At 40.2% G+C, this 144,179-nt stretch overlaps 2 protein-coding genes across 7 annotated transcripts; both read right to left on the bottom strand.

Annotated features, from left to right (window-relative positions):
• Nucleotides 1-38,090: 38,090 nt before the first annotated feature.
• NXNL2 (nucleoredoxin like 2) lies at nt 38,091-48,638 on the bottom strand. Its single transcript, XM_075020276.1, has 2 exons — nt 48,244-48,638; nt 38,091-38,695 (listed from the first exon to the last, which is right to left on the bottom strand). Exons 1-2 carry the CDS (start codon nt 48,543-48,545, stop codon nt 38,527-38,529), a joined length of 471 nt encoding a protein of 156 aa, XP_074876377.1. The 5' UTR covers nt 48,546-48,638; the 3' UTR covers nt 38,091-38,526.
• Nucleotides 48,639-62,500: 13,862 nt separating this feature from the next.
• SPIN1 (spindlin 1) lies at nt 62,501-118,670 on the bottom strand. Of its 6 annotated transcripts, none has more exons than XM_075021463.1 (7): nt 118,092-118,297; nt 87,857-87,936; nt 85,440-85,665; nt 75,820-75,868; nt 70,194-70,447; nt 68,985-69,218; nt 62,501-66,227 (listed from the first exon to the last, which is right to left on the bottom strand). In XM_075021463.1, exons 3-7 carry the CDS (start codon nt 85,489-85,491, stop codon nt 66,028-66,030), a joined length of 789 nt encoding a protein of 262 aa, XP_074877564.1. In that variant the 5' UTR covers nt 85,492-85,665; nt 87,857-87,936; nt 118,092-118,297; the 3' UTR covers nt 62,501-66,027. The 6 variants fall into 6 exon arrangements, with proteins under 6 accessions (XP_074877564.1, XP_074877563.1, XP_074877565.1 ...); XM_075021462.1 differs by lacking the exon at nt 118,092-118,297 and adding an exon at nt 116,822-117,415; XM_075021464.1 differs by lacking the exons at nt 87,857-87,936; nt 118,092-118,297 and adding an exon at nt 118,558-118,670.
• Nucleotides 118,671-144,179: the final 25,509 nt, after the last annotated feature.

The raw sequence follows: 144,179 nt of genomic DNA, 5'->3' as shown, positions 1-144,179 counted from the left end.
GTCTGAACTTCTTCTATGGTCAATGGAGAGTGACAAGAGCCTTCGGAGGACAATTACTTGTCTATCCTGGACCTGTATTTTTGGATAAGATGAACTGTGTTTCCAGGATTACTGTTGCTTTCCATCACTACTGAGGAAAAGTTTGACACCTAACTTTCAGACCATTAATGCTTGTAAGACAAATGCCACCTGTAATGTAGAGTTTATTTACAGGAGTTCATACTGGTTTCTGAAACAGTCTAAAAGCAATTAAAAAACAATTTTAATTGCTTGAAAACACTTTTAGTTCATAATAACACTCTCTGTCACCTTTTTGAAATACCTGTGGAAATCTTTTTTTTCACACATTTTTTTATTTTTCCTCTAACTATCACATTGGTTTAATGAGACAAGTCTTAACCTATCTGTAATAAGACCTTACATTTTTTACTGTCATGGTTGTGTTGTAAGGACATTTTGTTTTATGCTAAGAATTGTAGCACAGACCATACATTATACAAACCTTTTTTGCCCCTCCTCTCTGAACATGCCATTAGAATGCTTGAAAAATTTATTTTAATTGCTGGAACTCTCTTGGATTCCCAGAATCTTTGCTCTCAGCTTTCTCTTTTCCTGAAATAGAAGTCTGGATTTTGTTAAAGCATATAAATAGCTGTGAAGAATATAGTATCTTAATGAATTTCAGAGTGTGGGATTTTATGTACTTTCAGAAAAGGGGAGTAAGGAATGAAATAACTCACACACATTACAGCTCCTAACAGACAAAATGGGCATGTCCAACATCTGATGGTTCACAGATATGTACATGTAATTTTGTCCCTCTCTAGCTAAGTGCAATAATGTTATGATACAAAGTCTTGCTTGCTTTTTGGTTCCAGGATTTGTGCTCTTGGCAGCACAACGCTCCAACGTCAACCATGGGCTTGACTGGTGTACAATCTGCTAATTATAGCACTCTTTTTCTTAGGAGTTGAAAAAGATTCATGTAAATCCCTGTGGTTGAGGAGAGTTTGTAGTTCGACTTTCCTGCTGCTGAATGAATGTTCCTGCCACTACGTGAGTGAATGAGAGGTAAGAGTTGCAAGCTCCATCTAAAGCCCCCCCCCCCGCCCGGTGCCTTTCCATGTACTGCGTTTCATATCTTCCATACTTCTGACAAATTTGTAATAATTTATTAATAATATTGAATCTTCTGACTATTTTCCATTTTTAAAATATATATTTTCATTTCTGGGGGAAAATACTCAAGTTTATCATAGTCTCCAAAATGTGCACAGGTAACATAGGATTTTAAAATCACTATTTCCTTGTGAATTTCAGGGCTGCTAATCTTTTCTTCCTAAACACTTACCCATACTCTTGAGAGACTGTAAATCACAGTCATCATTAAGCTGTGGTGCTAAAAACATTGATTTTTTTGAACACTGATATAATTTAGCTTTTTCTTTGGCATAAATAATATCACATGGGTTACATAAAGCAAAGTGGGTTTACATCTTCATTAAATTGGGTTTTTTTGTTCTTAAGGCCAGAATTCTGAAGACAGGGAATGACCATGGTGGATAGTTACATGTACAAGAAAAAGACCTAACTGGCAAATTTTTGCAAACAGCTGATGCCACATCATAACGACTTCACATCATAATGACTTCTCCTCTTTCAGATGTGCAAACTGAAGTGCTAATTGAAAATGTAGTCTTTTTTACTGTTAAAATAGTTAGTTAGAAAAATTACCCTTTAAGCAATCTCAACCTAAAAAATAAAGGAGCGAGTATTCTTAGTTGGTTTTACAAATTAAAATTCTATTTTCTGGTTCATAAAGCACCTAGCACTTCTCAGACACATTTCTGAATGGCATCGTACAAGAGCTGGATTGTCTACACCAAGTGTGATGGAGTTTAGAGCAGTGAGGCCAAACAGTCCTACACCATGGGGCACCAGTGAGGAGAGTTTCAGCCCCTCCCACCATCTACTCCACACTGAACTGTGGTGTCGGTGCCTACTGTCATGTTGGGATAGCATCAACATGCATTGGAGTAACTATCATGCTTACAGTGTTAACTTCTGTAACATGAATGATTTTGAGAAATGCTTCATCTTTGACCAAGACATTTTAGACAAAGGGAACTTGTAGGGAACTCACAGGGGAAGAATTGATCATTCTGATGGGATTCATCTGTCTAAATGGAAATGTTTGCATTGAAGATGTCTACATCTGCCAAGATCAGAGTCCCCTTTGTATAGAGAATTATAGGGCCTCATTGGTCATGATTCCTCTCATCTTCAAGCAAACACTAAAGTAGTACTGATAGCCATGCTCTGTTTTCCCTGACTGGTGTGACTTCATAGATGCCAATATAGAAAACATTTAAAATTAGGTGAGACAAAATCTAGCATTGGCCTTTCCAGATAAATCCCATGGGACTGATCCACAGTCTACCAAAGTCCACGGGAGGCTGTATGTTGACGTCTCTGGGTCAGAGATCACTCCTTTCTTAATGAAAGATAGAGTGTAAAAAGAATAAGTGCTGGATTTCTTGAGCACAGCTGCCAGAACTCTCTCAGAATTGTGGCACAACTATGGGAATACATTAGGGATGTAAAAAAAAAAAATTTTCTCACATTAGTCATTGGATGTACATTTGGGTATTGGCCATTTTCCTTTCAACCCTTGATTTAGTAAGAGAAAACCAACTAAATCAATCTATTTTTATTTAGTAAGGGAAAACCCTGTTTTAACATATGGATACCTTGGAAAAATTCCAGGAAAGGAAAAGGTTTGACTGAAGTAAGGCATGTACAGACGACTGCTCCAAAGTATGGGCTGGGCAGGGATGTGCCACTCTGACTGCTCAGAAAATATTTACTGACCCATGTAAAAAAGCAGCACTCACTCGTGTTATCAGTAGAGTTACAAATGACTTTGTGTAAACATCATCCTTATGCCTCTCGGGTCACAGAGAACGCACAAGTCAAGGTTTCCACGAACAGCAACAGATGTTCTGTATCCCCAAGAGAGTCCTCACTCAGAACCTGGCCTGGCCAGGACTTTATGGAAAAGTCAAGAAAATGCATGCTAGTACCAGCCAAAAAAAAAAAAAAAAAAAAAAGAAATTCTTCTGTTCCAAACCAGCCTGTGTTTTGAATGGTCAAATGTTATTGCCACAAAGAGAGTTGTTGAGGATTTCCACACCTTTCAACTGTACAGTGTTGTACCATCTATGAGAAATATTACAAACTTTCAGACTGTTGAGGGCATATGATCAAAGTAGGCCAGGTCACATTTATAGATGCTGTTTCAGCATTTAATTACCAAAGCATCTTGATCTGGATCTGGAGAAGTGAGAGAAGGTTGTTTATACAGAAATAAAGTCATGTTCCATCTTGACACTGCTACATCCTTATGGGACCCTGAGGTTATGTCATTAAAGAGGATCTTCTGTTACATACCAAATTCTTTTGTGCTCCAGTCAGGGATGACTTCACACTAACACTGCTTGTAAGAGATCCCTAAGGCCTTTACAATGAGATACAATGCCTGCTGGGAAAAAAAACCCCTGTTTTCTCTTACTAACTGAAGATCATATGTGATACAATAGCTATTAACCATAAATAAACCCCTTTATGGAATTTTCCATACTCATCAATTGTGTTTAAAGATTGCTATACCTAACACATAGCAATTAAATTCTGTCTCTATACGAATAATTATCACTTATTACTAAATGTCAAATGTCAAATTTTCAGCTGCCTGACTAGGAATTTTTCAGCATGTGCTCCAATTTTAGTAAAAAATCATGGAGGCTGCATAGAAGTTCTGTTCATCATGAAACATGTTTTTATTAGATAATGTTGCTGCAGTGTTGAAAGAATATTTATGTGGAATGATATGACAAATATGTCATGTATCAGCTACAAATATAGACTAATAAATCATAAGACCTCTTAGCTGTGGGATCACTAACACTGCAGAATATTAATCTGAAAAATGGAAATCTCATACAGCAAAAAAAGCCAATAGTAGAAAAAAAGCAGTAGAAAATGTACTTTCCAGTAATAGCCTTTCATTGGTTAGCATACGTGTGTAGCTTCTAAAAAAACCAAGTTTAGTATTTTGGAGTAGCATGCTTTGTTTTCTTTCTTGGTTTTTTGAGATAAACAGGGCCTCCAAAATATGTGAGATGAATCTCTCTGCTGAAAATCTTTTCACTTTCACCTGAAAAATTCAGATTTCTGGATACAAAGTCAACATTTTAAAACCTCAAAAACAACAAAAAAAGCCCAGAAAAAAATCTGTGAATTTTCAATAAAATCCTGACTTTTGCATCATCATAGCCTAAATTAAGCCCTTTTATGTTTTCTACTCATTATAGAGAATTAAGTACTGCAGTCACAATTAGGCAAACAGTTTTTCATTATTTTTCAGGCTAATTTATTTTGCTGGACCATAAAACAACAGAATGATTTGAAGCTTCCTTAAATATCCAGTAATAGTATGATCTGACAAATGCCAGTACAGATCAACCATACCCAGAAGAAACAGCAATAAAGATAATTTACACTGTCAAAGAAACAGTGCAATTTTTTTCTGGAAAACTGACAGTGACTGAATTTTTAAACAGTTTTTACAAGTTCTCTAAGAATGACACAAGCTGAAAGGAAGTAAACTGCAAATAATAATGAGCATTGCCCCTTTTGACTGAGGCAGCTGGGTTAAAACGCAATATCTGGTAGATTATTCTGGGTAGGAGGAAAATGAAGTGATGAGTATCTTAGACACTTAGTATCTTATCTGTCTGTACGCAAGAATGCACAGAATCATGTTTACCTGAGCACAAGAGGTTTTAAAAATCCCAGTTTCTCCACTTGCCTCTCCAACCTTCTCTCAGCCATTGAGGAGTCCAAGAGGTAAAAATGTCAGCTGTATCGAGACCAATGGCAAAATCCCCAGTGGGACTGGGATTTCACCTGAAGAAAAGTGCCAGAGTGGTGCTGATTCATTAACCTCTTGACAATTCGAATGGCTCAGAATAATTCCCTTCCTCATTCAAAAGTAAAAGTCTTCATAAAAAGACTTCTGTACTTTGTAAAAAATCCATTAAAAGGAGGTAACAGATGGCCATTTTCTCCCTAATAATGCTTAATTATTCATGCAAGTATGCCATTGGCATTATGTTAGTCACAGGAACCAAGGCCATGGTTTAAACAAGCAAGTAAGAGTCTGGAGTGTCTCCCACTTCTGTGTACACAGCCTGAGAAAAATTGCAAGACGTCACTGTGGTAGGTAACGTGTTCAGCCCTTTCTGAAAAATGTGCCTAACCAGAGCTTGGCAGCTGTCTGTCCAGACTCTGTTCCCTGTCTGTCATCAACAGTCTCGGCTACTTGGGTCAATAATGTCATTTTCAGGGAATCTGACAGGGAATTTTAGCTTCTCCACTGGACAGAAATCCACTGAGCAGCATTCATTAGCTTATTATCTTTTCCAAGTTGGTTGCTTTATGTGTGGCAAGAAAAGAGAATGAAACTTACGGTTTAATATTGTTTTCCCTTGTGAATTTATATTAGAAACACTGGAGAGCACTGAGAACCCCCATATAACACTTCTTGACATCCTGTTTGAATTTCTGTAGGTATTATTCTTTGTGAAACATGAACCTCCTAGGACAGTTAGGGCCCTTCTGGTCTCATACCAATAATGCCTCCAGCTGAGGCACAGGAAATCCAAATTGCTCTTCAAATTAAATCACGGGAAACCTTGATTCCTTGCTTGTCTCAAGCAAAGTTAATCAGAAACAGATGCACACTCCTGTTGAAACACTAAGTTGTATATTTATGTACTGCTGGCTTATCTCTTGGCCTACTGGGTTAAAATGGTAATATTCTTTCTTTTTATTTCTTCTTTTTTTTTTTTTTCCATTACTATTGCATTTGGTGAGTAGGCTTTTGCAAAATACTAATGAAAATAAATTAACAATTTGTATTGATACTGATAACTCTGGTAATTACTGGCAAAGTTAAACCACTAATTTGATCAAAAATGAAATTTGTGTCCTCTGGGAAAAACAGTAGCAAAAGTGCTATTCATGTTCCAAATTGATACAAAAGGATGAAATACATAATCATCTGATAGAACAAAACATTCAATCCAGACTCAAATGAAATATTTTGTTTTGACTTCAGCTAACAATATTCTGCTAAAATAAATCTCCTCCTAACACAAAACAAGGATCTACCTTTGTTTTTAGCACTGTCCCCCTGTTTTTAACACTGTGTCCCCTTTCCTGCTGCCCCCCCTGCTGATATGAAACTATGCAATCCATACACAGGAACTATCACTTCAGTTGCAGTGAAAGAAGCTTCTGGGTATCCTTTATAAAAACTCCCAAGACATTGTTTTAGGTTCATCAATTAGACGGTTATATGCTGTACAACATGTGAGCAGCTGCCAGTGACAGACAGTATCAGGAAAAAGTGCTACTTTCAAGCTGGTTTAGATCCATGTGTACATTGATTTTTTTTCTCCTTTGCATTTCTCAGCTCTATGAATAGACAAGGTTATCATCTTCCTCCTCCCTCTGAAGAGGGTATATAAATATACTCTTGCAATGTAAAAAGCATTTTGTAAAAGTTTCATTGGTAATTGTTCTGCTTAGTATACACTACAATCAGCGATGATCTAGCACATGCCATAGAGGTAATGCAAAATGGAAAAACCCCCTTTCCTTCTTCGTGAACAAAGCTAAGTTTTATTAATTAAGCTTTGTGTGTGATTCAGAAATAAGGACAAAATTTGCTTGTAGTTGAAAACAGAGAGAAATCTGGGTGTCCAGGTTAATACTACATTTTGTAAGTATAATGCATATGATTCAGGTCTCAGCTTCCACCTGTACCTGACTAATGTTCTGAATTCAGTGAGATTGTCCTCACCTGAAAGCATGTAACTGAAAGATTAATCAGGCCTATTCAAATCTTCATAAAGGCTAAGTCAGGAACTGTTCACAACACCTAGTGTCTCACTGCTGTCCTGAAATTTATTTTTACACAAAAAAACCCCAAACCACAAACAAAACCCACAAAAAGCCCAGTGTTTAAAATCTGTCATTTTCATAAACCTGACATATTCACCCAGCTGCATCAATTCACAGTGTGTTGGTTTATGCTTCTCCTCCCATTGTTCTCCCCCTTCTCTCTCCCATCTCCCTAGCACATTGGGAGTCAGCAAGTCTTTAATTTACCTGTCATTTATCACTGAAGAAGCCCCTTAGCAAATGATCAACTCTACCTTCCAGCTTTGAAAGGGATATACTTGTTCTCTAACCCTCATTGTTTCCTAAAAATGTACAACATCTTAGAAGAATTATGCTGGGCTGGAGCACATGTACCAGTCTCAGTAAAGCTTAGCCTGCAGTCACACTGGTATTTTCCTGTGCTTTGACTGAGGTTGCTATGAATTTATATCCATTTAACTTCTTTGCTTTCTCGAAAACATCAGCCTAACCATCCCTGGGGACCTTGCACTTTGCAGGATGCTGAGGAGGAAACGGACTAGAGGAGCTGTAGCTCCCTTGCAAGTGTAGAATTTTCTCCATGTTCTAGTTTCTTTATCGGCATCTCAACAAGGAAAGAATGAAAACAAAAGGCAAAGCAAGGAATGTTTTTGCAGTGCTGCCTCCCTCTCCTACCACCAACCTGCACAGGCTCACTATTGTCTCCCCAAGAAGGCATCTTTGCCTTTCCCAAGCGTTACCTAACTCGCCCTCTGGTCGCATGACTGCCTCCTTCTTCACTCTGTACCACAGGCTTCGAGGCAGAGACAGAGTTAAATACAAAACATATTCCAATGTTATTGTTTATATCTTTCTCTCCCTATCTCTTTCCAAAATGTATTTTTATAATCTTCCACTGTAATAGCCTGGCTTGCTAAATGAAATTTTTGCTTTCAGCTACAAAGTAATTTTGCACTTAAGATAATGAAATAAGTAGAAGCTGCTAAGTTTTATGTCCTCATTGCCCCACTGGCAATAGGCCTAATCTAGCAAGCAAAACACATGTTGTTAGGAAATGCCATGATGGAGGTTTTAGACAACCCTTTAAACATTCTCTCACTGAGGGTAAGAACTGCACTGGAAAGGACTGCAGTAGTCATTTCATTATATGCTTGTCCTCAGAGAGAAAAAAATAGTTATGTTGCGGCACAGATAGTCTCCCACTGCTAAAAGCACAGCGGTTCAAAGCATGCAGGAAAAGCAGGGAGATAGAGAGGCCGGCAATGTGAGCAAAGTAATTGTAAGAATTGCCAGGGATTGTGATTTGGGAAGGAGTGGAAGTGCCAGGGATGTGCTGCGTTGGGAAGGGGAGTCAGATATTGTAGCAGAAAATTGAAGAGAGCTTGTTTGAGGGAGGGAAGAAAAAGTGGTGCTGGTTTTGATTTTATTTGTATTCATGTCCCGTGCAGAGCACCTGCAAATGCTTTAGGCTGATGGTGGTTGAGGGCTTTTATTTTTTTAAGATGGATAGATCTTGCCAAGGGAATGTTTCTGGTATAATAAAGCATACCAGGCTTGGGGCTTTCTGTGCTGTATAAAACCATTCACTGGATGGCTTAAACTTTATTTAGACACCTTTTTTCAGGTATTTGAGTATTTTCTGGGAGCAAATCTTTGGTATTTTGGTCACCCCTCTTGCTACAGCTACTGGACATTACATTTATTAATCTTACAGAACTGAGGTGAGATAAGAAAATACTATTATCCTATGAGGCAAAGGCAGATGTGGCTTGCCCATAAATAGCCTGCAATGACTAACTCCCAAGCAAGCACGTAAATTACTGGCCTATTTTACCCCTGATTTCATGTCCATTGCTGTTTCCTGTCACTGCATAAAGCTGAGATCTGCACTGATAGCCGCTGGAAGGTGTAACCTCCCAGTTATTTTATGTCTGCTTAAACATCTACTCCCTGAATTAATTTAGCACCTGTAAGTCCCAGGAGTTAAGCTACATTGCTTCCTGTAGAGTCTTGCCCCGTCCTCGTAAGCAGCATTTTGTAGCTTGTGGCTTGAGGGCCAGGTCCTGCTCTCAAATACAGCTGCTCTACCCACAGACTTACCCAGTCCACCTTTTCCTCCCTTGACTCAGCCTTAGTTACTTACATGGTTGTATATTTTGTACACTGCTGTCCAGTTTATCCTTTTTGTTTTACTTCAGACTTTATGAAAAGCTAGGGTGTTTTTCTAAAAAGAAAAAAACCTTTTTTTTTTCTTTTGTACACACACTGTCGGTATGATGTAAGTCTACCAGGATTTCTTCTTGACTACTTCTTGATTACATCAAGATCAAAATAAATCATTTCAGGTAGTGTGTATGCGACAGCAGCACACTGAGGCAAGTTTATGTATTTTTCATGCCACAACAATCTTTTAACATCTAGTACAAATGACTCATGCAGTTTCAGCAGGTTATTACCTTCTTGAAATACTAGTAAATTCAGTCTCTCTTCCTTAGTTGCTGCATGGTACTCTGTATTTCTGGCTATTTCCCATCATAGTAGAAAAAATAAAAGAACAATGCTTGCAGAGGCAGGAGTGCTCTCTCAATGCCTGATACCACCCTGCTCCCTCACTATCCTTTTTTTGGTAGTGTTTGCTTTAGGTTCTGGATGTGAAACAAGCTATCTGACAGAAAAGTGCCTTGATGTTTGCAGTGGTGGAAAATTCCAATCTCCTCATTAGTTTATTTACTGTGTTTCACTGGGGACTAACTGCAGGTTTAAATGCTGTGATTGTTTTTATTGATATTAGTAAGAAACAGTCCTGCTGCTTGGAAGCGATTGAATTTTTTTCAGAAATAAAGAGTACTTTGGAATGTCAAAATCAAAGCCTTAACGATAAACCAGTCATAAATAGGCAGTCTGGTTTTCTCAGAAGTGTTTCAAGGAGTGATTTACTGCTGATGTCACAACATCTCTTGCCATTCTTGCTGGAGACTGACTTTTGCTGACACATACTCATTATGTCAGACACAAAAGAATCTATTAATTCTCTTAATTTAAGTGGGTTTTGGACGAGGCCCGAGGGAGAGAGAAAAAACAACAGAGGGAAGAGGGTTACCATTCTAGCTATGCAATGGAAAATAATCTGCCTGCACAGAGGGAGGGGAAGGACAGAAAAGTAAAAGGAGAATAGCTTCCCCTCTTCCAGGGCACCCCGAGAGGGGAAAGGAGAGGGGTGGGAGTGTAAGCTGCTGCTCTAGTTTACATATCAAATTGGCTTTGTCTTGTTTACACTGAATGTTTATAGGATTCTTCCTGTTTGCTGCCGTTTTGAGAGCTGCTTGGAGTTTTTTGTCATCCTGCTTTCTAAACCTAAAAGCCCATCCAGGCTGAGGTGGGGATGGGGTTATAATAGTGCTCTGTGTGTGTAAGAAATGTAGCCAAGATGAAGAGGAAACTCAGGCTAGGCTAACTTACTTGAGGACAGAAAGGGCAGCCAGGTAGCAGAGTTTTAATGTCTCTTGTTGAAGCTCTTTTGAAGAAAAAAATTAATTATTTATGCTTTCTGGTGTCAGGGGTGGAAAAAAAAAGAAACAAAAACCAGCAAACAGAGAGCTATCTTTGCCCTTAGGTCTCTTACTGAGCAAGAGAAACTGGGTTCTTGTCCTTACACCTAATGCTTTGCAGAAAAAACAGTTTTGTATAAAACGAATGCTCAAACAATGTCTCCTACAAGTTCCTTGCAGCAGCAGCTGACACCCAGGGTGTTTTACATCACATGCCCATGTGCCTGTCTCTTGCCTGCTACCCCTCTGGACACAGAGGGGTAACCCCAAACCTCCTTCAGGCTGTGCCAGCCTCTCTCCCCCACTCCACAGTGGCCTGGGGCAGCGTGTTGGGAGAAGCGTCCAGTGTGGTCCCCGCAGAGGAGAGCAGAAGGGTCCTTGCGTTGGGAAGGGGTGACCGCCCAGCTGCTCAGCTCTCTGCAGGCGTGGGCAGCTCCAGACATGCCTGCAGAGATGCACGAGCGTCTGAAGGACGCCTTTTTCTGATACGTAGCTGCCGTAGGACTGCAAGCATCTCAAGGAGCGAGCCAGTGGCAAACAGGGGTGATCCGGCTCCGGGTGCTGGATTTGGCCAAGTAACCCTAGGTGCCAAAGTAAGTGCCTTTGCTGGTTTAACAGGCTTCGACTGGCTCGGTGGCTTCCAGTGACTGTGATCAAAGGGTTTGAGTTTGCTGCATCCACACAGTTTGTATGAGCAGAGACCCCACTCTAAACCAGATTTGCCTTTTGCTGTAGCTCTCCTGCTCTGAGCTTCACCCTAGGGAACTAGTGAGTGGTTAGTGGGGATAGACAGGGCTTGGAGCATGAATGCAGGCTGGATCCTTAACTAACAAGAAGGCATAGACATTCTTTCAGCCTTCAGTCCTCAGAAGTAATACAGAATCGAGTAGACCCCCTTTTCCAGCTGTTAACCTGTCTTGGTTGCTCATATTGGGAGCTTGATGGCAGAGACTACTTCTTAATACAAATTTCCATGCTTTCTAGCTGAAAGAAAGTATGATGCAAATAACAGGGGCAGAAATTAAGGCATTTAGTTCTTATTTTTGCAACAAGCTTATCTGGAGGTGGATTATGCCTGGGGGAGCTAGAGTGCACCGAAGTCAGTGCCATCCTGCCTTAGCTGCTCTGAACGCAAGCTGTATTGATTCAAAATGCTTGCACATGGTGCAACTATTCCTCCCACTCAGAGCAGGGCATGCCCTATATCTCTTTATTTTCCTTCCAAAGTATTGCTTCATTATTATGCTAAGTTACAGAAACATCATGAGTATTTCTTCATCATTCTTAATAGCTGAATAAGTAGTTTTATTCTGACTTACTCCAACAAGCTCTGTTTAGCAGGGCTGTGTGTTAGTGAGTTCTGATGTAGCCACTTGGGTTTAAGTTTTCTAATGAGAATGGAGCAGATCTGTTATATGGAGATAGTAAATCACTTTAGAGGTTGCAGGAGAAGATTAGAAGATCCACCTACACTGTTGGCCTGTACCTATGATGCAGCCATACCTTGCTGTGCAATCAGTTTTTGTCCCAGTACTGAACTATTTGAAGATTCATGGTTAAATGCAAACTTGATCATAGAGTTTACATTCCACAAATGGTTCAAGCAATTTAAAATGAACTTGACCTGACTTTTTAACCTTCTTACCAAGTTATGCAGACTGTTTGTACTGGCAGGAGGATCTAATGGTTGGGGTTAAAAAGGGAAAGAATGAGAGTCCATCATCTTATCTTAGCTGAATCACTGATTCACTGTGTGACCTGTGCAAAGCCTTTAGTCTCTATTGCCTTACTGACCCCCCCCCTTTGTTTTTTTTAAAAAAAACAGTACTCTGAGAGGCAAATATGCCACTTGAAATGTGATTTTGTTGTTAAATTTATGTCTGCTTTCAGAAGAATTATCTAAGCATGGAACATATTGTACAATGCTAAAACCAACACAGTGATACTGGAAATAAGATGATTTCTCTATTGTGAATCTTCCAAAACATGAACTGGTCTATTAGTACACAAACCTTGTACTTAGAACTGTCAGTAATTCTTGAAATTCACTACAGCTTGAATGGGTTTGGCCGTGACTTTTATTTTTCTCAGAATTCCCTGGATTGTCAAGGACTGTGACATTCCGCCAGTTGATCTCAGCCTAAGCTCTTTTCCTCAGAGCTGAATCATAACAGTTTAGAGCCTCAGGACACTTTGAGAGTCCCCTCACCTGGCCATTCAACAAAGGCATGGCCAGCCTGGTAGCTCTCACCTTCCTCTCACTCCAGAGAGCTGTCTGTCTCAAGAATCACACTATGAAGAAGATGATTGAATCATGGTCTGTATGGTAGAGGCAGTGTTGTGGAGATATTAATTAGCCAGGAATCCGTCAAACTCTTGCAAAGAGCAGCTGCCATTTTGTATGCTGTTTCACACCCAGAACCTGAGGGAACAATTTACTAAGTGAACTGCTGGCTTCTTTGCAACAGCTCATTCTGTATTTCTTATCCTTAAATTGATATTGAGGTAACATGCATTCAAAATCAAGACTGCCACTAAATCTCCTGACCCTGATTTTGCCACAGGCCTAGAGCATTCCCATAGGTTGTGTTTTGACATATATGCTACACTTCTTCTAGTCAGAGTAAATTCCTTGTAAATATCGTCCACATCTTGCTGTCTGGCTGTGGAAAAAATCCATGCCACAGATAATATTAGCATAGGATAAAAATGCACTGACAAGACAAGAATGGCTCCAATATCAAGCATCACAATTGAAATAATTATTTCATTCTTCCTTAAAACCCAGCAAGAAATACTATCTTACCCACTTTTTCTCCTAAAGCAATACCATAGGGTGCTTAGCCTGGAACAAGGAAGAAGGTTCCCTTTGTCTGCTTTCTTTACATCAGTAGAACTTGGTCTCCAGTTAAGATATGGAGGTGGGCTGAAGTCACACCTTCCAGTAAGGATGCTGCCTTTTCAGTTTTCTTGGGATTTCCAGGGACAGACTGTCTGTGTGTGTGCAGCTCCACACCATCTGCCACAGTGCAGAGCAGGCTACCCTTGCCAGGGAGGGACTGGCTGTAGAAAACTGAAGCAGGGATAGGGGAAGGGGAGATGACAACCATGGAGAGAAATAGCTGCTCAAACAGACTTCCCAGCAAGGGAAGAGAGCTCTGCACCCTCTGGCCAAATAGAGAGAAAGGAAAAAATGTGTGACTACAGACTCTGCAATTGATTTGAGCTAGAGATTTCTTTTTTAGAGGATGATGAGTGTACTCTCTTACCTTTGTTGGGATTCAGGAAAGAACAAGCAAATAAAATGGTTTTGAACAAAAGTCGGGTAAATAGCAGTGGAAAGAATGGTGCTGTAAGTGCACAGGGAGTGATGCTGATGCAGTGAATAGAAATAAGCCACTGGGGTCACGAGGATGACTGGGATGTCTGTATGACTTTTCACTGCCCAGAGAAATCAGGCTCCTCTCTATCAGTGTCCACTTAGCCCTTCAGCATGAACGGGACAGATTACCTGACACTGTTCTTTTTACATTAACTTAGCAGCCTCTAAAGAGCTAACCGTGGGTTCATGTATTTAACATCCACCAATATTACATGTCATGGGTCTTTTGAAGAATGTAGGGTTTGTTTTTTGTTTGGGGTTTTTTTTTCCCTCTGAAAAGGCACTGATGCTCAAGTTGTTTGTGAAAAAGGGAACTGAATGACTCTGGGCACCATTGTGTGAGTGGGGTGGAAAGGGAGTGGGTAGCAGAGAAGGAAAAGAAAAATACCATGTTCAGATTTAGACAAGGCAGGAAATAGAAAGACAATAGGAATACTGAAAGATATAACGGCCAGGAGTTCTCTGTTGTGAAATTATCATGTCTTTGCAGGTTTATTCTTTATGGATTATACATCTCTGAAGATCATCTATTCATCTCAAAGGTCACATCAACAACGACTAGCTACCGACTGAAGACTGGGAAATGACAAAATTTATTATTGTAGCAGAGTTGAAAGAAAGATGTTGCACTAAAAATCCCACTGCTGTGCAAAGGGACATAACTTCTTTGTCATGCTCCTTTGAAATCTGAATGTATGTTTACCTGTGTCCTCTAACACACTGGTGCAGATATAAAAAATGTCCAACGGTATCCTCATTAATTGAAGGAATGCTAAGTCCCACACCCATCTTCCTCTGAGCCAGGTAGCACTCCTTCTGTAAGACAGGTCATCCCACAGCTACCTCTTGTGGGGTTCTTGTGATTACAGGAATCAGCACACTGGCAACCACGCAAACTCTGCCCTACTCCACTGCAATTCTTGCCCACCCGTGGAGCATTGTAAGACTCCCAAGAACCAGAGGAAGAGATCACTGCTGCTTTACCAAAGAGCAGGGTAATATTTAGCCATTACTCAGCTCACGGACACAGACTGGGAATGCTGCAGTAACATTTCCTGACTCATAAAGCAGGAAAAATCTGGTGCTACCCCTAAAAGGTGGTCACCTGTACCACTTGCAGAAAGGGTGTAACAGTTACTGTCCAGACTCATCCTCATTTATTTCATGCTGGAGACAAAGCAATGAGGTACGAGTATTATTGTGTGCATTTGGAAAATGGTGACACTGGGGTGTGGGGCGGGGGGGGGGGGTGTGTGTGTAGTTTTCTTGTTTTGATTTTAAACTGTGATGCTATGCCACTTCTATTCCAGAAACTTCAAAAATAGGTCTGGGGGAGTGAGAGGGATAAAAGGGGTCAAAATCTGGGAAATAAAAGGAGAGAAGTCCTCAGAACTCTATTATAAAGTGTTACTAATGTTAAACTAAGGGAAAAGTGAAGGCCTCCTTCTACTGTACCCTTCCTGGGCACAACAGTTCACCTTTGATTTCTAAAATAAATTCCACATTTTTTAGTGCCCTCTGATTTCAAAGCATTTTTTTCAAGGTGAAAAAACCATCATCCTCATTTAATTCATGAGAAACAGCAACTGGAAGATCTGTTCAAGGTCACACAGTAAGTGAATTTTAGAAACTGGAAAGAAAATAAACCCATATGATTATGAGTATCTTCCCCTGATCACTGGCTCATGCAGCTTTCCCTTAGGAGACAGTGACTCTCATTGCCTGTTCAGTCATAGGACAGGCTCTGCATCTAATGGGAAGTGGAAACAGTCTCCCGTCTGCTTCCCACTTCAGCCATAGCTTTTAAACCTGCACCTATTCTTTCCAAGGCAGCTTCCCTGAGAGTGCAGCACAGTCTGCAGAACACACAATAAGATGAGCTCATTGCTTTCTGTAAAAACTCTCTGAAAAAGAAGAATGACACTTTATTGCTATAATAAAGGTCATGACACTGCTTTCTTATATTCACACTATATTTTTAGAAAGCTCACACTGCCCAGATCAGAAAAATAACAGATCTCCATGAGAACGTTGAGGCTTCATCTTGCAGGCAGTTTACATTGGTAAGCTACTCTAAGTCACACTAAAATTTCACAGTCTTAATCAACTGTTGATTTTAATTGTTAAGTGTAATCCATCTGTTCCAAAATCCATAGGCTAGCAATGAAATTAGGATGCCTCGTTGCATTGCATTAGCCACTGCAAGCTCTAAGCAGAGAACTGATCCTTGGCACACGAAGCACACAACAAAAAAGCATCCTCTCCCAAACATTGATGTGTCTCAAGAATTGTTCCACCTGTTGCTGGATGGGGGGGGTCTTGAGTGCACTTTTGCATGCTAACCCTACTGCATCAATGTCCTCATCAAAGAACCCCTGAAGCCCAGAGCTCCTTTACCATGGCTGATGCTTCTGGGCCTTCTTTTCTCCAGGACCCTGTCCCAGGAGGCTGATACCTGCTATCACCCTTCATTTGTCCAGTCCCAGTCTCTCTGTAAGTGAACTGCTCTGCTACGCTCACCAGAAGGAGCTTTCACCACATAGAGAGCAGAAGAGGAATAGCCTATGTTCATGATTCAAGCAAGCCTTCAGAAAACAGTGGAAGCTCATAGGGGCCAAGCCACCAAAATGAAATATCTGGCAGCAAGTGGCAGACGAAGACTATGCCTGTGGTGACCAAACATTTCCTTGTTACTGTCAATAGAACAAGTAATTGGAAATTGCTTTTTAACTTACACTTGTAGACATTGTCTGTTGTGCTCAACCCACTTTTATCAGGTATGGTGCTGTGGCTGATCATTTTGAGGAGTACAGCTTCCACCTCTTCCACCTCGGACACCCAGCAGAAAGGGGATATTCCGACTTGGGCAGTCCCAGCTCCCAGCAAAGTAGGAGGACACTACCACATGTCTTCTGCATCACTCCAAAAGCAGCCACTTACCAGGTTATCACTGGCAAAGAGCATCATGAACATATCCTCTAGTGCAGCAACACACACCTGTAGTAAGGAGGGGAAGTGGGTAGTGTGTAAGAAAAATGAGAAGGAACTGTCAATGGTGCTGTAATCAGGAGATAGGCAGGACCGGGATTTGGCAAGGAACAGACTTGTCTCTCTTACTTGTCATGACAGGAAAATAATGAGTTATGACACTATCACAAGGCTTTAATCCTTTGGTGTGTTGGTTTTGAAGGATGACACTTGGCAGCATTTGTAGGGACCGTTGCACCAGTAACACCCAGCAGCCTATCATTGCAGGCTGAATGATCTGTTGTACAGATCTTTTTGTCTTTTTGTTGCAAATATGTTCAAGAAACAAAACTTCTATCATGATCCATCTTTCTATGCATAGGTTTTCTGTTTCATACCCTCAGACAAATACTGCTGTAATTAAAAAAAACCCGGAAATAAAATTCAAAGACTTCAGGAACATTGAACTATAACAAAAGTACTACATTTGCAGACCTTTTGTCACATGCATTTGCCTTTTTGATGGGACATGATTTTTTCTTTTATACATATACCTTTTCAAATAATTATTTTCAAACCAACTCTTTCCCAGGTCAGTATTGTGCTCTGTTCAAAGAACAGAACAAAGTGCACATTTGAATTCCTCTGCTGAAATCCATGAAAGACAAAATGAAAACATGTCAGTTTATATCAGCTGAGTGCAAATAAAAGTGACTGTCACATTTATCTAGATTTCTTTCCCAGCCAAAGAGAGCTTAATAATTACAGAATCCAATTTAAAAAAATATAAAATCACTTGATTTCAAACTGCAGCATTTTCCAAAGTGCATTTAGTGTTTATTTCAAAGGTTTCTGTTTCAAAGCATACCCAGGTAGTCTAGAACAATGTCAGAGGCTTAAAAAACATTCAACAAAACCACAGTTTCACTGTTTGGACTAGTCAATGGTCTTGTTTAAATATTTTTACAGTAGTATGACCTGCCAAATCTAGCAGAGAGGCTCTCATAATCATGTGTGTCATGCTCTATCATTCTGTGCCACTGGCAATGCAATCTAGCATTTTTGAAAAAATACCCCCCTAAGAGCAAAAGAGAATCTATTCTCAACATCTCACACACCCCAAATCTCTAAGCTGGGGTCCCAAAAACTAGAGCACAGGCTCTGGGAAAATAACTTTCTTTTATCCCCAAACATGTGCTGTACAGTTAAAGTTTCGAGACTGCAAGGGGCACTAAGTTAGTTAAGTCATGTAAAAGACATGATTTATTTCAGTAGGACAAAGAAAACTTTGAAATGTACTTCCTATTCTTTCCCATCAAGCCAATTCCATATGCAAGAAATGAAGATGAGTGAACCCAGGATGGCAGCTGTACCACAGGTACCCTGCTGCTGCAGAGCCATGTGCCAAGCAGCCCAGTTCAGCTCAGCCCAGTTGTCAGATCACTGCCTGTCTCAATTTGGCTGTACTCCACAGGTAACAACAAGGTGCTGAGAGAGTATTCTCTCCCACGTTTAACTTGTTCAGTTAAAGCAATACCCTGCATTTAACTGCTACTTTTTAAACACTGTACCTAGACAAAATATGAAACTGACAGGCAACTGAGAGCTGCACTTATGTGGTAACAAAATGACATTTGCATTTTTTAATACGCATAACACCAGAAAACCAGAAAACAAAACAAAGGAAAAAAAAGGACAAAATACAGGTCTGTAAATATGTTCAGGCTCTTTTACTGTACTGGAGCATAAAACTAACAAAGAATCTCTAGATAAAAGGAGAGGGGGAGCTATACAGCAATTGTAACATGAATTGTATGGATGTTTATGGCCTACTTCTAATCCTTTTACACTATTCAGGTAGCAGAAGAGGCTTTGGATAGAGGTAGATGGATGTTCAGGCAGTGGAAACCACACAGCAGCCAAAAGAGACCACAGTGCATTGTTCACAGTCAGGCAACAGAGTTCCTTTTCCATGATAGGTCTCAAAGTGTAACTGAATGCTTCAGAGACTGTCACCACTGCAGCACATGAATAATCCCACTAGCCAAGACTGCACTGAATGAACATTATCTACAATGGCAGGAGGCATCAAGGAATGCAAAAAAGGCATCTGCTGGGAACATTTTCAAATGTTGGAAAAGAAAACATCAGCAATTTGAACTTTTCTGATCCCCGAAGTACCAAATTTCAAAAATATCTGAGAGAAAAACAAATTATTCCAATTACAGTATTTTCTCTGTTTTGGAGAGCTTCTTCGGCTATTAAAAAAAGTGTAACTCAATTAGAATAATTGGAATGCTGTAACTCAAGCTGGGATGCTTTTTTTTCCCCTTAATGTCAGGGTTTTAAAACTTGCAGCATGCATGTTCTGAGTAAAGAAAAGTATCGTGTGAGCTTCAGCAGCTGCAGTACTGAAGGGTCACAACCTGGATGTGTCTTCCTTTCCAAAGGGCTGTGTCAGAAGAGAAGGCCTGGAGCCAGGAAGCCCTGATACCTAGCCCTGGACATGACACAGACTCACTTAGGTAATTCATGTAGGCTCAATCCTGAAAGGTATTAAGTGCCTCCTGTGAGATGCAGAGATGTGGCCCTGGCATGGATTTCTGCTGAGGTGTCCCTTCTGGAATACCATTTATCTGTGCTGTGGCTGTGGCGAGGAGAGAATGATGTGGAGGTGTTGGATGTTGCAATACTGTGCTTGCACTGCTGACATGCCAGATGGCAAAAAAACTGGTAGCACCGGGATGGATGGTGTTGCTAGTTTGTCCTCTCTGCGTATAAAGGCAAAGAGTACAAAATCCAGCTGTAAAGGTTGCTCTCTTTAAAGAGGCAGGTACACATGCTGGAGGGGCTGGACACGACTGACCCGCCTCGCACTCAAGCAAGCAAACACAGTTTGTTTCTGTAATGTATGAAGAACTCTTATAGCAGATTAATGAAGCCCAAGGCTGGTTTACAAGGCAATTTATGTGTGTACCAATGCACTGATGACTTGCTGGGACACTGACTAGTAAATCCCGTTTTCATCTCCTCAACCTTTTCCCCCCACAGATCTCCACCAGTAACAAATACACATTGGGCTCATGTTCCCTTCATCTGCTTGATAATTGTGTACTTAAGGATAGCAGGCCAGCACTAAAGTCTGAAGCTGCTTTCCTCTTACAAACATGTTTAGAAAGTAAACGACAAGATTTCAGTAGAGCACACAAGTTTTGGGTTCATGTAATCATGGATAACTTTTGGGCTTACTTTACCTTCACCAGTGAATGGCCTCCCAGCTACTGATGTTTCAGTACCTTTGCCAATAAATGTCAGTCCAGTTACTGATGATTAATAACCATACTGTTACATAGATCTATTTATGTAAGAACAACTCAGCAAACAGAGTGTGGAGATGTCAGTGGAGGTGGCAATATGCAGGATGTCAAAGGCTCTGGGTGTTTTCTGCTGCTGAACATATGAACGTAGGGATGACATTGCCCTCTCGTGGGTAATCACTGAAATGGAAAACGGCAAGCTCCAGTCCTACTGCCGGCCTGGTTTATTAATCCTGCAAGTCTCATTGCAGCAGGCACTTAAACCTCTTGGCACATTCACTCCATGTGCTCAGGTCATTCAGAGTTGAGAACTGATGGCACGCTGCAGGACCAGGACTTATTCCTGGTTAGAAAACTCAGTGTGTTGGCTAGGACTGCACCTCTGAGGCTGTGGCCTAGAAGTATCCCTGTAAAAGCCAGATATTTGAGCTCAGGATTCTCTTTATTGGAAGAACACAGGAAAACACACTGCTTTTTAGTGTTTTAGCCTAAGAGCTAAGACACAGACCTACGTCACTGAGAGTCAAATCTGGCTAGGACTGCTTTTCTTTGAAAAGGCCCCTTCTTATCTGTTCATTACCAAGTGTTTAACCTAAGTAGTTCAGATGACATCTCCTAAAAGGGGAGTTCGTACAGTACAGAGCAGAAGGATGGAGCTGAGGTGGGATTCACTTCAGAAGACAGGTAAACAGTTTATGGACTGTATTGAAAATCAGTGGTATAGAGTGGGTGACTGGCCTGCCATGATGGTTGTGGACATTAAAAATGGGCTGTCCTGAGAGGTTGCATTATAAGGAGAGCTGATTTTGATTTTTGCCTAGATCTTTTCAGAGAACCTGGTTGTAGAACATGAACTATTCAACTGGTAAACTGGGGATTGAGGAGAGGGAGCAAAAGCAAGCAGGAGAGGACAGGTTGAGGACCGGAAGGCTGAGAATAACCAAGCTTGGTTTTACCTTAAGCAAAGCAGTGTGTTTCCTGTGCCCAGAAATGTTTCTGAAGTCCACATTTGCTGCAATGTCAAAAATGCCATAATTGCTAATCTCAGAATATCTTTATGAAGGAGGCACATTTTTTTATACAGGTGGATCAGTGTCAACAGTGTACACAGGATTGTTGCAGTAAGTGTGGCTGCTGGAATATTACTCAATAATAAAGATTCCCTTCTCAACACCAGAAGAATATACCCAGCTCCTGTCATCCACTGTGAAAAGCAACTGTTAACAACCACAGCAAAACTACATAAGAATACATTAAACTAGCAATGTTCTGATTTTAAAATGACTTATCTCCCATTCTCCCCATACATATATATAAAAATGTTGGTAGGAACTGCAGCAAAACCTTAATCCATCGAAGTCCTTGTTCAAACTGTCTCAGTTTTAATTTATTTGGGAGGGAGGACAAACACTGAGAACAAGCAATATCTTGCTGAGAGAACAAACAGTGCTTTGAAGATTCAGCTGACTGTTGGAAAGGTGAGATGGGAGATAAGAGGAATATCCAACAGATCAATGCACACAAAAAGAAACCACATTCAGACAGCTTGTCTTTCAGGATAGCACAACAGAGGAGAATGCAAGCACTTCTAAAAAATAGCTACCTTTATTGTGTTGGATATTGTGTGTATAAGGTGTTTAAAGAGAGAAAAATGATAGCAACAGTGCATCTCTAGATGAAGCTGGTTGGGTTAAAGTTATGAGCAAAAGGAACTGTTTCAGATCCACTTTTATACAATTGCCAGAGCTTAGCTAAGGGAATGATGTCACACTGAGGTAAGCAAAGCAGTGCCTGGGTTTGATCTCGTGCTGACTCTGGGGCGGAATGACAGACAGTACAGCACCCATGACTCCTGCACATCCTCTGCACTGTCGCAGCATGGCACTGCAGAGCAGAGCTAAGCAGTATCCCAGCTGCAAAACCAGAGCTGGCCTGCGAGCCAGCCGGCAGCCCTCAGCGTCTGTTCTGGGCAGCAGGAGTCCCCAGGGTCCATCCACAACACTACAAACAGCCAGAAATATCCCCTCTGTGAACTTAGTGACTGTCACCTGGAGCTGCCATGGCCTCGTGGCTCCTTCCTGCCACATCTGCTGGTGACAGAGCAAGTTTCCAGTACCAAAAAAACCAAGAGAAGGTAGCTCCTAGCCTCCTGGCTGTAGTGGATGTTTCACCAAATTTTGGGTATCTGTTCTGGCCACAAACCTGACAATGTCTTGTTGTCTGAGTGGGAAGAGGGTGGAGGTGTCCCACTGTAACCCCATCCCTCCTAGACCCTCACATGACCTGCAGCCCCCAATGTCTTCTGTACCAGTCCCAGCTTGTCCGGACACTGCCAGTATATCCCAACTTAGAATTATATGGTGTGGTGGGTTGACACTGGCTGAGTGCCAGGTGCCCACCAAAGCTGCTCGATCCATCCCCTCCTCAGCTGGACAGGGGAGAGAAAATATAATGAAAGACTCGTGGGTTGAGATCAGGACAGGGAGAGATTACTCAGCAATTACCATCATGGGCAAAATGGACTTGACTTGGGGAAATCTGTTTAATTTATTACCAATCAAACCAGAGTAGAGTAATGACAAATAAACCCAAATCTTAAAACACCTTCCCCCCATCCATCCCTTCACTCCTGGGTACAGCTTCACTCCCGAATTCTCTACCTCCTCCCTGCCAGCAGCGCAGGGGTATGGGGGTTACAGTCAGTTTGCCACAACTTGTCTCTGCCGCTCCTTCCTCCTCAGCGGGAGGACTCCTCACTCATCCCCTGCTCCACCGTGGGGTCCTCCCTGGCTGCAGGTGGATATCTGCTCCACCATGGTCTTCCCCAAGGCTGCAGGGGAATCTCTGCTCCAGTGCCTGGAGCACCTCCCCCCCCTCCTTCTGCACTGACCTTGCTGTCTGCAGAGTTGTTTCTCTTACATGGTCTCACTCCTCTCTCCAGCTGCAGTTTCTGTGCCCACTGCAACTTTTTTTTGCCTTCTTAAATCTGTTATCACAGAGGCACTACCTCTATCACTGATGGGCTCGGCATTGGCCAGCAGCAGGTCCATCTTGGAGCCGGCTGGCATTGGCTCTGTCAGACATGGGGAAGCTTCCAGCAGCTTCTCACAGAAGTCACCCCTGTAGCCCCGCCGCTGCCAAAACCTTGCCACACAAACACAATGCATACAGCTGCAAGACAAAAATTAAATTTCTCCCACTCCTGGTCATCCCATTCTTTTCAAATCTCTCCCTAAATTCCTTTACCCTGAGCTGCCAGTCTTCCCCTGTCTTCCCATCCCAGCCTAAGCTCTCTGTCCAGAAGCCAGATGCCTGCTGCTCAGCTCCTCCTGCTCTGCTGGTCCAGGTACTGCAACTCCCCTTCCCACAAAACAACTCTGGCTCCTGCTTTCACAGAGATTAAAAAAACACAGGCACAAGCTGCTTTTACCAAAAATTTGCCTGGGCAAGACTCTGAGAGCAGGAAAGGAGAACATGTCCTGGAAACAGGGGTTCAGTATCCATAGCACAAGCATATTTAAGTATGTCATTAAAATAACTGGCCAGTATTCCTGTCTCTTTAAAATGGGTTTATAAGGTACCTGTGGTGACTCTGCATCCATCCCATGTCCTGCATTATGTCTGGTGTCATGAGTGTGCTGGAACTTTATCATTTTTCTTGGAGTAAATATTCTTTTCATATACTGGAACTATATAATTATTCTTGGAGTAAATATTCTCTCTCCTTTTTCTTTTTTAGGATATACATACATTTGGTACTGTGGGTGAGTATGTAATTAACATATCTTGCTATCATGGTGTTTTTCATTCGTACATCTCTGAAGAGAAAAACACAGATGCATGAAGGCACAAACTCATTTAGCAATTTCAGCTACAGGCCTTTTGGCTATATTATGTTTCATACTCACAGCAAAAGGTGGTGCTTCCCAAATATTTCAGACCAAGAGAGCATAAACTTTCACACTCCTTTACAATCAACTTTTCTAATTGAAAACATTATAAAGGCGGAATGGTTTTGTGAATCACCTGTAGATTATTTACTGTAACCGTGCAGTGACTCCACAGCCATAGTTTGGTAACCACTGGCTTAGGAATCAAATCACACCACAATTTCTGTTCAGGTACTGGCATTGCCACAAATTTCACAGGCAACCTTTCCATGCACTTTAATTATATCTTATTTTTCTCATCAGTAAAATGAATACAGATCATATCAGCTGCTTCCCAGGACTGTTGGGATGACTAGTGTTTTGATAACGGTGAAATCTGGGTGGATGTGACCAGACAGGCACAAAGTGTCATTATTATATTTTACCATCAAATAAACCCTTAAGTTTAGAGTCAGACTTCAGCAGAGTTTAAGAAAAACAGATTAGGAATTAAAAAAATAGCCAAGGTCTAAACAGTGAAGAATGCTTATCATGTTTTGTTAGATTAGGTGCTTGAGAAAAAATGACTTGGTTTAACAGTCACAGAAAACAGGCAGATTCAGCTACAAGAGAAGAAAGTCAAAACAAACAGCCATGCAGAAGAAAATAATTCTGCCTTTAGCTACTGCCTTGCCTTCCCTTGCGCTGGGTAATGGCATAATTTGTCACAATGTTTTAAAAAACGTAATGCTTTAGCCACTAAATAATATTCATTTTTTCTTTTGTTTGGGACAACTTTTCAGCCATCATTTCCCTGGCTAGTTTCATAGAATCATAGAATCATAGAATGGTTTGGGTTGGAAAGGGCCTTAAAGATCACCTAGTTCCAACTTCCCTGCCATGGGCAGGGACACCTTCCACTAGACCACATTGCTCAAAGCCCCATCCAACCTGGCCTTGAACACTTCCAGGGATGGGGCATCCACAGCCCCTCTGGGAAACCTGTTCCAGTGTCTCACCACCCTCACAGTCAAGAATTTCCTCCTTACATCTAATCTAAATCTACACTCTTTCAGTTTATAGCCATTACCCCTTGTCCTGTCATGACACGACCTTGCAAAAAGTCCCTCTCCAGCTTTCTTGTAGGCCCCCTTTAGGTACTGGAAGGCTGCTATAAGGTCTCCCTGGAGCCTTCTCTTCTCCAGTCTGAACAACCCCAAATCTCAGCCTGTCTTCACAGGAGAGGTGCTCCAGCCTTCTGATCATCTTCATAGGCCTCCTCTGGACTTGCTCCAACAGGTCCATGTCCTTCTTATTTTGGGGGCCCCAGAGCTGAACACAGTACTCCAGATGGGGTCTCACCAGAACAGAGAGAGGGATGAGAATCACCTCCCTCGACCTGCTGGCCACACTTCTTTTGATGCAGCCCAGGATTCAGTTGGCTCTCTCAGCTGCAAGTGCACATTGCCGGGTCATGTTGAGCTTCTCATCAACCAAGACCCCCAAATCCTTCTCCTCAGGGCTGCACTCATTCCACTCATCACCCAGCCTGTATTTGTGCTTGGGATTGCCCTGACCCATGTGCAGGACCTTGCACTTGGGTTTGTTGAACTTCATGAGGTTTGCACAGGCCCACCTCTCAAGCCTGTCAAGGTCCCTCTGGATGGCATCCCTTCCCTGCAGTGTATTGACTGCACCACACAGCTTGGTGTCATCGACAAACTTGCTGAGGGTGCACTCGATCCCACTGTCCATATTGCCAACAAAGATGTTAAACAGCGCCGGTCCCAATAACGACCACTGAGGAACACCACTCATCACTGCTCTCCACTTGGACACGGAGCTGTTGACCGCAACTCTTTGAATGCAACCATCCAGCCAATTCCTTATCCACTGAGTGGTCCATCCATCAAATCCATGTCTCTCCAATTTAGAGACAAGGATGTCATGAGGGACAGTGTCAAATGCTTTGCACAAGTCCAGGTAGATGACATCAGTTGCTCTTCCCTTATCCACCAACACTGTAACCCTGTCATAGAGGGCCACCAAATTTATCAGGCATGATCTGCCTTTAGTGAAGCCATGTTGGCTGTCACCAATCACCTCCTTATTTTCCATGTGCCTTAGCATAGTTTCCAGGAGGATCCGCTCTGTGATCTTGCCAGGCACAGAGGTGAGACTGACTGGCTTTGCAGCTTCTAGAATTTGGAAGGAAAGGCTTTTCTACAAGACTAAATTAAAAAAAGGATTGTGGCATTGTTTCTCATAACAGATCTTTTTCCTAGTGGGCAAATCATGTTGTTTAACTGAAGGCTAGGAAATGAACCTTAAAAATCTACCCTGGAATCTGCTATTTTTCTTGTGCTTACTAGTTTCCATTTGTGAATCTATCTGCTGGTTTCATAGCAAAAACAATGCTCTTGTATTCATTTTTGTAGTTACGAGTCCTAAGGGAAAAATCATTCTGCTTTTCATCATTGCTACTTTCATCAATTTGCTTTTGCTGTTATTACAGTCTATAGCAGCCCAGTGGAAGGTTTCCACATAGTGCAAAATAATGCAGGAGTACCACTGGTCCACATTTGCAATATTTAATGACAAGTACTGTTATTTCTAAGCATGCTGATAAAAGTGCTTAGACTTGTACACTTTACATGGAGAACAATAGTTACTTTGTTACATAATGGGAACTACTTTATATCATATTTTCCTCTAAAATTATGGCTAATGTTTAGGTAAATTCTGGAGATGTTCTCAACCAGTAACTGGGGGTAAACTGAGAAGACGGTGTCCCTAGAGATCAATGTCATGACTGTGGTGAGATCAGTGCCAGGAAAGAAAAATAAATTTAATTGCTGTGCTGAAAATCATCCCTGAAGTATTTAAATCCCACTTAAATTCTCTTTTCAAATTAAATTTAATTTAAATGGGTAATGGACCTGGTTCTAACATACGGGAGAATTTCTCTTCAGGAATCTGTCTGGTCTCGTATGGACATTTGTGCATTCCAGGGATGGTTTATGAACGCAGTTTAGTTTTTCGCTGGAGACTTTCACCTGCCTGTGATAGAGTGGTGATGAGCTAACTTCCTGAGCACTGTCAGCAGTTCCAGACACGCCTGTAACTAATAATGTGTTATCTCACCCTCTGAACTAGAAAGAAAAGAGGAAGGGAATAAAAAAGATTAAGTGTTAAATTAATTTTAAATAGAAGCACTGTTTTATAGTCACTTTTGTTTTACACACAGCAGCAGATTTCCTGCTATAATAAACTAGAAAGCTGAGAAACCACTTGAAGTATTCACTGGGATCAGACAGTTACCTTGCAGGGCATCAGGTCAGTGAAATTCCTTAAGTATTTATCATACAGAGACAGAAATGAAAGACTGACGAGCAATTTTCTTGCAGCAATTTGGCGTCAGAGTTAGGAGAATCAAAGAAATGTGGATCTTCATGCAACATTTCATGGAATGAAGTAAAACATTTTTTTAAACAAGTGGTATTTCATCCTGGGCAATCACTCGTGGGAGAAGGCGGCTTTGTGTTTCAAGGCTGTTAATAATCTAGTGGCATAGTTTTTGTGCCTTTTTAAAAGCTCAGAAGGCCATAATAAGGTGCAAGCTTTGTGAGTCCATACTCTCTTTTCAATAAAATAGATTCTTAAGAAACAGTTTAATTTTTCAAGATAAGCTAGAAGATAGAGGGGTTCTTAGTGGGGTTTGTATCAGAAATAAAACCAGTAAGAGTGGTGCTTTGCTGATAAAATCTAATAAACATGGAGTCATGAATCCACCACTAAATCACTGTGAGAGAGATGATCAATTTTTTAAATTTATTTTCTGTTAATTTGTATATTTGTTGCCTAGTGTCCCATGCTGGGTAACTGATATGAACTAGAAATGCTTTCATGTCTGATCGAGAGATCTCTTTGCTTTCTTAGACTTCTTAGTTATCTGTGGTCAATCATCCGTTATTGTATGTTTATTTTCAAGGTCCTATAATGGCAATTTAAGTCTTAAAGAAAATTTCTGAAGTGTTACAAAAGTAAAATGAGGAATTATCTTCAGGCAGTAATATGCTGTTGGATAGCTTAGTTTTTGTGTGCTTTAAGATGAGCTATTTCTGGGGAGATCACTTGGTATCGAGTGATACAAATCACCGTTCTGCCTATTTAAATCAGACATACATACACAGACCTTAAATTTTGAACTTCATTTTCCTTCTTAACTTCCAGACTGTAACACACTGGTACAACTTTATACATTCATTTTTTTTAAAGAATCTATTTTACTTACTACTTGCATTGTAAATTACACCTAATATAAACAAAATAAGTCTGCTATAAGATTTTCTCTCACTAAGGCATGAAAATTTAGGAGCTAGTGTAGTTCAATACAAATGGTAAACAGAAGAGTAATAAATACGGGTGACAAAAACTGGAGAAACACATGGAAAAGTAAAGGTTAGATACTGAAAACCAGCAGGTGACCACTGCTCCAGGACTAACGCCCACATTAACTGACCCCGTGTTTAGTGAAGTGTGACACCTGGTGAGATTAAAATATTCTTTCTCATGACTCCTCAGTAACTGTGAATCTCTTCCTTAGATAAAACATTTAAGGATGAGGAGAGGAATCTGAACATCTTAAGGCAGCTGAACAGATAGGACTTCCCAATGCGGGCATAGCACGGGGCAGGGAGAGCAGGATGGAACAAACACAGTTTGCGGTCTTTTTCCTCCTTCACCTTGCCTAGCAAAGGACCAAGCCTGCCTCCTTGTTACCCTCGGATGGAGATTCAGGTTTGGCTTCTGCTGCTGGATCTCGGCTTTGGTCTTCCATTCAGAAAGCACAGGCAATACAGGGGGGTAGGACTGGTCCCTCCTCTCTTGCCCCCCACACTCCTCCGCCCTTAGTTTGAGCTACCCTTGGCCTTGGGTCTACAGCAGCAGAGGGCTGACTGAAGGCAACTGGCCAGGCTAATAGCAACTCCAGGCTAGTACAAGTTCCCCTTTCCCCTTCTCCCTCCTAGCCAGGGGCAGCAGCAGCTGGCTGTGTCTCTTGCTAGCTTGCTTCACTCTCAAACACCCGCTCCCTCACTATTTTAAGTAGAAGAGACCCTCCCACGTTCCACTTCAATAATCACCCTGGCTCTATCTGGCATGATAATTACACCACCCTTCTGAAAGCCACAGGAATGCTTCTGGAAGCCTGAACTAATGGATTATCTACATGCCAAGTGCAGTTGGGGCGTAGCAACAAATTATTTGTCAACAAGTACAGTTTGTCAACAGATACAGCTGGGAACATACCAGATTGCATTTGATGATCCCATCAAGTTCTTTCCTTTAAGCTGTAACAGACCAAATACTTCTAACAGCTTCTAGTGCCCTCAGATTTTACATTGCATACTGTGTTTTGGCATCTGACCATTAGATAAGAATGTTCTAGGATGAGATTGAAAATAAATAACTCAAACTAATAGTCTTCCTTCAAAGGACGAGTGTATCAACTCTTTTTAACACAACGCTGGTAAGCAGATTACAAACAGTGGCTTGATTTGTGAGCAAGGAGCATTCTGCCCAGATTCACAGAGTTGAGTTCAGCCAGTCAGAAATTCCCAGGCTTGAAGTACAACAGAACATAAATTCCTAAGAATTGGTCTGAGCTATTACGCTTTTGTGTGTTACTACACAAAATACCTGTTGCAGTGTAAACACGCAGTCTACTTTGCAATTCAGGTCGGCAGAAGAAGGTTATTTCTACAGCTATAGGAGAGAAGGCAGAGAGACAGAGGTTCAGCTCTCTATTGATATGAACTCTGACTTAACACCACAGTACTAGGGTTTATATACATTTACAACAGATATAAACCACTCTGTAAAGGGGCTTGATATGGCAGGGCAGTATACAGGGGAGCTGTGTTCCAGCACATGTACCCATTTCCTCCTGATAATTCAGAAACTGCAGCCATTGCACTTCTGCGTACCTCTGTCTAGCTCATCCATCTCTCACTTGTGATGCTGCTGTGTCTTGACCCCACTTTAAGCACGAGGAGGCCTGCTTCCACATACCTACCAGAAAGTTGCTTGGTTTTGGACATATGCTAGAAGATTCAGACAAAGCTTGTGGTTACTCCCTTGACTTTAGCAGAAAGCCAAAGGTTTGAAGTTTTGTAATTTACCACCATGCAATTGAAAGGTTTGGGAGGTTTTTTTGGCCAGTCTTGTTCATTTTCAAATAAAGTCCCACTATCTTGAATGTAGGATGACTCAAACAAACACAGTAGAATTTTATTGTCACAGCCTTGCACCTGTTTCAGCCTAGAGTCCCAACAGTTTTTTCTGTAAGCTTCTTTCATGGCAGTTACAGCTACTTCTACACCAAGCAGTTCAGTTCTGTCTTTCTTCTTTCCACATGTGGGATACTTCTGCATTGGTCTCTGCACGTCATCTCTCCTTTTGCACCATGCATGGTAAAATCCTCCATATACTCCAATTCTTGTGTGACCTTAAATATGCAATTGCTTAAATTTCAAAACAGATAGCATTTAGAAAGGAACCGTCTATTCTCTTGGTGTGACAATGTGTCAACTTCAAATCTAAATTGAGATACTGTTAATGAGAATTCTATGCTGCTGATAGGTGTTAAATAAGGGTATTAGTAAAAGTAGCACTCTTCATAACCACAGACTAGCTGCAGTGCTGAATATGGAACCAGGGAACAGAGCATGCGTGTTTCAGTGTTGATAAGCAAGTCAGGACTGGGACACCAGGATACAACCAAGATCTGAACTCATTCTCATTGCCTGCCCTTCAATCTTTGCTCTCTTCACCACGTAGGACTACATGTGATAGCAACTTTAGGAAGTTGTAGAAAGAAGATACCTAGAGTTAGATGATGGAATTTTGCTGTGGTAATGCCGACAAGATACAGATGCACACCTCCAATGTATATAGACTGTACTGGGTCACAAAACGTGTATGAATTGGCATTGCGTGAGCTTACCTGGAGCTGCAGAGCACCCTCCAAATATCTCAATCTTCAGAGATGGCATTCATTGTGCTATTATACCAGGAGAAAATAGGAGCAGAGAGACTGAGTCACTTGCACAATGAAATAGACATTAGGAGACCCAAGGCACCATTTGAGGCTCAGAATATTGTTTTTAATCTCAGAGATAAACACAACCTGTAGATGGCTGCATAAATGAAACATGACTAAAAATATCATCTTCTATGTTTAAGCAGGCACGCTATCTCTTAAGGAAAGCTTGGGCCTCAGACAGTCCTGCTAGAAACCTGGGTACATTTCAAAACCAAACTGGAACTACTGCCAAAGCAGAATCACACTAAACAGCCCTGTTTCGGGACCAAGTGCCACTTACTTGAGTAAAATAATTTCCTTTGAAAACAATTTTGATCCAAGCATAGTTATACTGGTAAATTTTGTTTGCATGGGAACTGTGCCCTCATGTTATGCTCAGAAAAAACACTCATGTCTGAAAAATGTTTTCTTTGATGCCCTGTGTGTGTACTTAAGGTTATTAGTATAAGAAGGGTTGCGGAGGTTTAGCTACTGACTATGCAAAATGGTTGTTTATCGTTCAAAGAATCTATTAATTTACCAACATCTTACAAATCTAAGTAGGCACAGTTAGTGGATCAGCACAGTACAAACATTTCCAGGACAGTACTTGCATTTATTCACAACCTGCCTGCACAGTTCTGTTTATCTATTTATTTGAATTGTCAGGGCTCACCCTTCAGTTCCTACTCAGACAGGAGTCTGAGAACACTCCTGTGCTAAATTATCTCAGTGTGTATTTGAACTATTTCTTTGGGACTGTATCACTGTGCTTAAGTTCAGTTTTTTGGATAGAAACAGCACTTTCCACAGCAACTTCTTCTGTTGACACTGACAGCATTTCTTAACATCAGAGAGTATTGAATTAATTGTATTGAACTTGAACTAGGGAAACTTAAACAAAATTGAGGAGGTAGAAGGCTTAAATCCACCTCTGTTTGGATTTGCTCACCTGTATGTCCATCTTCATAGAAACTGATAGAAGAAAATTTAAGGTTGCTGATTTATTAATATTGCCTATACAGGGAACACAGCTATAGCTGACTCTTACCAGTGTCTGGTCTTGAAAATAACTCAGCTGTAGAGAAAGCAAAATCAGGTTGTACACAGGGTGAAAATGGTATGAAAAGCAAAAAGCTGTCATGTATGTATCAACTGTTACTTGTTTTCTGAAGAACACCTGTTTGCAGTCTATTCTCTCTTACTGCAAAAAGAGCTACTGATATTTCATTTTGTATGTACTCTCAGTTGAGATGCAAAGTGAAGGATTAAGTTTATATTAAAAATGGATATTCAGGAAATCATTACAGCATTTGAAGAAACTTCCAAGTACCCACTTTAGATCCTTATTCTTCAGTCCAAATCTCAAAATTACACAGTTTAGGTGTGACAAAAACTTTGTTAATTTCCATATTTATATTCCCACAGAAAACGTAGGAGTTTTGATAACCATAACTGTTTTCTGCATAGGTATTTATCATGGTTCCATCACATTCTGGCATAAGACTTATTCAGGAAATCATTACAGCATTTGAAGAAACTTCCAAGTACCCACTTTAGATCCTTATTCTTCAGTCCAAATCTCAAAATTACACAGTTTAGGTGTGACAAAAACTTTGTTAATTTCCATATTTATATTCCCACAGAAAACGTAGGAGTTTTGATAACCATAACTGTTTTCTGCATACGTATTTATCATGGTTCCATCACATTCTGGCATAAGACTTGCAGCTTTCTTCCCAGAGCTTCCAAAGGAATCTTCTAGGTAACATGTGAGCCTGAAAACTACTTTCAGAGCAAGTCATCCAAAAAACTGCAGTAATGTGAAAAAGTAAACACAGATTTTAAAAAATTACATTTATGCACATATATTTTAGTAAGTTCTTTGGACACCATCTCTTTAAGGGATGCTATATTAACTTTGTATGAGGCAGCCTCATACAAGCTAGAAGGAAGAGGACAGAAAACTTTTACTGGCTTCGTCTTTGCTGCTATTAAAGCATTCTGAGTCTTATTGAACTATGCAGAACATATATGTAACTAAGCTGTTCTATACTGTTTAATGTATATTATATAACTGTGCTCAGTAGTAAGAGCAGACACAATTTACGTTCTATGCAACTGATGAATTGGAAATACGACATTGCCTTAAGCACCCAATGTATCTGGCTTGACATACATCAAAGACCCTCACTTTTGATTCCAAAACCTAATTCTAGGGGAATGAGAAGAGGTTCTTGGTGGATGGAGGTATGCAGCATTTCAGAAATCATTTGCACGGAAAAATGACTGTCAACCACACAAATTCCCTCTATTAGGCAAAAATTGGCATGCAGATCACACAGGTAAAAGTGGCAGCCCGAGGTAAAGCATCATCACTTGTAATGAAACTAACCCAACCCTTTCCTACTTTGTCAAAACATGTGAACCTTGTCTTGGATAAAATCTGACAGGAAAATGCAACTTTCTGTCAAATTAATGTAATGTAAGATTAGTCCACCCTTTGTAATGTAATGGTTTCTTTGCCTTTTTTTTTTTTTTTTTTTTTTAATGTGCATTCAGGCTACTCAAGCTTTTAGGGGCTAGAACCAATGACAGACTATTACTATTGCATTACCAGCTTAATGATAGCTGATTTTAGCACAATTGAGAATGACCTGAAATTCTGTAGCTAGATCAATGAACTGTGTTTTACTCTGTAATGCACAGAAAAGATGACCTTGACATTTTTTACTTGGTTCACTGTTACTATTTGATCCATAGACAGATAATGAGCAGTTGTAAGAAGTTAAGTAAACTATAGTTAAAGGCAAGCTTAACTTTTATTTAGTGATCATGAGGAAAGGACTGAAATATAATCTTCAGGTATGCATGTGTGATACTAGTTTTAACACAGTATAGATGTTAGACCAGCTCAGCAGTTCTGCCTGGTTTGTGTTCTTCCACATGCCAATCAGCAGCAGTAGTAGGGCAAGAGAGGTGCTACCGAACAGCATTCAAGCAACAGTAGACAGCCAATGACAAATTTTTAAGGTTAGTTTTGGCTCAGAGCCCTTTTCTGCAAACCGCATAAGCACAGGCTTAAATTCCAGTGGCTGTTGCAGTGAGAGGAAAGCAAGCTTAAGTTGGCCCCAAATCCCTTCATTTTAACTATTTCATTTTCTCTGTTTTGAGGGTCTCTGTAACTGCATAGGCAACTGTCCACAGACAACATAATTTTGTATCTATTTTTTAGTAGTGTCAGATGTTGATTTTGATTTTTTAACCAGTACTATTTATAATAATGACACTGCAAGAGAAAAACAAAACAGAAATAGGAATTATTTTGGTACAGCACTGACGAATTTGCTAATTAGAAGACACATACACATAAATTATACGAAGAGTTTGGTGTCTGCAATAGAAAAATATTCCTGCAGTAAAGATTATTCAGTAGGGAGATAGCTTTGGTGATTAAGGCTGAAAGACTTTTTGTGACCCTAAGTAAGAAAGAATAAAAAATGCAGAATTAAAAATGAATCCACGTCTATAATGACAACAGAGAGAAGGTGCTTGAGTGCTTGTATTTTAAAGACCAATAATAAAAAGAATTATTCTTGAAATTTTTGCATCTTAGGCATATAGCAGTATTCTACCTTTTAAAACACATAGCACTGGTAAGCAATCTTGCCTTTAAAAATTCTACTAATAAAAGCATTTTATTTATTTGACAATATTGGAACTATTAAAGTTTGACAACGGCAGCTCTCCAAGAGAAAGAAGGAATGCCTTGTGGGTAGCAGGGCTGTACATGATGGAGAGTTGCAGAAATAGAAGATTAACAAAGAGAAAGATGTTGGTTGCATTTACAATGATAATGTTTATTTCATGTCTGAATCTACCACCATGCTTTGCATCTTTCCAAATGGTATGTTCAGTAGTCACAGGAGAGCCTGCAGCATTCATCTGCAGCTAGTCACCCTCCTCAACTCATAGTATGGATCAATTCATAAACTTATAATCCCTGCCATTTTTCCTAGAAAAATAATTCTCCATATATTCTACCAAAAAAAATCAGCACTGTAGGTTCTTAAGCAATCTTAACATACATTGCTCCATAAATCATTTACTAATAATGGACAATATCTTGTCCAACGGAATAAAGAAGGATGCTCCTTCTCTTAACCTTAGTTGGTTTTTAGTTGATTCCTCTGTGAACATGCAGCTTCTATCAATATCACTATGCTACTGTCTATTGTTACATTAAAAAAAAGCATTTTTCCTCCTCATGCAGAAAAAAACCTGGTATTCACTAGTATTCAACCATGATTAAAGATGGAGGGTAGAAAGTTGCTAGTGAATTGAAGATATTTAAGAAAGTTAAATGGAAAATTCTGTAAAATCAAATATTAGTACGCTGGCAAGTTTCATTCCCTATGGATACACATTCAAAGTAACAACAAGCCTTACGGTTGTCCCACTGAGATCTGCTCCTCTAATTTCACAAGGTGCTGCTAATAAGCAAATATTTTCCACTACTCTGTGCTTCATCTATGTCAAACATACATTACTTTAGCACTGACAAGGAAAACAAATTTTCTGAGCTTCCAAACACTCATGTGCAAAACCAACGGCCCTTGACTGAAGTCAAACCAAGTATTTTGTATAGTATATGTCTTTGCTTCACTGTTACGAATTTCCTAGCTGAATTTTAATTTGAATCTGTTACTGAATCAGTGTGTCAATTATTCAAAGGACCCAACTCCATCTCAGTCTTAAAACACTGAGTTCTTCCATATACATACATACAGACAAACAATAAACCAAGCTATCTTGGCCTAAGTGATGCCTGATATCTGGTAATAGGTGACAGTGTATGCTTTTGCTACATAATTTATTCCACATTCAGGCAGCATTATTTGTAAAAATTTTTGGAAGCACTTTTATTATTTTCTTATCTTATGATTGAATTACATTTGCCATTAGCTGGTCCCAGAACAGCAGGCAGTGCCTACACATCACTTCACAGAAAATTCACTAGGGAAGTTAGTATTCATTAGAAAAGAACCTGAGCATTATTTATATGGTTAGACGGTGAAAATCAGTAACTGTTTGCAGTATCCCCAGACGTCATTTTAAGAACAGCTATAAGATGCTTTGACTCACAAGTCTGCTGAACACTTCCTAGATCTAATATTTTTCATTTTAAATTCAGTTTCTCTGGAGTACTTGCTTTTTGATATATTGTAAGGAGCACATGACTTCTTTTACATATATTCACTCCCCTACACACACACTCTTCAGGGGAAAATTATTTTTTTCCTCCATTACAAGAAAATGACACAGTTGTATTATTAAATAATAAAATTATACACACACACAGACACACACACTGATTTCAGGCCTTCCTTGCTGAGTTTTCTCATGGTCAGGCAGAGGTTCCTCAACAAACAAGTGAGACAGTTGTGGATGGGGTAAGCAAGCCAACAACTCCAGAAGGGACATAGCAATCAACAAAACAAGGCTGAAGTGGAATCCCTTTGAGCACAGGCATGCAAAGAAGTGCCTGCAGAACAGCCACGTTCTGCTGTTCTGGGGAATCAGCGCACTTGAGTGCCTCACCGAAATGCCTCTACACTGATGCACGTAGCACAGGGTGGGGGAATGGGGGGAGTCAGAAGCCTGTGTGCAATTACAGTCCTGTGACCTCCTTGGGATCACAAAGATATGGTGGGATAGCTCACACAACTGGAGTGCCGCAGTGGATGGATACAAGCTCTTTAGCAAGCACGGGCTGTGAAGGCAGAGAGGGGGTATCACACTTCACTTGGGAGAGCAGAGCAGCTAGAGTGCATGGAGCTCTGCCTCGGGACTGGTCAGGAGCAAGCAAGAGCCTACGGGCCACAACGAGCAGGCAGACCAACACAAGCGCTCCTGCAGCACATACTGCAAGACCAGCCTTCTGGTATCTGCAACCCCCAAGACCAGAGGGAAAGTCTGGAGCAAGGAAGACTTACACTCAGAAGAGGACCACCGGAGTAGGAAGCACTTAACCAGCTTGGGCGTATGTAAGTCCATGGGGCCTGATGGGTTGCACCCATGAGTGCTGAGGGAGCTGGCTGCTGTCATTCAGAGGTCATGTCCATCGCGAGAGGTTCTTGAGGCTTGAAGGGAGCAAATGCCACTCCCCCCTGGCTGAACAGCCAGGCCCAGAGGGTTGTGATCAGCAGCACACAGTCCAGTCGGAGGCAAGTCATCATCTTCAGGAAAACACCGTTAACATCAGAACCAAGAGGAAGGGTGAACACAGGAAAAGAACTGAAAAGTTAATGTGTATCAGTTTTAACTGTATCTTTATCGGGAATGAAGTGTAATAATTGAGTAATCTAGACTTGAAGTGTTAGTAACTTAAGTACTAGTAACCAGACTAGTAATATTTCTGTTAAAGTCTTTTAAATTCTGATCAACAAACTCTTGGCTTGCATAGGAAGTGTCTCTTTAGCTCACCAATTGCAATGGATCTTTGGCCTGGGATCCCAGTCATGAAGACTGGGTATCAAATCTGAACACAACAACTGGTGGAGGCAAACCAGGCTGTACTTTAGATGCAACATGAGCACTCATCATAGAGAGCTGGTACCATTTTTTACGTTTTCTTCTAAACACTTTGGCAAAAGGAGGAGATGGAAAATGCTTTCTTTTTAGACTTGGCCTAATGTTAACTTGGGAGATAACAACTTAGCTTACAGTGCCAAGTTTAAAAACTCCAGGGGTAAGGAAAACTCAGCAGAACTTAAGTAAATTCCACACAAAGTAATAAAACCAAAGAAAAGTATTTCTTCAGTACCGAGAAAAAAATATGTCAGATTTAAAAATCATGACATTTTCTTATCAGATTGTTAAGATAGATAAGGAAGACACATTAGACACATATGCTTCATAAACAGTTATTTATTAAAGCAAACAATTTACTTTTCTTAAAATATGTGCTAATCACCAGAAAAAAATTGTCAAGAAAAATAGGTTTGTGCATATATATAATTTCTACTGTACAGATTTTGCAGAGTAAGTGTTTGCATAGATTTCACAGTGCTCCATTATTACTATCTAAAACAGCCTATCTTCCTGAAGTTCTTCAGTATTAACAGGAATGCTTTGGTTTATCTGAATATAGTAGATAGAACAATACAAATAAAATGGTAATTGCATTTTATGACTTACTGGAATAGCTAATCTTCAAGTTGAAAGCAAACTTTGTTTACAAGCAAACATAAATAAGCCTTACCCTTCTTGTTCTGAACAAGGCAACAATCTTTTCAGAGCTCTACAAAGTTTTCCATGATGCCTTGTCTTGCTTTTATCTGCCAACTTTTTAGCTAGAAAAATTCTGAAAGATATCTGCACCCTCAAGCCAGTTCCGAAAACAGGATAGCCCTTTGTCTCTGATCTGTTTTCTTCCCTTGTCAGTAATGACTTCTCCAGTTTGTTTCACAATCACCAGTTTAGGAATTGCTGTTATGCTGTATTTCTTCTTCAGGTCACTGAGGGGAAAAAATTAAAAATAAAACACACCATTAGGGAGTATTTTAAGAAAACTCCTAGTCTCTCATGAAGGGTACTCTGGTCAGGATGCATGGGATAGCAGAAGTGATGAACTCCTGGGCTTCCTCAGAGCTTGAGGCAGAGCGCTGGGTAGTACAGGGAGATGAACAAGGCTGCAGCTGGGAGTTTACATGGTGAAACTTAGCTTGGGGAGTTCGGAGTTGCAGCACCCTTCCTGTAACTGCTCTTCACTGCTGCCTCCAGCCTCCACAGGAGCAGAGACTGACTGCCTCTCAGAGACTATAAGGAGGTCCATGGAAGGAAAGTGTGACACACCCTTCCACCTTGTTTTGACTAGCCCAAACCAGATGTCTTCTGGTCCCTTTTTACTGGATAGGAGGAGGATCTCACTTAAATAAGCAGTAGACATTTATTCCCATACAAAGATGTTCAAGTGGGCCAATCCCATAGAGCTACTTCCTATAATATCCATTAAAGCATGATGCATAATCCTTCAGTGTAAATAGAAGAGGTTGCAGAAATGCCTTAAACGCCCTCAGTGAAACGAGCCTTCTACATATAGAAATATAAGCAGCTGAAAGATCTGCAATAAGGGCCACCCAACTAAGTTGTCTCAGAATAAAATTTCAACTCCTCCTTGTCCTGGTTTCAGCCGGGACAGTTATCTGTCTTCCTAGTAGCTGGTACAGTGCTGTGTTTTGAGTTCAGTATGCGAAGAATGTTGATAACACTGATGTTTTCAGTTGTTGCTCAGTAGTGTTCAGTCTAAAGTCAAGGATTTTTCAGCTTCTCATGCCCAGCCAGGGCACGAGAAGCTGGCACAGGACACAGCCAGGGCACCTGACCCAAACTGGCCAACAGTGTATTCCATACCATGGGATGTCACATCTAGTTTAGGAACTGGGAAGTGGGGGGCAGGGATTCGCCGCTGGGGGACTGGCTGGGTGTCGGTCGGCGGGTGGTGAGCAATTGCCCTGCGCATCATTTGTACATTCCAATCCTTTTATTATTGCTGTTGTCATTTTATTAGTGTTATCATTATCATTATTAGTTTCTTCTTTTCTGTTCTATTAAACCATTCTTATCTCAAGCCACGAGTTTTATTTCTTTTTTCCCGATCTTCTCCCCCATCCCACTGGATTGGGGGGAGTGAGTGAGTGGCTGCGTGGTGCTTAGTTGCTGGCTGGGGTTAAACCACAACAGTCCTCTGTCCATCATACAGATAATAGTGGCCATTTATCTATGTCAGGAGACAGAAAAATCCATATAGATTGCAAATAACTCGGTCTTAAATAGCCTACTGTTTTAAAACAACACGTAGTTAAAATACAGTTAAAAAATTAAAAAGCCATACAAACAGTGACGTTCCATGAATGAAATCAGGTTCTATTCAAACAACTGATGATCAGGTAACCCAGGAAAAATTAGTAAGACTTCTGAAGGATGGAATTTTAATGGGATCAAACTCAAGACACATGAAAAATTAAATCGATTATTAATACCAGAAATAAAAATAACATTTGGGAGGGAAAAACCTAAAGGACACAAAACATCCAAAGAGAATCAAAAATACTAGCCGACACTGCCACACAATAAATAACAAGGCATGACTACTTGGCATCACACCCTTGTCCTGGTTTCAGCTGGGATAGAGTTAATTTTCTTTCTAGTAGCTGGTACAGTGCTGCGTTTTGGATTTGGTGTGAGAATAATGTTGATAACTGTGGGAAAATAAGGGAAGAATGGGGAGGAGAATTATGACTTGCAGATAGGGTGTAGAAAAATACATCCTTCTAATTGTTGTCTCTCCTTGTGTGTTTGACAAGTAGAACATCTGTGTTCAGGTAATACAGGCCTGTGATAGACTTAGAGGCATTCTGTCGAACATGCGTGAGATTCCTGCCCTGCTGTGGGAAAGATCAAAGCACTGTGGTAAACTACGCCTGCGCGAATCCCTGAAAAACAGGTGCAAAGAGCAGATTTGGCGATCCTCTAGCAAGGACCAAGCTCTGTGGTGCCTGTGCTCCCGCTTGTGTGCCTCTGCCCAGGTGCTGCTTCGGGGATGCCCTAGTACACGAGGTAATGAAAAATCTACTCTTTGCATTTCATCCATCGCTTTGTGCTTATTCCCACATCCTGCCTGTGTCGGCTCACACAATAACACACTGATGTTTTAGCTGCTGCTAAGTAGCACTTATCCTAAGTTAAGGATTTTTCAGTTTGCCATGCTCTGCCAGAGAGCAGGGGCACAAGAAGCTGGGAGGGAACACGGCCGGGACAGCCGACCCAAACTAGCCAAAGGGATATTCCATACCATAGGGTGTCATGCCCAATATATAAACTGGGGGGAGTTGGCCAGGAGGGGTGGATCGCTGCTCTGGGGGGCAGGGGTGGTAGTGAACGACCAGCTGCACGGTGCTTAGTTGCCTGCTGGGGTTAAACTACAACACGACCACAGAGATGAAAGCTCACAAATAGCAGGCTATCAGCCACATGAAGTAGTAAAACACAACTCACTGTTTACATAGATGAGTTCAAAAAGACGAGTAAGATGAAAACAAAAGGAATATGCAAAAACAGGAGAGAGAATCAAAGAATACCGCATTGTAAGCCACTTCAGTTGAGCATGACACAGGCAACAGAAATGGCAAGATTAAAAACATTTCCAAGGAAACAGTGTAACAGCTATGACACAGTTTGTTTGTTAAAGGACAAAATAAAGAAGAGGAAAATAGCAAGGCACATGGATCTATCTTTATACAAAGATAGTATCTTCTATATAAGAAATTCCCCTCACTTGGAAGGGTGATGTTTCAGGGCAAACGAAAAAGTAAAATTCAGGATGCAAGTAAGCCAGAAGAAACATTTTTGAGACTAAGACTTAATCACTAGCACTGACAACAACTTTTTGGCATGAATTTTATTAATCTACAACAGAAGTAATTAAAAGACAGTCAATGAGCTCTGAGCTCATTAAACATCTCAGTGGACATCAGATAAAATCAGAGTTAGTTGTTGAGAGAGCTGCTCAACAGGAGGAGCCTCAAGTGTTTCCAGGAACTCTAGAACCAGTTCACTGCCCCAGCTCCAACTCAAAAAGAAAAGCAGATAAAGAATGTCTGAAGTTTCCTGCCATGTTTATCAGGACAGTGCAAAAACCAAATTCTTTCCAAATACATGGCAATAGCAAAAACACTACTTTCATTAACACTGAAGGTCCGAAGAAGAAAGGAAACCATTTGTTGAATACAAATAAGCAGGCAGAGAAATGGGTTTAGACTGATGATCATAAAGTCAGAAACACACTGGGGTGTTTCCCCACTCTTTTCAAACTAAGATAAAAGGTAGGAAAACTATTACCTACCTCCTACCATGTCACACTATTCATAGGTCACCCTCAGCACATCCATTCATTGTACTAGACGTTCACATTAGAGAGCCACAAATGAAACAATGTAGATGCTAATGAATTCGTAATGTTCATTTTGATATGCAGAAGTTAAAGAAAATATCTTCTAGTGCATCATCCTCATAAGTGATATTCTACAATTTTAGTGGTAGGAATGCACGCTATGGTGACAGACATGCTGGAATCTAACAGGAAAAGTGAGGAACATGAACTCTACACCTAAGATGCAAGTTGTGCAGTCTAAAAGAAATCCCAGAAAAATGTAATCAGTTTTGAGGAAGAGATCATGTGTTTCAGAAGGGGTATAAGAAACAGATTAAGTGAACTGCAACAAATCAGCTAAAAGTAACAGGCTCCCCAACACAAATGTAATCTGTTGTATGGAAAATTACCTCCCTGCATTGACTTATATAAAAGTGAGTAGAAATTAAGCATCTTTAGAAGAACCAGAGGATAGAGACACAAACAAGCAATAACAGAATAGCCAACTTGCAAAATATGAATAACTTCCCTCTCAAAACAAAACTTACACAGTAAATGAAAATGTAGTGCCGAGCACCATCACCACAAACAAGAACATCTGCTGTGTGAGGTTCAAATGCCAAAGTATTTTGATTGAGTAGAAAAAAAAATTGTAGAAATTGTTGAAAAATACAAAACCTTTATATACAGGCATTCTCTATGATTTCCTGGAAAAGAGGAGGAGTCTTAAAAATACAGAAGGTAAGACCTAAGTGAAATACTGGCCCAGACAAGACATTCGTGAAACACATATTTCCTTCCATTTTTTTTTTTTTCTTAAGAGAAGAAGAATCAACAGGTGAAGGATACTACTCTGCCATTACGTTGGCTAAGCAATAATGCAAAAAAGCAGCAATAATATGGTCTGGCAACAGGTTTGCTTTCTCAGCGAATTCTGAAATAAAAGCAAGCAACCAAGAATCCCCATAGACCTTTCCGAAGTCCAATAAAATGGGGGAAAAAACATTCCAAAGCAAGTTCATGTAGAAACCACATAGAAGACTATCACCTTATACCACTTGTATGACAAGATGGGTAGAAGATGCATTTTACTGGTTCAGTGGACAATAAAATAGCTTGAGATGCCTAATACAACTGTGGCAGAGACAGAACAGTAGGAAGCTGAAGGTAATCTGCTATGGAGACTGGAAACTAACACTTTGCTTTCCTAAGGGAATGCATATATAGCTTATCTGCTCCAGCACTGGCATCTTGTTTACACAGCTTCTGGGCTGAAGGTTGCTTGCATCAAACCAGACTGAGGCATGCACAGATTCTTCTTACATTTGCGTGCAACTTGTAAAATGAATGGACCTGAAGAAGGCCCAGGAACAGTCCTGCAGATAATGTTTCTTAATCACTGTGTACGTATGTACAGGTGCTTACAAAAATAACTTTTTAAAACCTGTTAAGATCATCCTCTCCTATAGGGATCTCAAATCCTGTGACTCATCCGCACAAACTACATATGCACCATGGGACTAACTCCAATGGCAATTTATGAACTCATTAACCATAAATAAAAACATCACATGTGCCACAAAGGCAAACTCAATTCTCTTACAGTAAAATACACTGACGTTACTGATGACATTCTTAAAAATCAAGTGCCTAGCTATTCCCAGGTAAGTGTAAAGGTACACACAGTGTCTCACTGACTAGAAAAATCTAAGACCCAAACAGACAAAGCAGAAGGGGACGCTATAATAAAAGATAGGTATGGAAGACTGAATGAGTAACCTTTGTAGACACAGGGAATCTTTTATCCAAATCCTTTGAGATATCAGACCTTGGTCATGCAGGTTAGAACATGAGAGGGTGACCTTCACCTGCATATGAAATACTAAAGGATGAAATTAAGACTGAGGCAAACTGGAAGTCACTGCAATTGTTAGGTCTTTTGATTCTTAGGAGAAGGCCGCATGAAAGTTTCTGAGAGCACAGATTTTATATTCACTAGGTAGCACTAGCATTGGCTAGGATGAAGTTAATTTTCTTCATAGCAGCTTGCATGGTGCTGTGTTTTAGATTTGTTACCAAAACAGTGTTAATAAACACCCATGTTTTAGCTATTGCTGAACACAGCTTACACAGCAGCAGGGCCTTTTCTGTTTCTCATGGTGCCCTGCCAGCGAGTAGGCTGGATGTGCACAAGAAGTGCAAGCTGGGACAGCTGACCCCAGCTGAATGAAGGCATATTCCATACCATACGACAACATGCCCAGCAATAAAAGCTGAAGAAAGGAGAAGGAAGGGACCGACATTCAGAGTTATGGCGTTTGTCTCCCCAAGCAACTGTTACATAGGATGAAGCTCCGCTACCCTGGAAACGGCGAAACATCTGGAGGTCAATGGGAAGTAGTGAAGGAATTCCTTATCTTGCTTTGCTTGTGTGTTCACCTTTGCTTTATCTACTAAACTGTTTTTATGTCAGCCCACAAGTTTTCTCACTTTCAGCCTTTGGATTCTCTCCCCCCTTGCACTGGGGCAGGGGGTGACCCAGCAGCTGGGTGGGGCTTGGCTGTCTACCAGGGCTAACTCACAACATAGGTGAGTATTTTTATGTAAGGGTTTAAGATCTGTATGCAAGAGGGTTTTTGAGATGTAGACAACACGAGGCAAAGTTAGTACCATATTGGGAACATAAATGGTACTTTTTATATACTTGTGTAATGTGCTATCTGACAATATTTGAATTTTAACAGCTTCCACTTGGAAGTGCTTTCACTTCAAAGTGATGGACAGCCTGCTAATCTGCTTCTAGCAGTATACCCTGTAATACACAGCTGTATGTCTATTTTCTTTTAGCTGTGAACTTTCTGCAATGTTAAGTGTTGGTCGCATAAAAAAGCACATCATATGGATGGGATTTTAAAGAGTCTGTTGAGATTTTGGGATAGCGGTCTAAAAAGACTAAGAACAGGCAATAGCTCTTAACTGCTCAGATACTTTCATTCTTCTCCTTCTGCCTTCCTTTTTTTAGCCCCCGCCCCCATACTCCTGTAGGTGCCAATCCACCCTCACACCTAAAGCTTCCTAAGATAAAGTGTAAGCATACCCTTTTTATTTTCCTTTTTCAGGAATTCTTTGGGATTCTAATTTTCACTGAGGTGTACAGGACATGGACTCAGCAAATACCTGTCTATCTGGCAGCCTGCAAGAACTGCTAGCATGCACTGGGCACCCACACAGAGGATGACTCCTTTCACAGTACGGCTCAGTATAAACACGGCAGCATGTCTTTGTGTATCATAATTAAAACATCAGTCCCCATTTACTAGCATTTGTGGTTGACATGTTCTGTCCTACTCCTGCTCTTCCTCTCTACTATTCCCTTTCTCCTTCTAGTGCTCACCTCCTACTAGATTGTCTTCACACACCCCTGCAAGGATCAAAAGCCTGTGCCTCAGGCAGCAAAAATCAACAATAAGGCTGCAAACAGTCAAGGCATCAGGAGCAGTATTTCCTGTTAGTCATGCCACAAACTGCATGAAGCAGTAAAGGTACAGTCCCACCTCAGGGAAATAGTCAGGACTGACAGCATGAGAGTCTTGAGATCCTGCTCTGAATTTAGTATTTTGCTTCTCTGCAGGTATGTGCAAGGCATTACACTTCACACACTACAAGTGTGAATGCAGGCTATTTTTTAACAGGACCAAATCATCCCCAAGAAACACCATGCTTCCGCTTGTGAAATGTGTTTCAGATGGCAAATTTAAAATTGGCTCCATTGTGCCTAAAAGAGACTTCAGTCTGTGCTGCAATTATGCATCTTAAACACTGAAGTCACCAGCTATAGTATATGAACTTCACTGAGGATACTGAAATGCTTTCTTCACATAGTCCACAAAAGAACAAGCAATTCAAATTATTTGCAATGGAACTTTAAAAATATTAACGAATTACAAATGTTAATAAATATGTGAATGTTAATACATACTAATAATCAAATTATTAATTGACATTAGACAATTCTAAAATTATATTCTTACTTAGAAGTAGTATTTAGCCAGAATTATAGTTTGGTTTAGTGAACACACATCCATCCGTCTGCTCTAAGTCTGCAATGATTCACCAGTATCCCTCAAGCCAAACTACCAGTTAATTCAACCTAAGCACCTTGAACATCTCCACACAGCCCTTTTATTGTTGCATGCAAGAAACACAACTTCAAAAACATCGCTTTTTCATATCCCTCTGCACTTTGTTCTCAAATAAGCCACTTCAAGCACTGAGATCTCACAGCTATCCATGATGGGATAAGCTGTGTTTCTCTATAGGATTCTGAAGGGCATTACGGACTGCCACAGAAAAGCCAATTAAACTGTCTCTGTACCTCCACTCCACATGACTTGGACAAGAGCGGAGTCAGAAATAGACCCCTAATCCACAGAGGCTGAAGCTTTAAGCGCATTCCCATGGTCTATGCCGAAAAGCTTGCTGGATGCAGTAACTTCAACTTCTACATTTCCATCAGGAAATTTGCCTGAATTCTATTAGAATTAGTAGATACCAAACACAATTACTGCCTGGGGAGCCTTTGGAGAACTATGGAAAAAAGCATTGCTATTTCAATCTATTTTTAAGTCGATGGAAACTGTTGTTAAAAAGGCCTAACATTAATTGGCTGCTGACATCCAGGAATAAGCCAAGGAAGGATGACGCAGTTCCTGGCTTCAGGTTGTTTGCTCTTGAGGTTGTCAAAGCACACTGAGAAAACGAGATTAGTAAACCTGCTCCGCCTTGAGTGAGTAGCTAGGGTGTTACACACCTCTATCCCAGGTAGCCCACTGGGATGGATCTAGAGTTAAATGAATACTAGAAATTACTGGAAGCACTAGAACAGACTTCTTTGTTAGAAGAACAAATCTCTTTACGAGTTTAATTCCCCAGTCTATGTTTAAAAGTCACACTAACTCCTTGACTTCGATGACATCTGTAACAATATTTTCCACAATCTACCTACATGTTACTTAAAGGGGAAAAAAAAAAATCCCTTTACCAGTATTTGCACATATTTTAAGTCTCCAGTTATAGGCATCTCAGTGGCCCTAAACACCTTACCTGTACCCCTGTAATCCCAATCTGTACTTCTTGGTATGAGCTAAATCATGTTTCTGACAGTCATCCAAATGATTCAGGTTGTCAGAACAGTTCTTGGTATTATCCTTCACCCTGTTACCTACACACGGTCACGTCCTTTCCTTCTGCTGTTCTGCTGAGCAAGCTGCCTGCAGGAATGCCTCCTTAGAAAGCGATAGGCACAAGAATTTTGCATCCCAGTTACCACAGTGCGTTTGCCACAGCTAAACTCCAGCTGCTACTACGTTTCTTTTTCAGGTAGCTTACTTGTATCTGCCTGAATCTTCGTAGTTTGCCCGGCTCTCCTCGAAGTTGTTCTGCCATCAGTTGTGCGGCTTCTTCACTTGCCTTTTCTCCAGAGCACTAATAAGCTACACAACCCAGAACTACCTCAATAACAGCTACCGCTGTGCTGAAAAACAGCCCCTGGATCTTCATTCGCCATTAGTTTGTTTTCAACTCGCTGTTCCCGTCGCCTCCCTAATACTCGGCGTCCTTATCCACCCCTCTTCGAAGACCTTTTAAAGCCTAAATTCGGTGCGCCAGCCCTGCCTTCCTTCATCGCGCCCTTCACAGGTGTAACAGGCCACAGCCACATTACTCCCCTGAAGAAAGCACGGTGCTGGTTTCCCGCTCGTTTGCCCGCGGGGACGCAGGGAGCCCGGCCCGGCAGCAGCCGCTGCTCAGCCTGGGCTGAGGGGCCGCCGCAGCGGGCGCCTCCCCCGAGGCAAGAGGCTGCAACCCGGATTTCAGGGGAAGGGAAGGAGCGGGCCAAGGGGGCAGGCGGAGGCCCCGGGGAGCTTCTCCCTCAAGGGCTTCGTTGTCGGCTTACACCGCTGCGAAAGCGCCCGCGCCGCCCGCCCTCTCCCGTGCTCCGGGGAGGGGTGCCGGCAGAGGCCGACGGCGGGCGAGCGGGCCGCCCCGCCCGTCGCGGCCTTGCCGGGCGGCCCCGGCCCCGGCGCCCGCCGCGGGAAGGGCCGGGCGGGGCCGGGGGCCGCCGCCGCTGGTACTCACTGCTTGTAGGGGTCGTGGAAGGGCAGGGCCAGCCAGTCCCCGTGCATGGCGTGCATGTAGCCCGCCATCTCCTCGGCGCTGTGGTCGGAGGAGATGAAGACGACCTCGAAGGGGGCGGGGGGCTGGGTCTCCTCCACCAGCTCCGTGTAGAAGTCGCAGAGGACGGGGGTGAAGTCGCGGCACGGCGAGCACCAGCCGGCCGAGAAGTACAAGCCCACCACCTTGTTCTGCAGGGCCTCCTCGGGGTCCACGCTGCGGCCGTCCCTGCTGACCAGGAGCCGCCCGCTGAACACATCCACCATGCCGCCGCCGCCGCCGCCCGGTCCCCGCGGGACGCAGCAGACCGAAGGCTGGCTCTGGGGGGGGGGGGGAGGGGCTGCGAGCCCGCGGAGGACCGCGGCACCCCCGCGCTAGGACCTTCCTCCCGCCCCGGCCGCGCCACTCAGCCCACCCGCCGCCGCCGCCGCCGCCGCCCGGGATCTGCCCGCCGCCGACTGACAGCGGCGCTCGCCAATGGCCGCCGCAGGACGTGGTGGCCCGCCCCGCCCCCGCCCGTGCCTGCGGCGGCGGGCGGTTTCGGAGCCCTGTCAGCCGTCGAGGGGGACGCCGGGCCGCCCGCTCCGCCGCCCCCGCGGTAGCAGCCGAGGAAAACACGGCTGCTTGTGCTTTTGTTTTTTTGGCGGCACAGGTGGCGGAGGTCCTCCCCTGCTCAGCCTTACCCCACGACCGCCCCGGCAGGCAGCGCGGCGCCCGAAGGCGGCGGCGAAGGGCGCAGGGTCGGGGGGCGGCGGCGGACGGGCGCCCGGTGTCTGTCGAGAGGGGAGGGCGAGGCGCGGTCGTGGCTGCTCAGCCCGGCCGACGTCGTTGCCTCGCCCGGCTGTTGGCGCAGAACCAGAGGGTTGATCGAGAGGCGGTTTTTTTCTCTTGCTCCTCCAAGTGCCGAGTCGCCCTTCTGCGAAGGCGAGTAGGTTTCAAGGCTTACTAACCTTACTGAAGATACTGAACTTCCAATAAGTTTAAGCAGGAGCCACCTGCACGCCGAAGTCAGACCGACCTCTTCACCTTGTCGTGGATATCACCTTCTCTCCCCGGACGGTCTCATCACAAGGTTTGGTCGGCTTCGGCAGTGCGCTTTTTTTTTTTTTTTTTTTTTTTTTGTCCGACATACAGCACTGATTTTTTTTTCTAGCATGGAAAATCATCTGAATTCTGGTTATAAAAGGGGCTTGTCTATTCTCTGTCCAAGCAGGGGGAGAATTGTCATTTTATTCCAGTACATGGATCATGTGTTTGGGTTGAATAATGCTTTTTTTTTTCCCTCCAGCTGATACTGAGTTAGAAATCAATAAAAATGGCATCGTATTACAAACATGCAATCTCTTCTCTGCCTAACGCAACCTGCAAAAAGGAAATGAAAGATGATTTCACTGTGGGAGACTCAAATTACAGTTTAATTAAAGGGTCGTGAGAGGGTGATAACCACACCTGGTACATTGTCTCATTTTCATTAATTGCACAATACCCAACTAAAAGAGAATTCATCTTAAACAAAGAATTATTAATATCCCCCAAAACAAATTCTGGTATTTATACTGGACACTTCAAGTGTCTAATCATGAACATACCATAGAAAATATTTCACATTAAAACTGTGTGTCCAAATGCATTCTAGGCTTTTACTCTTTGCTTGGTCCTCTTTTTTTTAAGCTGCAGCCCCTCCCCAAATCTGTCAATGTTACTTTTGGAAAAGACAGAGTTGTGCCAAGTATGTACTGTGATTCAAACAGTGAACACTAGAATGGAACTAATGTTAATCACGATGACTGCTCGGTTAAGTAGACTGCAGCTAAGTTCATAGTGAAATTAAGTCCAATTTCTACATCTGACCATCTACTGACCATATAGCATGCATTGTAAGAACTGCAATAACTAAAGTCAAAAATTCAAACTTAATTTTGTATAGGAATAAACTTAGTACAGGTGTCCTCCCGCACACGTACCTTTCCTTTTGAGATCTTTTTGAAATGTCTTTTTTTATTCCATTGGCTTGACCTAAAATTTTTGGTTATCTACTGCCACTTTCCATCCAGAGTGAAAGAAACAAGGTATCATTTTAAAAATTTGACCATGTGAGAGAAAGCCTGAAAAAGCAACACAGAAGTAACACAGCAATGGGTTTTTTTGGTAGGCTTCACCAAAAGTAACTGCCTGGTTGTAGGATCAGTTTGATTTGGTAGATGCACTCACCTGCCTTTTCTCTTACCCCCTTTTCCTTTTATTATGCAGATATACTGCTAATTAAAAGACTGCTTTCTTCTTGTGCCAAAGATCACACATCTTTAAAAATGCATAAGAGTTCAGCCATTATTATTATTTTTTAAGAGATTCATTTATATGCAAATTAATCTTTACGAGTTAGGCCTTTTTATTTATGTCCTAGTATATCTGACTAATTTGTAATTACTATTCTGATATTTTATGGGGAAAAAAAGAAGAATTGCTTAGGTGTTTTTAATTCAGATGCAGTATTTTTCCATTTCCATGGACTGTTGAGCTATATTGTTTTCAAATCCAAGTATCTGCTTCCAACACAGAAGTGACATTTAAAACAACGTGATCCTCCCATCTCTCATATCTGCCATCAGTCCTTTCTCCAAGTTTTGAATGCTGTTTTGTGTAGTTCCCCCCTTCAGACTTCCGTCTGATATCAGAAGTAGAAGACAAAAGGAGCAGTGAAAGGTTGCCTGTTCTTAAAATAGCACAGAAGGGAAATTCAGCTCACCTGAGCCTTTGATTTGCCATACTGCCTGCCTCTGTGAGGCCACTTGGGAAACAGGATGGAGTCAGAGCCTTTGGAGCCTGTAGAGTCACAGGAAAACGGAAAAAAAGTTGCCATATAAGTTCAGGCTACCATAGGTTCATTACTGATATTCCTACCAATTTCTCCTTCAACCAGTAAAAGCATATTTTCTCAGATATTATGAACTGAAGCAATGACCCAAGGAACTTGCAACCATCCCACCTCTACAGGTTAGAAAGCTGGTGAGCCAGATACGGTACTATTCCATGGGAAAAAGACATATCGAGGTTCATCTTCGAGGTCCCTGGGCACACAGGGAAAGGTTCTCAGCTACCTGCAACTCCACAGGGAGAAAGAGCTGGGTGTACAAGGTACACAAGGTTTGAGCTTACAGTTGTCTGTACTAAACTTGCGGACGAATGTAACAAGAAAAGAAGGGAGTCCACGCTGACAGGGAGTATCGCTGTGACTAGCAGAGTGCTTTGCTGCTTCCTGTATGTGTAACTTGCAGAAGGCCTGTCTGCATGCAAAGCAACTGCCATTTTTTACCTCTGGTTATTCCTGTAGCTGGTAAAAAGCATGATTTTGTAGGTGAAAAGGTAACTGTACCACCTTCTGTAAATTGTTTTAGTTTAGGTAGGCTTCCCCCTTCCCTAAGCATACAAACAACAGAAGACAGGATAAAAGTTTAAAAAGTGTGCAGAAGACTGTATGGGTTGAGCCTCACACCCTGTCTACACAGAAGGCAGCCATATGCACACACACTAGCTTATGAAGAAAATTATAAATTATTGCCCAATGTGCTTCAGCTCATAAGTCTCAATGACAGTGATGTTAAAGTTCTTTAAACTATTTAAGGAATAGCTACTAAGCATTGAGAAACCAGATAACTTCCTCAGGAAGTTTAAGGTGATCAACTCTGTCAGGACATCACAGATTCACTGAAAATGCTGCATATCACAGGAAGTCTAATCTTGCACCTGCCTTTGGTTTGACCACAGAGACACTTCTCTATGACACTGGCACAGAGCAATACAAGTTTCACTTTATGATTTATACCAAGGAGGCTAGAGCCTGTTTCAGCTACAAATGTTTTCTAGGAATATTCTCATTAAAGGTGTTAACAATATTGTGATTTATTCCATTCCCGAATCTCCACTTGCAAATCTCCACTTGGACTGATAGTAATGTAGCTTTTTATACAGAACCTGTGGTCCTTTCTCAAGGGAGTGGAGATTAGCTCTGAGACAACACTTTCGGAAAGCTTGTAACCAATGGTCATCCAGTAGAAGCCTCTGGGGAATTCCAGGGTAAAGTAATTGAGATAAAAACTTCCCACCACAAAATAGTGCGTTTCTGATTTTGCTAAAAAACAAGCATTTTATTATTGAATTTACTATATTATTTTAATGTACCTGCATTTAGTTCTGTCTTTTAATCTAAAAGCAAGGCTTTCAGTTTATTTGTGCTCACATTGCAGAGATGATCCTGTTTCCCTTGTGTGTTTTGCTTCAGTTTACATTGAAGTTAATTATATTTCCAGGTTTTGCCAAGCAAATGAGAATTTTAAAAAATATATTAGGACCTTGCATCAATAAAGTCAGGTTTTCCATGATATACGGCAGCATGCTGAGAAAGAGACACAGAAGAAATGAAATGGAAGTAAAAAATGTTCAAACTTGCTAACTCCTATATAGCATAATATACGCTCAAGGCAGTGTAATTCCTTGCACCTCTGGTGGCAAAGCTAATGTCTCTATAGGCTATATACAAGTTAAACTATGAGAAGGTTCTGAAAGCCTGTCCAGGTCTTTAATAAACACACTCTTCACCCTCCTTTGTGCACATTTTCCATAGCTGGCACTGTTCTGAGTAATAAAGGATTTGATCCAATAAACATTTGCAGTAAGCAGTCCCTTGTAACTTGCAGTATATGCATGATGCTGGATTTTTAAGTGAAAAGGTATAAAACATAAGGTTTCAATCTGCTTATAATTCTTAAGCAGTCTGTAGGAAATGCATATCTATATAACACAACTGACATTGACGAGTCATACATAAACCATAAGGCAAAATCTGGCTAAATTTACTCAAAGGAATGTGTTACCTGGATGAAGGCTTGTTGGACCCATGTTCAATTTAACCATTAGCACACTGTGTACTTAATTATACTCTGAGTAAAAAAATAGAAGTGGCAAACCTAATCAAGATATAGTTTTGCCCAACTGAAGTTTATGGAATGCAGACCCTGAAGAAGTCAGGTTAGAAACTGACCTTGGAGAATCCCATTGTGTGTGAATACTAGCCAGCCGGATAATCAGAGCCCAAAGGAGACATCAAGGGGAGGAACACACAGAAAAAAGGAAACATACCGGTGGATTAAAGAGTTAAATATATAGCAGTCATTGATAACTAGATTATTTTTTTTATTCACTTTCACAGTACATATCAATATGCTTTACAGTAAAGGGTTCTTATAATGAGTTATTAATGAGAAAACAGGTAAAATCACTCTCCACAGTGTACACAGTGAAAAAAAGTGAAAGAAATCTTCTTAGTCTGAACCCAATACATTAACCAATGAGCTGTGAAAAGAAACCAGTGCACAAATAAATACTGAGCCAAAAAATTTTCAATTTTACTATACACAATCTGCCAACTAAAATAGTTATTGGATATTCATAGCACTTCTTAGAGCTGCCACATTTGGTACACTGTTTCCTCAGCTGGGATCAGGAGACCCAAACACATGGGTCATTATTAGATAGTCAGCAGTAATACAAGTACTTTGTGAATGTTCCTTCATGACTGTTCTTGGATCTACTTCCTCTATGTAACCTACACACACACACACAAAAACCCCCAGTATCTTTTTTTCAGGTAGGAAAATTAACCAATTAAGCAGTGCATAGGTTCTTTAAATTACGATTTTATTACGGTTACTCAAACTGTCTAATGCCTAACAACAGACATCAAAGGCTAGCTGTAAGGGAATCTTGCTTTCCCTGGATAAGAGAGATACTGGGACGCAGCTTATCATTCTTGCCACAAAGACATCCAACATCAAGTCAGGACTGAATGAGAGCTGTAACAGCTACCAGTTAACCAAAACGTTTTAGTACAGAAGATGCTGTTTATGTAAGGAATATCCCCCTTTTTAAAGCAACAGATTGTTACAAATAACAGGTAATAATTCCTATACATAACAATTGTTATACCAACATTTGGAACATACCCCTGGGTCCCCGCTTAATATGTGTTCTTGACAAAAATAAACAATAACACATACAGCAAGGAGGAAAGAATACCATTACAAAAAGACTTATAAATTAGCTGTATTTGAGAGATTGCAAGGAGTATTTTTTTCTTTTATTTAGGAAATACTCAAACCTATTAATAGAGTCTAACTAAGCAAGAAATTTATTACAAAAAGTGCAACAACTAGGGCTACATTCTTCACACTGTTCCCTGGGTTTGAAATTACAGTAGTGCTGAACATTGGGAAAATAGCAAAGGTCTATAAATTTCTTCTTGCAGCATGAAAAGCGTGATTCAACGACCCTTTGCATCTAACTTTATCCTGGCTAGTGTGTATCAAATTGCCAAATAGCATTAGATAGCCTAAATATCAGTGCTGTAGCATTTCTGACTTCCAAAGAGGTACAACAGGGAAGCAATTCAGAGTCATCTAATACAGCAGCAGCAGCATGGCACATTTGTCCGTGCAGCAGCGGAAAAATGCTGTAATAAAATTCTGCTCAAGTTCATTTGAGTTCAGACACTCTTTCCACTTCACTCTTTAGCCTTTCAGCAGTTTAATGTAGTTAAGTAGACATTTTTTTGTGATGAGACCTCAGAGTAGGTGCATCCCTTCCAGGGTCAGAATCATCCAACATTACATCTTGCATACCTACGCTATGCCTTATGAGAAGTGTAAGGCTGTCTGAGACTTCCTGCAGAATCCAGCTTAGTCCTCTGTAGTCACTAGCAACCACCTTCTAATCCTATTTGGTCCCAGAGCTTCTGATGGAAGAGGGAGACCTGATTGCCACAATCACTCTGTCACAAAGAGGGACTCCAGAGTTTTGGTAGTAGTTTCAGTTGCTTTGTGTAAGTACTGTAGTAGGCATATATAAAAGTAAATGGCCTCTGCTATATAAACATATCCTGTTCTGGCCAAACTTGAATAAGATGCTTCAGTCATGGAGAGGACAGTCTGCATCTACTCCTGCTAATCTTGTTAGCAGCCTCTATTCTAGCTAGATTGACTTTGAACGATTTAATTAATCCAAGCATTTCAAAGTGTTCATTCACAATATTAGTTCTGATGAGTTGAAAGAGTTGTATTTTAAAGAATAGAAGGATTATGTTGTTCTTATTTATAGAAGGGCAGATGGCACTACTAAAAAGCCTGTCATGTATAATGGCATCATTTCAGCCTAATAACATTTTTTCCAGCTTCACCTTTAAAAGAGATACTTGAAATGACCTATTGATTCATTAGATTATTATGTTCATTACAGATTCATGTGTAAGACCAACACAGAGCATGCTTTGAGTACTCAGCCTTATTTTGTATTGCCCCCATTACAGTTTCCCACCGTGTACCTTCCTTCATTAGCAAATAAAGGAACAGGTCCTGGGGGGGGGAAGCCAAGCCAACGTTAAGTGTTACAGGGCTGAAAGCTAGAATGCTTTTCTGCAAATAAACAAGCTGCCAATGCAGCTATGTTGCTATTAGGCGCTCCTAATCGGAGTTTTGGCAGAGCACATTGATGCCACTCCAGTCACTTCTCTCAGGGGTTTGCAGATAGTCTCCAGAGAGAGTTTTCTGTCTAGCATGGTCATTTTCATAGGAAATCTCTGGTTTTGCTGTTTGCGTAAAGGGAATGTTATTTTAAGGCTGAGATTCTCTGTCATTTATATTGTACATGCTTTGTCTAACCACTATAAAATCCCAAAGACCTTCCCCTTGCACAGACATACCCAGAATACATAACATCCCCATCCCTTTATTCTCATGCTCTCTAATTTTAAAACCATTAGAAACAGAGAAATAATTAGGAGCTAAGACAGTTAAAACATGGTGTGGTTTTTGCACTGAGAAAGAAACATCACCAGAAAATTAGCATAGGTCGAAAGCTCCACTACAAAAAGAAAAAGCCTAGGAAAAGATGACCTGTTCCTTTGGTTGAACATGGATTCAGAAAACAGTGACTGTTCTTAGAGCTCTGAAATGACATTTAACTTGGGAGAATGAAAGATGTCAAAAGACTCAGGTGTCACTTGCTAGTCTCTCTGCTCCATGAACTTTGATTTCCATATAATCACATAATTTTCAATTGCATACAAAATTATGTTAGCCAAGGGAAGAAAAAAAATATATACAAGGTTGTTGAATAGAATATATCCTTATGCTATTGTGGTGGGTTAACCTTGCCTGGCTGCCAGATGCCCACCCAGCTGGTCTCTCAGTCCCCCTCTTCAACAGAACTGGGGAGAAAGTGTGATGAGAAAGTTCATCAATTGAGAAAGTCAGGAAGGTTGCTTACTGATTACCAACACAGGCAAGACAGACTTAACCTCGGGAAAATCAATTTATTGCCAATTAAAAGTGGAGTAGGATGGTGACAAACAAAAGACAAAACCAAAAATACCTTCCTCCCATGCCTCTCTTCTTCCCAGGCTCAACTTCCGTCCTTAATCTTCTACCTCCTCCACACCGCCCTGAGCAGTTGAAGGAGCTGGGGAATGGGGGTTGTGATCAGTTCATAACACTCCATCTCTGCTGCTCCCTCCTCCTCACACTTTTCCCCTGCTCCAACTTGAGTCCTCCCCATGGGCTGCAGTTCTTCAAGAACAGACTCCTCCAGTGCGGGTACCCCATAGGCTGCAGTTCTTGCCAGAAGACCTACTCTGGCATGGGCTCCTCTCCACAGGCCACGGGTCCTGCCAGGACCCTGCCCTAGCATGGGCTCTCCACAGGCTGCAGCTTCCTCAAGACATGCCCACCTGCTCCGGCATGGGGTCCTCCCTCGGCTGCAGGTGGGTATCTGCTCTACCATGGACCTCCCTGGGCTGCAGGGGGACAGCCTGCCTCACCATGGTCTTCCCCACGGGCTGCAGGGGAATCTCCGCTCCAGCGCCTGGAGCATCTCCTCCCCCTCCTTCTTCACTGACCTTGGTGTCTGCAGAGCGGTTTCTCTTACATGTTCTTCTCACTCCTCTCTCACAGCTTCTGTGCAGCATTTTGTACCCTTTCTCCAATATGCTTTCCAGAGGCGCCACTGCCTTGGCCGATGGGCTCAGCCCTGTCCAGCAGTTGGGTCCATTGGGGCCGGCTGTGTCCAACACGGAGGCAGCTGCTGGCCTCTTCTCACAGAGGCCACCACTACAGCCTCCCCACTGCCAACATCTTGCCATGTACACCCAGCACAGCTGTTTTCAATTCTTGCCTCCCAAGAGTAACTTCATCTCAAAACTTGTTCTATGGCTGAAATAATTCAGAGGAGGAATTATTTGAACTCGGCCACCTTTATCTTCTTTGTATCCAGAAATTGGAAGGCTGTTAACTCTGAAAACTGGCTGCTCCAGGGATGGTTCTGGGGCTAAGCCACAGGAACAGATCACTGCAAATGGGACACAGTGAAGAGGCAGAAAGTCAGGCCCAGGATGCAAGGGGCTGGAAGCTGTACAGGTCATTTGCTGCTAGAAGGGCAGATCTGTTGTCTGCATAGGGAGTTAGATAGGGAGGCTTAGATAGGGATAGATAGGGAGTTAAGTTGCAAAGAATCGTCAGAGCATAACTCTTCAATGTTCACAGTGAAACCACATCACATTCTGCATCTCCGATTGCCTGTGGCACAAATTCTTCCTGTGAGGTGGACTTGGGCCTTGAAAACAAGTAACAGACTTAAAACGGGACAGGACTGCCCCTGTTCCAGAGCATCAAGACAGAGCCTTCCTTCCCTGTTGTTAATCACCTTGCAAAGAGAGCACTACAGCGTGGGACAGGACCAACCTTAATCTGGCCTAGTGATTAAAGGATTATTGCTTTAGAACTAAGTATTAATATCCTTATAGCTATGGCAGAGAGCCCGGCAAAAAAAAGTGGGTACGGTTGCTGCTGTACCTTGCCAGAGCCTGCTGCCTCACTGCCATCCCAAAGGGCAGTTCAGGATTTCAAGTACGTTGGCCCGGCGACTTCTTCACTCCACTGCACCGTTTTCTCCAGTGGTTATTCTGCACCTTTACCCTGCCAAGTAGCCATTCAAGATTAATGACTAATCCCAGTAAAGAAAAACAAAACAACACAAACAAAACCAAACCTTGAAATAGGATTAGTTATTTCTAAGATGCTTGCCAGTGACATAATCAGATAGTTTACGGAAAAGCAGGTATCTACAGAATTCAAATTTCTGTCTTCAGCAGCACAGTGCATACTTTCCTTTGTTATTTATTGACTGAAGTGGACAAAATCATCAGCATCACTTATCTTCATCTAGAACCTATGTCAAGTGCAAAAAAAGGTTTTTACTCCACAACGGAGCATCTCAACACAAAGCATGAAGTAAAAAATGGTTTTCAGGGCTATGACCGCATGCATCACAGGTTTTCTGCAGTGAGATTTTTAGTACTCTTCAAGCATTTCTTTCCTTCCACACATGTCTATTCCCTAAAAGTCTCAAGCAATTCAGATCTCCCTTTTCATACTTCCTGATTATCTCTAAGAGTATGATTGGTTGGTAATAATTAGTAGTAATTTTAGGTAGCTGTAATTTTGTAATCTGCAAGAGTGTTATTTATTGAACTAAAAATTCAGAATTTGGAGCACATATGATGTTAACTTGGGCCACTTGCCTGCATAATCCAGTTATGGTTTAAATATGAGAATTTCCATGTGTCAAACTAATTCTGGGGAAGCCAAAATGCTATGAGTTCTTCTCTCATGTACACTGCTAGCCTTGTAATATCATGTTAAAGACCAGGATAATGATGTTTGGATTTACAGCATTAGAAAGTATTGTCCATCCTAGGCAGAAATTAATCTTAATTTTCTTTTCTCCTCAGTAAAACCTCATACATTGTGTTTATTATATATAATAAGCATCTTTGTTAGTCTTCACTGCCATTCTTTTGGAAGCAACTTTTATCCTCAGTTCATGATCAGTAGATACTGGGTCTATTATTTTTTTTCCCTGCCATCAGAAATTCTGAATCAGAGTACATAGCTTTTCTACCTCACTTTTTCAGAAAACTGCACCACAACTCCATTTTTTAAATTTTATTCTCTCTATCTGCCAGCTTTTGAGCAGACAATACACTGAGCATCACTAACAATGGAAGAGAATTTTGTGTCCGGCAGAATGCGTATCCTTTTAGGGCAGAAAACTGAAAATGAGTGAACAAAGCCTTAGATTAATGAGGATTCCCAACAAGACACAGTTTCAACCTTCCATAACTAAATGTGTGGTAATGTAGCAAAATGTTACTTATAAAACTTGCTGTTGCTATCCTTTTTACACTTTTGAGAATAACCTTTGAATCGTTATAAATTTCCTCTCTAATGCTTCTGCTATTAGTGTTGATTTATTTTGTTCTTAAATGGTTGGGTTTTAATTCATTAAATTCATGACAGCTTAAAGTTAAACATCTGCTTCTATAAGTTAAAAATGGCTAGGAGTTAGTAAACAGTGCTGTAAAAATCAAATTAATTAGAACTTCTGTGGAAAGCAGGACAACCAGTGTTCCCAGTACATGATGCCAGTGGTAAAAGTCTTTGTGAGGATAATTTAAGAAGTCATCCCACAGTCCAGTTCAAAGGTGAGTATATACCATGTGTAGCTAGTTAGTGCAGCAGGTCTAAAAATCATTAGCCCAAAATCCAGTTGAGTGAAATGTGTAATGATCTTACCTTTCCTTCCTCATACTTGAAGGACTACCTGCCCTGTCACTGAGCAATCTTCCATACAAATGTAAAACAAAAAACCAAAACCAAACCCAAAACAACCAACCCCCAAAACCCAAACAAAAACCCCGAACAAACACCCAGCCCTCCCCCCTCCCAAAACCATGGCTGTTTACATGAATTCACTTTGATTAACATGAATGTGCATTTGAAGTAGTGTAAAGTTGTGTTATTTTCATTTACTAACAAAAATATGCCCCTCATGTCAGGTCTGGGTGGAACATTCTTAAGAAGAAACCAAAGAAGTTTGCTCATATCAAAGTAAATGTGCAGATGTCCATGTTCATTACCAAAGTCAGCTTTGAACAGGTCAGCCTTAGTGCAGAAACCTAAGGAACAACATGGCACCAAAATGCATCAAAATGTTCAAAAAGGATTTGTATTCAATGGAGTATGAATTTTACAAGTAAATATAACGATTAATTGCATGGGAGTGGGGTGGGTGGAACCAGTGCCAAAGCACATATTTTTTTTTAACTGTCAGGCTGCAAAATGATTTACCCAAATTGTGTACAAGTGAAATTATACAAATCGTAACTGATTTCAGAAAAATAATGTGCAGAAACCTGTAATTAGCATCTAAGTAGAATAGGGAAATGTTAAGTAGACAACACCTTACTTACACTGCTGAGACGCCAGCCACTTTCTGTTGTGCATACACAGCTATATATTGTGCATATGCAGCTCTGCACTCTGAATTTTGAAGAAAAATCAAGGAATTCATAGGGCAGTAAATGATTAAAATGGGAAGAGCACAGCCTGAAAAAAATGCTTAGTAGCCTGATAACTTTCCCAGGCTGCCAATACTGAAATGAATTAAAATAGTAAGGCATTGATATTGGCAGACAAAAGAGTTGAGTGAAGTAACATGCCATGGCAGGAACTACTGAAAAAACCCCTAGAGTTAGATTGGAAAAAATGCTTCTAAGTGTGCAAAAAAAGGGAAAATCTTTTATTATCCAGTGCTTGAAGATGAAAGAACATACCTGCCATTTCCTTGACCTATTCTTACTTCTCCTTTTAGATCTTAACGATCTTAAATTGCAGCAGCACAGCCTGCTCCAAAATATCCTTACTAAAGCTTATCCTTTCTGAAAAACAATGGAGTCCACTGAAGTTACCAGTGGATCAACTGCTTACAGCATGAATAATTAAAAAATTATTAATTTCAAAATAAATAATTCACCGAGAACAGAGAGAGAAGCTATTTTTTTCTGAAAATATAACCTGTTCACATGAACAAGGAGGAACCTGACACATGTGAAAGTAAAGTACAGTAGTAATAAAGCTGCAGCTCTGGGTAGGACTCCCACCCCCACCCGCCTAAATTCATGGGACATGACCACCTTCACAGCATTGACATCTGAGTTGCTTGTAAATGAGCTCGTAAGTAACCACCTTTCAGGGGCAGTTTCATCACTGCAGTAATACAAAATAAAAATATCTTTTTTAAGGCTCTTTCCTCTATGAAGAGAAAAGAGATGCTGCAAAACTGAGGCTGGTTTATCAGGTGTAATACAGAACAGGTTCAGGCATTAGTCATAACGTGTTAGTCTATCTACTTTTAACTATACTTTAATGTAGCCAGCTCACACAGATTAACACCTGCTTTTTGGATGCGATACTCTTGCTAAAGTAAAGTCTTAGACTCTCCCTAATCAGCAGATGTACACAATATAGATCTTCACTGGGACCAGCCTGTCATTCAACAGGATACAATAAACAGGACACTGAACTAAGGGAACTGAAGAGGCTTGGGTATTCATCCTAACTGCATGCTGGCATGCTCCGAGATCTTCAGTATACATCTAATGAGCTTGGTGCCAAAAAATGTATTTTGGGATATCCATATAACAATTCCCCCTTTACTATCAGAAAAGACATAGGAATAAAGAAAATCTGTTCAATATTGAAAGTCTGCCTTAGTAATTTAACTACATGAAATAATTAAGTCTTCATGCATTAATCACAACAGCTTATATGACTTAAAAAAATCTGCAGCATGGTGATATTATCTTCCCTGCTCATCACCTTCAATTTGGATCAACTTTGCTTTTTTATCATCAGTAAAACATGCTTGATTGAATTTTGAATTTTCTTAATTCAAAGCATATAAATGTACCACCTAAACACTACCAAATGCTTCTGTAGCTCTCCACTGCTGAAATAGTTTGTCCCCTCTGGAAATAGAGACTCCTTCACAAACTTGCATAATCCCCTGGAGGGGAGTTTTTCTGCGTTTGGTAAAGTACAATTTAAGCAGTATGCTTTACCTTAGCCAAGTTCCATCTTATCAGCATTTATACTTACTTGGAAAAAGAATAAAAGTTTGCAAGCAAACTTACTTCATAGGGCAAGTATTATACCAGCATATATAGCTCAGCATTAAAATAGCATTTCCTTTTTAATTAGAAAACTGAAGAAACTGCTTCTTTACAATCTGAAATCACATCACTATGTTTTGCTCATGAGAACAAAGTTTACAGTCATAAGTTGCACATAAAGGGTTTATTTTAAATGTTTTAAGGATAGAGTTACATCATAATTATAAAAATTACTTACAGAATTAAGTAACAGATTTAAAGTGTTTATACTTCTAAATGCAGAGAACAGGGAACTGTCTACATTGTTCAAAATAAAATAAAAATAATGAAACCAAGCTCTAAAGATGAAGTCACTACCTAATTTTAAAATGTGAACACGAAGACCTTTGAACTATACACATACCAAGAACCATCCAAATTGCACTAATGATGTAAAATACAAAAAGCACAGCATTTTCAAGGAACCAGAAACTGTTTTTATCATAATTCTTTTCCCTGAAGCAACTAGTCAATTCTATCTGAAGATAAAGCCTCCATTTTTAAATAATTCACTTAAAGAAGGCTTCCACCTGTTGCAATAAGAAGGGTTTTCCCCATACTCTACTCCAACATAGTTTAGGGTTTGGCACTCAAAAGAAAGAAGAAAAATGTAGTGTTTTGCTAATCAACTGCAATTTTATTTTTTCTTTAACAGAATACATGGTCCCTTCAAATGCTGTATGACACATACAACTGGAAAATTACCTTCTGTTGGCACTATGCTCGTCTCACCGGTGCATTTAATCCTACTAACAACCATTAAAACAGCACAATAAGCAAATTCACAAAAAACTGAACACAAAATAAAAAGAGAACAAAACAAAAACCTAAACATTTTAACATGCAACTTTAGTTTGTTACATTGAATGTTCTAACCCTCTAAGCATGCAAAAAAGGATGGTCTGCATTTAAGATTTTTTTTTCCCTTTTAAAAAATTTTACATGGCAGCCTGACATCACACACACGCACACACACAATATACAACAATACTACAGCAGGTAAATGTGAAAGGCGAATAACTTTTATACAAAGATCCATGGCTTGTGCCATCACAAGCCCTATGTGATTTTGGAAGTAATGTTGAACCCCTATAACAAGGAACCAACATTTAGTTACCAGGGTAACGCAAGCACTGCATGCAGATCTGAAACATGAGCCTAAAACAAAGCCCAAAGCAGATGGGCAGGGAGTGGAATTAGCCTCAAGCCTCAAAAAGGTGGTTTAAGCTACCAAAAGAAAAAAAAAAGGAAAGAGAAAAAAAACCCGATGAAAATAAACACGCAACAGACAATGGGGACATCTAAAAACAATCATAAAATTTACAGTTAATAGATTATTCTTTAACTGGCAGAATACATGGTGTATTCAAGAGGCTTGCAGAAAACCCACAAATGCAAGCCTAATGCTAAAAATGTTTCAGCAGACCTAAACCTCAGATATTTCAAAACAAACCTTGTATTCCTCAGATATATAGCCCAAAGTTCAGTGTACTTGGTTATTCGTGTATCTTGTGTATAATCAATACACTCACTCATTCGTGTGCCACAAATATCAACTTGGGCTCATGGAGCCAGGCTCAGCTTTGAGATTTACATGCAGGACTCTTAAGAGTCAATAGAAAACACATAACAGATCTGCAGGATGAAAACACTGTGTTGCAAATCTGCTCACTTTGTTCAAAACACAAGGAACACTCAGATATTAGTGCTTAAGGACTGCATTGAGAAGCTATTCACTGAAAGACAATAGCCTGCCTTTGGTTGCCCATGATGAAATACCAGACATAATGCAATATAGTAGCAATGGACAAAGAATTAAGGTATCATATTTATATGGAGAGTATTTATTACCATTCAACAGCATAATGAGGCACAAGCCTTAAGGCTAAAATATGAAATCAGGCAAAACAATGGACAGAAAGGGGCTTAAACCACTGAGTCTTCAATACCAAGAATACCCACAATAGAGGTCATCCAGACCTCTGATTTCTGATTAACAGCACCTCTCCTGCATCACTCCACTAACGGCATACGGTTGGATATCGAAGTATTTGTTCCTTCCATCAACAGTGTTCACTGCCTTCACATACTGTATTTCTGTGAAGCAGTTCTTTGAAACTTGCAGAGCTCTGCCTTAATGTAACATGACAATTTTGTTGCTGTGCTATTGTTGTTGCAATTCTGATACTTTTAGAAGCTTCCACACTTAAAAAACCCTAATTTTCATTTACAACTATCTTGCAAGATTAAAACTGTGAAAGGATTTTGCTGTTGTGGGCTGCTATTTACATCCACAATCTAATGCAGATGACTGAACCACTGAGACTGCCTATAGCTTCCATTAGATAGTACACCACTGGCATGCAGAACTCTAGTGTTCATAGAATGAAATTCACGTTAACAGCATACCTCAAAGCAAGTACAATGTACACCACAAAAGGCAACAACAGGTTTAAGCTGTAGATTTGTCCGGACACTCCTTATGTGGAAAAGCCAGAAAAAGAATAAATTGGGAAGATGCCTTCTTGAACCAAAATGGTTAAACCCAAATCAAACAAACAGGAATGCAACAGACTGAGCAGAAAGCAACAAATGCTTCTCCTTCTCTAAAGTAAGTCTTCAATGTAAAAGGACACCCCCCCCCACCCCCTGGCATAAGATTGTATTTACCATGTAAAATATTAACTAGTTAGGCTTCTAAGTCCACACACAAACATTCAGGTTGCTAGGTTTTGATATTAAATGAGAGACTACTGACTGCCAATGCGTAGTCTAAAGTCTTCTGAAGTAGCATATATACTGTTAAAAGTTGTGGCACCAAGCACTTGGGTTTTGCTAAGAAGTGTGTATAACAAAAGAAAGAAAGAAGTACAACATTTAGGATTGAAGGCAGCCTTGTTGCATGTATTTTACTGGTTCCTACAACTTGTAAATATGGGCCATTAACCTGCATTTTCTAATTAACTGATTATACAGATTAAATATATTTTTTTATAGTTTAAAGCCTTTTCACTGAAAGGTGCATAAGTCAAACACTTGATATCCTACTGCCCTGTGACTAGTAAAAATGCACAAGTATCTCCATGTACTGCAAGTTCTTAAAAAGCTAAATCTGAAATAAAGTGTAGAAACACAGCAGATTGATGTTAATTGGGTTAGGCCTCCTCCATGCTGCACAAACTGTTTAAAACTTTCAGTAGGCACCTCTGTCCCAACCCTGAAAACAAGGACTGCCAATAGCCAAGAAATTAAATTTAATGTTACAAAAGAAGGCATATCAAAATATCAAACTACACTTGCATGTGGCAGTTGAACAAGTGAGTGCAAGGTTGAAGAAAAAGTTAAAATCTATGAAAAAAATTTAGATTAATGATTACAATACTAGATCAACTTTACACAGCTTGAATTTGCAGCTGTTCTTTGCTTTTAACTCCCTCCTGCCCAAATATACTGACTTCCTTCAAGAGAAGTTCTCTTGCACAAAATGTGTCACGTTTGTTTATATTATTCAGAACAAAACAGTTTTGCTGGCAGAGATTGTGGGTTCGCAGGGACATGTAAGCTTTCATTAAACTGGAAAGCAGTCAAGTCTTTGTGTCTACAAATCTTACATTTAATAGTTCCACAAATTTGGCAGAAGTTCACGATGATGTCTAGGATGTCTTCACCAAATCGTAGACATAAATATGGAAATCATCATCAAACTTGATGAAATAGACAGATGGTTTGGCTTCAACCTGATGAATGACCATGCCAGTCCTTTTTGAGCCATCTTCTTTGGCATATTCCACTTGTTTGCCTACCAGGCTGTCTACAACTTCACCTGGTTCCCGTTCTGCAGGAGGTGAATCATCTGTAACACAAAACCAGTGTACTTCGGTAGACATTAATGGAATTTTTCAGCATGGAAGACAACTACAGAGTCTTCTTTAAAACTCATATGACATAATCATAAGTTTTAAATACAGAGTATGTAGAAAATGAGTTTTGTTCAGACAAGCCCCTAACAATTTTCATGCTTCTGGAAAGTACAGTTGCATAAGAGTTTTCAATACTGTCTTCAGTTTTACTAAGACAAAAATAGCACTCTGATTGGTAAGAGAAGTGTATCTTTTGACATAAAGGTTTACACACAAGTTATAGAAAATGTCTGTGGATAATTGAATTTAAGCCATCAGCAGAAGGCAGCACTGGGTCCCCTTAGCAGAAAGACAGCCAACCTAAACCTCCCTCTTCCCACAGACATTATTCAAAGTTTCTGTTGCAGTGGCACGCAGGCACTGAAACACCTCTTGTAAAATGTTAGAAAGTGTAAACTCCCTATTAAAAGGGGCTTTGGAGTCCATATTGGAATAATGCTGTTGGTAAAGTCCAACCATGCTATTTTCTTGTCTAGCAAAACCTAGCCAGAAATATCCTTATATTTTAGATGATGTCTATGCTAAATTTGGATACAAAAAGGTATGATTTGTAACACGCCAATTGCCAAGGGGTTGGTTACAAGCCAATCACAGAACAAATGTGATAAAAGGTAAAAGCACTGTACTGCAGAACTGGAAGCTAACCACACCTTCTTTCTCAGCTTGTCTTCTTTTTCACTAGTTCAGATAAACTTGTGTTTTGTATTCCAGTGAAGAATTTTCTTAGTAATGGTCACACCTCATATGGCTTTTATTGTGGAAATCCTAAGCTTTTAAATTAATGTCTTTGTTCTAAGTTTGCATTAAGAATCCCTTACAGATTTCACTCATTTTCTTTTCAGTTCTGCAAGTTGTGAAAGAATTGCCAAAGGAGAAAAAAAACACAACAAGGAATGAACAGATGGGCTTGTACTTACACTTCAGGTTCTTCCACAAACTTAAAAAGTTTCTCCTTCAATTTTTGTTTCAGTTCCTCTATAAATGCACTGTCATACACAGTTATTATCCTCTTAATATCAGTTTTATTTAAAGAGTCTTCCTTGGCAGAGATGCAAGTTAAACTCTTAAATTTTATTTAGAGGGAATTATGAAGTGTTGACAAAGTTATAGTATCAGATCCAGCAATACATTTTCCCCTCACCAAAAAAAGCTTAAAAGAAATTATATAAATTTTGGTCCCCTCACATATGCAAAGCCTGTCTTTGAGAAGAGAGAGTTCCCTAGAAATTTTAGTTAAAACACTATGCAAGTTCCACCAAGTTTACAGACATACTTTCAGGTATTCTAAAATATGATTTGAAAAATACTACTCTCAATATCTAATAATTGATTTAAGGACACAGTTCAAAAGATCTGGAAAGCATTCAGGTTCAGGGAAAGTAGCAAATACTTAGAAGTCTTTCGGACACAGGCAAGCAGTAGATAGTCTTGAGGTGAGCATGATGGAAAAAGTGCACTAAAACCACTTAGTTCTTAAATGGAAAGAAAGTATGTAAGCTCTTTCCCTACCCTTACCCCCAAAGGTGGAAGAACGCAAAACAGACTTAAAAAAGACATTCTAATTCCTTTTTAATAGTTAAGACAAAGAACAAATTATTTGAAGGTTCAAATCTGAAAGAGTTTGCTTTATTTCTTTAGGAAGAGGAAGGTCACTTTTTTCCATTAACATTTGTGGCTCACTCTTTACAAGCAGCAGATATGTTGCTTTTTGTTGGGGTGGTAAGGGAGGACTATCTAAACACAGATGATTACTACAGACATTATGCAAAAAAGTGCCACTAGTTTATTAGCCAGCAGACTTATCAGTGCTAGATCTGAAGGAAGACAGTCTCAAACTCAACAAATTAATTGCAACTAATACTTATTTAAAGCACCATGTAGCTAACCACTATAGTTATCCAATTACTAATTTTCTTTAAAGCCCAGACTGCCTCTGTCAGAGAAATGTGTTTTAGGTACATGGGAGAAATAAAAAAAGTATTGCTGACAAGCCTTTTTTCCTTTTTTTTTTTTTCCTACTGGCTATCCAAATCTCTTGAACAATATTGATTCTATGAAAATCCCTCTAAATTAATAGGAAAAGTCCCAATGACTTTCACTTCAAGAAAGGAGAAAAAAAATATCCTTCCTCATCTGAAGTATTTTTCTTGCTGGTGTGTTGCAACATGTGAGAGAAAACAAATTTTCAGAACATCACTACTCCTCTGCCCCAAGAAACTGCTCAGAATTTTTTCACACTGAAGATACCTACCCCAATGAAATTAATCTGACCTGGTCCCAAAATACTATTCCCACAAGAACTGCTTCAGAAACACAAATCTAGAGCCATTTCAAAAAGCTGTAAGACTTCTATTAAGAAAATAACAGTGGAAAACTTCTGGATTGTCAGTTTCCATTAAAAAAAATCCAAGCATAAACTCTTCCACAGTAGTATGTATGTACTTTCAGCAGAATTAGGAATAATTATGGAAAATGCTTTTCCTGCATATGTCACTGCTGATAAAAGTAAAATATTTCAACAGTTAACACAGATGTTTGTTGTGCTATAACCTTTGTTAGTTGTGATACTTTAAAATAAATAAAATTAAGGGGAATAACAAGATCTTTGTCTGTCCATAAATAAAACACAGCCAAACGTTAATATAAAAAGCTGCCAGTTTCCAGAAGAAAACAGTAACCAGCCTACTTACTCGAATCAGGCATAATGCGAAGGTCACCTTCTTTATAATCATCTAAGAGTTGGTACATGTACAAGACAGGATCTTTCTCGTAGGTAATATAAAACCATGTGTTCATAATAGGAGCTCGAGCCAAAACCATCCCCCTCCATTCATCTTTTGAGCCATCCTCTGTCTCAAACATATGTTCCACAGCTTTACCAATCATTGTGTCTGCCAGGTGGGCATCACTAATTCGAGACGAAGCTGAAATGACAGTATAATTCAGTCAAAAGCAGAGATGTATGTCTTGTGAAAAACAATCTGATTCGTAAACCAATTTGATTGGAAGTTAGTAATTTCATACACAAAACACTGTTCATTTCAGAGAGTTTACTACTGAAGAACTGCAGAACTTCAGAATGTTGTTAAAATAACAATACATCATTGTACTCCCTTATTAAAATTATTAAAATTATTATGATTAAACAATCATAATGCAAGGTAAAGGGAGATCACAGGACAGGAGGCAGGCAGGTGAGAAGAGGAAGAGATGCCAATCACAGAACAACTCTATGAAGTTACTAATGAAATTTTGGGGTTTGGCTCCCCCTAATGCCGCTCTAGAGACTGCTACCAATTGCTTAGCAGTCAGAAGAAGGAACAGTTTGTTCTGTTTAAAAACTAGTAATTACTTGGGTAAATACTAAACTTTGCAGTCTGAAAAACCTGCAGTTTAACAATCCAGGGCTAATTCTGAAAATCAAAAAGCCTTGTTACTAATCAAGTTATCTCACTTAGAAAATGCCTTTTCCCCTTCATTATTAAAAATACTTAGGGGAAGTACATGAGGAAAACCATGACATTATTACTGTCAGACACACACAACAGACAACACAGCCAAGTTGGCTTAGAGTTTAAATTTTAACAGAAATATCAATGTTAACTTTACATGTTGTTCTTAAGGTTAAGACTCAAAATAAAAACTCCAGAATGTACTGCATACTACTTAAAGACAGAAGACTGCACTGGACTCACTGGTATCATCAAATCTTTGTGGAATCAAGAAAATTTCAATAAAGCATTTAGATTACCTGCCATGTGACAAAAATGAAACTGACTAGTAACATTTACGTGGTCAGATGTTATCTTGGGGTAAGTCTGGAGAGATTAGTGGAGAACATTTAATAGTAAATGTCAGCTTATATGTATGCGAATTTAAGAGAAAAACCCCAAACTTACCAACTCTGTCTGGAAGAACTTCAAGTGCTGAAACTCTTTCATCTTTGTGCAGTTCTAGTCCATACACACAGTCAAATCCATCATATTTTATAAGATAGAGGGAGGGATTTACAGGAACTTGATCAAGAACTGTGCCCTTCCACTGTGTTACAGGTCCACTCCCTTCTTTCCATCCATGCTGTATTCTGCAGCCTACAATATTTCTTCGTGGCTGCGAAATAGGTTTGCTTGGTCCCACATTGTTTCTATGCTTTCTGTACACAGATACAAACATAATATTACACAAGTACATATTAAAAATTCTACTCCAGACAAGAGCTGTATGCTTTAAGATGGCAATATATTTCATAGCTTAGTGCACCTTATTCAAATTAAGGTATAAAGCATATTACGCTGTATTGGAAAAAAGAAAAAGACACTGAAAAGTACTGAAACTTTTTTTTTTTAAATGTACTTTATAAGGTCAGTTTCCTAATGGTCATTTCTAAAACTAGTTTGCTTAAGCCAAAATAACTATTTTAGCCCTTGCTACACCGAATGTTAAAAATAAAACTCACCTGGTCAGGTCTCAAAGCACAAGGTTACCTGGCAGTATTATAACTTTACTACCTTGTTGCTCTCTGCAGAATAGTAAACACAAGTCCTGTCCCAGGAGGAAGAAGTCAGTGGAAACATTACCAGTGGCTAACTAAGATTCTTCCAAAGTATTTGTTTTCCATAACCTGTGTTTTCACCTGAAGGAAATTTAGCTTCCTTCTCCATTTACAAACATTTCTGACTCTTAAATATTTTTAAAGACACATGGTAGCAACAACACTTCTCTAGCATTCCTTTTTAGTACAGCAAAAGAAAAATGATATGTAATGGTAATGTCAATGGCAACAGAAGGGATACTCCTTAATGTAGTAAATAGGATTAAATATACTATTTTGTCCTTCCTTTATTTTCATGGAAGTTGCATGGAAATTCCCTCTGATGAATAACAGTTGTTTTGATCAACAGTCATGTAACCTGTTTGACAGTTTCAAATTACTGAAACTGTTACACAAGTTTTGTTCTACCCAGTTATTAAAAACATGAATTGACAATTTTGAATACAAATGGAAGAAACTAAGGAACACTATGATAGTATATTGGTGATAAGAAATGAGTATCATAACTATTTTAGCATGTTACAATCCACATATTCATTCCTAAAAGATTAGAGGGTTGCTTGATCAAAATTCTCATGAATGTCAACTAGCTGCAAAACAAATTTTTGGGTTACTACTTGTAGCACACTTCATTTAAATGGCAGCGAAATACACATACCACTAGCATGCTTAAAAACAACACCTAAAAGAGTATCAGTTGCAGAAAACAATACTCTTCCTTAGAGATAGTTACGTCTCCAGGAACAATGAAAGCTCTCAGAAAAGTCCCTATATGATCCAAAGAAGACAAATAATCATACCAATGAAATCCTGGAAGTAGTCTTTCAGAATACTGCACTCACTACATGACATTGGAATGCTTAATGCTGAAGATGTATCATAAATATTAAAACCACAATGTACAATTCCTTCAGCAGCTTGTCCCACCTCCAGACTTTAATTCACCATGAAGATCTTAGCAGGGGGTTTTGCCAAATTTTGCTTTTGTTATCATTTGAACTTCTCAGCAAGATCAAACTGCAGTTTCTGTATTCCTGACTTTGATAGCACAGATTATTATAGGAACTCCAACCTCTTCCAGTTGAGACACTGTCCCAACAAAGCTGGTTCTAATTTTATGCAGAAATTAGAACATGCTTTCAAATTCTAGTTCTTGCTTAAATGCATTTTTTTTAAAACTGTAATAGTCTCAGTAATAGTTTACTACTAAAAAAATGAGATCAGAGACATGGTTCTCAGCACAATAAAAATATGTTTGTTTTGCATGCAATTTATATTTAGTTCTAATGAATCATAGTTCCATTTTAAAACAGAATAAAACCAACTGAAGATAAAGGATTTAAAATAGATAAAACAATGTCAGATTTAAGCAGTTTGTCTATACTGCTCATCATCTCATTGAAAAAGGTATAAGTAACACTATTCATGTTCAATCTCAGTCAATTTTACTTTCTGCCTATAAGGCACAATCCACTTTAATGTTTAAGTGGGAACAATTAAGTGAAAAGCTTCACACTCATTTTTCCATGTTTTTTAAAAGACTACATAACTGAGTTCAAATGGGTAACTACCTTTAAAATGCCTCAGAGAACAAAAAGCATTGCAAATTTCATTACAAGTCAAGTACTCTCCAGGTGTACTTGCAGTTCAAATTTCTGTTTGAAGGTTGTACTACTGAACAGCCATTCACTCTCATTTGCAGTGGTTAATACTGTAAGAAATGAGATTTTCAAACTAGTAAATTACCAAGGAACACCTACTTCTTCTTGCATCAGAATATGTGGTAAGAAAGCAAGCATAGCTTTCTAACTATCAATAAATAATAGCTATGAATATACTTCCATGTAAGACAACCAAATAACCAACTAAAACCTCTCCTCTCCTTAACAGTGTGTTATTTCTGTGATATACCAAATAATACAAATGTACACAATCTTCCATGATGCTGTATCCAGAAGGCCCAACACATTTTTTTTTCCTTCTGTTTCATTAGAATTATCTTTAGAATTCCACAAAGATTTGCTTTTGAAGATTGGATAACAATTTTCTTAGACACATAAAACATGGAGCCAGGAAAACCAGCAAACAGCAAGTCCTAGAAATAGCTCTTGACACAGACACATCCTCATTGTAAATGGCCCTTCAATCCCCAGAAGTTTCAGATCCTCTTCCATATCTTGAAGGCAGTAAACGGGTAAGTAAAACCTAGTTATGTGGAAAGGTTTCATTATTGGAACCAGACACTTTAGAAACTTTCTAAAAACTGCAAAGGCAGAAAGAAATCTTCCCAGATTTTAAAATTTTATTTATATGGTCCTCACACAAACTTTTCTTTGGCAGCTGCTACCAGGGAAACCAATGTAGTGCAGAACTGCATAGGACTGGTAGCAGAAAAATCAACCATTACTTCAGGGTTGTGCTTAAAAGAGAAACTAGCATTTATAAAATGGAGAATGGCAATTCCCAATAACCTATCAAGTACAGTTAACCATTTAGATTTGGTTGTTGTTTTTTTTTCTTTTTCTGGTCACCTCATCTCAGAAAAACACCACAGGGTAGAACTGAGGAAAAAAAAAACAGAAGGGTGAAAGAAAACCATACCCCTTTGATGTGCAAAAAAGACACAATTGTGAAAAACAGGAAGGAAAACTATAGACCAGTATAAATGCAGTACAGCAGCAATGCTCAGTAAAATTTCAAGTCTTTCATGGTGCTAAGCAGAAAGTTATTAAAAATAGGACCCCAAACTTAGTACAATTATGTTCTTATTACAGACTACTATTAAGAGCAGAATGGTGATTAGAGAACTGGTATTAACTACTTTTTACAATATTCAGACTATGAGGCACATTAGTTGAGGCAAAAGTTTTAAAGTACTTTCTGTACTCCATCAAAAGCCATCATTCAGTTGTGATTTTCATCTTCAGGTGCTGCAGGAACCAAGATTACAAGTTACCTTAAAGTGGGATCAGAATTTCAAAATGTTCAAGTACACTTGCAGCTAAATTGCAGGTATATAACCTGCACATTGAAAGTCCTTGAATTGCCAACTACAGGAAAAATGAAGAGCCTAAGAAGAAAGGATTGTTTTATACTACTTCTTGTACTCTTTCCTTATGCACCAAGGGTGGAAAGAATGAGATCTGGGAGATTACTGACTTATCTGATGCCAGTGAGGTCAGCTTCATATTGGCAGAGAGCACCACTACCCATTGACAGAGCACTTGGAAAAACTGCCCTATAACCACAGGAACTGTTTTCAAAAGGTTACAGTTAACTACCATTTAGTAAAGAAGAGTTCAGAAGACTCAACCACACTGCTCATTCTGTCACATCCTCAATTACTGAGTCATGCCCTGTTCCATCCTCTTGGCTCCTTCCTCTGCCACAAACTTTCTGAAGCTAGTTTAAAATCTCCTCGATGGCCTTTGAGTGCCAGCAGGCTTGTTCCTCCCCCCCCTTTTTTTTTAAATGAAGAATAACTAAATAAAAAAACTAAATCAGTGACAAAGTATGCATTACTAACTCTTGGTCTGCCGTCATGGCTCAGAGTAGCATTGGCATATATTATTACATGATCATTCATATCCTACTCATTTATGGTAAACTACAAATATAAACAATTCTCTACTACTCTACCTCATTCTCAGACAAGTCAGTGAGCAGTACACAAGAAATCATCTTGGTTGGCACAAAACCCCTTAACTAAATAATTAATAAACAATTGAACCTGGCTAAATTAACATGAAACTAAGCTGGATGCTTAAGTTAAATGCCTCAAAATCATGTCACTTAAGATCAAAACTTCTTATGCCCCATAAAAGCCTTTACGCTAACAAATTCACAGCCTAGGTATTTAAATAAGTGTATATCAACACAACAGTAAAGACAAATCTAGCCACCCTCAAGTACAAAAGGCAACCCACCTCTGATAGTCTTCCCATCATACACTCCTTTCTCTGAGCGGTTGAAAGAGAACAAGAGAAATTAAGTTTTAACCAACTCTACCTGCCCCTAGACAAATAAATGTTTCTCTTTGCCTTCTATGAAGATAGACAAGAATGGATAATGATGAGCTGGTAGAAGGGATTAGAGTACTTTTACATCAGGTGTTGTCTCTGGGAAACAGTTAACACTGTTAGCAGTAATTAACTATATTAATCATGGAAAATACACCTGCCAAACAAATTTCTTTGAATTGATGCACCACTATAGGACTTTACACTTAAAATGCAATTAGTAACATTTTAGTAAGTTTCACGCATATGCAGCTTAGATTCCTCCCACCAGAGATGTAGCCAGATACTACATCTTGCTGTTTGACACTAAGACCAATTATGTGCAGAACATTACCTCTATTTTCACACAGGTACTCACCAATGTTCAGCCGCTACTATTTTAAAGTGTTGTAGAGGGAAAAATACATGCCATGAATGTGTAGGATAAGCAGGTATCCTTCACACACAAATAGCAGCCTCCTTACAGAAGTATTTCAGTATGTTCTTTATTTTAGAAAAGTGAAAAATCCTTTTCAAAACTACAGTTGTAGTCAATACAAGATTAGATATTTCTAAGATTACTTCCAGACTGCGTTATCAGTAAGCATGCTTTGCAGTTTTTATTGGCCTGGTGACAATGCATGAACTCTGTGCCAGAGAACAGAGATCCTACAGTACACATGGCTAATTTCTGGCTTGCAACTCCTCTCTGAATTCCAGAAAGAATTACAAAATTGTATTCAAGGATAATTGCATATTAACAGTCAAAATGGTGTTTAGAACTTTATTTGTGGGGCATTCTTTCCTACCACCCTCCTGAAAGAATCGAAAGTCTGATTCTACACATATACACAGACTGAATATTACTCTACATGATCTTCAAGAACAAAGCGAGTGGAACAATACAGATGCATTTCTAGAACAGTACTTGCAGTTATTGAGAGCTACACTTTAGTAAAAACATCAACAACTTACTTGTGGGAAGTTCTTTTCTTCATTATGCTGGCAGACACTCCTGCATGACCTACAATATAAATTATGTTGGAATTACTGAAAAATAAAGTGTGTATACAATGCCAAAAAAGCCATCTGAGACAAAAGTTTTCCTTTTGAATGTGAAAATGTAAAGAATCCAAACACTTCCTATATGACTGATCAATGAACTGCTACAACAGGAAAAGGCTCTGCAGAGACAGACACAAGCTACAGGTTCATGAAGCTGTGGTGAATTGACCCTGGCTGGATGCCAGGTGCCCACCAAAGCCGCTCTATCACCGCCTCTCCTCAGCTGGACAGGGGAGAGAAAACATAACGAAAGGCTCATGGGTCAAGATAAGGACACGGATATAACTCAGCAATTACCATCATGGGCAGAACATACAACTTTGGTAATAAATTAAATTAGTTTTCCCCATCAAACCAGAGCAGGGTAATGGGAAATAAAACCAAATCTTAAAACACCTTTCCCCCACCCCTCCCTTCTTCCCAGGCACAGCTTCACTCCCAAATTCTCTACCTCCTCCCCCCCTCGCAGCAGCACAGGGGGACAGGGGTATGGGGGTTACAGTCAGTTTGCCACACCTTGTCTCTGCCGCTCCTTCCTCCTCAGGGGGAGGACTGCTCACTCTTTCCCCTGCGCCACCATGGGCTCCCTCCCTACAGGAGACAGTTCTCCATGAACTTCTCCAACGTGAGTCCTTCGAATGGGCTACTGTTCTTAAAGAACTGATCCAGCATGGGTCCCTTTCACAGCAGGCAGTCCTTTGGGCACAGACTGCTCCAGTGTGGGTCCCCCCCAGAGTCATAAATCCTGACAGCAAACCTGCTTTAGCACGGGCTCTTCTCTCCATGGTCCTCAGGTCCTGTCAGGAGCCTGCTCCAGTACAGGCTTCCTCCTTTGGGCTTCCACTTGCTCCAGTGTGGAGTCCTCCACAGGCTGCAGCAGGACAGCCTGCCTCAGCACCGTCTTCCCCACGGGCTGCAGGGCAATCTCTGCTCTGGTGCCTGGAGCACCTCCTCCCCCCTCCTTCTTCACTGACCTTGGTGTCTGCAGGGCTGTATCTCTCACCGTTCTCGCTACCCCCTTCTCCGGCTGCACTTGCTGCGCAGCAACTTCTCCCGTCTTAAATCTGTTCTCCCAGAGGCGCTACCAGTCGCTGATTGGTTCGGCCTTGGCCAGCGACGGGTCTGACTTGGAGCCGGCTGGCATTGGCTCTGTCGGACAGGGAGAAGCTTCTAGCAGCTTCTCACAGAAGCCACCCCTGTAGCTCCCTGGCTACCAAAACCTTGCCATGCAAACCTAATACAGAAGCTCAGGGATAAACACAAGGAGTGACCGCAAAAGAAAGCTGAACTTAACACAACAGGGGCCTGTGTGGTCTGTGTTCTAGGAAAATGGGTGTAACAGTTGCGATGATCAATCAGCTACAACAGTTAAGTGAATCAACTGGCTGTGTAACTTTTCATCCTTGCATTAATCAAAAGGGTGCAAATAAACATCTTTCTGAGCTAGCCAGACCAGCACTGGGCAAGTATATACACATCTCAGCCTAACAGAGTATATAAAAAAACAAACAATGAACAAAACCAGCTTTGTTTTTTTGTCCAGCATGGGTCCTTTCCACAGGCCTATCTTCAGTCACAGACTGCTCCAGCATGAGCTTTCCCATGGAGTCACGACCATTTCAGGGGCATCCCCCTGCTCCGGCCTGGGGTCCTCCATGGGCTGCAAGTGGGCAGCTGCTCCCCTGTTTGCCTCCGTGGGCTGGGGGACACAGCCTGCCGTCTCACCAGGGGCTGCAGGGGCATCCCCTCCTCCGGCACACCTCCTCCCCTCCTTCCTCACTGACCTTGCTGTCTGGAGAGGGGTTTCTCACATTCCAATCTCCTCCCCCACTGCAGGTTCCACTTCTTAAATCTGTTCTTGCAGAGGAACTACCACCATCACTGATGTGCTTGGCCAAGGCTGCTGATGGGCTCGGCCTTGGCCACTGGCAGGTCTGACTTGGAACAAGGGAAGCTTCCAGCAGCTTCTCACAGGAGCCACCCCTGCAGCCCCCTGCCCCACTACTAAAACCCCACCACACAAACCCGAAACAACTCCTCTATGTGTTTAACAGCAGCATGTGAAAGACCATTTCCCTAATACGAGCTTACACTAAAAAGATGGTACGTTCCAACAGACACAAGCACCAGTGGTAAAAATATTAAAAATATGCTGAACAGCCCCTGTCACACAGAGGAATAGCTATGGACCCCAAAGCACCTCTGTAACTATCACCTCTTCCTTGCAGAGTATCATCTGACCCATGCCAAGATAAAACATTTGTTACAAGCAGCTAATGCGAGGTCGTCTTTGAATGGCTGCAAAAACTATTCCTTTGAAGTGGTAGAGCCCATTATAACCAATTCACAATAAAAATATTTAGAAATGCTGTTCAGTTTTTCTTTTCCCTACAGAAATTAAAAAGTGAATTGGAAATACTAAAATTCTTCTGATGTGTGAGGATATCGTAAGTCCTGGGTATTTTGCTTTTTTTCAAGATTAAAGGAAGAAGTAAAGCTACCACAGAATAAAACAGACAGGAAACTTCTCTTTATATGGCAAGAAATCAGCTCTGCAGAAGACTCTTCTTTCCCAATTTAGAATTGCCAAGAGCTTGTAGAGTTTCTTTACAGATATTTATTTGTAAACGCATGACATTTTAATGAGTGATGCCTATGATGTCATATTGCTATAGCTTAATGACTTAAAATATTTTTGAGAGAAAATAATTTTTTAATTAACTTTTAACATACACATATATTGCTGATCATCTCCTTCACCTAATTGCAGAAGGTAACAAAGCAGTAACCTTGCTTATATAAATTCTCCTGAAACCTCCAGTACTATCTAAACAGCTTTGGACAGAAACCTAATTAGCATTAGTTTTTCTGTCTTGTGTCCAGTTCAAAGCAGAAAAGCATTTAAAAAATCCCAAACATTTCAAGGGCAGTATCTTCATGCAAATCTTTCAAGAGAAAAAAAAATCTGTGTACCAAGTGTTCTGCAGTAAAGCAAAGTTTGGTCACAAGCGGCAACGTCACTTCAAAGATGTTAATACTAATTAGAGAACAATAAACGAGAGTTACTACATTCTATACAGTGTGAATGCCATTCACTGGGTATAAATCCACATTCTTTACCTCCTTTTAACTATGGAAAGACAAGTTCTTGGTAGAACACTCCATGAAATTCCATATTTTAGGTAACACTCAAAATACTCTCTACAACTAAATTGCCCTTTAACATAAAAATAGAAAAAATAAATACGGAACAAAAAATGAAGTAAATGGATTAGTTTTAGTCTTCTTTGAAATAACCAGTAAAGACTCAAACTTTGATGACGCTGAGGAAGGAGAAAATGTTTATGTCTCAGACACTTATATAAGAGCACAGAAACACATTTTTTATAATAGAAAGTGAACACAAACTCCAACTCCAGACAAGAGCAACAGAATTAAGCATTTGTCAGGTGGTCTGTGTGTTTTCTGAGGCTCATAACAGGTCCCTATAATAGATCCTTAAAATTCAACAGCAAAACTAGAAACCATGTTCCTGAATACTTCTACTTTGCTCTAGACAAAGGAGAAGACAAGGCACACTAAAACAAACATTCTTTCAGGATGTTGACTCCAAGGGAAGCATACATGTAATTTCAACTGTGGAGTATAGGAGGAGAGAATAGGGAGAAGGATCAGAGAAAGCTACTTTCAATGTTTTTATTCACATCAGACAGCACCCTCCATGCAACCCATGAAAATAAGACAGGCTGTTCAAAACACACCACCGATATCTTACTTCTCTCAATATCCCCTGTGTTTACAACAAGCAGCAAAAGCTGGATGTTATTAAGTTGTGTCTCAGAATCTTCTGTGGTAAAACAAGTAATCCCACAGGAATTATTCTGTATCTGGAGGCTATTTCAGAATTACTTTCAGGGACCCAGGAAATACTTTGACATGCTTCCTCGCACCTAGTATTGCCCAACCTCAATTTAAAAAGAGTTTGGGGAAGGAAGAGAGTGCTTTTAATTGAAGTAGACCAGAAGAAGTACAGAGATAAAAGGAATTCTGACTCTGCCAAAAGATTTCACTGCAATCCTAAGCACATCCAGGAGTGGGATCTCTTTTCTTAGTTCAGAAAGACACTACTGAAACAATTTACACTTGCTTTTAAATGGGGAAAAACTACAGAAGTTTGTCTATGACTTAATGTGTCCTAGTTCTTCTCTTTACAAAAAAATTACTTTACATTTTCAAACAATCCAGTAAAGGCATTACAATTGTTCCTGACCATCATGCAGCTTGGTGAGATCTGTACTTCTGGGAGATAACTGCTAGGAAGGACTCCAGAATACCATGCCTTTCACTTATACAGCATTAAACAGATTATCACTAGACTAAAAAAGGCCAAATATAAGTGTAAACACAACTTATTTTAAAATCAATTATACTATGTAACATTAATTAAAAAGAAAAATAATCTGTATTCCCCTATATTGGAGACACCATACACTTAGAGACAGACACATGCCATGCACAGGAACAGCTGGCTGATCTACTGAAACTATGTCCTTGAAAGCAACTCTGTACTTTGACAAACTCATAGAGGCTGTAGCTATGTACCCTACCTACTGTTGTGACAAAGTGTTTAGCTTTCCTTCTTTGCTCCATCTTCAATCCTACCCTTTATTTCTCAAGATGGAACTATGAAGTACGTGGTGCAGTAGAGATAGATTTCAAAAGCCTACATATTTTTATCAAAAGTACCTCTTCCTTTACAGCTACTTATAGCAAATAAACACAATTCCTTTGTAGGCAGACAGACAGGACAAATGAAAATTAGCTTTTTCAAAGAAGCCACTACACCTGTAATGTTACTGATTGATTAGTCTCTACAATAGGATGAAATCAAAGTCAGCTGCAAAAAGTTTTGGTAACGCATTAAATTTTGCCCTATATGAATACGTGACACAAACACTAGTTTATCTATACCTCCAGATAGTTTTTTATAGCCTATATGATCCAAGAGTCTCCTAGAATCCCACAATTTTGTGATTTTACATGATTAACAGATCAAATATAAAGTTCATACACCATTTCCATGTTTTCACCATATCTTTTAATCAGGAGGAAGAATCAATAATAGAAAGACTATACTAATGCTATATTATCTACTCCCAGATAATAGCAATTTTATAGACAGGACTTAAGTTTTCCACTTGAAGTATCTAGCTGTTCTGAAACACTATATGTTCAAGTACTTTCCTGGAAGTGGCAACTGTCTTTAAAAAAGGAAGGCAATAAATGTTAAAATAAGATATTTGCATCAATAATGCTGTAAAGCACAGCAAAAATCTTGCTAAAGTTACTTGTTAAATGTGCAAGACTGTTTTTACAGTTCTAGCAAATCAGCGAGCCTCCCAAGAGCAAGCCTCCCAAGAGCACCTAGTCCAACCCCACTGCTACAGGAAGGGACTTTTCTCTAGATCAGGTTGCCCAAAGTCCCTAACCTGACCTTGAACACTTCCAGTGATGCGGCATCCAAAACTTCTGGGCAACATGTTCCAGTGTCTCACCACCTTCATTGTACAAAATTTCCTCCTTATATTCAATCTAAATCTACCCTCTTTTGTTTAAAGCCATTACCCCTTGTCCTGTCACCACAGGCCTTGGTAAAAAGTCTCTCTCCATCTTTCTTATAAGCCCCCCTTAAGTACTGAAAGGCTGCACTAAGGTGTCCCCAGAGCCTTCTCTTCTCTGGGCTGAACAATTCCAACTGTCTCAGCCTTTCTTCACAGGAGAGTTGTTCCAGCCCTTTAGCCACTTTCACGGCCATTCTGTGGACCTGCCTCAACAGGTCCACGTCTTTCTTGTACTGGGGGCCCCAGAGCTGTACGCAAAACTCCACGTGGGGTCTCACAAGAGCAGAATAGAGGGGGAGAATCACCTCCCTCAGCCCGCTGGCCACACTTCTTTTTGTGCAGCCCAGGATACAATCAGCTTTTTGGGTTGTAAGTGCACATCACTGGCCCATGTCCAATTTTTCATCTACCAGCACACAAGTTCTTCTGTGCAGGGCTGCTCCCAAACCATTCATCTCCCCATCTGTATAGATATTGGGGATTGCCTCAACCCAGGTACAGGACCTTGCACTTGGCCTTGTTGAACTTCATGTGGTTCGCACGGGCCCACTCCTAAAGCCTGCCAAGGTCCCTCTGGATGACATACTTTCCCCCTAGTTAATCAACTGCACCTCTCATCTTGGTATAATTTGCAAACTTGCTGAGGGTGCACTAAATCCCACTGTCTATGGCACTGATGAAGATATAAATAGTACTGGTCCCAGTATGGACCCCTGAGGGACAGCACTTGTTACTAGTTTCCAGCTGGATGTTGAACTGTTGACTGTAACTCTTTAGATGCATCCACCCAGCCAATCCACCAAACCCATACTTCTCCCATTATGTAGGTAATAGATGTCATACTCACGCCCATTGTTACTGTCATTACTAATTATTTCAAATAAAGTAACTGTGAAGTTCAATAATCACTTAAGTAGGCTAAATCCTTAACATTCCCAAGTAAGGAAAAAAACCCCAAACCCACCCCAAAAGATCACCATGACTACTTTAAGTCTATAAAAAGTCACGAGGATCATTGACATGTAGTTAATTCTAATGCACAGAACACTGCCACAACTGCAGGACTAAAAGTCTTTCTTCCCTAGCAAATAAACTTCTAACCTTAAAACTGAGGAAGACTATCTCTTTCCCTGTTCATAACCAAATTCTCCCTTCTAAAAAGAGGGGGAGTTGCCACCTAAACCACTGTCACTGTAACTGGTTGCGCTTTTGATAAAGTTATCTCCTAGAGACACTTTTTTAAAAAAAACCAAAATAACCCACACCCCAAACAACTAACTTGCTATAATTTTAATTTATATCACACTGCAAGGCCTCTCTTTCAGCCATCAAATAATTTTATAATCTCTGATGAACTCAATTACTGCATTTGCTATTCTTTTCAAAGGAAGAATTTGACCACTATCAGTGGAACTACCACTGTGATAAACAAATGTTCTTTCTAGCTGCCTTTAGAAGTCCCATGCCCAATCTTCATTGCAGAGTGGGCTATGCAGTCTCCTAATGGCAGCTGCCTGCTGCACTCTTTTCTAATGCACATCCATAATCAAGAAATAAACAGCAGATAATTCCATATGCTGTGCCGCCACCACCCCCCCAAAAAAAAGCGGTAAAAGCTATCTAGCCTTAGCCCACCATACATGATGAGGAGGAGAAGCAACAACAGCAAGGAGGTCAGCAGCTGTCTTCCTCAAGAATATAACAGCCAAAGACTGAAAGCCGGCAACACCCAAGCCCAGGCCACAACCATGCCAACAGTTGAAGCAGACGAAATGTGCATGATTTATAGGTTGTATTTAAGCAACAGTGATACTACATTAATCAAATTAATATAAGTTAAGGACTTCTCAGTTATGATTAAAAACTTCACAGAGAAAAGTATAGACAAATTATAACTGTTGTACAGGGATATTAAAATGCAAAAATGGCATCCAAAGAAACCTGTGTGTCAATTTTAATGACAATCTGGCATGGTGACAGCTATAGAACAAACTATAACGAACAAATAATAGATAATGTGACTCTTCTAAATACATCTATGAATTTATTATCTTTCAAGAGCCAAAAAACCAAATAGGTAGCAAAATTTTCTTCTCAACATATCTAAGTAAAATACCCTAGCTTAACTTTTTTGGTTTTTAGGGGAAAAAAAAAAGCTAGCCATATAATCACTCTCTAAAGTTTCGAGTTACGACACTTGAAATCTGTGCTGCAGTTTTGTTGGTCATTGTATGTCACATTGAAGTCATTAGATAAAATTCTTCTAACAGTTCCCTTAAAAACCTAGTGTCTGAATTCTTTGAACTTGGGCACTGTGCCCAGTTAACACTTAGAAGTCAACAAGACTGAAATTAAGTACCAGGTCAAAGCCTGCTCTCCTTTCTTTTCTCTTACAAATACAATTCTACTCCCACAGGTATTCTGCTAGTGTCAAGGGGAAGGACAACTCATCAGTTGACAGAATGAAAACTCACTGAACCAAGTGTTTAAGCCTTTGTACTGAGTCTCTCCTTTGAAACATTTATTAAAAATATTTGCTGAAGTTTCATTTGAAATCAGTAGACGTTTTGCAACAGCAAATTAACATTAATATACGGTAACCACACGTAAACACAGTTTTGAAAGTTTCCAAAGGGTTTCAGAGAAATTTTCCAGTATGAGTTGCTTCAGTTCTCAATGAATTGGATGAGTGTTTGAAAGCACCAGAATGGACTATTGCTTGGGTATTTTAAAAGTTAACTGAGCTTTCCCAATTACAGATGAGAGTTGCTTGGTTTCTTGAGATTTTTATAAAAGCACCAATTCACAATGATGATGGAAAATATGCTGCATCATATGTCTACAAAATCTTTCCCTGCACAGGTCACTGACTAATAACTTTTGCTGCAGCACAAAATAGGAAGGGCACTGTCCCCCCCCTCCCTGAAAAAACCTGAAAGTAATTTCATGACAGAAAAAAAACCCATGACTAAACATACAAAACAATTTACATTACCTAAATAAGTTAAACTAAAAAGCAAATAATTTAACAGAAGAATGAACAACATTCATCTGTAACCTTTTCATTCTCAAACTGCTGGCCTGTAGAATTCCTAATTTGCAAACAATAACTTCTAGTCCCTGGTACCACTCTAGTTGAGGTGTAGAATTCACAGCTGAAGCAGAGTCTAGCATAATTTATACAGGACCAAGTATCAACCTACAGAACAACTCTTCATTGGTCACTTGATGCATTTTTTGCATCATTGCTGATGATTGATGAGACTGACATTGCTGAGGACTGACTGAGATTCATTAGTCTTTTAAGCTGCAAAACTTTGAATAAGCCTAACTAGTCATAAGAATATGAATGCTTACTCATATTTTGCATTTCTCTGAATAAAAAGTTGCTTTAATATACTCTAACCTATTTCAGTTTAGAGAACACACACAGTAGCAACAGTATTTGCATTTTTTTAGTGAGTTCAAGAGATTCTCTTTTATAATTACGAGCTGATCAACTTCTTTAAAACTATAGAGTTTTACACTAAGTTATAAATCTATGGTGAATAAATTTCTGTACGTTCCAGCACTTCCGAGATGAACAAGAGAAATTGTCCCCTTAATATGGCAGTGGAATCCTACAACATTGATCTTGTTCCTTTTTAGAATTTTATGCAACTTACAGTTTTAATAAAACTGTGATATTATAGACTATATTAAACACTGCTTATATGTACATCTGTACTGCTGAATTAAATTTATGTATGCCTTTTCAATTCATCAGCTTCTGTAACAAAAGTAAATGTTCTTTTAAGACAGGAATGTTATCTTCTTCATAAAACTATTAACATATGTAAAAAAATATCTGTAAGTAAACACACTTTTTGCCCACTAAAACCATCAAAACCACCCAGAAAAGCTCCTCACCTGCATCAGCTCTGGACCTCTGACCTGGTGATTTTCCAAATGGGGTCTTCATTCATCTGTGTTTAAGTGAGCAGCAAAGCTGCTGTACTAGGGTGAAAATCCAGTTCTTCCCAACTCTCAGGATATCTTCTTCCTCTTAGAATGAGACAGCTACTTATTAATCCACCATTCAATCATGAATTTGTCCTTCCTCAAATGTATTAGATGCCCTTTCAATTACAGTACTCTGAAAAACAGAACAGGTAAAGTATAAGTAGCTTGATTTGAGATTTGGTTAAGATAAGCATTAACTGACTTGGTTACAATAAAAAAATATTGTTTCACTTTAATGCTTGTTTTCATACTCAACAGGAAATTCCTTCATATGCTGCTACTCTGAAAACATTCAGCAAACAGAAGGCATACAGGCAAGAATACAGCAAAACAAATACTAGGGCTGCTACTTTTCCCTCATATTCACAGGCAAGTCAACTATTTACAGAAGAAAAGCTGCTTAAAAACGACTGAGCTTAGTACAGGGAAGAATGGAAGAATGACTACTAGCTTAGAAGAAACTGTACGACCTTTGCCAGAGGTAAAGCACAAATCAACTATTTCCATTTATTAGAAACAAAACACCCTCACACCCACATGGCAGAATAACTTTGCTTTATAGAAGTTTAAAAAAAAAAAGTCTGTTGAAAAAAATCCAACAGCAAGGGTATCAAAAACACTGATTCCACAGCAATGACAGCTCAAGCCACCCATTTAAGTCATTGGTTCATAGAACATCTGCAGAAGTTTTTGGGAATTCTCTACACCTAAACGCATCAGATTCCCAAAACATTTAGTCATCACATTCCTCTCCATGAGGCAGGTAAGTGAGGACAACTTTTTAAAGTCTTTTTCAGGACTGAATTACAGAAACTTGTTGTGGTGGGTTGACCCTGGCTGGATGCCAGGTGCCCACCAAAGCCGCTCTATCACCGCCTCTCCTCAGCTGGACAGGGGAGAGAAAACATAACGAAAGGCTCATGGGTCAAGATAAGGACACGGATGTAACTCAGCAATTACCATCATGGGCAGAACATACAACTTTGGTAATAAATTAAATTAGTTTTCCCCATCAAACCAGAGCAGGGTAATGGGAAATAAAACCAAATCTTAAAACACCTTTCCCCCACCCCTCCCTTCTTCCCAGGCACAGCTTCACTCCCAAATTCTCTACCTCCTCCCCCCCTCGCAGCAGCACAGGGGGACAGGGGTATGGGGGTTACAGTCAGTTTGCCACACCTTGTCTCTGCCGCTCCTTCCTCCTCAGGGGGAGGACTGCTCACTCTTTCCCCTGCGCCACCATGGGCTCCCTCCCTACAGGAGACAGTTCTCCATGAACTTCTCCAACGTGAGTCCTTCGAATGGGCTACTGTTCTTAAAGAACTGATCCAGCATGGGTCCCTTCCACAGCAGGCAGTCCTTTGGGCACAGACTGCTCCAGTGTGGGTCCCCCATGGGGTCACAAGTCCTGACAGAAAACCTGCTCCAGCGTGGGCTCCTCTCTCCACAGGCCCACAGGTCCTGTCAGGAGTCTGCTCCAGTGTGGGCTTCCCACAGGGTCAAGCCTCCTTCAGGCTTATCCATCTGCTCCACCGTGGACCTCCATGGGCTGCAGGGGGACAGGCTGCCTCACCATGGTCTTCCCCACGGGAGGCAGGGCAATCTCTGCTCTGGTGCCTGGAGCACCTCCTCCCCCTCCTTCTTCACTGACCTTGGTGTCTGCAGGGCCATTATCTCTCACATGTTCTCACTCCTCTTTTGGACTGCAGTTTGTTGTGCGGGTTTTTTTCCCTGTTCTTAAATATGTTATCAGAGGCACTACCACCGTCCCCAACCGGCTCGGCCTTGGCCAGTGGCAGGTCCGTCTTGGAGCCAGCTGGCATTGGCTTTATCAGACATGGAGAAGCTTCTAGCAGCTTCTCACAGAAGCCACCCCTGTAGCCCCGCTGCTGCCAAAACCTTGCTGTGCAAACCCAATACACTTGTGATCACCTGAAAATCTTAAGAATTACAGGTTAACTTATTTCAGACTAACATTTTTGGACAGGAAATTTTTACCCAGATTAATCCATTACTTCAGTGCTACACACAGCTAAGACCAGTGAGGTCAGATCATCCTTTTAGCCTCATTTCCTTAAGAAATGTCATTGCTGCAATCATGTTCTCTGTACCTGTTAATCCCCACCAGTCTTCCCTCTTTTACTTCAGTTTTGGAACGTGCTGTCAATTGTCGTGCAGGGGTTAAAAAACAGAGGAATGGCCCTAAATAGTGACCCAGCTGAAGGAAAAAAGTGTACCTTATGCTCATGCCTTACTGAATAAGGGAACATACAGGGACATGCCTTGAGGTATCGTAAAAATGTTACACAGAAAAATGCATTTACATCTAAGAACACTTGTCAATTCTTCCACGAATCGCACCCATTAACTTCTAGGAACATTAGAGCAGCACAGATGAATACTCCTAGGAAAAAAACAGCAATAGGGAGACAAACATTCAGTAGTTTGCAGTTTTTAGAAAGTTCCCTACTATGTTTGGAAGAGCTAACTTAAACACTCAGAGTCAGGAATTTGTAAGAATTCATGAAATTAAAGTTAAAAATTCATTTACAGGAACTTACTAGTTTTTCCACATTTCATCTCTTCCTGAAATCTACTGGTGTACACAATAATACTGATTGACACCAGGGCAACAATAGTCAACTTTTTAAAAGCACTTGAAGATATAATAGGAAGCAATTAGCTTAACTACCTTACTAAAACACAACATAAGGATTATTTTTTCTACTAAACTAAAAAAATATTTTACTGTGGATTAAAATACATTAGTACAGAAGCACTACTGATTATGAAAACAAACTCTGAATTCAAAGCACTGCTGTGATATACTACCATATTCAATCTCACAGTCACAGCATATGTATATGAGAGATATCCAATTTTTTCCTCCAGGAGAGCTATTGGTTGAGAATCAACTGTAATCTAGTATTATATTATTCTACTTTAAACCCCCCCCCAAACCAAAACACAAAACCAAAGCCCAATACAGCCCCTCAAACCCCCCAAAAACATAAAGCAAACAACCTTACCACCACAAAAAACACAAACTGTGAAAAACCTTTAGCTTTAGAAACTAATATACCCTTTTGCAATAAGCCTTTCACTTGTTATTCAAGAAGCTGTAAATATTTTGTAACACCTGTATAATATTGTATGTCCCCCACCCATCATTTCCAATTTATGGCGAAAATATAAAGTACTATATAGATATTTTAATTTCACTGGTTGTTAAGTAACTATGTTTATAAAGATAACTAAAACACCACAAAAGTTGTGGTCTTCTACCAGTTAACTTTTTATGGTATGTCCCCAGTCATTACTATGCCACAAATCTGAAGCCATACCTCTAAAAAGGAAAATTATTTCCTAATACTTTTAAAGTCACAATTCATTCACTAGCACTTGATGAAGTTTTTCACTGTGCTCTCTGAACCTAAGGACACAAGGCTACTGAAGTCAAAACTTGATTCAGCAGTTCAAACTGATTTTCTAGAAACTAAGTCAGTAACTGTTACTAATTCAAAACCCCACCAAAGATTTTTGCTAAAAGCAAATGAAACTTGAGTTTTCCTAAAACTAGCATTATGAATTCAATTTACATTTCAGTTGCACACTGACAGTTCTTAAGATACTGAGGGACAGAACCTGATTTTCTGAAAATAAAACTGATGTACTTTGAGAACATTTTGACTATTAAAGTATATGTAACTCGATTAAAAATAAACCAAACCCCATAAAATGTAGAATTATTAAATATGATGAAGAACAAAACAACACATTTAATGCCATCAGGCAAATATCTTAAACTCTTAATATGGAAAATCATCAAGAAAAAAATTAACTCACAAAATGCAAAAACTTTTGTAACAAATTTTATTACATGTCTCAAAGAATGCCATGTTCCACATAAAAGTAGAAAACATAAACCCAAAACATGCTTCTGATGTACACAGTAGCAGTAAGCTATACTGTTAAGGAAGAGTAGAAGCTCCCTGTTTGGATGTATATGACTTATGAAACAATCAACTTTTTAGGATAATTCTGTTGGTAGCAGCAGATACAGCAAAAACAACACAAGCAGCTTTTTTGGATCCAAAGTGACACATCCAAACCAAGTTATACTAGTCTTTACAGACTGCCAGTAACTTTCAGAAGTGCCACTGCCTACCAGTTCGGCACCGATTTCCCCAACACCTGACAGCACAAGTCACTAGCACCACAGCTGCAGGTTTCATTTAAAGACAGGCATTCTTTTCACTTGTCATCAGCTGCAGCTACTCACCAGCCCAGGTGTTTTGCTGTTTGTTTTTACAAACCTTCCTAGATCACAGCTCACTTACACAAAAAACAATGCAGAAGTTAGACGACTACTTTGTCTGACAGCATTCTAAATATCATGGAGTGTTTCACAGAAGGTTAAATGTTAGACTAGAAATGCAAGCCCTAGAAATTGTCAATCATACCAGTTTTAATAAGAATAGTACAATCATACTATTAGAGTAGGGAGGAAGACACAATATTAAGACAGAAAAAATAAAGCTGTGTTAAAAAATTATTTTTGCAGTATAAAGGCAAAAGGAAGAAAGCCCAGCACACACAGACTGCAGCTTTCACTGTGAACCAGCTTAATGCCCTCTATAAACTTAGTTCTTTAGAAACTTCAAAATGTTTTTATATGTGCTTTTAACACCATGAAAATAAGTGTAACTTGCCTCAAGCCTTCAAAAGACTGATTAACTAGTAAGGCAATGTTGATAAGTTTAAAGAAAAAAAAAACCCAAACATGAGAAGTGTGGTATGTTTGCTATTCAAGGACTGTTTAGATTATGTGTACTCAAGGTAATGCTTATCTAGTTTAAGATTCTGCTTACAATAGAGGATGCTTGAAGAGTCACAGGCTTGCCAATAACAGACATACATGCTCTTTCGGCTTTCAGAAAGGAGGGGTTGGCAAGAGAAACAAAGACCCTGGTGTCCTCAGATAGGCACGACCTTGAAAGGATAAAAGAGTATTCTTCCCCAAAGGGCCACCAAAGACCACCAGAGACCCCTGCGCAGGTGCAGAAGACTGGGATGATTGCTCAAGGGAACAACACATCATGCTTGCTCAACATAACGAATATGCAATAGTTAGGCAGAACATGTATTAGACAGGTGTGTTTTAACTATAGTGTATAAGTATGGACTGAAAATCTGAGTTACATGTGCTCGATTTGTGGAAATCTTCCACCTTGCACCCTGCACAGAATAAAGCAGTGTCTCCTCTCTAAACATAGTGTGTTTTGGGAGTTACTTTCTGATCAGGTAACATAACCACCTAAAACAATTCTCTAGCTTAACTTTGTTAACATTCATGCCTGTTTTTCCACCAAATTACATGCATTTCACTGCAACACACAGCACAACGTTGTCTGCTGCATTCTAGTGAAAGCTTCATGATCCTGCTATCCATGGAAGAAGGATGTTAGTAGCGCAAAAATAGTTATGATAATCAATGCTAATGGCACCAAACCCACGAAGTCATTGCTTTAGGGGTAAAAAGTTTGGAAGGAGAGGGAAGGTAATAGCATGCGTTGCTTCTACCTCTCAGATACAGAGCTGCAAATGCAGATTACACACCCTCTGATGTTAGCTAGGAGGTCTGTTCCTGCTTTCAGAGCCACCCGTAAGCAGCTCTTCTGGCACCACCTGGTGGGCTCAAGCATTTTCACTTTGGTATCTAAAACATTTCTCTTGCATGCAACTGCCCCGTTATAAGTTTGAGTTTGCACTGGTAGTTTTTCAGTGGATGACCAGCATGTTGCAACAGATCACGCTAATTTTCTGTGGAAGGAGTCATTCTGAAATGAAATGCATCAGCTTAAGAGATTCCTTGGTAAGTGGTATTTTGATTTCCATAACTCAGCTCAGAACTGCTGGTACATGTTTCAGTTGTTAGTGCTGAAACCATGGATGAAGCATATATGTTATTTAGACTCCCTAACTCTTACCATATGGGTGGAAAGGATGATCCTGTGCAAGTCTTCTGTGCCCCCCCTCCCCAAAGGCAATCTTAATGTTAAAACATCTCCTAAATGACAGGGGGAATAAAAATATATGCCCAGTTTTAGTCTGTGTTACTTTTTTTCCCCTTCCCTGATAAAAAAAACCCCAAAGCTTTCCTGTGATATAAGAATTCAGCCACTCAAATTCCAAATTTGTTTTGAAGCATCCTACAGGCTCAACAAGCATACTGGCTATTAGGAACTTTTTTTATCCTATAACTAGGATTTTGTGTGTAACATCTGATGTCTGACAAGAAAGATTACAGCATGGAAACTCTGAACATAGAAGTGATTTGCAGCTGACAAGCAGGAAGAGCGATAGATACATTTTATCTATGGATTTATGAGCTGAAAGATCCCAAATCAAGTACTACTATCCCTCTCCTACAATAGCCTCTGCAGTTTTTCCTCTAACCATAGATGTGTTATTTGTCTACAATTGTAGAGAAACAAGCAGCACTGGCATGCAACCATGTGTGCATATATACAAACATACATGCAGACAAATGCACATGTATTTGGTTGGACAGGGCTTTGAGGAACCTGATCTAGTGAAAGAGGTCCCCACCCATGGCAGGGGGGTTGGACTAGATGATCTTTAAAGGCCCCTTCCAATACAAACCACCCTATGATTCTATGATAAAGACATAAATAAAACTTTAAGTTACCTTCATGCTACAATGCTATAGTGATGCAACTGCAGATTATTCAGCAGAAGATTGAAAGAATCTGAAATTTGTGCAAACTATCTCTTGTTGATAGGGTGTCTATTCAAGTGACTTTTGTTGAGAATGGGACTGCAAATACCATACAGTTTCTGCTAAAGAGGGAGCAGCACATGCATACACTTGAACTCTAGGGATCAGGCTATCACACCTTATGATGACTCTGGAACTGAATAAAAATGTTTAACCTTTCAGTAAACTCCTATATTTTAACTTTGTGTTAACCATATAGAATGCAAAAGACAGCACACTGCATTTTGTATTTATAAAACTTATCAAAACATTATAGCCTTAATAAATAGACAGACTATTTACCATAATATAGAGCAAAAAAGGGTTTGCTGAAAAGTTCTGAAGACAAGAACTTCATATTATAGCACAAAACCAGGGAAGTTGTCATAATTTAGGAATCCTAAAAAAATTGGAAACACTCGCTATAGTAGAAGAGCAACTATCAACAATAATATTATTTTGAAGAATTATCCCAATGGTTCAGAATTTCAGAAGTCTTCTAGCTCAGACAACAGTTTGAACAAGTTTTGTCTAAACCATCTTTCAGCACATGTCCTTACCATACCTCTACTGAAGTTAGAAATGGTATTTCAAGTGAAACGAGGATATTTTTTTTTTAAATTCATTAACTTGAAGCATTAGTACAAACACATGCAAATGTTAACTCTTGAAGACTGCTTTCAAAGTTCTTATACAGAAAAAAAAAGAAATAAAAGGAGAACAGAGAGAAATCCTGAAAGTATAGTTTCCAGTGTTTCCTATCTATGCTTTTTTTTTCTCTTGAATTAGCAAAATGTAGCTGTTACTGAGAAAACAGCATAGTTTATTCCTTATTTCCACTGCACTTTCCTCATTACACACATCATTAAAGTAGTCTGTCTCACTTAATCCAATTTAGCATTTAAGAACTCTTATGTTTGCAACAGATGTAATTTGAAATAAACTCTGACAGTGTATAATTCAGCCACTTTGTAAAGGCAGCAGCAAGAACTTCATCAGAGCCAGTACTATAAAACAGTATTTTAAACACACTTGCTTATCTTTTTTAATTTCAGGGACTTAATGACCACCTTCCCAACATCAGAGTATCATCTTGCAAGACTAATCTTCAGAGGTCTCACACTACAGTTCTAAGTTATAATAAAAGCACCAGTAAAGAGAGCAGGAGGGTGCAGGGTTCTTAGCCCCCATGTCAGAATGCACCTATTCTGATTTTTAAAAAAATTGTTACAGGTTAAATGCTAAAAGATTTTATTTCCTCCAAAAGCTTATAAACAATTTTTAGCCTTGTCTACACTACCCTTATGCTTACACAGCTGCTGTAGAGATGCAAGCTACAGAAGTTAAGTGTGTTCTTGTCTGCATTAGAGCACCCATCCATCAATAGCCTGGAACACAAAAAAACCAAGCAAAATTTTTCACTTTCTACAGAAAAACACTGAACAAAACCCCCAAACCCAGCGAAACCACATTCAACACCACCATCCTGGACACTGCTCTAAATTACAGGAAGAACACACTATATCCTGTTTGGACATATTTTGCTGGCTTGAAAAGCCCTGGATTACTGGGAGAGAGATCAAGTTCAGATATTAATTCTAAGTACCCTACAATGAAGGGTAGGGTGTTTGCCTTAAACATTCACAGAAGTATGCATTGCACTCTTAAAATAAATAAAATCCATAGGTGAAAAACCAACTGTAAAATGTGACATTTCCCAAACCTTTTCCAACCCAAGACATCAGTCGATGGATCTGACTAGTGCCACATCAGTGAAACTGATCATTGAAGTTTAGCTGTATAGAAATTTAGCCTTGAAGGAGGCGAAGTCTCTCCTGATAGCAAGAACTACCTTTTTGAAAGTTTAGGTATCTAGAATCAAACTCCTACTTTTTAGAAATATACCAGTGTGGCACTTCTGAAGTGCATCTAAATCCTACTGCAATCAAAGGATTATTTCAGACCTTCTGGTCAACTAAAAATTACAGTGATGTCATGTCATTCTCATCTGACTGGCTTGATATTTTATGCTAGCCCTCAGCATATAGTACAAACTCTATATCCAACATGAATGTGGGATTCTGGCCTCAAAAAGCAACAGTCTCCGTAAGTGGCATACCCTAAACACGGTTCTAAGGGATTCTCCAGGAAATGCATTGCATTTAGACATATCAAGCATTTTACTCAGTGGGCCACAAGTGGAAGCACAGAGTAAATAGTAAACTGTCCAAGATAAACTGCCTGGAGATGACTTAACTAGCAGGTCAGCTGTGAGCCTGGCAGAGCCTGATTGCTATCTGACCATCTGTACAGTGAAAGCACAGGAGTACCTTAGATACATTTCAATTTACCTTCTTTTTTTCCAATCTAGATTACAGCTATTACAGATAGTTAGCAGTAACTTTTGACCATAATAGCAGCCAAAAATTAGGCACATATACTGTAGTGCAGCCTGTATGCCCTTCATATTAATTCTCTCCCTCTCATTTCCTTCCCAACAATCTTCATATAATCTTTATCTGTTTACACAATACTACTGTTTTCATCTGCCACTCGGGTACCCCTTAGAGAGAATATCAGCTTTCTTCCTTTGCAGAACCTTTCATGTGGATGATAGTATTTTCAGTGCATTGGAACACATGACTTAATATTTTAAGTATGTGTAAGCACCTCATAAGAGAACTGGTATTTACCTTCAGGGTTACAAAGCCCCAGGTTGTACCAGTCTAGTTTGTCTTTATGTTCTTCAGTGGGGCAGGATAAAAGCTCTTACAACAAATTGTCCAAAGATTCTTAGCAAAAAAAAAAGTAGAAGTTGAAGCCTGATCCATCACAGACCTGGAAGTGTCTTCTACAGTTTCCTGCATATAAAAGTTAGGTAGGAATCTCAACATAACTTGTAAGAAGTTCCATAATTAACTCTCCAATATTTGTCCAAGTAGTTCAAGAAATCACTGCGTGGGAAGCTTTAATGTGCAGTTATGGTAATGAAACCCTACTCTAGAAGTCTACAGAGCTATGAGATCAATTCATAAAAAGTCTTCCCATAAAGAGATTTCTTTTTTAGCATGAAATTAAGATCATCAGATAAGGATGAAGGATAGGATTGATCAGAAGTTTAACTTGTTAACAGTTAAGGCACTTTTAAGTGAGCCACTTCTGTTTTCTGGCTGGCTTCACAAAGGGTTAGAGGACTACTTTTAGAGAGCACCAGGACTAGACATTAAGAGGAAAGTTAAGTACTACACAGAATTAGCAGTTACCCTTACACACACTGCCACCCAGAAGTTATGAAATTGAACTGGATGTCTCTGCTACTTAACACAAAGATCCATAAAGGCTCTCAGGGGCTTGACATTATGCCTCAGTGTCATCAACACTTCATGCAGCAGCAAAACGTAACTGCCAAATAATTAAGAGTGACAATTTTGACATGGATATTATTAATTAAAAGTTTTATAATGAAACTTCACCACTTGGGTTCTATCAGAATCTCTTCATACATCAAAAATTGCCTAGAACTATGACTTCGGATTCTTTTGAGTAAGGGCTGTTAAATGAAAGAGTGGGAACAAGAACCCCAATACATAGATTTTTAATCAATGAAATCTGATAGAGAAGCTTGCTTCACAACTTGTATGTTAGAACTATGAGACAGTTTTCCCTTGATCTTATTTCAGCAAATTCTGTGCTAACACTGTAAAACACAGCCTACTATCAAATAACAGAACTGCAATATGAACTGTTGTAGCCCAAGCTGTTGAAACTCCAAGATAACAATGTAACTAATGTTTAGATTTTAGTTTGATGTCTTATTTCAGAGCAATTAAAAAAAAAAAAACCTGCTCAAAGAATGTGTAAACTGCACACAAAGCAAAGAAGCGGCATACAATGCAGTGCATCCTGAAAACATTCGAACCTTATCTAAAAAGGTAAAATTCTGAAATCAAACCCTGGAATATCAATGTTAAATTCAACTTTTTTTTGCATACAGACACTGCTTGGTAAGTTTTTAATTTATTTTTTCTAAGACTCCACAGAACTCTGGAAATTTTTTCTCTTATTATAAAGCATGTAAATCATTATGAACTTTTTTCCCTAGTTAGATCCTTGGAACTTACCACAATGCATTGCTATTTAATAGGAGTTAAACAAATATTAAAGGCCAAGTCGTGCACCCATCACATTTGCTTCACTCCAATTACATACGGCTTTCTTTATAAAAACACAATTAATTCTTTCCATGTTCTTTAGAGCTCTGCTCTTCTCAGATTTCACAACATTTTAAGCACATGGAAAATAACTGTTTGAGAGGTGAGATAAGCCTTAACGAGCACACAACAGAACTGACTGTTTATACTGCATACATACGTTCAAGCACTTCTGTTAAGGGTATCAGGTTGAGAAGTCTGTGCCACTGTCAGCACCTAGCTTGCCTGGCTCTGCCCACATTTATTACACATCAGTTACCCTTCCAGATTGGCTAGGTCTCTTCACCTGTCAAAACCCTTAGCTTTAGAAACTATGGTAGATTGACATCTGCCACTCCAGAAAACTGAATTAAAGCAAACCAAGAAGTCTTTCACTTCTTTCTAAACTTTGAAGACCTTACTTCCCAAGCACTGCCTTATACTCTTTCTGCATAATCCTTCTCCCTGACTTCAACCTCCAGCCTTCCTTGTGTTTACACAAGTAATTTTACCATTGCTTTATAGAAAAATTCCTCCAGTCATCTGACAATGACCAGTTCAATCAGCTGCTCAGCTTTTTTTACATAGTTCCTCATACCAATACTCTCTTGGGATCACTGAAGCATTTTTTTCAGTCCTAGCCTGTTTGCAAAACTAGCTGCAGCACACGCTTCTCCGTGGTTTCTGGTTTCTCACTGAGGGCTACTCGTCACAATTAAAACTTTTAGCCAACACCTCTGAAAAACTCTGCATTTCAGTCAATAACAAAACCATTTCAAAAAAAGCATAAAGCAGAACACAGAATACAAACAGAAAAAGTCTCACTGGTCACCTTCAGCAGCACAACAAACAACATGCTACCCAATTATGGTTGTCATCCTATCCAGCCCACACAATGCTGGATACAAAGAAAACATAACACTGGGACTTAAGTAGCTCTGCTGCCAAACCCCAGGGGGTCTTTGCTAAGTGTGCATGAACAGAAATTGCCCAGTGCTTATTTGTTCAGAGTTGAAGTTCTTTATTAGCAATTCACTAGTCATTCACTAGTTTTTTTAGTAAAAAAATGCTATGTCCTTATCAAAGATACAGATACTCTTCATACATTTCAGTTTCACCTCTCTGATCTAAAGGTTTAAGTATTGGATCAAGAAGGCTACAGTTCCTTTCTGCTGAAAAAATAAAACTATTTTTCCTAATTACATCATAATGAAGACAATTAAGCAATTTTGATTGAAGTTTTATTAGAAGTTCACTCCAAAGAGCTTAAAGCATACATCCAGAATACGAGATACAAGTCTCAATGGCTGATTTCAGGCAGTCAAAACCAATTGCAAACAACCCCTCCCAAATTTGAACATAGTAGCTTCCAGCATAAACAGAACCATGGGCAGACTCACAAAACCACAGTCCCCAAGTACCACAGAATTCTTAAATGCCTTCTTTAGAAACATTTCCCAACCACACTATTATCCCACCAGTCCAAAATGGAATAAAAGGAAACCACTTTTAATCCCTAATCTTACACCAATATATTTTGACCAGCTCCTACACACCGTCCTTTCCATCATTTTATTAGAGGACAGATGTTTCTCCACAAAGTTTTAGAACCAGTGGTCCCTTTCCACCATTCACCCAATGACCTCTCATTTACAATTAAATTCATTAGGCCATCCAAATTAATAAAAAGCTTATAGCAGAAATTCAGTTCATCGGCTACTACCTTAATGAAAGTCTAAAGGTGAATATGTTTTCTAACATATTGGCAGTACTTAGTTCACAAACACTTACTGCAGTGAAGTACTGAATCTTCAGTAACGAACCACATTTGTCAGAAAACTTTAACTGATATTTAACAAGTCATAAATCATTTTCAGTTAAGTATTCAACAGTTTTAGCCTGCCAACAGCAAAATGCAGGGCACATATAAGCAAGGAGACTTCAATTTCTTATTTTATATTTAAAAGACAAAATGTTTTAAAAATATTAGTTAAGCTATCCAAACTATTGCATTTGTACTTTAAATGAGATCAGTATTTTCCTTTACAACACATAAAACACAACAGCTCATACACTTGATCTTATATTACTAGCCACAACTTTAAGAACTAAAGAGGCAGCACAGGATTTGGAACTGTTTAAGTTTCCCTCCAGTTTAAAATAAGTAATTTTATCACATTCTGCAAATCGACCAAAATCAGTTTATACTGTTAAGCAGCAAAGTCCTGCCAAACACTTTGCTAGCCCTAATTTCACCGGCCTTTCTCCCTTTATGAGTGAATATGCTACTGAAAATAGTTGATTTTCCTCACTATTCAGGAGGAAAAAATTAGGAATACAGCTAATGAAGACAAGCACTGGTCAGAATGAATTTCAAGCACATGTATCCATCCGTACACAACTGCGTACAGCAAGAGAAAGAACTAGTCTGGTTAATTCAAGTGAGCTCTTCACATTATGGGTTTAAAAGGTAGAACAGCTCTAAACTCAGAAAGAGCTTTACCTACTATAGCTGAACTCAAAATATGATTATCACATATGACAGATAAACACTTTGCATACATTAAGTGAGGGACAGTCTTGAGGTATACAGAATGAGTAAGATAACCAACATTTCTGAAGAGCAAAAAGTTTTCCTATTTTATTGAAGTCAGCAAACTAATTAAGGCTATCAGCTGTAGATCTACAGGAAATCCATTACTGTTCCACGTACGCAGGGGACCACATACGCAGGGGACGGCATGCAATCATGTAATACTGTTCTTTCTGACCTGGTTACTATTCATTGCTTTCTTGAAACAGAATAGATATGCAAGTATATGACTACTAACTACACAGGAGTTTTTTCCCTGTTTTCTACAGCTGAAGAAGTTTTCAGAGCAGGAACAGTTCTCATTTTTAGTCTTCTTCCTTCCAATAGTATCTTTTATTACAATTAAGACATGACTTTTTCTACTCCACATGGCATGCAACCTGTGACAACAAAACCTACTGGTATTAGAAATGCTTCAGGCATTGTCAATATCCTTTTAGAGGCCAAATAGTCCAGCTGTGAACGATGCACTGAACACTTGCCCCAATTTTTCAGCAACTCAACATTTCCCTCTCATGCTGTTTTTAATAGGATCCAAGTATTGCAAAATCCATCTTGAGCTTCTCTACAAATATAGCAGTTTCTAGAAAGCCCTCAGAAGCACAAGTACTCCTCATGGTAGCTAGTTCTACTAGCAATACATTGCATTGTTAATATTACCTTTTTTTAATGAAAAATCATTGTACTTCAGCCTTACGCATATGATTTGCGCCTCCCTACAAAACAGTCATACATAAGGCTGGGTCTTGCTAGTCCTCTAAAACAAAAGCTAACTTTTCTAGGTTTAAGTGTCAACACCAAAAGGTTCTCCAGATCACCTGTTTTAATACCCAGCTTATGCAAGCATGTATTTTAAAACTCTCCATTTATATTACATTTAACATCTGTCCACCTGTAAAGCTGGAATCTAGTTCCTCTGCTAAACAGGAAAAGGGAAGAGAGTGTGATTTAAAGTGATCTTGCTTCTGTGGAAAGTATTACAAAGTGATGCTTTTCTGCACTGGTAGAGCTGGGGCTTGAGCTAATGCCTCTGCTGTAAGAGAAAGATTTGGTTGAAAAGAAACCTTTCTGCTTTGTCTTCCCTTAATTCCCCAGGACACTGGCAATTAAATTACAACTTCACTGACAAGTTGGTGTATTTTATTTCTTCTGTTAAAAGCCTTAACACTTAATTCCACTAATATGTACGTAGTCCAGTCAACTAGAGTATGATAATCCTGGCCCTCAAAGCAAGATGAATTTACCACACTGTACAATTCTCTTCAGATGGCTTAAGAAAAACATTATTCTAACTTTTTTGGAAAGCAATGGAAGAACAACATTTTTTTTCCCCTCAACAGTAGACAACATGATCCATATAACCCCACACTATTAAAAAAAAAGTCCCCCCCAACAAACCACCCCCCCTAAACTGAACTCTCAAGTTGTATGAGTTTTATCAGCATTTACTAGTTTTTTTAAAAAATGATTACCAACTCACACAAAACCAAAGCAACAGTTTTCCTAAAGATGTCTACATTATTCATCTATAGCTTTTCCAACTACTCCTGAATTATTCTGTATGCTTAAGGCTTCAAAGACAGGTAATAAGTGCTTTCCCCCTCCCTTGAATGTGTATAATAAACCAGCATCTTAGAGAAGTAGGCCTTAAAGTCCTCAAATTGATCATCTATTTTAAGCTGTTTCCTTGATAGTAGGTTAAACTGATTATAGCTAAAGCATATTTTCCAACCAAGTCTTGTGTTTTCTAACTACTGTTCTCCTATATTTTCCATTTTTACTCTTTAAGTATACTGCCTAAAATTCTCCTCTCAGATTTTGTAAGCATGCTTCCATTTTATCTTTCAAATCACTAATGGAACTTGAATGAACACTAATTCAAGCACATGCCAAGCACAGTTTATCAGAACTCCCCAGGAGACCATGTAACAAGTTACACCTACAAGAATCTTCTAGAGCTGAAGAAACTAACCTGCCTAACAAAAACTAGCTCTCAGTGCGCACCTACAATTTATTTCTTATATTTACAGCTTCCATCAGTAGGTTGAGTGACATTTTCATCTGAAGGCAGCTAGCTGATTGATGAAATCAACCTCTGTTCTGATACAATTCCCTCATAAAACTGTATTTAAGAAAAACAATTCTGTTCTAAGAAATCACACATTTTCTTTCTTAAAATTCACAAAAGCTCTTATAACCATTGTTACAGATACTTATGGAGCAAAAATACATACCTTTTTTAAAAATGTGAGTAAATAATAAGGCAGTGACAAATTTCCAGATAGGCAATCTGGTATACACAAACACCTGAAAACTCACCACATATTACAAGCATCCATAAGTATATCTCAATACCTGCACCATGAACACAGACAAAGAAAATTAACCCAACGAACTTCAACAGCAAGAACTCCTCTGTTTTGCCCTCATAAGCTTTTAATAACAGTGATTGACTGGACACCTCTCAACTCTCAGACAAGCAGCAATGAAATGTGGCTTATTAGTTCTAATGACCAAACAACCCAAGATGTGGAACAATTCACTATCAATTTTTTAAGTCTGTTTCCTGAAGAGTGGTAAAGATTGGCAGTTACTTGAAGCTAATGTAAGCTCAACAGAAAGTAAGAAATCCCTACAACTTGCATCATTCCAGCCCATTAGTGACTGATACTGCTGTTAAACTGTTCGGAGAAGAACGCTGAACTAACAGGAGAAAGAATCATCCTTTGGCACAGCAGAAAACTGTGGAAATAACCAAAAATATTATGCTTCAGTAAAATTTGTGAATATTTAATTGTCCAGAAAATATTCTAGCACAGCTCCACAACGATCTTTCAACTTGCAGCCATTATGTACCATGAACAGAAGTCACTGAAGTGAAAGAAATACAAAAAATACTTTTATACTTAGTTTTGTGTTGGGTATAATCAGCAAATTAATACAGTTCTCTGAACTTTAGGAACTTGCATACCATGCAGCCTCTGTCACACCTGCATGTACATGATAACCTGAGTGATGTCTGCAATAGAACTGGAAGTGCAGATACATAGAACTGACTCCTCTTCCCCCTCTGCTAGCAAATATAGCTGTTTTTCCATTTGTGGAATTAAAAAAAGATAGACAAGGAAGGACAAAGGGGATGACTAACTTTGCTTTCATCAGAAGAAAGGTGTACTTTTATTACGCTTTATCTATTTTTCATCCTTTATTTTTCATATAAAAGGGAGCAAGAAGTACCATTAGTGGATACATCATTCAGACCAGTACTGTTGTGTAGGATTTAGCTCACCTTTGTCCAGAGGTTTTTAAAGTTCTTGATCTTCCCTTGACGAACAGACAGGTGTGCCTGCAAGAGATGATCATCTTGGCTGGTCCAGCTCAGTAGGTCACAGATCAAGGCTTCTCCCATTGTTTGGGTGTTTGAAGCAACTGGTAACAGTTTGGGAACCTCTGATCAAAGCCTTCTTCATTATATGTTTAATTATGTGCTGTTATATTCTGGGAGTTCTTCAGAGAAAGAAAAAAGGCCAGGAAAGGCCTATAACCCACTATCATACATCAGTGGTTATGGAATTTACATCCAAAGAGCACTAATCATTAAATGCTAAACCTCAAGTCATATGGACTGATTAGAAGTAAGTGACAGTAATAACACTACATGTTCACTAAACCAGACAAGCTATCAATACATCAGCTGATGGTTACAATTAACTGTAGGCATAGGATTTTGCCTGAAAGGGAAAAGAGCTAGTCACCAACCCATACAGGCAAAAAAAAAAAAGCACTGACAAAAGCAAAGAGACAGAATAATTAAAGAAAACAAAATTTCTGAGGTAAAAGGGGTTGGGAGTGGGAAATGACATACACATGCCATATCCAGAATGCAGTAAGAAAAAAAAAAAGCTCTTTTCAATTACAGGCTTGAAGTTTAGTCTCACACTGAATAAAATTAGCTTTCTGAAATTCCCTCCAGGTTTCAGGATAAAAGACAACTATATGCCCGCCACTTTAAGAATACATAAATAAATAACCCAGAAACCAAAAGAAAGTTAAGTTCTTCAAAGATGTATTCCAGAAAGCCTTGCAGGTTTAGACTGTTTTTTAGGGCTTATCAAAAGTAAAGCTAGGTATTATGCATTTGTCTAAAATTAAACTGATTTAAATGTAATAGTTTCTTATTTGATCTGCCGCTTACCTCAGCAATATCACAACCAGATTCAGTAATAGTTGGCTAAGGGACTCTGACATTTTGCCATACGCTTGCCCTTTGAAAAATTCCTTGTTTCCCATATCAGTCCAGAAATACATTTCAAAAATTGAACACAAGAATCCAAAAAATTTAATCTGAAATTTGGTATTAAAAACACCCACACTGGCTGTTCTACTGAATAGAAATCAAGCTAAAGAAGGAATAATAGAGTTGACTAGTACCAAATGAGCTTGCAACAGCTTCATTAAAAAAACAGAATGTGCTTGTCAACAAAAAATTTTAAGTTCCACATTAATTCATGTACAGGTTTTTAAATAAAAAAAAATTTCCAGTCTACTTCCTTTCCAACAGCTGAGAAGAAAAAGTGAAACATTTATCTATACACAAACCTTTCAGTCATTCTTTAGCACAGCAAAACTAATTTTGAAAGAAAAAAAAATTGTCCATTACTGCAATATTATGCACAGCTTTAGTACTACAATGATAGAGACACAGGCATAGAACATTTTTAAAGAGTTGTTTTAGAGGTCTAATCTACTCTTCCCTTCCCTCAAGCAGCACCGATAAGCACAAACTCTTTTAACTATTATGGAATGATTTGCCTATGCCAACAGAAGGCATAGTTCAATTTCAGTATTCTTCTGTCCTTCTACTATAGAACCATCATAAACAGCTATGAGAATTTAGCCAAACAGCTTTAAAAACAGTGGTAAAGTTTATCACTTAGTAATATTAAGATATGATTTCATTTCTTTTCACCACATTGCTACAATTCTTCCTGTGACTTTACACAATATATCCAGGACTCTGAAGCACAATGACTTTTTAAAGCATCCACATAATTGCTCTTACAGGCAATACAAAACTACTTGCTGACTAAACCTTGTGTATGTTCCAAAGTACTGACTGATCATTTAATAAATGCACAACCCTCCATGCTTAAAGAAATCTTACAGGATGCCTTTATTAAAAAAAAACAACTGAAGAGATCCAGTATTTATTCAAAGCCAGGAGAGCTTTCCCTGCATCCGTTTATCCAAAGGTAAATTTTAACTCACTCCTAATTGTTCAGTCTACTGCAAATTACCTTGCATTTAACCACAGGGCAAGAACATGCACAGACACCAGGGTAACAAGTTGTCACAGGTCGGTGTAATTACCTTAAGTTGCACACTTTTGCATCATGGCAAATATGAAGCAGTTTAGCTTCTCCTTATGGATTGGTAGCTATCCTCCTCTTCCTGTGAGTCCCAAAACCATAAGCACAAAAATAACCACTGCCCAGGATACGACAGCAGCACCTTATTACTGGACAAGTTGTATACTTGCTACCATTCTATGGTAAATGCAAGTGAACTTTTAAATTTTATAATGCAAGTATTTTGTCCTTACTCATGCTCTTACAGATGGACTTGACCCAAATAATTTATTATAATTTTAAGTGAGCTTACTCAGTTTAGTTTGGTAACAGTTACGTAGACAGGTCTCTGGGAACTAGAGTGGGAAGTGTCTATTTGAAAGAGACAGACATTTTTCTGTTCTCTGCTTAAGTGTCTCCTCATAGGGGATACTTATGTCATCAGCCTTTGTTTGAGGACTAGGTTTAATTGCTGTTGTGTTAGTCTGAGAAACATTGTTCCGAAGTCAAAAGGATCACCCAAACATTCTGGAAGAGCAAGGCCAGGGCAAACATACCTAAACCTGCTGTTAGAAGGTAACGGAGTGCTAAATTACTGCACTTAGCTAAATCTGTTAGGTTAATTAATCATGACACATCAAACTCATGGGTTCACACCTCTTTAGGAGTCTGGCTGATCTTTCTAAGTGACCTTTTAAGTGTACAAGAGCCAGTTCTCAACAATCCAGGCTAGTAATGCTGCTACACACCCCCTTCCAACATTGAGGGAATGTAAGTTTCCTTTCATATATTTTGAAGAGGAAAAAAAATCTGCCATTTGACAGACCACTTTCAAGCTTCTTAGCTCACCAGTACTCTATGCATCATAAGTAACAAATTATTCTTGGATATGTGTTCTGAGACTTTAAAGCCTAGTACACTGAGAAGATGCCACTGCAACACTAAATTGAAAATAAGCATAATTAAAATATTTTCCTAAGCCAAGCTTAACAATGTGACATCAGTTAGTTTTGCAAAAGCAAATATTTTGCTGACATACTTGAAACTTTTTTTTCTCTCTAATGCAGCAGGCTTCTATAACTTTAGTCATGAAGGCCCACAGTAAAAAACATCTTTTGTTTCCTCCATTCAGAGGTGACAGTTCATGTTCTAACGATCATTGATTCTTACCATTTACATCCAATTTCTGCAGCTGTTTTATAACTTACTCATGACATAATCACCATTTGTCTTCAAGATAAGCAGTGGCAGGCCACCAATTTGAGGGAGAGAGCCAGAAGACACCAAAAACAGTGGGGGGGGGAAAGTAAGCCAAATAGTTATACATCAGTACTTAATGCTTGAGCTATAACAACTACCTACCAGTTTTAAAAGCAGACAAAATACATGAGCATTCAAAATCCTTATTAGGACAAGTTATGAATCACAGCATTAATTAGTCAAAATTTAATTGTTATGAACCTCAGCCTAAGCAACCAATAAGGATTTTACAAGTAAGTAGTAATTCAGCACCTAAAAAAACCAAAAGCAGGGCCACAAAATACTTAAGAGGGACCAGGTTAGAAAATGCAGTTATCCATATTAGGTCTGCATCCAACGAAAACCATTACAAGCTGTACTATGAGCCCTTTTATTCATGGATTTGAGACACATGCCTAAACTTCTCCTATGATCAACAACATGGTAACTACAATCATAGTCAACAGTGTTTAATGAATCAGGGGTATTAACTTGTGTCTCTGTTGGACAAAAATACTGACTGCCTCTACTCTGATAAAAATGGAGTTCTCTCTCTCAAATCAGCTGGGAGGAATTACAGTGAAGTTATTGGGTAAACTAAGGCCTCCTCTAGTCACAAGAAAATGGACAAATAATTTTATTTGGAATTACTGCAATGAAAGAGTGAAGAGTAATATTTTGCAGACTGAAGCATGATCACACTGAAACAGAGACCCTAAGCCCATACTCAAAGCATAAAAAGTTTTCTCTCTACACACCTGATTTTAAGAAAAAGCTTATAGACATGATTAGGCAATTTAAATCACCTGTAATTTTCATCCTATCTTTGCAATGATCTGGGGAAAAACCTGAAAAAAGGACTCAGGGAAAACAAACTCTTGCCTTTAATCTGCATCTTGAAAAAGCTGAGCAACTAGTCATGAACTGAATTTGTCTTACCTATTTTCTTCACCTTGAGCCATTTTTGCTTAGATTAAAGCTGTTCTCATACAAATACATTCAAGTAACTGTTTACACTACAAACATAAATCACTTAAGTGAAAGCATTTGCTGTTAAGAATGGCAAGTCTCTTGCCATGGCTACTAACCAATAATCTGATCTTCATTTTTCCAGACCAACTGCATTCACTCACTGTCTACAATGTTAATAAAAATCTCAGCATAAACAGATCAACTTTAAATATTACAACAGATATCAAAGTTGTAATACACAGTAACAGCAAGACACTGAAAACAAAATTCAGCATTGTATTACAAGCTCTGGCTACAGGTAACTACACTGTTTTTCATAAATTTGGAGGATCAATGAAAGAATTGTACTTTAGAAGAGAAGTTGTTACTTACAGAAGAGTAGTATAGCTGTAGAGAAAAATATCAGAGATTTGCAATACTAATATTTAAATACTGCAGTCAACACTGGATTCATCAGCAAGGGCAATGATAATTTATTAAACTGCTGATCATAGGGCTTTTTTCTATTAAAAAAATTAGAATCATTGGCATTGTGACATTACATGGTATTTTCTTTGCTTACGCGCAGGTCTTGCAGATTTTTGGTGGAAAACACCACACATCCTGCACAAGTTGGGGGGGAGCAGGACAACAGGGAGAGAAAAATAAAGCTGTGAAACCAGTGACTTTCCCTAAAAGCAGTGGAAACACCAGAACAGACCAAGCCTCATACTGCTGGTGCTTTTTAAAACATGGAAGAAAAATGCACAAAGTACTAGTTCTGAAACTGGTATGGTATCTGCACATTCATGAAACTAATTAGAAGATCCTGAAGTACTTAAGAGGATGAAGAACTGTTTCAAGTTACTCTGGAAAGGTTATTTACTGGACTGTGAAAAATGTACTTTTAAGAGAACACCTGCATGAGTTTGAGTATATGACAATATTTCCTCAGAAACTGCTGCCTTAAAACAGTGAATTCCTCTTGTTCTGTAGTAGCAGAAAGGTGACGAAATGATGGCAAGAAGTCAAGACTTTAAGAATAAGGACCACCTTGGAATCCTTGTTTCCTACCATACCGTGCTTGTCCCACAGCAGACACGCTTTCCTCTTAGACTTTGACAACAAGCTCTGATCAAAACCCCTGCTTTGAAATTACTTCACCATGCATGCAGCACAAATGGAAATGAAATGAGAAAGTAAGTTAATCAAGAGAGAACTTCAGACTGAGAACTTTCAGCAGCAGCAACAACTAGAGGTATACTTTTCTCTTTTTAGCTTCATAATCTAATTTTCTCTCCAGAAAGCTTTATATCTGACCTGAACTAGATTCACTAACATAAACATTTAATTGTATTTCCTGAGATTTTGCATAAATCTAGGTACTGGTAATAACAACAACAAACCCCCCAAAAAACACACATCCCTTTTTTCTTTTGGACATGCACATACTTATTTGCAGAGAGGACTAAATTGTCCTGTAGTACTTGAAAGAAGGTTGAGTCTACTCAACTGAGGAGCAGAGGAGGGGAGAAATAGAAATTCAAAAAGGGAAAAAGTAAAGTATCTTCCAATGAAAACAGGATCTCAGAAGGCAGGATATCCTTCCTCATAAAAGCAGGTGAGGCTTTCTAGACATCTGTCCTACAGATAAACAGAGCACACACAAGAACAGACAACCACACCTCTGCCTTTTATGCTGATCCCTGCTTCATATTTAACCTTGTGCCACCCCTGCCCAAACATACAGTCTCCTAGAAATGTGGTTAGAGGCCTAAATATAACTGAAAACTAGGATGTTTATTCACAGCAAAGTCTCCGCCTGCCCCATCCTGCTTCAATTAATTTTATACATATGGAGAAAAACAAAGCAAAAACCCTCACCTCATATGAATCCATATAAATTCCGTCCTTCCATGCATCTAGCCTAAAACTATCTGTAATGCAATGCTTCCTTCAGCCCTGGTTCCCCACCAAGGTCACAGCAAGATATTACTACTGGAAAATGTACTTTTCATCCACTATTAATACAGCCACATGTCCCTAGTGATATGAAATAACATATATTTGTCTCATGTCTCTCCATACAAGCCACAGGTATACACACAGGTATAACTGAGGGTAGGAGTGAATCTCCCCCCCACCTTGAACAGTGAGGAGAGCACGTGAACCAGAAGAGAGTCTGCTTGCCCTCTCTGTCTTATCATTGACACCTAACAATAAAGTATGCTTTTATTGACAAAATGGAGGTGCAGCAGACAGAGAGATGCAATTCACCTGAGGTGTACCCCTGCAGTCAGGGACTAGAAGAGATTTCTATCTGTCATGGTTTAACCCCAGCCAGCAACTAAGCACCACACAGCTGCTGACTCACTACCCCCGCTGGTGCGATGGGGGAAGAGAATCAGAAGGGTGAAAGTGAGAAAACTCGTGGGTTCAGAGAGAGACAGTTTAATAGTTAAAGCAAAAGCCGCACACGCAAGCAAAGCAAAACAAGGAATTCATTCACCGCTTCCCATCAGCAGGCAGGTGTTCAGCTGTCTCCAGGAAAGGAGGGCTCCATCACATGTGAATGGTTACTTGGGAAGACAAAACACCATCACTCCAAACATCACCCATTCCTTCTTCCCCCAGCTTTATTTGCTGAGCACAGTGTCATATGGTCTGGAATATCCCTTTGGTCAGTTAGGGTCAGCTGTCCCAGCTGTGTCCCCTCCAAACTTCTTGTACACCCCAGCCTACTCGCTGGTGGGGTGGTACAAGAGGCAGAAAAGGACTTGACTCTGTGTAAGCACTGCTCAGCTGTAACAAGAACATTCCTGTTACCAACAGTTCCCAGCACAAATCTAAAATTTAGCTCCATATCAGCTACTATGAAGAAAATTAACTGTATCCCAGCCAAAACCAGCACACTACCCTTATTCACTCCTAGAGAAGCCTTTTCCTCCCTTCAGCAGTAGGGAGAGATGACCCTGAGGACAGCCACTGTGAATGCTCCCTCCCCATACCAACATGATGTCCATCATGTGTCATAAGCCGACTACCCTGAGGTGTTATGTGTTGGTAAAGGTTCAGGCTGTCAGGGACACATCCCGGTGATAACAATACTCAGATTCCTCCCCAGTCACCTTACTTCCAGTCAACTATTTGAAGTGGGTATATGTACAATACCAGACCAATGTCCATAGAATGATGTTTGAAAATGGGAGATAAAAGAAAAGTACCCACTGGGCTTCACTAGGAAGAGAATTAAACCAATCAAACATCAGAATTACCAATATATGTACACTTTATTAAGCATCTAAACACTCGCTAATGCTTGCTATATTAGATCTAACAGATCTAACTCTATTCAAATATTCACTGATAAAAGCATATATGAACTTAATAGTAACAAGAGCAATGATGATACAGGTTACACTCATGATTGCAATTAAGGCGACTGCCAGTGTCATACAGTCAAGCATCCCTGGCCAGGAGGATGTCAGCACACTAGCGAGATCCTCAGCTGGCTCTGTCCTAAAGTCAGCTTTTATAGAGCTGCTTTACCCATGTGCAATTACTTACAGCTGTAACCTGAAAGCAAACCACAGGCAAAGTTCTGTCAAAGAGTAGATTTCCGTCTTTTGGAGTTAAGCGTTTGCTGTAGCAAGGTGCTTATGGTTTCTGTTAAAGATGGGGGGAGCAGAGAGGGAGGGAATTGGTGACCATGCCATGCAAGTATCCAAAGTATCCACCAGTGGTTTCCTAGTATGTCAAACACCTGCATATTCCTTAACCCTAAAAGCACTTTAAGAGTTAGATTTCTATGAAGTCCCATGAAAGGCAGAATTTACTGTTAAGCTATTTTTTAATATACTCTCATCAGAGCATGGATTTTGGCCAATAATATCTCAAAATTGCAGTTCCACTGACCGCAAAACAACCACTTATATTATCTTTCACCATTCAGACAAAGAAATTCTGAAGGGGATTGTCATGGTTTAACCCCAGCCAGCAATTAAGCACCACATAGCTGCTCACTCACTTTGTAGGGGAGAGAATCAGGAAAAAAAAAAAAAGTGAAACTTGTTGGTTGAGATAAGAACAGTTTAAGTTATCAGAAAAGGAAGAAAATAATAATAAAAGAATTGGACCACAGAAAACAAGTGATGCACAATGCAATTGCTCGCCACTCGCTGACCGATGCCCAGTTAGTTACAAAGCAGTTGCCCCCCAGGCCAAATCCCCCCAGTTTATATACTGGACATGATGACACATGGTATGGAACATCCCTTTGGCCACTTTGGGTCAGCTGTCCTGGCTGTGTCCCCTCCCAACTCCTTGTGCCCCTCCAGTCTTCTTGCAGACCAGGCATGAGAAGCTGAAAAATCCCTGACTTGGTATAAACACTACGTAGCAACAACTACAAACAGTGTAATAGCAACATTATTCTCATACTAAATCCAAGACATAACACTATGCCAGCTACTAGAAAGAAAATTAACTCTATCCCAGCCAAAACCATGACAAGGATTAATGAAGAAAAAAGCTATTATGTCAATTTAATAAAGCTTTCTGCAACTGGAAGGTTTTGAGAAGGAAGTAGTAAATTAATCTCCAACATATTTGCTCCCATTCTGATTTCACTTTGGTGTTCAGATCATTGCTTAAAACACATGTAGTTATGAAACAGGACAGGCAAGCAATTGCCCAGAATCATACAGACATGTATAATTATGAGTTACATGACCTATATCCTCCAAGCATTATTTTGATTTATCATTCCTAGAAAATTGAATAAAGACACTCTAATCTGCAAACATTTTTACAGTTCAAGTTGAAGACCAGAGTAAGTTACAGACATGCAGAAGAACAGAACAGACAGAATACTGGCCAGTATATGATAGGTACTTAGCCTTTGCATACTAGAAGCCTAAGCACTGTAGTAAATTTTAGCAGACATTATGTTTGTCAAGGCATTTGGAAAAGGTTACCAAGAAAACTTAACAGAAATGTCACCAGGGAACTATTCTAGAACATGCCTTCTTCTATGCTACTCAGTTCACACCAATTAAATCTACAAAGCTGGAAATTTTGTTATTTAATCTCAACAGCAAACACAAGATTATATGCTGGACTTAAGCTACCTTTGTTCTGCATGCTAGGGAAGAATTCTGCACAGCAAACATAAATACTAAATTAGGAAAATTAGTTTTGCAACAGAAATAATTATTTGATTTTAAAGAACACCCAACCAGAAGTCTGACACCTAATAAATCTTTCAGTTCTTACCTACCTAGGGTAAGAGATTATGATCTAGCAAAGTTCATTTTTACATTTAAATTGGACTAATACAAGTTCACAGGGGAAAAAAAAAGGGATTTTTTTGAAAGGGTGTCAAAGTCTACATAGGTGAAATTTTACAGACCTCAGCATGATGGCATAGACCAGCTAGAACAGCTTACTATGCTTTAGAACAAGTCAAAGAACATTACTGGCAAAAAATTCAAGTTTGTTCCTTTTTCACTTTATATAGGACTGGCCACATGTGGGTAGAGTAGTATCAATCTAACAAGAAGCATCAGTTGTGGACATTAAGTTGCCAGGTAATGTTACACTTTACGACATCGTTAGCATAGTAATCTTAACATTCCCTATATTCATTAATCGTTCTGCTCTAACAGTAATCTAGAAGAGAAAACAAAACAACACAATGGACAGGAAGAAAAAAAAAGCCTCCAAGGCACACATTCAGAGGGAACTGTCATCTTAATAGGCTGCTCCCAAAGTTACAGTTACTTTGCCAAGACTGGGATCTCAGGATTCAAGACTACCTGTGAACCATCAGGAAGACTCTCTGAAACCAAAAGGATGGAAGATCCACCAGTGACTTTAAAGAAAGCAACACATTTTATTGGAGCACTTTAATTCTAACACACTTGCAAACTTGCAGATAAAAGCAGTCTTAGACTTCACCAGTCAGGCTCCAGAACACTTTGACACTAAAACAACTCTGGAAACCAGCATTAAGAATAGTTAGGTTACTACACACCACCAATCAGTCAAGAAAGGCAGCTGTAGTGATTGAGCCCAGGGCCCTTCAGCTGAGGTAGCTGGCACTGTTAGAAGGGGACTACCAGCTACAATGCAGTCAGAGAATAAAACCTGTGTACAGCTAGGCCTGAAGTGGTGAAGTGAAAATGAAGAGATGACTTCAAAAATGGCAAGTGGACTCAAGAGTTGGTCACCATCATAAAAACGCTCTCCCTATGCAAGGCCACCGTAAGTCAACAATGTGAGAACTGGAAAACTAATGGAAAACACAACAACAAAAGGAGTAATTAAAATGGTAAAATTCCATTTTGTTCAAACTACCATGTGGAATTGAAGGTCTAAAGTTCAGCAGTCATTCTGTACAAGTTAAGCATTTACTAAATCACTGAAATCCACAGAATTACTCTTGAAATAACTATCTACTCTCACCAGTACTTGTTGGTGCAGACCTCTAATACCATACTGGAACATTCAACAATAACATTTAAAAAAGCCCCAAAAAACCAACAAAGCAAACAAACAAAAAAACCCCCAAACCAACAAACCAAGAGCTAATCAGCTCTTAGGGGTTTATAAGCTTTATAGTCTTATCGAAAAGACTATAAAAACCTACTTGTGTTTACAGTGTACTGTCAGTAACTCTTAATCTGCAAGCACATCTCAAAAAAAATCATCAGAAGATATTTCAACATCTCAACTACCTTGCAATAACTGCAAAGATTAGAATATGATTAGGTAACAGTTAAGGCTAACAGTCACCACAGGTAATGACAACAATTTCTATATATTTCAGCATTTTGTGGAACAATTTCAATAAAGTTTCCAAGTAAGCGAGTCAAACAAGACCTCATATAGCATAGATTTACAGCAGTTACACAACATACATTACAGAAAAGAAACATAAAAAGGTAACCTGGATTTGTACAACCATTCTCCACAACCTGAGAGCCAAATCAATTCACCTCCTGAATTCCACATGCCATCAGCAAATTCACATTTCACACTACAATGGAAAGTTAAATGCAACCACCACACGGTGAAAGCAGTAAGTCTGAATTAAATTATTTCACCATCGTTTGAAATGGATCAGTGATGAGGCCCCTTTGTCTCTAGAATCAACTGTTCATAGATAAATACAGATCAGTTAACTACACTGTTTCAACTACACTTGTCCATGTCATAGAGATGTGGATGGATGCAGTCTACAGATTTATAAAAGGAAGGTCACATTGCGCATTCTTTTAAGTCATGTGGTATGCCAACATCTAGGTAGTATCTGGATAGCAAATGGGACACATCCAGATACACACAAAGTACTCATTAGGAAAACCAGTGTCAAGAAAGATCAGCATTCACCTTCTGATCATAAAACCACCAAACTCCAAAGAGTAGGAAAGAGAAGGAAAATGAGAGAAACAACAAACCAAACCCACCTCTCTCACGCCTGGTATGAGAAACAAGCTATCTAACCATACAACAGGAAATAACTTTCCATAGTAGTGATTCTCTCTCTTGGTTCAACTTCACTGAACAGCTTTGGAAATATGATTTTTAAATCACTTTGTTGAATCAGTTTTAGCCATCTACAAAAACACATTCTCATGCCATACCACCAAGAAGTCAAGTTTGGTCTTTCTAATACCTGGGGAAAGAAAGGAAAGGAGGCAAGGAAAACCAAAATGAAAGCCTAAGAAGTTTACAGCAATAGGCTTCATTCTTTAAAAAAAAAAAAAAACAACAAAGCAGCTGTTTCTTCAGAAAATAGGTCCTTACTAAAAATCTTCCATTTGTCAAACATTAAGCAAATTATGCATTAATTAAAAAACACTTTACAACAGCTATTGCATCAGCTTGATGTTTACAGATCCGAACATGTCAGAGCACAGCTTGGCAACCAATACCAAGGAAAGATACAGGGTAATAAGTCGATGGAACAATATTACTCAGACCAAGAAAATATACAAAAGGTATTCAAGCTGATCACTGAGACTGCATGCATTTCTTGCAGTCTTCTTTTTCCTCAGTCTCACCTCCCAATGTGAAAAAGTAAACAGTTTTGGAAAAGAAGATTTTACTAGTACCGGGTTTTTAACCTGGTTAAACACAGCCTAGCATTACCCACAATGACAAAAACACTGGAGTGTCTTCACTTAGTGGTACCAGATACAAATATTTGGCAAGTTTTTCAACTAGATCAGCTCCTCATGGGATGTGAAGACCCACAATATTGATTTTTGACCAAATCAACACAACCAAGACAAAGAAAAATCTTCTAGGCGTCATAGAAAAGAACACAATTGCAACCTGTAGCAAAGATCTTATAGACAAGAAACTTCACAAAGCTAATGAAGCAGAGCTGAATTTTGCAAATTCAGTTCTAGAAACAAAACTACAATGTACCAGAGTTAAACATGATTATTTTTAAGTGATCCATTATTTAACCAGATGTGTTGCAGATTGCCTATTTTTATTTTGTTTATTTTGCTCTTCAGCCTAAGATTCAGCTTAAGCATCCAAAGGCCTATTCTGAGGGAGGAGCTGCATACCTCAGCACATTTCACACTTTTATTAAGAGAGCAGTAATTTCAAAATTTGGTGGCTACCATAATGAATGAATAATTAGCTACAGCTGGTGAACTATTCCAGTGGCTTTACCAATATTGCCTTCAGCTTGTTAAATGTTAAAAAAAAAAAAAAAAGAGTAACTGACTGCTGCAGGGATCTACTGATATACCAAGTTACAGACTTTTGCTAGGACTCTTCCATCTAGAAATAGTACAGTTGGCTCAGAAGCCATGACGTAGATACATAGTCCAGAATGATCTTGTAACTTGGATGACTCCACTCAAATTTTCAAATTTTACATTGTTGTAAACTCATCATTATAAATTGCTTCCTCCACGCCTCTGTTTAATCAACACTTGTTAACGGGGATGGAAAAAGCAGCAGGAAAAAAAAAAGTATTAAGATACAATAATTCCAGCATTGAAGTGTAGTATTTATTTCTATCTTGGTAAAAGCAGTATGATTATGCCATGCCAGTGCCTCTCCACTAGAAGCTTCCAAAGCAAAGTAGACAAAGACGACAGAGCTAGGACGTTTGTTACTTTAGGGCAGTGCTCAGATATGAACAGAAGCCATGGCTATCCATGTGTATATGGTTGAATAAAGACTGTTTCTTTAAATATCTCTGAAAAACGAAACATTTACTATGAATTACAGTAACATGTCTAGCAAGCAATTTAAACCATCATGTCTTAGCACCTTTAGCATTCACCCTTAAGTTATCACCTAGATATCAATCTGTTCCACGACAGATCACTTTAGATATGCTCAACAAACTAGCTTCAAACGTTATTTTGGTTTTACGTCATAAGCAAGCAAAAAAATAAGCCATATTCATCAAAGCCAGAAGGGGGTGCTCTGAATAACTGAGGTGGGGGGTACTGAACTGAGCATTTGCCTTGTGTTAGGAGAGGTCAGAAGCATGCCGTCTTGTTTTAGTTTGGGACCTCGCTTAAGTTCACGATGCCATGCCTTTTTTACAAAAAAAGGAACCTGAAAAGCAGGAACGCTCATTTCAGCAAAAAGGAAATGCTTCAGTTTGTGCTATTGTCATCACAAGGGCAAATTAATCTGTGACAGAAAACTAGCAACACAAAGACCTGGCAAGTGTTAATTCCAGTTCTGTATCCCATGATTTGCAAGCTGTTTAAGATACTGACATGGAGATACAGGGAACGCAATGAAATCCAAAAAGCCTATGCTACCGTTTTTACCTACACAATGCCAATTCTGACATAACTAGTTCAGGTCTTTTTAATGTGACTGTGCTGAGTTGATACCTTATACCGAACTACGTCCTGAAATGAAAGAAACGGCCCTAGATCATCCGGCAAGTGTAACACAGTATTTCATCTCTGCCAGCACTTTGGTGCATCAACCTCCCCCCACGCAAAAAAAAAAAGAAAAAGATACGCACATTCCAATCAAGCCTCTCGCAGCGGGGCTCACCCAGTTCCCCCCTCCCTCCCTCCCTTCCTCCCTCGCCCCAGGCCTCGCCAGGTTCCCAAATCCCCTTTGATTTTAGGTTTCATTTTGTTGTAAACAGCAAAACGAAAGGAGAAAGCTTCCAAAGCGAGGATCCTTACCCTTGAAATCCCGCCATGCGCGCAATAAGGAGGGTGAATTGTTTTTCCTCTTTTTTTTTGGATGGGAGATGAGGGGGGAGGGGGAAGAAACAAAAGCCTAAACGGAGGAGAGGCTAAGCGGCGGAGACAGAGGGAGAAGGCGGAGACCCTGGTGGAGGAGCAGGGCGAGCGTCAGCCATGTTGTGTGTGTGTTGGTCCAGTATTTACAAACCTGCAGCTGCAGCAGCGCTTGGAGTCTGGGAGAGAGGGGAACGAAGGGAGGGAGAGAGAAAGGCGAGGAGGGAGGAGAGGCAGGCACGGAGAGAGAGGGAAGGGAGGGCGGGAGGAGGGGAAAAGCGGCAGCAGTAGACAAAGGATCCCAGCGCAGCCCCAGCCGAGCGCGCACACACACACACACACACACCACACACACACCCCACACTCGCCCTCACACACGCGCGCACACGGGCGCGCGCCCGGGGCGCCTCACACCGCGCCAGCGCTGCCCGCAGCCCTGCCGCTGCCAGCCCGGGGCGGCGGCTCCCCCGCCGGCTGCCGCGGCGCTGCCCGGCCCGGCCCCGCAGCCACTGCACTCACGCCCCCTTCGCCCCGCTTGCCCGAGGCCTGAGACGGGCGGGGGGGGGGGGGGGGGGGGCAGATGGGGCACGCTCCCCGCCCGCCCCCCCGCGCCTCCACCTCCCCCGGCGTGCGCTATCGAGGGGGAGGCTTCTCTGCCGGCAGCCCCTCGGCGGGCCCCAGCCCACATACAATAGCTCCGCAGAGGGGGAAGGCGGGGGGGCGGGCGGCCCCGACCCCTCCCCTCCGGCCTGGGACGGAGGGTGCGTGCGGAGCGGGGTCCGTGCCAGGGGAGGGCGGCAGCCCCCACGGAGCCCGGAAGGGTGGGGGTTGCTAGGCAGCCGGGGCGCTGCGGGGGAAGGGAGGGCAGAGACGGCGACACGAGCCCGCCACCCCCGCTGCTGCCCGCCTCCCGCGGCTTCCGGGCGGGCCGCCGAGGCGGGCGGCGGACCCCGGCGGAGGAGAGGGCACGGGGCCGGGACGTCCGCGGGTGGATACATAATGTCAGCCCCGGGGGAGGGGAGGCGAGGCGAGACGAGGCGAGGCGAGGCGAGGCTGGGCTGGGAGCTCCGGCTCCCCCCACAGCGACTCCCTCCGGCTCTGCCCGGTACTGGGCCGGGCCAGGCCAAGGGCGGCGCGACGGGCTGCGCTTCCCCCCCCCCCCCCCCCCCGCCCTCGCCTCCCCTCCCCTCCCCCGCCTTCCCCGCTCGCTCACCTGCCGGCGGGACGGGCGCCCGGGGGTGCCGGCGCTGCAGCCGCAGCCCCCTGCCCTGCCAGGCCGCTCAGCTCCTCCGCGGCGGCAGCGGGGACGGCCGCTCCCCTTGTCTCGTTTGCCCCCCTCCGCCGCCGCTGCCTCCTGCTCGCCTCTGCCACATTTGGATCCCACTCTCCCTACGCGAGCTCCGCCGCCAGGATAGAGGCCTCCTCACCTTCCTGCCAAATAGTGAGCCACCCGCATCGAGCCGTTCAAAACACAGGGCCGGGCCCCGCCCTCCTCCCCCGCCCCTCTCCCCCCCCCCCGCCGGCGCGCAGGCGCACTGCACCTCCCAAACTGCGACAGGAGCGGAGGAAGCGCTCCGCCGCCCCGCCCCGCCCGCCGTCGCCGATCCCAGCGCGCCTGCGCCGCCGCGGCCGCTGGCAGCACCTTCGCTGGCGCCGCTTCGCCCCTGCCCGCTGCTCACCGGTACCGCGGGCCCCTCCCGGAGCCCTCCGGCGGGCGGCCGTGCTGCCGGGCCGCCTCGCAACGCGGCCTCCCCGGCCCTGGGGCGGCGGGCGGCCCTCGCCCCGCCCCGCCCGCTCTCCGCAGCGCGCCCGGCGCCGCCTCACGGGCGGGCCGCAGCGGTCCGTGGCGGCGGTGCCGCTCACCAGCAGCGGCTCCTCCCCGGGCAGGCCTTGGGGCCGCGGCCTACCTGTGGCCCGGGGCCCTGGCTGGCCGCCTCACGGGTTTTCGTCGTGCCCAGCATTTTCCAGCGGGTTTCTGCGGTGTCCCTGGTCATCTTCCAGCCCTCAGACAGTGTTCAGGTGATCTGGGGAAGTGTTGGTGGTCCTCGGGTAGAGGAGCCCAAGAGCGTGTAGGTGCCTGAAGGCTGACTAGCGTTTCAGCTGACTAGCCAAAGTGTTTGTAAGTAATAGAGGCTCTCGGGTGTGCTGAGTACAGCGGTGATCACTGAAAGAAAAGCAAAAGACTGCATTTTGCACTACGTTGTCGTCTTGTCGCAAGAGAGGCAGCATTACTGGGATGGAGAAGGAGCGGTTCCTTTAGAACTTAAAGGATTCCTTTAAAAACATGTTGTTCTTGTTTTTTGTGGAACAGGGAAACTAAAAAGGGGGCGGGGGAACACTTCAAAAATCCCAGCTGAACAAAAGCACTGGTTACAAGTTCTTTACACAGTCACGGTGGGCTGTCCTGGGTCCTCCCAGCTTTTGGCTTCCAGTAGGCTGACAGACAATACCCAAGGGGGCAGTTGATGGAAAACCTGCAAGTAGTCAAGACAATTGTTCAGCAATTGCCAGAGAACAGATAAGTGTCATCTTCTGAAGCACTAGTGGTAAATCTCAGGACATCTAGAAGAGAAGCAGCAAGCATCTTAACTTTGTCATGGAGAGCACTTTCTAATTAATGAAATATGCGCGATCTAGACGGAGTTGAACACAAGGAGGAAATTCAGTAAGCCATACCAGAAATTTCCGATGAAACTGTGTGTAAGCCCTGCATTGTAGGAAAGAAAAAAGTAAAATCACCTGTAGACGTTCTGATGAAAATATGATACAGTGTCATCAGATCCTAGTCCATCAGTTTGGTACATCATTCAAGCATAGACTTTCAAGAGCCATGAATAGCTTCAGACTGACAACAAAATGGGAAACATCAATAAGTAAGATTATGTTCTCCTCTGATAAATTAAGTGATTTGTTTAACAATGAAAACAGGTGAACAGTTGAGGCCCGGTCTGCCTTCACAAATCAAATGAGTACTTTCTTTGAAGTAGAGCTTGGCAGGTGTATCCTGACATGATACAACTGTTACTGTTAAAACATTGTAAGACAAACTTCCATTGATTAAGGGAACTGTAAAGTACTGTTAAGTGTAGACTTTTGCATGTGGCTAGGAGCCCCATGTACATTCAGAGTCCAAGAAATGAAATTAATTTGGGGAAAGGAGGATTTGGTTCAAAGGACGGGTACACATTCGGGATTTCTTAGTTCAACAGTAGCAAATACACACGGTGAGATCCAAATACGCAGTTCACACTCACGGATGATGTCATTCGTACATTCAGAGTCTTTGACAGAAAATAACAGGAACATGAATGTACAGGCATACATGTTTCTCTTAAAATTGTTACTGGCAAAACAGGAGGACAAAGAATCGTATCTTTAGTCAGTGCTTTGTTAATTTCACAACTTTCAATTTCATCAAAGAGGGACCGTATCCCCAGTAATTCCTCTGACAGGGGGGTTCCCCAGAATCTGGGAGATTATCCGTTTACAATTTAAAGAAACGTAGGACAAGAGTGATTAACTAAAGAGAGATATTTAGGAAAGCATTAGGGAAAGAGGGAGTGAGAAAGCATGAAATGGGGAATAAAGATTGGTGAAGATGAGAGTACGACTTAATAATGCTATATTGTTCAATCAGGGTTATAAAATCTGCAACACGTGTATCACTGAAATATTACTACAAGGCAGCTGTTGAGATAAGCAACCATTGGTTGAATTTTCCTGAAATTAAAAGAATCACAGGATCATAGAATAGTTTGGGTTGGAGGGCACCTTTAATCTGGGGATCTAGTCCAACCACCCTGCAACGAGCAGGGACATCTTCAACTAGATCAGGTTGCTCAGAGCCCCATCCAACCTGACCTTGAATGTTTCCAGGGATGGGACATGTACAACCTCTCTGGGCAACTTGTTCTAGTGTTTCACACCCTCACCATAAAGAATTTTTTCCTTATAACGAGTCTGAATCTATCCTCTTTTAGTTTAAAATCATTACTCCTTGTCCTGTCGTAACAGGCCATACTAAAAAGTCTGTCCCCATCTTTCTTATAAGGTTACAGTAAGGTCTCCACAGAGCCTTCTCTTCTCCAGGCTGAGTGTCGTGTCCCAGAGTTGGAGTGACCCAGGTTTGTGGATTTCCTTTGTCAGAATTAAGGTGAAACGACACCAGGGGAGTTCAAACAACAATCAACATTTATTCAACCTAGCTACCCTTGCCCAAGTACAAGTGAACTTATCAATATGAACCTTGCAACATGTCATTAAGCCGCTGTTTGAGAAGAGAAGGGAGGTGTAGAAAAAGAAATGGAAGAAGAAACATGAAATGTATCAGAAGGAGAGCCCTCCTGTTGAGTCACGAGGTTCAGAGCAGACCCCCTTGCTTTCTGGACTCCTTCTCAAAGAGGAGCCCAGGGGCGGCTAGATCCACTCCTAGTCTCAGACTTGGTCAACGGTTTATGTTTAAAAGGATGAGGTGTAGGGACTGTGGAAAAGAGAGAAGGAAAAGAGGGAGAGAGAGAAAAAGAAAGAAAGAAAAAGAGAGAGAAGAAAAGGGTTTCACCAGTCCTGGGTACAGCATTGGTCCAGCCAGCGTAAAGATGCAGGTCTGGAGAGCGCGCGCTGAGGACTCATTCTCCCTTCTTTTATAGTGTGTTAGTCCGATGGTCTCGACATGCCCAGTCCCATTCCCGGGGTTCTCTGGAATCGGTTGGAGAGCTTTGGGGGGGGGGGGGGGTGTTCATTACAGAGTTGCCTCTCTTTTCCTGCTGGCACGACCGCTTAAGATAGAAGCACAGTCCCATCCTCCGTGGGGCCTCCTCCTCCAGGCACATATGCTGTGCTCCTCCTGGTCACTTAAGATAAGGAATCGGCTTTGGAGAAGTGCGGTCCCACCCTCCGGGGGGCCCTCTCCTTCGGCCATGTTGTCCTGTCCACAAAACTCCAGTGTTTTCACAGAGGCCGTTTTCTTCACCAAAGTTCTTCAATGAATGTTTGAGACATTGACTATAATTTGTCAGACCGTCACACTGAACAACACAAACTCTCTCAGCCTTTCTTCGTAGGAGAGATGTTCCATCCCTTTGACCATTTTTGTGGCCCTCCTCTGGACCTGCTCCAACAGGTCCATGTCTTTCCTGTGCTGAGGACTCCAGAGCTGGACACAGTACCCTAGATGAGGTCTCACCAGAGCAGAGGGACAGAGTCACCTTCCTTGACCTACTGGCCACACTTCTTTTGATGCAGCCCATGATACGGTTGTCTTTCTGGGCTGCAAGCACGTGTTGTCGTCTCACATCCAGCTTTTCATCCACCAGTACCCCCAAGTCCTTCTCCCCAGGGCTGCTCTCAATCCCTTCATCCACCAGCCTGTATTGATCCCGGGGGTTGCCCCGACCCAGGTGCAGGGGCTTGCACTTGGCCTTGATGAACCTCCTGAGGTTCACGTAGGCCAACTTCTCGAGCTCATCCAGAGAAGTAAAAACATAAGTACAAGCAGTTCTGACACACAAATGACCTGTACCAATGTAAACAAGAGGAGTTATTCCTGACTAAATCAAATGTACAGGAGGAAGAATCAGTGGGCTGTGGCGACAAACAAGGATTATGACTCTTTAACCTTTGATCCAAGAGTCACGTTTGTGACAACCTTCAACAGTCACAGTTTTAAAGCTGTTTCTCTCTCTGTATCATGGTGGTTCATCTCCCTAGAATACATTACTAAATGCTACTGTGCTTGCAAAGCCAAGCGGATCACAGGATAGACATTCAATATGTATGTCAGCATCTGAAATTAGGATAACGAATAATCGGTTGATTTATGTGTGGGTGATAAGTAGCACTTAACAATTTGCTGCATTCAATTAGAGAAATTTCATTCATGGTTAATGGAGTTTTGATCAATGATACTACCTCTGTAAGAATGTTACCCATTCTAGCTTGTCTAATCATGCCAATGATTATAGTCTGCTTGCATATGTGCTATAGCCTGATTCAAGATACTGAATACTCGTAAGATTGAGTTATTAATAATTTTCCATAATATTTTCACATGTTGAATGATTTTCCTGATGTCTTGCTGTCTAGTGCCCAGTTGGTGAACAGAATTGTCATGGGGTGCCTCCAGTTTTCCTACTTTTTGGTAGTGTAAGAAAGCTTATTAGCAATGACTTAATTCTGCAGCATTAATAGGAGACAAACCTCCATTAGGACCTAGCTAGACCTTCTAACCTCTTTTAAACTTGGATTTGGGTGCTTCTGCATGCTCTGGGTTGGTCCATCTCATCCATTCCTGTTGGCTTATTTTCAAGTAGGAAGCACACTAGGATATGGTTATGGAGATGTTCAAGCCATCTAATTGCATCTGGACTTCTTTAAGAGGAGTTTTTGAGTTTCTGAGGATTTTAGTAGGTTGATCTAGTTTTAAGTACATGGGGATGAATAGTAGATATTTTAAGTCACAGAGGGATGTTTCATTAATGATGAAAGAATAAAACCCATGCATTGGTTGATTCTTTCTTCCCCAAACCAATGTATAATTCCCTTTCAGATCCTCCCTAACATTAAATGACACTTTCACAAAGTTTTTGAAGTGGTTAACTGACATAGCTTCACTGGATGTAGTTCCACTCAGTGGGATGAGCCAGTCCAGGAACTTTCTTACTCAAATCTCTGCCTTTAATTGTCCAGTTGTGGGGAGTTCATACTGCAGCGACTTTCAATATCTTCAGACTGGTAGGGTTGATCAAACCCAGGTACAGTTCATTTCTTTGGCTCTTTTAAGACTTGAGACCCTGGAGAACTTGGAGCCTAGGCAGTAGATAACAGCACCACCTCACAAGTCTCAGTATAAACATGATGGGTGATGCTGGCATCTGGGTTTTTCCCTGTGTAATTCTGCAAGCCACAATAATTCCCTTTTGATTACCTGCTAAAGGATGTGTGCTATAACAAAAGCATAGCAAATCTTCAGAGGGATGCTGGATGCTTTCGGTCCATCTCAGTGTATGCAAAACATGGAAGCTTTGGTATGTTTCACTTTTGTGACCATTGAACCATTGCACATGACAGTCCAACATGGTACTGCTTCATTTACCAGCTCCAAACTGTTAGAAGCACAGGTCTCAGTTGCTTATCAATAGATTGAATGGTCTTGACTGTTATTGCTCTCATTGCATATAACAACCAGATGCATAGATATGACTGCACATTTCCTGTGAAGAATTGAACTAGAGAAGGATGTTACTGCCAACCCCCTCCCCACTCTTGCTCCCTGGTAAAGGATAAAGTTTTAACGAAAGCATTTGGAACTGTTTATGTTCAAACACCTGTTACCACACCGTGAAAGGATGGAATTAGTGTTACTCAAGTCCACTCTGGGAATTCACCTGTCTGTGGCAGGTGAAGGTTCAGCTTTCTATTCCTTCAGCTGAGAAGCATGGAAGTATTTTCTTTGTGGGTTGCCATGCTTGCTCTGTGAAATTTCAACCTGATAAACAGCAGGACTAACCTTATCCATAATATTGGCTGGTCCATCCCACTGATGTATCAGAGAATATTTGTTCACAGGGAATTTCCTATACATTACTAGCTGGTCTACACCCCATGTGACTGGTTTGCTATTTACACTTTAACATTTTGTCCATATCCACTTGGGCTCTCCCCAGTTGTCTTCATACATCTTGGTGAGCCTTGGCTATTTCTTCCACTAATGCTTCTACCCACTTGTCTGAACTACTTTGTGTTCCCAAGGGCTGGGTAGCTCTACCCCAAACCAGCAGGACTCAAGCATTCTCATTTGCCACTGTGTCATAACTTGGAAGGGAGCATAACCATGAGTTGCTTTAGATCCACACAATGCCATGAAAATAATGCAGTTTCTCATCCCAATTCTTGTCATTAGCTTTGCACCATTTTCTTAAAGCTTCCTTAACTGTGTGGTTTATGTGTTCCAGTAAATGTGAAGATGTGGGGTGCCGTGCAGTGTGGAACCTCCGCTTTATTCCTAGGGCTTGGCAGAGCTCGTGCCTAACTGTTCAGACGGAGCAGCTGTTGAGATCAGAACCTATGCAATGGGGCGTCCCCCATCATGAAAAGATTTTAAGTCACAACTTTGCTGTCATGGCTGCAGTATTGTTTTTTCTCAAAAGATCTAATGCTACCAAGATGTATTTGTTGTTTTGTGCTGTCACTGACAGATGTCCCACAAAGTCAATCTGCAGTCATACCCGTGGGCATTTAATACATTGCTGCGGGATTGGGGCATTTACACCAGCATAATCTGCATTGGTTGTGTACAAAGAAAAGTGGTTCTCACACCAGCGATCTACATCCTTCTTCCTATTAGGCCACCAGCCAGTGTCCTTCACTATGCTCAGAGTGTGTGCCTTAGCTCTATGGCCTTGCTAATGTATGAATTGGATTAGATGTTGCATATTCTGAGACACAATCCAGTGCTTACTGTCTTCTGCATCTGCAGCCCAGTAGCTATTGCTTTCCCACACTGTGGTGAATTGACCTGATTGATCTTTTCCTGCTTCAGCCAATACTTTAATCTCTGCATATCCCTCCTGGAAGGTATTTAAATCTGAGATGACTCTTCCAGTTCTGCCCTGAGCCTGAGTTATGACAGCTGCAACTGGGGTTGTGCTCTGTGCTGGGCTCAGACTTGTATACAGCTTACTTGGCCATGTTATCAGCCATATTGGTTATTACAGTATGCTGCTGCCATTTGCTGTTCACTATGGGCAGGAGTGTGTGTGATCCGGATTACTCCTTCTGTGTTCTAGGTTATATTAAGTATTTGTTGCCATTTAGCATTGTGTGCTGCTGGTTTGCCATGTGAAGACTAGATTTCTTGCTAACCAAATAGAAGGCCAGACTGTTGCCAGATGTGGTCCAGTCTGAGTCCATATAAACTGCAGAAGAACATTTGGCTATTCAAATCTCAAAACCTCCAACACTGCCTGCAGCTCTGAAGTTTATGCAGATTGAGGACATGCTGGACCAGGCAGTACTCTACCATCTAGCACATAACTGCTTTGTATCCTGTTTTGGTAATAGCTTTGTCATAAAAGGAGGACCCATTTGTGTAGAAGGTGAAAAACCCCTTTATTGGAGCTTCCTCTTGTGATTCACTGCATTTTCCAGGCCAGAGACTTTCTCTAACTTGGGGAAGGGAAAAGTACATACTTCTCTCTCCACCAACAGCTCATATGGGGCTACAGGTTCTTGGGGTCCAGCTTTGAAGCTGACATCCTGATTTACTAAAGCTGGAGTCCGCTGTGCAATTCTGGGGTTGCTAACTTGACTGTCCTTCACTTTACCTGAAATTATCTGAGAGAGGAGTGTGCAGTTTGCATAATCCCTTTGGACCTTCCAGTTACATAATCCCGGTTCTTCAAGCTCCATACTAGGGCAAGGCAAACCCTTTCGTGTGGGCCAAACTTCTTTTCACTTACATCCAAAAGTCTGGATGCATATGCAATAACCCTTGGTTTCCCTGTTTGAGTTTGAAAAAGGGTGGCTCCCGTGCTTTCAGGGTAACCAGCTAACTGAAAGTAAAAGGGAGGAGAAAGGGCTTGGGTGGGCTAATGCAGTGGCCCTCTGTAAATCTTTTTGAGTGCTTCACACTATTCCTTTCCTCACATCCATTTACATTTTTTCTTGAGAGCCAATACAGAGGCTTGTGGTTTTTTGCAGAGGATTTCATAAAGTGTTGGGGAAAATTAATTAAGCTTAAAAATTACCATAATGAGTGAGCATTGGTTGGGGCTGGAATTTTACAGTGTTCCCAAACTGAATATGCAGGGATTGACCCATTTTTATCCAAGGACATCTCTAAGTATTTGACTTGGTTTTGAACTACCTGAGCCTTTTACCTACTGGGTTTAAGTCCTGTTTCAATTAGGAAAGGCAATACTTCTTCCATGGCTTCTGTTTTTTTCTCTCCTGGGTGGGAGAGTGGATTAAAATGTCACACACTTATGACCACATGCTTTCTGGACTCTGGTTGCAATTTTTCTGGCATATGTGATACGTGCGTGTGATAAATAGTGGGGGAAGAGTGGTAACCTTGGGGGTCCAAGTGACAGCAAAGTGAGTTCCCAAAAAGGAAAAAGCAAATTTGTATCAGGAAGCTTGATTCAGTGGTACAGAAGACAACCATTGACCACATCTGTCACACTGTGTCAACATGACCCTGGTGCAGCTGCTGTCACAACTTCCTTGTATTTGGCAATCACAAGTGCTTCCGGGGTTGTACCAGCATTCAAAGCTCTGTAGTCCACTGTAAGCCTCCAAGTCTGATCTGGTTTTCTCATAGGCCACAGGGGAGCATTATGGATAGACAGCATCTCTGTGAGAGCACCTTCATTTATAAGATCATCATATCTGCTTCAATGCTACCAGATTTGGTCTCATTCTGTGCCCAAGCTTTAATGGATTTCCTGCCTGAGCACCATCAGTCATGGTCTGGTACCTTGAGAGCAGCCCAACTATGCACAGCAGAAATGACTGAGGGTCTTCCCTCAAAATGTAAATTTTTCTTTGCCAAATCCACTGGAGGACAATTTTCCTTTAGAAATGGTACACTTAAAATTCCTCCTTCTGGACTCTTCCTAACTGCGCTGTGCATTACTCCCTTTAATTACCCTAGTTGTAAGGGGGCATTTTCCCAAGCTGGGGCATGCTGGTGGGCTCCACCCTAACTACTTAAAGTGACCTGCCCTTGGTTTTTCTGCCCGAGTTTAACATAGACATCTTGAGAAAGTTCATGGATGCTCCTGTGTCTGTTAATAATTGGGGCAACTTTTTCTGAGTTCCCAGTGACCATTTCAACTGAGGGTTGTCCCCAGGAATCCACTGGCAAAGGTGCAAGGATCTCTGGTGCCAGCCCACAGGAACCTGGGCCTCCCTAGCAGAACCTACAGACCTTGTCTAGGCCTCACAGTTGAGTTGGCCAAACCCATTTTACAGACCTTGATATTGATTCACTGGGGGGACAGAGAAGTTGCTGTAGTCCCTGCTTCTATCTTTGCAGCTCTATCCACAGAGCCTCTGTAAAAGTAACAGTAGATTTGATTATGGTAGATTGTCATATCTTCTCAAAGATCATTTAGTTCCTTCCAGAGTTGATTTCTGAATGGATCTAGCGTGAATTCAGGAAGTTTTGGGCAAGGATTGTGAGTAGGCAATGAGTTGAATTGCACCTCTGGATGCCCTTGGTTTTCTTTATTCCAAGTGGCTTTGATTAAAAGGTGGTCACCTCTGGCTAAAGGTTAGACTAGTCCATGAAGAAACACTGAAATTTGGGGGTTGTGAGGTTTTCTGCCATTTTGCCTGAAGCAGAGTGAGGGCCATGCTTAGAATAATTCACAGTTTGAATGGGCTCACAGGATATCTTCCCTTGCAATATCTTCCCTTGCAACTGACTGGGCCTCCTGATGGTCCCAGCATCCTGCAACAGTGCAGTCACTCTCAAATGAGTATTAAGACTTCCCTGGGAAAAATGGGGCTAAAACCTCTTATCCACCTGTTAAAAGTTTGCGTCTGGATTGACTAAAATGCTTAAATCTTCCCTAAACATATGTGCATCTGTATTAGACAGACTTCCATGAGCCAGCTGGCTTATATCTTCTCTATTTAAGTGTGGATACATGCTCCACACTTGAGTGCCCAAGTCAGTTAGAGTATTTGTATGTAAAAGAACCTAACTGGTCTACAATGGAGTTAGCATCATGTGGCTTCTGTCGGACTGTTTCCCCTACTTCTTCCTGAACTGTTGTTCCTCTTATTTCCTGTCCTTTCAATCTTTCAGGTTACTGTAGGGTTAATGGGATGGAGTACCTCCAGCTCAGGGCTGGAAGGAGCTCATGGTAGTGAGTCTTTGGGAGAGAGTTCCAAGTTTCAGAATAAATTCCTGGGCAAGAAGTTTCAGGGGTTAGGAAAATAACAGGAATGTCTTCTGCCCTCACAACAGCTGTGAACTGGTCATGCAAAGAAATGTTTTCTGTTAGATCTTCAATGATTGCATTGCTCTGATGCATTGTTTGGATGACTTTACATTGCTCTGCTGGAAACCAAGCTGCTCTTCTAGCTTTTTCTAGATCGTTTTCTAAACCTTTTTGTTTCTAATCTTGCACTTTTCCAACATCTAACTCTAGTTGTTTAGTTTGTAAACAAGATCTAAGGTATTCCTCTCTTTCGATTAAGGTAGTGTTTTGTTCTGTTAATTTGGGAATTTCATCCTCCTTCAGTTTCTGGATTTCTTTTTTCGAAGTTCTTTACCTCCTCAAATTTTACTCTTGGGAGATCCCATGCGTGATATAAGGCATACGACAGGGTCCAAATGACTCAAGCTTTGTTTTTACTGCCTTTCAATTTTGCCTATTTGCAATGATTAATGTATGTTTCACAGGCAGCAAAGATGGGATCTGCTGCTTTAAAACAGCCAACGCTCCAAGGGTATTTGCTTTGTTTAGTCACACACTTGTAGAGGTTGACAAACATCCTTTTCCTCCCTAACACATTTTTTTAGCACAACCTGCATCGTTTGTTTTATCTTGTGCATTACCCATACTGCCTTTACAGAAACACTAAAGCTAAATTACAAGCCTGTTACAATTACATTGTTTTCTGTAAGAACCAATTCCAGATACACTCTTCTTCAAAGTTCAGTTGCATCTGAGCATCCGGAGAGCCAGACCAAAATGTGCACTGCTGGTAACTGCAGTTACCACCCTCACTTATAAGCCTTCCAGATTTACTGCAGGGCTTGTCTCTCAGTTTGTGGGTCACAGAACAAAAATGTGATGTGGCTGTTTCTTGAATGTAATACTACTGTTTGAGTCCAACCAGGTGTTGTCTTGTTTCTGAAGTCATCAGACCAAATGTGAAATCAACAAAGAGTAATTTCTGGAGGGATATCTGCACCCAGGAGCAAGGACTGCATTCAGTCCTACACACACTACTTACAGTGTAGTTCCTTTATGCTGTTAGAGGGAGGGCAACTTAAAAGGGGAATATTAACTACTGTTAATCCTGGGCTGTGCCAGGGTAGTTGTTGATGTCTTCTCCTAGGAACAAAGGGAGGTTCCAGAGAGCCATTACTTTGGAAAACCTTCCCAGAGCAGGATCATCAAGTGCTCTTTCAAGAGCTAACCACTCTTCCTAGTTCTCTGTGGATACTGGGAATTGGCCATGAAAGGAGACTGCATTTTCATGCCTGGAAGGGGAAATGCATGATTATGCATTCCCATCTCTTGCCCATCACAGCTGTGATGGCCTCTGAGTGGGCATGGGAGAGTGTTCAGTTGATTGAAAAACCTTTGAGATTGACTGCCCATCAAGGCTATTTGTTCTTTCTTCTGAATTGCTAACAACTCCTGCCTGTGCTGCCTGTAGGCATGGCAGGGCAAACCTAACTGTGTAACCCTTGCAGCTTTGGATCTGACCTTCTGCTTCACTCACTATGTGAGTCAGTGGATTGCCTGAGCACAAGCTTGGAGCTCTGCATTACACTACCTCCAAATGATATTCATTCAGGTTATCTGAGGAATTGTAGGTGCTGCTATTGGTACAGAGAAACCCAAGAGTGTGCAGCTACCTGACAGCTAACTAGCATTTCACATGACTAGGCAAAGTGTTTGTAATAGAGGCCCTCAGATGTTGACAAAAGCAAAACCAAAGACCGCATTTTGTGCTAAATTGTCTTCTCTATAGAAGAGAGCCAGCATTATTTCTTGGGATGGAAGAGTAGTTCCTTCAAAAGGATTCCTTTAAAATTGTGTCCTTGTCATCTGTGGAACAAGGAAACAAAAAAGAGGATGGGGAAACACTTCAAAAATCCCTACTGAAAAAAAGCAGTGGTTACAAGTTCTTTACACAGTCGTGATGATGGACTTGGTGGACTGTCTTCGGCTGGCAAGCCTGAAAGGCTGGCAAGCCTTTCATTAGAGCTTGGCAAGTTTAGTTGTGACATGATATGGCTTTTTCTGTTACAATATTGTAAGACAAAAAAAACTTCAATGCACAAAGACAGCCATAAAACACTCTTCATTTGGCTTCCTGTACCTTCAGAGTCAAGAAGAGTTTGACTGGAGGCCATCATATTCTGAAATCGAAATGCAACTTAATGTAATTAATATCCTGCAAACTGTTTTTTAATTTTCCAATGTTTAAAAAAAAAAAAAGAGTGCTGTACATAAACTTCCTAGAATTTTGGAATGCTTTAAGTGCTACCTAGTTTTTCTGGGAACAGAATGGCTAAACTTTTCCACGAGCTTTGAAGGCTATTGGGATGCTTTGGGTGGGAACCAGGTTCCCTCCAGTTATAAAAAGCTTTTCTTTCTGACATCCTCCCAGTCTAAGAAGAATCAGCCTTAACTGCTGAAGAATCAGCAGTTGACTTGTTAGTAGAATCAAGGACCCTCAGAATCCAAGTGGGAAGATCTTTGCTTGATCTGAATTTGAAGGACAAATGACATCTTGCCTCTGAGCCTAATTTTCAACCAACACCTTTAAATGTTGGGATCAGTCAGCCAGTTCTGCTTTAACTCTGCTTTAAGGGAATAAGTAAGGGGACTTTATTAAAGGGTAACTTTAATTGGGTCCCCAGCTAATTTGTCTTTTCCAAGCAAGTTGTATAAAGTGGGTACAGAAATTATTTAAAATTAAGAGAAACATCCTTCCAATCTGTTTACTGAATGACATGGTTGCAACATTTATGAAATGTCATGCCTACAGAAACCAAATATCTGTCTTTTAACAATTTAAGTAAAACAGCAATAAGCTTCAAATTTAGGTGATCTACATTAAAATTTGCCTTTTTTAAAGTGATTCTTTGCATACAGCAGGAAGTGGTTAATAAAGCTCAGCTTTTAAGGGAAATGCTCCAACTACTACCAAACTAAAACTTAAAGTCTATCAGATATTTCTACCTTCTGCTCTCAGAGAGTGGCTTCTGATCAATTTATTTAACTTCTAGGAGCAGGCTTACAATGAATCTGCTTAGAATTGAAACATATGTAAAAAGTAATGAAAAAACTGTGTTTAAAATAAATTAAATCAGTACTTCAATTTGAGCAAAATCCAAAAACTAACAGGTTTTAGAGGTTTGATGGGGAAGTTTTTGTGGCAAAATTAATTATTTTTTTCATAGCTCAGTCTCAGTTTGTTGCCGAAAACCGGAATAAAACTCCTTAACAGCAATGAGAAGTTAAGAAGCAGGCACTTTTTTATTGCAGCACTGGGCACACAAGGGATCACTCCACCTAGTGTGTGCACCTGTCTGATTCAATCATGCAGGTTAAATACACACCTGTTACACATATTCACTAGATTTCTGGGAAATGCCATACATAATCATTAATTGTCCGATAAATCATTAGCATATGTAAATGTCCTTTTACGCAGGCGTGGTGAAGTCTCTGGTGGTCTTCAGAAGCCCTCTGGTGGTCTTCCATAGTCTTCCTCACCTTGTCCGATAGTTGACCTCTCTTATGTGATTCTGCGCAGTACGATCTTGCCATCATGCATTAGATTTACATAAAGTACATTCAATGTTAATTTTTACACTTAATGTTTCTAGTGATTGGCCCTCAATCACATCACCTCATCAATATTCGTATCTTATAACATTCATTGGTTAATCTTACCTAATTCCACTAACTGGTCTCCTGATCAAAGTAGGGTTTCTAGACCACAGAACTAAAGTCCATAACGATCTCTCTCTTAGTTCATTAAGACTAAATGCTATAATCTAACAAATTGCCTAAATTTCTATGGTTAACTGATCTTAGACAATACTTATTCTTTTTATGATTGCATGCTGCACATTTTGTATGTTCCTAAATTTCTATAGCTATTGTGTGCTTCAAACTCCTATCTTCTACAATTTTACCTTTTAACCAAACCCGACTTAAGTAAAATTCCAACTTTTATTAAATATTGGTAACATTTCCCCCCTTTGAAAGTTTTGAAAATCACTTCAATACTTTCACCGTAATTTATTAATTATTCACTATAAGTTGAAAGAAACTCTGGGATTGTTTGTCTATTTTGATGTCTTGCAATAACTTGGATAATCATGGTTTTATGATTGATTTTCTTCTTAAAGAAAGATTAGACATATCATTCAAATTATCTTTTCTTTCTTTATAGCTATTAGCTTCAGCGTCTCATTTCAGTATAGATCGTGTCACAGCTTGTTTGAGACAACTAAAAGCTACGCAAATTATAATGATGATGATGACAATTATAATTACATTTTGCAAAAGCCCTGCTAACCATCTAGTCAGAGAAAATCCAAAGCTTTGAAATATCTTATTCAACCAAAAACTTTCTGCATTTGATCTTAATTTTCTACTGCTTTGAGTCACATGTTTTATCTTGTCTATTTGATGGTTTAAGTCATCTGTTACATTTGGTATATGGACACAACACGAATCATTTGTAAGTCCAATATACCTACATATTCTATGTTCTTTTAACAATAGCAAGTCTAGAGCTAGACGATTTTGTAATGTCATTTTATTAGTAGCCTGTACTTGCGCATTAAGTTCGTTTAGCCCAATTCGAGTAGCATTAGCCAATGTTTTTGCTTGGAGTGAAAGATTGTGAAGAATAACTTTATTCTGAAGAGTTGTCATCTGCGGTGTAAAAATAGATTCCAATACCCATCCTATTTGGGTTCTAGCACTTGGGGGCTGCCAGGAATCATCCTCTTGTCTCACTCTATTTCACCATCGAGGCCGTAGGGGGAATTTCTTCCAAAGAGGGCATAAAGTTAGTAAGCCCAATGTCTACTGTTTATTTTTGTCTCTCATGGGGAGGTGAGTAGACTACATACCATCGCTACTCACTCAAACAGTTAGTTCTAAACTTTCTACCTGTCCTTTATTGCAGTCTATTCTAGGCCAAGCTCTTCTTCCATTATTAAGAGGGGACCAAGTATCATTTAAAGGACTACTATAATTTTTACAAGCACATCCCCATCTCAGTGCTTTAGCCACTGGATATAGTCTTTGAACTTCTGCATCTGAGGAATTACAAGTATAAACTTTTGTACAGTTCTGTTTAGGATGCACAATTTTCTTTGTTTGTCTGGCTCAATCCAAATTTCCATAAATAGTTTTAGTTCTGGGTGGATCTAGTAAGGGCCCTATTACTCCAGTAAATTCTAGACACCATTTTATATTTTGAATGTGATCCCAAGTTCCTTTCTGCACTTGTCTCCATGGTTTTGGCAGTTGGCAGCCCTAAGGGGTATTTGTACAAGTTTCTCCTGGAGGACGATAAGTTAATTCCTTTGTCCATGAGGTAGATGGTTTTGTAATGTTACAATTCAAAATGCTATAGTTCTTTCTTTCAAAATTTAAAGAATAATTGCTATCAATGTCTGTCTAATTTAATCTGCTAAGCTGATTTTCATTGTCCTATATCTTTTTCTAAGTTTTGGTCAGATTCATTGTCAATATTCTCCATGGAATTGGATTCTCGGCTGACTTTGGAATGGGAAGACAGGCTGTTATTGAAGTTAAATTTTGTACTTTCGCAAAACCCTGAATCAATTGTAAAACTAGATTGTCATGAATCAACATCCCAGGAGCGACTGATATCAGAATTAGTAATTTAAGCAATAACCACCTCATTTTGTTTACCTCACACTACAGATTCCTTTATCATATCAATTTGGGATTCCACTTTTATAATCTTACATCTGTGTTGTATCTTATGCTTAAAACGACTTATAAAGAAATATTCACAGCCTATAATACACAAGAGGATTAATGCCCCTAACAGTATCCTTAACAGTAACCTTAATATTATAAGCTTTACACAATTATTTTCTCAAGTACATAGCATGCAACTTATCTGTAAAATTTCAGTTTTAAAGGACCAACTTCCTTAGACCTCCAATTCCCTGTTGGTGCTTTCTTTATTCTTGAGTAATGAATCTACGCATCTGATTCAGCAATCTTGACAGCGGTGAAAGTAGTCAACAATATTTGAAAGGGTCTTTTCCAGCGTTCTTGTAGAGGTTCAGAAGCCCATGTCTTCACATAGACATAATCACCTGGCTGGAAGTCATGTACTGGATTTTCCAAAGACAGAGGTCTGTTCTAAACAACCGCACTCCGCAGCGCAGTTAAAGTTTTTCCTAAAGAAAGTAAATAGTTATACACATCTTGTTTTCTTTTTAGATGTATGCTCAAATTTGGTTCAGGAGATTCATAAGGTTTTCCATATAATAACTCATAAGGACTAATCAGTGTCCCGCTCTTTGGTTGGACCCGAACTCGTAAAAGGGCTAATGGGAGTGCTTGAGGCCATTTCAAACTGGTTTCTTGACATATTTTACCAATTTGCCTTTTCAATGTTTGGTTCATTCTTTCCACCTTTCCGCTAGATTGTGGTCTCCAAGGTGTATGTAGATCCCATGTAATTTTCAAAATTTTATTAACACTCTGGACCACTTCTGCAACAAAATGGGAACCTCTATCAGAAGAAATTCCAATAGGTATTCCAAATCTCGGGATGATTTCTTGTAATAACCATTTAATGACCTCTTTTGCTTGGTTGGTCTGACAGGGAAAGGCTTTTGGCCATTCTGTAAAGGTATCAACCCCTACCAGAATGTATCGATATCTATTTTGTCGAGGTAACTCTGAAAAATCTATTTGCCAATAGTCCCCTGGTTCCATTCCTGATTTCAATATCCCCATTTGTACCTTTTTCTTTACTACTGGGTTGTTTTTTAAACATATTTCACATTTAGCAGTTGTCATTTTAGCTATTTCTAGCATTTTCACTGATACCACTTGCCTTCTCAAAAAGGTTACTAATGTTTCTGCTCCCCAGTGACATTCCTTATGTTTTGTCTGCACTATTTCCCTCATTACAAATGGTGGGACCACTACTTGACCTTTTGATGTCACCCACCACCCTTCCAGATTTTTCTTTGCATTTAATAATCTCCCCAATTTCTCATCCTTTTTTGAATATTTAGGTTTTTCCTTTGGTAATGCAATAATTTTTGTGGGAATTAATGCCAATTGTAAAGTATTCCTTTTGGCTGCTTCCCTAGCTGCTTTATCTGTTAATCTGTTCCCTATCATCTCTTTTGTGTTCCCTGATTGATGTGCTTTACAGTGCATGATTGCTACTGCAGTAGGTTTCTGTACTGCTTGTAATAAATGCAAAATCTCCTCTTTATGTTTAATGTTGGAGCACTGTGAGGATAACAGTCTTCTTTCTTTTCATAAAATCTCATGGATGTGGACCACTCCAAATGCGTATTTCAAATCAGTCCAGATGTTTACTTTCTTTTCTTTACTCAATTTTAGAGCCCTTGTCAAAGCCACTAACTCTGCTTTCTGAGCCGAAGTTGTGCTTGGCAAGGTGTTGGCTTTTATAACTGATTTTTCAGTTGTTACCGCATATTTTGCATAGCGAATTCCATTTTTAACGAAACTGCTACCATCTGTGTATAATTCCCAGTCCGGATTGTCCATAGGTACATCTTTCAGATCCTCTCGACTGGAATATACATATTCAATAGTAGTCAGGCAATCATGTTCCAGTTGTCTTTTCTCCTGTACAGAACTCAAAAAGACTGCAGGATTAGTCAAATTAGTAGTTTTTAAAATCACATCATCTTGCTCTATTAAAATTACTTGATATTTCATCATTCTGCTCGGGGATAGCCAATGGCCCCCCTTTTGCTCCAACACTGATATCACCATGTGTGGCACATATATCACCATCATTCTTCCTAAAGTCAATTTTCGAGCTTCCTGTATTATCATCACAGTGGCTGCTACCGCTCTCAAACAAGCAGGCCAGCCTTTGCTTACAAAGTCCAATTGTTTGGAAAAATATCCAACTGGTCGCTTCTAACTTCTCATTTTCTGAGTCAGTACTCCCAGTGCAATGTGTTGTTTCTTATGTACAAATAACTGGAAGTCCTTAGTCAAATTCGGAAGTCCCAAGGCTGGTGCTGTCATCAGGGCCTGTTTTAAACTCTTGAAAGCTTTTTGCTGATCTGGACCTCATTCAAATGGTGGACCCTTAAGAGCTTCATACAATGGCTTAGCCAACAGACCATAGTTCATTATCCATAGCCGACACTACCCAGCCATTCCTAAAAAGGTTCTCAATTCATGGGTATTTTTCGGTTCCGGGATACTGCAAATTGCTTCTTTCCGCTCCGTTCCCAACTGCCTTTGTCCTTGGGAGATTTCAAAACCCAGATATATCACAGTCTGTTTCGCTATCTGGGCCTTAGTTTTAGAGACTTTGTATCCACTTAGTCTCAAAAAGTTCAAAAGATTAATTGTTACTTTTATACACACTGGTCTCTCTTCCGTAGCTATCAGTATGTCATCTACGTACTGAAGGAGTAGATGTCCAGGTTTGGGACCATCTTGTTTCCACATCTCAAGTTCTTTTGCTAATTGACTCCCAAATATTGTTGGGCTGTTCTTGAACCCTTGCGGCAGTCTTGTCCATGTCAGTTGCGTCTTTCGTCTTGTGTTTGGATTCTCCCACTCGAAAGCAAATAATTTTTGACTTCCTTCTTCCAGGGGTATACAAAAGAAAGCATCCTTCAAATCAAGCACTGTAAACCACTGATGATTCTCCCCTAGAGCTGTTAACAATGTATATGGATTGGCCACTACAGGGTATATATTTTTCACTATCTGATTTATTGCTCTCAAATCCTGTACTAATCTGTATTCTCCTGATGGCTTTTTCACTGGTAAAATTGGAGTATTATATTCAGATTCACATTCTTCTAAAATTCCATATTTTAAAAATTTATCAATTAATTTCTTGATTCCCAATCTAGCCTCAGGTTTAATTGGATATTGCTTTAATCTCACTGGCCTCACATTCTTCTTCAGCTCCACCTTTCCAGGTTGTGCCATTCTAGATTTTCCAGGTATGTCTGTGTTCCAAACTATAGGGATCACAGCATCATCAACTTCTTGTGGCATCTCTTGAGTCTTAACCTTCTCCTGTATCATCAATATTTCTCCTGTCTTTGACTCAGGTATCTTTAAAAGAATTTCTCCTTTCTTAAAAACTATCTGTGCATTTAATTTGGATAACAGATCTCGACCCATCAAGGGTATCGGGCATTCTGGCACATACAAGAATTCATGTGTAATTACTTTATTTCCAAATTTTAAGTCAAGGGGTTGAAAGAATGGTCTATTTTCCTGTTTCCCAGTCGCTCCAATTATGGTTGCTGTTTTGTCTCCTATTTTCCCTTTACGAGTATTCAAAACAGAATATACTGCCCCTGTATCTACTAAAAATTCAACTTTATCATTTCCCAGCTTAATTGTAACCAGAGGTTCAGCTGGGCTCCCCTCCGGTCCCCTTCATTCATTCAGAGTCATCATTTTTGCAGCCTCTTGCTGATTTGTTTGCAGCTGAGGACAATCCTTTTTCCAATGTCCATTTTCTCTGCAATAAGCACACTGATTTATTCCTAGAGGTGCATTAGGGTCCCGGTCACCAAAGTTTTTAAAACCTCCTCTTCCTCGGGTTCGTCCTCTTCCTCTTACTGCACCCCCTGTTAAAACAGCTATTAACCTGTTTTCTCTAATCTTTTCTTTCTTTTCTTTTCTCTGTTCTTCCTCCTTTTCCCGATTGTTGTAAACTTTCCATGCTGTCTTTAACATTTTATTCAGATTTCTTGAGTCTTCTCCCTCCAATTTTTGGAGCTTTCGCCTTATATCAGGTGCCGATTGTCCCAGAAAAATCGAGGCTAGCTGTTGCTGTTTTGCCTCTGTTTCCAATTTTAAATCTGTATATTTTCGAGCAGTTTCCTTCAATTTTTCCAAGAACACAGAAGGAGATTCATTTTTATCTTGTTTTATCTCATATAATTTAGACCAATTCAGAGCTTTTGGCATTGCATGTTTTACTCCATACAACACCCACCTTTGGTACCGAGTTAACCTTCTTCTGTCTACAGGGTCATTTGGATCCCACTGGGGGTCTTCTGAAGGAAAACTCTGTTCCAAAGTTCCAGAGAGCGTTTCATTCATATGTGCTGCCTCTGCTTGTGCTTTTCCAGTTTTTAATACCATCTGTTTTTCAGTACTGTCCAATAAATTATCTAATATTACTTGTAAATCATTCCAATCGGGATCCTGAGTCCTAATAATTGTTTCTACAACCTTTCCTACTCTTTCCGGATCTTCCCTATAGACCCCTGCTGCTTGTTTCTATGCCATCAAATCTGTAATGGAAAACGGCACTTTGACATATACTGGTCCATGTTGTCCCACCCCCTGTCTCAAAGGAGCCAACAATTGAGATTGCTGTCAAGTTCTCTGAGACACTGGGGTGTGGACTATTATTTCTGGTGTTTCATCGACTTCTCCCCCAGTCCTAGTACTATCTGGTTCTATTATTCTCCTTGATTCAATACTCCTTTCCCGTGCATGTAAGGAAGAGGGATCCCGCTCCTCCCTTGGTGGGGCTATTTTTAATTCTAATTCCATTTCATCCTCTTTTGGTACCGTACATCTAATGCACCTTCTTCCAATATCACAAGCTGAACAACAACTCTTAGTTTTCTTATTTTCTGAAGTCAATGACATCACCAAATTATCTCGACTAATTAACTTGCATTCCTTTTGCCAATCCGTTCTCTGTCTCAAATAAAAGAACAAATCCACATATGGCACTTTACTCCATTTACCTTTTCTTCTACAAAATAACATTAACTGCAATATAGTATTATAGCTCAAAGTTCCATTTGTTGGCCATTTTTCCTGATCTTCCAGAACATACAAGGGCCACCAGTGATTACAATATTCAATCATTTGATTTTTACGTAAATCATGATGCAATTCTCCCCAGTGTGCCAACAAACATCCCAATGGAGATGTTTTCGGTATCTTTCCATCAGTGGATAAATTTCCCATACTCTTACTCTTAAATAATTTGGCCAATGCCATTATTTTTATACCCAATACCAAATAGCTATTAATATATCAAATATCAGAAATCAATAATCAATTATCAAATGTCAAATACCAAACTAAATATCAAATGCCAAGTATCAAGTACAAAGTTTCAAATACCAAATGCATGTATTAAATACCAGGTATCAAACGAATACAAATGGCATTTGTTGCCAGGTAATGGAGTCCACCTGCTTGTCTAGGGCACGGACAGAATCGAATTCCCTAGGCAAGAGTCATAACCAATATCCCCTGGCAAGATTATTAATCAGCAAAATAGACTTAAAACTTCCGACCGCAGTCGGAGGCACCACAATTGTTGCCAGGTAATGGAGTCCACCTGCTTGTCTAGGGCATGGACAGAACCGAATTCCCTAGGCAAGAGTCATAACCAATATCCCCTGGCAAGATTATTAATCAGCAAAATATACTCAGACTTAAAACTTCCAACCGCAGTCGGAGGTACTACCTTTGAGAACTCTATAGCATATAGGTTCCCTTGTTCCCCAAAATTGTCCAACCCTGCAATAGCTTTCGCTTATGACTTACGGGCAGACGCCTAGGCTACTACACAAACGGGTACCCTCTCAGCCCCAACCCTGCGAAGCTTTCGCCACGCCTTACGGGCAGGCTATCCAAACAAGTTTCAAAGAAGAAGTGCCTTACCCTTTTTCCAGGGAACGTTGCGAGGAGCTTTATGAGTCGAGAGCGATGGTTTTCCCCGAGAATCCCTCGGTGCCGGCCGGAGCTCGATCAACACTCGATCTCGTCCAGTCTCACTCGCAAGGTCCCATCTGGGGTGCCAAAACTGTTGCCGAAAACCAGAATAAAACTCCTTAACAGCAATGAGAAGTTAAGAAGCAGGCACTTTTTTATTGCAGCACTGGGCACACAGGGGATCACTCCACCTAGTGTGTGCACCTGTCTGATTCAATCATGCAGGTTAAATACACACCTGTTACACATATTCACTAGATTTCTGGGAAATGCCATACATAATCATTAATTGTCCGATAAATCATTAGCATATGTAAATGTCCTTTTACGCAGGCGTGGTGAAGTCTCTGGTGGTCTTCAGAAGCCCTCTGGTGGTCTTCCATAGTCTTCCTCACCTTGTCCGATAGTTGACCTCTCTTATGTGATTCTGCGCAGTACGATCTTGCCATCATGCATTAGATTTACATAAAGTACATTCAATGTTAATTTTTACACTTAATGTTTCTAGTGATTGGCCCTCAATCACATCACCTCATCAGTATTCGTATCTTATAATATTCATTGGTTAATCTTACCTAATTCCACTAACTGGTCTCCTGATCAAAGTAGGGTTTCTAAACCACAGAACTAAAGTCCATAATGATCTCTCTCTTAGTTCATTAAGACTAAATGCTATAATCTAACAAATTGCCTAAATTTCTATGGTTAACTGATCTTAGACAATACTTATTCTTTTTATGATTGCATGCTGCACATTTTGTATGTTCCTAAATTTCTATAGCTATTGTGTGCTTCAAACTCCTATCTTCTACAATTTTACCTTTTAACCAAACCCGACTTAAGTAAAATTCCAACTTTTATTAAATATTGGTAACAAGTTGATGATTAGATTTTTCTTCCTATCAACAAAAGGCTTCATTTTTACCAGTGTAGTTACATCCCTTTTGTAAGTAAATGATCTATTACTATGTGTCATGGAATGATAAACTACTGAAGGGGAAAAAGAGTCTAATAAATGTGCCTGGAGAGAAGAGTCACAGATACTAACCTGACATTCCTTTAAAACAGATACGACTTTCTGTCATGTAAGATGAGACCCTTCTTCACAGACTTGCTTTGGTCACCGCAAGCGAGAATACCAAATGAATCATACTATTATTGCAGAAATTTAAACCCTTCTCCTCCCACTCTTGTATGTTCCGTCCTCCCTTTCACATACACGAAGGCAGTAGTCCTCAACCTTTCGGTAGACAAAGTATAGCAGTTTTTTCCCTTCATAATTTCCATGTAGGTAGAAGAAATCTCTATGACAGACAAGGAATATATGTAGTCAAAAATATACCTTTTCTTCATTATTTCCTTTATATGGACTTTGAAACATGAGAAGCTGGATGAGCAGCTTAATTTGCAAATACATGACATTCATTTCCATCCTGAGAACTTTTGCTTTAAAGGAGATCCGGAACCATTTGAGACTCATGTGCTGTCTGTGTAATGTGCTTTAAAGCTTTCCAGGGGAACCAAAGAATAATCGAAAAAGTACACAGCAGGAGGAAAATGCCACTGCGAGAAATCTTGGGAAAAAAGGCATGGCATCCCAATTTATTAATAGCTTTTGAAGAAGATGATAGGAAAACTCTGTTCTTTCAAAGACTTAGTACTGAGAGGAGAGAAAAAAATGATGAAATGCTGATCTGTTTTTTAAGGAAGCCGAGTCTATTTCCATACAAGATGAAAAATACGATGTAGATAATCTTGTACAATTTTGCTTCCAGTAATGTTGGATTAATTAGCAAATATTACAGGCTATTTTAAATTTACATAATGAGCATAATGCTTCATTCTGTTTTGATTATCCATAGTACTTACATAACTTTCAGTTTGTATTTATTATTTTCATTTGTTGTTCATTCACTTTTTATGTATAATATCTTAATTACTTTTTTTGCTTTAATTACAGTCATGTCACTTCCAGTTTAGATGCATTTGCTAGTTCTTATGCATGGGTTGTGTAAAAAGAAAATTAAGTTTTACTCTGTTCTGTGTTGATGATACTGAAGGCAGAGTAGGTACATGACTTGGTGGAATGACTTACTGTATTTTAGTGGTTTCAGCTGTGATGATCTAAGGACACAAATTAGGCTGCTTTTGTAGTGATATTTATCTAGTAAGCTTCTGGTAGGATGATGAACATAAAAAGAAATAGCAACCTGTGGATTACTAGGTGCACTTAAACTCACACTTTAACACATCCACCTTCATAAAACCAGCAACCGTCTAAAGCATATGCTTGCATAAAAGCCTCAATTACTTTATACACAGCTGCACTTGCAACACAACCTTAAAAGGAATTCACAAAATAAGGGCAACACAAGGAAAATACAGTTTGAGAGGCTGAGCACTGCAAGAAAAAGAAAAAAAACCCTATATAGAATTAATACAATATGAAGTGATAACTCATACAGTTATTTCATACCACTCTGTTTTGAAAATTCTATGAGAATTCATTAAATATATTTAAAGAAGGTTTGGATGTCACATAAACCCCATTTCCCCACTGCCCAATGGGACTCATCAGGGCCAGGCTTCCCAAAGACTGTACAACAAATGGAACCAGATTGCACCAAAACAATGGATAAAAAACTTGCCTGCAGATCTTCACAACCATTTCAATAGGTGCCTTCCACAACTGAACCATTCAAAGTATAGGAATTCTGTATATGCACCTAGCGGAATGTGATACACTCCTTTTCATCCATCGTATGTCTTTGTGGAAACAGTGTAGGTTAAACTGAACAAACACTGCTCATGAGCATTGAACTGATCAATGAAGGAAGGAGATACCTGTTTAATAGTACTGTATTTGTCACAAAATAACTATCCTTTGTGACTTCGTCTTTTTCTTCTGGGGAGATTAAAAAAAAATACCTTCGAAAACAAACTTGGGAGCAAACATTCACACAAGGGGACTAAAAATCCCTAACTAAATTTAATAAAAATAGTGGATTTTGACATGTTTCTCTCTATATGCATGATCTAAAATTTCACTGCAGATATTCACAACTAGCACTCACTTTTACTGTATCCCTTGCTAATGTTTGCCGGACCCCTGGAGCAGAGCATTGTTTTTTTTCTGGTTTTTTTAATGTTGATTAGTACAATTCAGTTAAATTTAGAGTAAATAAATGTTCTTAGCTTGATGTGTGCTATTTCTATTTGATTTCTCAAAAGAACTTAAAAATTCATCTGGTTTGGTTTCTCCTCCAACTCCCTGTTATGCTGGTAGATGCAGTAACAGAAATGGGGTGGGGAGTGAGCGGCTGTGTGGTGCTTAGTTGCTGACTGGGGTTAAACCAGGACAACCTGTTACTGTGACTGAATATTCTTGTGGACATAAGTGTCTAGATGAAGACTGTTAAGGTTTTCCCATGCTTCTTGTGCCAGACTTAACTTGACTACCACACATATTGACTATCCATGTAATGAAATTCTGTAATCTACAGTCTAAAAATAAGTCTTTTCAGTCTGCTTATATTTAATAACACTATTGGAGTAGTCAGTCTGAGCACTTTTCCACAGTTTGGAGCCAACACATAGCAGCCAGA

This window comes from Buteo buteo, chromosome Z (genome assembly GCF_964188355.1).
Source record: "Buteo buteo chromosome Z, bButBut1.hap1.1, whole genome shotgun sequence".
Taxonomy (NCBI): domain Eukaryota; kingdom Metazoa; phylum Chordata; class Aves; order Accipitriformes; family Accipitridae; genus Buteo; species Buteo buteo.
Note: the sequence above shows the minus strand (reverse complement) of the source record. Positions and strands in the feature narration are given on the sequence as shown.

Excerpts from the sequence above, each read along its gene's own strand:
- NXNL2 (XM_075020276.1), bottom strand. The coding sequence starts at position 48,545 with ATGGTGGATGTGTTCAGCGGGCGGCTCCTGGTCAGCAGGGACGGCCGC. Across the intron at positions 38,696-48,243 it reads TTCCACGACCCCTACAAGCA|TGACCTGAAGAAGAAATACA; the intron begins GTGAGTACCAGC and ends TTTTCCCCTCAG.
- SPIN1 (XM_075021464.1), bottom strand. The coding sequence starts at position 85,491 with ATGAAGACCCCATTTGGAAAATCACCAGGTCAGAGGTCCAGAGCTGAT. Across the intron at positions 75,869-85,439 it reads GAGGTCCAGAGCTGATGCAG|GTCATGCAGGAGTGTCTGCC; the intron begins GTGAGGAGCTTT and ends TTTATATTGTAG. Across the intron at positions 70,448-75,819 it reads AAGAAAAGAACTTCCCACAA|AAAGCATAGAAACAATGTGG; the intron begins GTAAGTTGTTGA and ends ATCTGTGTACAG.